Source organism: Neopsephotus bourkii, unplaced genomic scaffold (assembly GCF_033783945.1).
Source record: "Neopsephotus bourkii isolate Nb327-2 ecotype Australia unplaced genomic scaffold, CSIRO-AGI_Nbou_v1 NB_268, whole genome shotgun sequence".
NCBI classification, from domain to species: Eukaryota; Metazoa; Chordata; class Aves; order Psittaciformes; family Psittacidae; genus Neopsephotus; species Neopsephotus bourkii.
In genome coordinates, this window is record NW_026900777.1 from 6,705 (window position 1) to 150,883 (window position 144,179).

General features: G+C 40.1%; 2 protein-coding genes across 6 annotated transcripts; one reads left to right on the plus strand and one right to left on the minus strand.

Annotated features, from left to right (window-relative positions):
* Positions 1-9,518: 9,518 nt before the first annotated feature.
* Positions 9,519-51,672, plus strand: LOC133208372 (SHC-transforming protein 3-like). Of its 5 annotated transcripts, XM_061346220.1 has the most exons (13): positions 9,521-10,183; positions 12,760-12,830; positions 17,048-17,866; positions 24,777-24,840; positions 26,516-26,635; positions 29,694-29,747; positions 34,000-34,051; positions 38,041-38,167; positions 39,303-39,459; positions 40,472-40,568; positions 41,510-41,695; positions 45,445-45,740; positions 48,703-51,672. In XM_061346220.1, the coding sequence occupies exons 4-13, from the start codon at positions 24,805-24,807 to the stop codon at positions 48,829-48,831; spliced, it is 1,254 nt and encodes a 417-aa protein (XP_061202204.1). In that variant the 5' UTR covers positions 9,521-10,183; positions 12,760-12,830; positions 17,048-17,866; positions 24,777-24,804; the 3' UTR covers positions 48,832-51,672. The 5 variants fall into 5 exon arrangements, with proteins under 5 accessions (XP_061202201.1, XP_061202204.1, XP_061202202.1 ...); XM_061346217.1 differs by lacking the exon at positions 17,048-17,866 and having other exon boundaries at positions 9,519-10,183; XM_061346218.1 differs by lacking the exons at positions 9,521-10,183; positions 12,760-12,830 and having other exon boundaries at positions 16,556-17,866.
* A 4,316-nt stretch (positions 51,673-55,988) lies between these two features.
* On the minus strand, positions 55,989-61,099 carry S1PR3 (sphingosine-1-phosphate receptor 3). The gene has a single exon (XM_061346221.1). It carries the CDS (start codon positions 60,300-60,302, stop codon positions 59,145-59,147), a length of 1,158 nt encoding a protein of 385 aa, XP_061202205.1. The 5' UTR covers positions 60,303-61,099; the 3' UTR covers positions 55,989-59,144.
* Positions 61,100-144,179: the final 83,080 nt, after the last annotated feature.

Here is a 144,179-nt window from a genome sequence, read left to right on the forward strand (position 1 = left end):
GAGGGTTTCCAGCTGGATAGGCAGAACAAGCAAATCAGAAAATATATTTTCAGTTTGCAAACTGAACACATTTATGGCAGAAATTAGAGCAGAAATTTTGGAGAAAGAGGAAAGGGTAGTATATTATATGAGAAACATCTGAAGAAGCAGGATTGATGTGCAGCCTGTACCGTGAGGTGTAGCAGACTTGTCAAGTTGAAACATGATTTAGACTACTTAAAATACTATTATTTATGTGGTGTAGATTACCCCTGGATTTGAGACTGTAGCCATTCATTTGTTACAGCAATAGTTACATTGGATAAATAGCCTGCCCATGAAGCAAGCCCATGCTGGAAGAGAAAACTTATAATACTGAAGGTCCTGAAGTTGTATTTTTCTATCATTTTGAACCTTTTGGGAAGTCACAAAATAAGCAGAGTACTAAGTAAATAGAAACATTATATGAGCCCTCTCTTGCAACATATTAACCTCTGCCAAGGAGCTGGAAAAGCACAGCTGCTTGATGCGGGAGCACAGGCTGCGAGCTAGGGATGCTCCCATCCTGAGCCGACACTGACCTTGAGGCTTTTGGGCAGGGATACTGGGGGTCTCAAGCAAGACTGGCTGGGGCCATTAGGGCCCCAGCCCCCATAACCTCTTCTGCTGGAACTCTTCATAGCCTTTATGCTGCAAAAAGAACTTGTAGAGACTTTTTCGTGATTTAAGTACATATACGGGACATGTTTCACCTTACTCCTCTGTTCTTGCAGACTGGAGGTTATCTTTTGGTCTTCACCCTTATTGTGAATACAAGTAACTGTAGCATAAGCATAAGAAAGTTAAATATTGATGCAGATTCAGGAAAGCAATATGTTGTAATTGCTGCACTCTTGTGATGAAGACCAGAGGTGCATACATGCAACATTCATGTATCTATGTTTTAGATTTTTAGCTGTAAGAGTGACAGGTGCTCCCTAACTCACACCTCTGAATATATATATGTACATATATATATATATGTATATATCTTTTCAGATACTTAACATATGTTTGTATTAGGCATAGTGGAAAAGCACCTGTTAGATTTTCCATCTTCTGGGTCTGTGGTTTATTAATAGTCCTCATCAAGCAGTTCTACTTAATGCCTGAGGTAGTATAAGTTCTTCAGTAACTAGATATATTTACAGTGTCCATATTTATGGTTTCAAATGTCAAATTATGATTTTAGTTATTGAAGCATAATATTTTGGCTGCAGAATCTTTTGCATGTTTGTGTTACAGGAATTTTAGTACAGAATGTAAGCTGCTAGAACTAATCTGTAAAGTGATTTAAAGGGAAATATATCTTAGTTGATATTCAAGGTAGCAAGGAAAACAGTCTAGAAAGTTTTCACTGAATTAAAGTATGCAACTGTCAAAATGAAACAATTCATCTGTGAGACTGCAGTGAATACTCTAAGTGGTTCACACTGATTAATATCACATTGCAATATCTGCATTCACCTAGTACTATGTGTTTTTGAAAGTAAACCTCCAAAATATAAAACTAAAGTTTTTTTTTTTTTTTCACAAATGTATCCTTTTTTTTGAAAGAAGACTTTTGGCACATACAAAAATTTGAGGCATAATGCAGAATGTGTTTACATTTAAAATAACAGAATAATTTATTGTCCAATGTGTGCACTTTTGATTCTGGCATTTCTGATTTTTTTTGCATGCAAGCAGATATGTCTTTAAAATAAGAAAGTAAGAAATACTGTGCATGCAAAACTACCTGATATGGAATTTTGGTGGAATATTGTGAAAGCCCAGTACATTTAGAATCTTTACTGCATGAACATTTTTGAGCATAATGTTGGCAATCTTATTTCATCCACATACAAGTAAGAAATAAGAAAAAGGTATTTTCTTTGAAGATGTGTTGTTTTCAACCCCATTTGAGATGGAGATTAGAAAATTGTCAGAAGCAAAAATTGCTTCTCAGTAGTATCTTTCCCCTTACTAGCAAAAAATGAGACCTTGAAGTTGACTTTAAAAAATTGCTTTTCAAGATAAGATAAAATATATTCTTCCTGTAGCTGAATCTTTTGCCTTTTTTTTTTTTTTTTTTTTTTGAAGTGATTCTGAATCCTTACCATGTGAGATGCTGCCTGAACATTTTCACAGGGAAAAAATGTAAACCCATTATTAATACCTTGTAAGAATTGAAGACTTAGCCCAAATAGAATGAACTCTTCTCACGGAGGTTTATGAAATAGACTTTTGAATTGTTTTCTTATTGGTAAGATGCTCCGTATTTTCGTATTGTGTGGAGATTTCTACTCTGCATGCACCACTGATACAGAAAAGGTAGAAAAAATTCAGTTCATTTTAGGAAAATAAAGTAAAAATATGATCTATCAACAGAGAGAATCTATACTCTGAAATATGCTGGAAACACTGCAATACTGTTGCACAGCTTTTCTTCAGATGTCTCTTTCCCCCAGCAACTGATAATATTTAGTTATGTAAAATCTTCATCATACTTCATTGGTGTTAACAGACATGGGAAGTATTGCATAGTATTGTTCTATCTCCTGCTGTACTGTCTTTTTGTCTTGATATCGGTGGCACATATTTTCTTTGGCAAGTGCTATGCTTTCCCTGTGCCTTATTATCAGGATTTGGAAGCACTCAACAGGTGTTCATATCTTCTTCAAGGCTGTTGTTTATGAGGCTCTATAAATGAATGAATCCCTAGCTACTGAAGAATGGCTTTACAGGTTTTCCAGTCTCTGTGGGAGAAAAAGAAATAACCTATTTCTAGCTTTTTCAGTGTTGGCAAATCTTGGTATTTTTTATATATGCTCATATTTTTCAGTTTATTAATCTATATATACAACTGAACACTGAAACTTAAAACCAGAAATATTCATGTATTGCATTTCAGAAATAAAAAAAAATAGCATTTTTTAGGCTTAAGGATTCTTGATAAGCATTTAATAACAGTGGCACTGTATATTTGTGCATGCTTGAAGTCATTGTATAGGATTTCAAGATCTGTGTATATATGAAAAATACATACATGCATATACGTAATATATATAAATTAAAAGTAGGCATATGTAAGTAAAACTTCTTTTTTGTCATGTTAAGGCATGGTAAACCCAGGACAGGCAGCTTGATTCTTTTTTTTTCTCATTTAAGCAACTCAGTGCCAGAAAGGCTTGTGTAACATAGCAATATAGTTGCCTTCCTTTGTTTAGAAGCCAATTTTTCTGCTGGCAGTGAGTTAGACTTAGGATGAATTTATATAGATAAAAAAGTTTCACAGCCTTTCAGTTTAAATTAGTTAATGCTAGGCACTTTGGTTTATAGTATATTCCAGAATCCTTCTGGAAGTCAGTCTCACTTTAGTTATGACTGAAAGCCTTTATGAAAACCTTCAGGAAGTCCACTGTAAAAGGATTTGCATGATTAAAGCTAGATATCCAGCAAATATGCAGTGACTCACAGCCATACAGTGAAAAATTTAGAATGCGGCCTTTCTTTTTATTATTTTATACTCTGGATGCTAAACAAACACTGTTTGGTTCAGTGAATCAAAATATATCAAGGCTCAGATATACGGAGAAGTCTTATTTCCCTGCAGCATCTTATGAAAATGTTTTAAAAGTCTACTATGATAATTAAATCAAGAGCTCATGAAGGTTACCTTTCTTACCAAAATACTTTAATAGCATAATTGTAGCAGAATTCCTCTTATTGAAAATACAAGCATTACGTTTAAAGAATAAAATAGAGAATCAATACATTGTAAACATTGTAAATTGCCAACGTAGCATTGAATTATACTAAAAATAATGTGTTCATTAGCAAATCAAAGTATATAAATCATAGAAGTAATTTCTGGGTGGTAGTGATCTCATGCACAAAATATATGTGTTTGCCTCCTCCTCAGTCCATTTATTATTACAGTCATGCACAATAGAGCCTTGTGTTGAAATAGGGTAAGGCAATTCATTGAAAGAGTAGGCTGACACCACTTAAGAATTGTTAAAAGTCCACCCATATAGGGACATTTGAAATATTTTTATATTACCAAAGCCTGTTATTGTACAAGGAAATAGGAAAGAACTAGCTGTTGGCCAAAATTGGAGGTATTGTTCGGAGAACTGTGTTCTCCTCTCACCCGTTATTGAAGAAGCGAATCACCTATTACTGAGAGAAATGCAATTGGCAGTCTTATCCATCATTGTTTGTACTAGTTCAGAAGCTCTGTTGGTTTACTTGTCTCATGGAGCAATTTGTGATGATAAATTTACAGCCAAAGGGTCAAAGCTTATTTCCAGTTGAAACCTGAAGAAGACTTGTTTTTAGATTTTCCATTCCATTTCCATTCAGTCAGTCGTTACTTAGAGTTTTCTGTCTGGATTAGAACATGCAGTCTTTAATGAGAAAAAATCTTTGGAGGAAACATTGATTCACCGTAAGCTCTATAAATGATTACTTACTAGTATAAAAATTACCAACTGCAGAAGTATGAAAGCACAGAAGAATGCATTTCTGTTTTTCACAGCAGCATATGTTTATGACACATTTTTGGTGTTGGGTTCTGACAGTGTCTAAATATAGGGCCTTTTCCTCATTCAGAGCAAAGCTGCTGGTGTTTCTTTTATGCAGGTTTGCTGTTTCCCCAAGCAGGTGTGCCCTTGTGCAGGTACTGGGGAAGCACAGGGATGAGTTACAGAGCAGGTCTTTCAGCATATGCTGGTAGAGCACAGTCATCAGGTATCCTTGAAGATCTGCGTCTTCAAGTAGTCCTGAAGATGTATCTTGCCCCAAGGGAAGGAAATGGCAGGAGACTGTGGCATGGCTAGGAGAATACTCATGTTAACTTGATAGCGAAGCAGAGCATTTAAAAGCAAATATTTATATCTCAAACTACCAGAGAAACTGAAATCTCTAGCAGCTGACTTAAAGCTCTGTGACTACTGCTCCTACAAATTTATCTCTCTGAATATCCAGTCTTGCTTCTGCCCACAGCTTTTTCTAATATTATAACTCACCCTACATTAGAAATGTCACAGAACTAATCTTCTGTTCCATACTTCTGCTTAAAATATCTGGTTACACTGGCATAAATCTGAATGGTTGTGTGCATGTAAGTCGTTCCTACCATGATGCTATTTGCTCAGTCGATGGCAGCCATTTTTTGACAAAAGCTGCTGCTTCTGTGAAAAAGGAAGGAAAAAAGGAATGGAAAGGGAAAGGGTTTATTATATATTAGAGTGCAGGTCTGCAGAAAACGCTGACTCTTTAGCGATACAGAGAAGTACCTCGCTATACTGCTACTTTTGTTGTAGTTTGGCTGCTTGTTTCTGTGGTTCAGTGGGCAAGCTGACTGTTGAGTCCAAAAGTATTTACCAAGCTTGCATCAAGATCTATGTCCCAAGTGGGGTAGCTGAGTCACCTCCTTAGGTCAGTGACAAGCATCATATGTATAAAATCCCTTTGTAAATACTTTTTCAGAATGAATGAAATACCTCTATATCTGAAAGATTTCAAGTGTAAATTCAGCTTTAGGAGCTTCCCAGTCTTCAGTCCTCGTAACTACTCAGCTCGTACCCTACTTCTTGCCCGCTTTACTTGTGGAACATGCATGGCAGCTTTAGTCTTTGGTGTGTAGAGATGCCTTCAGAGTACACCTCCCTCTAAAGCAATCTTTTAATTCAATGTGAATGCAAAACATAGACTGCCTTGGCATTTAGCCTGACTAAATGAACCATTTACTTGTTTTGAGAAGGTCTGAAAGTCTTTCTGGTAACTGGTGAGAGGATTTATGCTTTTCAAGCTGCTGTAACACATCATATTTTCTGTAATTACTATTGGAAACAAAATTTTATACAAACTTACACGAATGGCGTAAATACCAGTCAGTATAAGCTGTTATTAAAGATCAAGTATTATTAGCAAATGATCATAGTTAAAGGTAACTGTGCTTAAAAGAGTAACCCCTGAAGAAGCTTGCTGGGTTTGTAGGTAACACGCAGTGCATCCCCACTGTTATTTGGTACTTTCTTCTTCTTTCCTTTCCTTCTTTCCTTTTCATTTTGTTTTGCTAATGAGAGAATCTCAGTGAAGAGTTCAGGCAGGTCAGTTTTCTATGTCTGGGTCATGTGTTGTTATCAGGATGAGAAGCCACTGTTTCATATTAAAACCCGCATTCGCACAACTGCCTGGATGCAGAGCCATGCCTTCAGACCTCCTTTGCCTCCCACACAAATCCAATGAGCCAGCTTGGTTACAGGGGTGTGCACTCAAATTCCAAGGGTGCGCAACTATTGGTGTGGAGGCTTTATGTCTCCTTTTGTAGGCTGCATGAGTAAGGATAGAAGATTTGTCTACAAAAATGCCAAGCAGCTGCCTTTCATTCTGAAGATGTGGAAGGAAGAGTCCTCCTGCCACATGCCAGTATCGTTACAGCCTTCTGTGAAAGTGCAAGGTAGTGCAAGGTATTTTGCTATGGCTAACTGAAAGGATAATTATATATTTAAACTTCTAGATATATCTCTGTCCCTAGTTTGTCTTAAATAATCAAGGACTGTATAGTTACTGTATTTCTTTAGACAGCTTTTTGTCAATGACTTCTCATTGCCCCTCTTAGCAGACAGATACTGTGGAGTACCCAGCAGACTAGCAATTCTCAATAAGAAGATTATTTTATGAATTGGCAAGGATTTTGTATTGCCAGAAGTATTTCAGAGAAAATGCACTTTTTTCACTTTTTCTCTCAACATGAAAGTTTAGTGTTTCCATTAGTTTGTAATGCCTCTAAGATTCCAGTATCTTCACAGAATTACTATATTTACTGCTACAGGATGCTGTGTAGTTTAATAGAAAACATATGATTACACTATGGTGTCCTGATGAAGAAGCAAATGTATGTTGTGATAAGCTATCTTCTCTTTTTGTGATCTTTTCCTGCTGCTTTGCTAAGTTATTTGTCGTACATGTCTCAGTCAAATTAGTAAGATACTCAAGGTAGTAAGTGTTCAGTTAAAGCACAATTTAAAAAATTAGGAAATATTGTGGCTTTTATTGTTATTTTACTTTATTTATTTTATTGAAGTGTACACCTTCTGGTTACAGTTCCTTGTTCCTTTTTTTTTTTCCTTACCATTTTAGTTTAGAGAGCAAGTATTGAAAAATTCAGTTAAGGTGAGAAATTCATCTAATATGATAGCAAAAGGATTCAGGTTTACTGTTTCATATTACTTTGCTAAAGGGAAAAACTCATTTTGCAAGATTTTTGCTATTATCAATACTACAATCTCTGGCTATTACCTGGGTTGCTTTTTTGTTTGTTTTTAATTCTTCTTTTCATACATCAACATGGATATTAAAAATCCGTTACTAGATCCACAATTACATATGGACAAACTTGATTTGAAATCAAGTCCTGGGCAGTTACGATTTCTGTATTATGCCCTTCTTGTTAGGAAGTAATTTAGGGTAGATGGCAAACTTAAAAGTAAGTTGTAAGTATTGCGTAACATTGGAGCGTGACCAGCAGGTCAAAGGAGGTGATCCTGCCCCTTTACACTGCTCTCGTGAGACCTCACTTCAAGTATTGTGTGCAGTTCTGGTGTCCTCAACATAAAAAGGACGTGGAACTGTTGGAACAAGTCCAGAGGAGGGCCTCAAGGATGGTCAGGGGACTGGAGCACCTCCCGTATGAAGATAGGCAGAGACAGTTGGGTCTGTTCAGCCTGGAGAAGAGAAGGCTGCGTGGAGACCTCATAGCAGCCTTCCAGTATCTGAAGGGGGCCTATAGGGATGCTGGGGAGGGACTCTTCATTAAGGAGTGTAGTGATAGGACAAGGGGTAATGGGTTAAAACTTAAACAGGGGAAGTTTAGATTGGATATAAGGCGGAAATTCTTTCCTGTTAGGGTGGTGAGGCATTGGAATAGGTTGCCCAGGGAGGTTGTGAATGCTCCATCCCTGGCAGTGTTCAAGGCCAGGTTGGACGAGGCCTTGAGTGACATGGTTTAGTGGGAGGTGTCCCTGCCCGTGGCAGGGGGGTTGGAACTTGATGATCTTGGGGTCCTTTCCAACCCTAACTATTCTATGATTGTGGAACTCTCAGTGCTCATTTCACAAGCCCCTTTGGCTGTAAGTGGTGATATCTGAAATTAGAAGTAACTGTCATTTTGATGCATAAGTAAATGCATCTTGCCATAGAAGCAATATAATCAGAATTTGAAATAGAATATCTTATTTTTAAATAAGGAAGTCCTCAACTGGAATTAACTAGCACTAGTCAATTCATACAAACTACTCATTTACTTTCATGGTATACTTTAAATCTGGACTAACTCTTTGACTAACAAGAATAAAGAGCAAAACAAAAACCCCACAAAACCAGACAAAAACACTAATCCCCCCCCAAAAAAAAGTGATTGGAGATACATGAGGAGCAGATGTGGAAAGTAAGAAGATGCTCACTTTTGCACTTGACAAGTAAAAGCACAGCCTAAGCCTGTTGGTGAGAAACCTGCACTGTATTGATTATTTTATTATAGGGCATCTTATGGTATGCTTCAGAGACTTCTATTTTCAAACATTGCATCTACATATACTACCCAGAACCCTGGGAATCCTAATCTATGTTTTGAGTCCCCAGGCTGTTATCACTAGACAGGCAATGTTAGTGCAGATTTCAGATACATCAATATTTTCAGGCACTGCCTAATTTTTTGGCTAGCAATGCAAGGGCATGTCTTTTGCTGATGTAATACTGTTATCTCTTACATAACTTGCACGAGGATCTGTATTTGCAGGTACAATCTGAAATGTTGTGAACCACTCACATTTAATGATAGTTATCTAGTTACACAGATTAAAACCAGTCTTAATTTACTAAGAATACTCATGCAGTTTTGGTGAGCTAATGATACTCCAGCAGTTCAGACTCAGAGATTAGGAGTGAGTCCTTTTTTTTTGAGAGTAGGTAATGGGCAGATCTTCGTGCTACCCATTCTCAGGGTAGACATTCTTCTGCTATTAGATGTGCATATGCCTTTAAGTGTCTAAGCATTTGTCGCACATAGGTTGTACTGTTGCAGTGCTGTATGTGGCAACATCTTGGTCTGTTTTTATAAAAATACTTATTGCTGTTATTACTACTAGCTTCTGAATCAAAAAGTGGAAGATTGTTTTCAAGAGCTTGCTAGGAAGCACTGAATGAGGTTGTTCGATTTCATGGAGCAGAAGGCGTCTCTGACAGTGACTACCCTTTTCACTCCAAGCACATGAATGCATGCATTCAGCGCTCGTATTGAACTGTCTGTTTCTGACAAATGTTAAGGGAACTCAACACCCTTTCTTACATGGGGTACTGCAAAAGATTTTAGTTGTTAAACAAGAATTTTGTAATGGAGTCATAGAGAAATGTGTCTTCTCTAGTACTTTAGCATATATAGAGAAAAATCTTCACCTATGAACAAACCAGAAACCCAGGATATATATGGCCATCTCTTACCTAGAAAAATTGTAAAGATGTTGGAACTTCATGCAGTGAAAGAGGTATGGTCCCAGGAGTATGTGGCACTCTGCTTTTAGATTTACGTATCTGTGTGCAAGTTGCTTTAGCATACAGAATACTAGATATGACTCTAAAACCTCTGAATGGGAAGGTATTCATTCTTATGAAAGATGTTTTTCCTTGGGACGAAGTACCATTCAGTGAAGGTATACAAGCTGGAAATTCATTCAAGTATCAGAAGGTAGATAGAAGGCTGAATCTTATCTGAGAAAGCTTGGAACTGGTAGCTCCAAATCTTCCTACTTCAAGGTGGACTGCATCTCGGTGTATTTATTTCCTTAGCAATGAGAGGGAGGATACTGGTGGGAGCTCATAAATATCACAGTGCACAGTATCTGATTGACTAGAATAAACATTAAGTGCTGGGTGAAGAGAACCTTTTTTAGAAGTAGACTGTTTTATAACTATATTTTAAATGTTTCATCAAATGCGTAAAGCAAAAGATAGCTTTTTTTAATTCAGGATATTTATTTGTTGAAATAAATGAATAATTTATTTACTTGCTATCTTGGTTGTATGTCTCCTTTCTGTGGATCCTTGTCAGGATGTACTTCAAATGGATATTTTTAGACAGCAATGTTGGTCTTGGGGAGTAATTGAAGCATAGCAGTAGGTGAGTTACATGTCCCTGTAGTTGGCCTTTGGACCTTTTGAATGTCAGTTTTTACAGTAATTTCGTTACTTGAAAACTGTGGTGATTAAGTGTTCACATCTTTTATCCCAGAAAATCAGTTGCCATCTTTGCCTTGGTCAGTCAGGAATACTGCAAGCCTTACTATGTTGTGTTGAGCTGTCTTTGTGCTATACATAAACCAAGTACAGGGTAATTTTTTTTCATCTGACCTCCCTTCAGTCTGGTTTTGTCTCTACTTTTGTTAATGTAGATCAGGTAGTAAGAGACAAAGGAGTCTAAATGCACGCATTCTAAGTATGTTATGGATATTTGTCTAATTATTTTGTGTGTTTATTTTGATGGTGACTTGTGTCCACATGTGTATGTGTATTTATTTGCACGCCTGCATGTAATTGTTAATCTACCTTCCAGAGTTTGCTTCTAAAATGTCGGACCTGATTTTCAAACTTGTACAATTATTTCACTTTAAAAGACTTGTGGCAAATACAGCTAAGTGAAGGAACAAATGCAGTCCAAGAGTACTTCAGTACTGAGTGGTCTAAATGAACAGGCTGATGAAATAATGAAAAGCAAGTACTTCAATAACAAAAACTCAGGGATGCCTTTGAATAGTTATACCAGTTAGAGCATATTTAATTACAGAAGTGCCTCATATGAAATAAATACTTAGTAAAATTTATCTATAAAAACATCCTGAAATGAAAACAAAATCATACAAAAAGAGTACAGGAAAACATCCTTCATTGCTGTATATTGGTATAAGTTAACTGACTTTAGCTGATTATCTCAATTGATGTTTAACGAACTTAATCTCTAAGCAAATCGAATAGCCCTCTGAGATACTTAAAAATAGAGTTAATGGCCTGACTTCCTGCATCAGAGCATGAAAATGTTGTTCTGGATGTTTTAAGCAGTCAGGCTGAAGTGTATGTAAAAAAGGAATCTATTTCTAATAAAATACAAGGGCTACTTAATTTTACACTGGTAGAGGATCTAAACAGTTTGAGAGTATGATCCTTAGATTGAATGTTCCATGTGCCAGGGTCTCTATAGACAAGATATTTTCTGAGAATATTACAAGCTTTACAAAAAACATAATATTGCAGAAAATTTCTAAAAAAATCTAGGAAATGGATCTTGAAACAACCCTTCTCCGAAACTGAGCTGTTATAATCCAAGTTTGAACAAATTAATTAATATAAGTCACTTGATATTCTAGTTTATTTTATTCAGTGTTGTAATGACTTCATAACATTTGATAGCAATAAATTAAATAATAATGGACATGTGAAAGCAAACTATATACTCCCTTGGCTTGTAAGAAGTTTGTGGCATACATGTTTCTATAGAAAATGGATTGATGAAATTCTAGGTATTATAGTTACTGATGTAGTAATCCTCTAATTAAAAGATTGCTTTTTCAGAATAAATGAGATTCACAAACAGACACAAAATGGTGGCCTCACTTGAATTTTTACACGAGTTTCAAACCTAAATAGATTGCATTATGTTGTTAATAGATATAAAAATGGATATGAAAGCTGATATAAACCCACAATACTAAAATAGCATTATAAGGCTTATTATGTAAAGACTCATCTTTGTTCCCCTGACTTTCAAAAGTCAGGTGTGTGGTGGAACACTTAACCTACTTGCAAAGATACTGCCATGGGGTGGTTTGTATAAAGCCACTATCCAGATATGCGACAAGAGCTGTAGCTGCATATATAATTCAGCATATGCAAATTATGGCCACTTTTGGAAGCAAGTCTAGAAGATTCACCTGAGTTTTTCTGTCCTGTGACAGATACTGTTATATTTTAACATATTTTCTAATGGTACTCCCTCTTTTTCATAGAGATGCAGGCAGAAATCTGGGTCAATAGGTCTGGTTTTTCCTAATATTAGCTAACCTTCATGCCATTCATCTCATGCATGACCCTGTTGAAGCCATCTCACAGCATGGGCTATTAGTATATTTTGTTAACATTTTCCTATATCTTGATGCTTGTGCCATTAATGAAAATATTAAATCCTATCTATCCCTGAACTGGTTATTAAGGAATCCTCCTTGTATTGCTAGTACTCTTTTCAGCTTTCCCCACTATAATTTGCCTTTTTCATTCTAATGAGGCTTAGTTCTCTCCTTCTTAAATAAGATTTTCCTGCTAACCAGTGCTATATGAATTTGCTTTACCACACTTCCTTTTTCCTTCATATTATTTTTTACTTTGATTAGTTTTATATCTAAAATGGAACAATTAAGATAGAGGAAAATTAAAAAGCACATCACATATCATGAACTAGGTGTGTTACAGTGATTAGATTAAACCTAAAATGATGTTGAATAAAACTTGAGATTTAAATGAAATATAATGTTAATGGAACAAATCTGTGACATGCAAGAGTATAATCATAAAAACCTACCCAACACATAGGATAAATCAAATGTAAAAACAAGAATTGTACAATGCCTTTGAATGGTTAGCTGCATTTTATTCCAGAACTCAAGAATAATTTTAATAAGTTTTCCAACTGTTTCTTTTTCCTTACAGTACTTGGGATGTATAGAAGTCTTACGCTCAATGAGATCTCTTGACTTCAATACTAGAACACAGATTGCAAGGTAAGGTTCTGCACAAGTATGTTTTTTAAAGTAAGTTCTGAATTGTGTTTCCAAATTGGAAAGGCCAGGAAGGTGGCAAAACACCTAGTAAATTTTTGGATACAGTAAGTCCACTTTTTAATTTTGCCTTTACAGGTAAATCTCTTGCCTGGTATTAATGTAGCTCCAACAGGGCTTTAAGGATATTTAATTCATGTGCCAGGTCATTTCATGTGCCAGGAACTGCTTTAGAAAATTTTTGCCTGTATGTTATGCTGAATAATGCTCTTATCTGGGTACCAATTTCATGACATTTAAGCCAGTGAGAATTTGAATAGGCTTAAAATCCACAGTGCATTTGTCAAAATTAGTCTAGGGAGCTGCTTTGCAGCCACATGTTTATAGGTTTTTATGCTAATTTCTTACAAAATGAGGTCAGATTACAGAGTGGCTATACAAAAGGTTTAGGTGAAAATGTATCACCACAATGGTACCAGAGACAAATGAAAGAATGTTGTCTTTACCAGCCTGTATGTAAGGAACAATAAGCTTGTATTAGGTTCTTATTTCAATTCTTATATCAATTCTGTCATGGTATTTTTTAGGAGCAGAACATAAGTACAGCACTGTCTTAAGAAGTGTCCATAAATCATTTTTTTTTTTTTAGACTATTTTTCTGAGAACTATAGGAAATAGTGTTTTGCAGGCATTTTCACTTGAAAAGCAGAACTCATTGATTTCAGAGGAAGCACTGATGTCTTCTAGCAACTGGACCCCATGTTTTCAACTTCTAGCATCAAAATAATGAAGTAATCTTTTCCAAAGGAACACATATAAAGTGTTACAACTGGATGTATTGCTCGAATTTCACCTCTTTGTGACATGTTAAAGTTGCTGATAGTCTATCATAAACCATTTATCATACCATAGAGAGCTAAATATTTCTTTCGTTAAATGAGAAAAAATGACTAATTTTTAGGCTAGGAGGCCAATTGTACAGTCTGTATGTATTGACTTTGAGTTACACTTGCATATAGCAGCTTTGAACTTGTCTTCACACAGTGTTAATCATTAATTTGTCAAGGTACTGCATTGATGAGGGGCATAAAAGCACAGGGAAAGGTGAATTACAAAATTCTGGTTTTCAAAATTGCCTCTGGCAATTGAGGCATTTTCCTACTGTACTTTTGTAAAACTCATCATGTACATTTCTGTGGTATTTGCAGCAGTGACCTTTTAAAATAATTTCATGTCTAAGAAGACTTGTAGTTTCAATGGAGCTGGTACATTTGTGTTTACTGCTGGAAGTTAAATGATACTGGCTTATGAAACATTTGTGGTAGTTACTGTTTTGGTATTGTATACCTGAAGGTGAACTAAACTCTGCTTTATTTTTCTGCACAGTCTGTTTCACTACATATTTTCATTGGAATAGTGTTGCACTTTTTTATTATCTAGCTTAAAGGCACAAATATGCCATTAATACTTAAGCATATTTGCTGATTTAAAGCAGTATGATCTGCACAAAGTATCTTTGTCTTACAGTTCTTTCAATATAAAGATTATTCTTGGCTTTTACTGTGAAACAGACTTGGAATTGTCTCTTTCTCTGTTGAAGTTATAACATATTTGACTACATGCTGGGTATTTTCTTGGCTCATCTTCCTCTGACCACATCTAGAGCACAGGGTATTTCTTCAAGCCGTATCTTCCTGTTTTGGTTGTTATTTTACATTTGCAATTTTCTGTTTATCATAAAACATTAAAGTCTCATAATTCTGATTGTGTAGTTCCTAATCTAAAACTTCTTATAAAAGTAGGAGTTTTTAGGTGGCTTTTGAATCAGGATTTAGCATTTTAATCTAAATTTCATTAATGCATCTGGCTCTAGAAAAGCCCATGTAATGTTTTAAGTACCCACATGCTTTGTGATGTAGCATTTCACACATAAACCTATGCTTTACTAAGAAAATATTATGAAGGAATTATTAAAATTCACACTTGCTGATTAACTTGCTCATGTGCATTAAGAAACATAACTTGGGCCTCAAGGTATATACTGAATTAACAAGGCTGATGTTCTGAAATTACAGGCACCAGTTCCCTAACATCTGGCACCAAATGATCTATGCAGTCATGTGATTAAAAATAAAAGCATCTGAATGTTACATTTATATCTCCTGTGTCATACATTTATATATAGGTATGTCCATTGATGATTTCTCTGCAGGCTGCTACCAGTAAGAAAACTGCCCGTGTAACTTGACAGCTCATGATGGAATCTGTCTGAGGCTTGGGTCTGTAGCTCTAGTAATGTTAGCTGGTACCACTCCAGCTGAGGAGCCTAGATCTGTAGCTGCCATAGAAGCTTGTCTGTGTATGAGGCTGTGTACACTTCTCTGTGCTCTTTACTGTAACTGGAGAAACAGATGTAAGGCAGCTCTGGTCCTTTCCTGGCCCATAACTTTAGAAATTGGTCCTACTGCATGTGTCACACCTGTTTATTCTATTACTTTTTCCAAGACCTTGCAAAACCAGTCAGAAGAAAGTGATCTGGCTTGTGCCATTATGACTTCTTGTATTATGCAGTATTTATGAAGCGTGATTAAAGAATGGAAAAGATGAGCCAAGTTACCTGATTTAGTGCGGAAGCCTGAATATATCTCTTCCTAATAAGCATGCATTCTGCTTGACATGTACAAACCACTTCCTTTCTAGTACTGCATCACATCCCTGTCCCTCTTGCTTTTTTACCCTTGCTTTTCCTCCATGTTACAGACCTCAAACATAGGAAGTCAGCAATTAGGAATCCTAATTTCCTTTTCCCTTTTGTATGTTTTCTGCTTATCGCATATGTCACTTTATGTCTCTGCTAGCACAGAGGAAGAAAAAAAAACCCCAAAGATGAAAAGCACCAGTTCCTAAAAGAAAATCAATCATGGCTCAGTCATGGGAGGGGCATTATTTTGGAGAAGCCATTATCACTGTAACAGACAACTCCCTGATTAAATGAATTACTGCTTGTAAAGAGCACTTACATTGCTGGGTCAACATTTAGAAATGACTTAAAAATTAGGCTCAAATTTCCAGTTATCTCGTGAATTAGACACCCATTTTAAAAAAGTTACTGGGAAAAGGTTGTCCAAGTATTTTGAATGACTTTGAAAATCACAGCTGTTAGGATTAATACATTAGGAAAGCATATACACTAGTATGCATATGCTTTATACACCTAAACACATACACATATACACACACATATGTGTATATGTGTATACACACATATACACCAGTGTGTATCACAGTATCACAATATCACAGTATGTTAGAGATTGGAAGGGACCTCAAAAGATCATCTAGTCCAATCCCCCTGCCGGAGCAGGAACACCTAGATAAGGTTACACAGGAACGTGTCCAGGTGGGTTTTGAATGTCTCCAGAGAAGGAGACTCCACAACCTCCCTGGGCAGCCTGTTCCAGTGTTCTGGATGGATTAGTCTGACAAAACTGTGACTTAAACTCCAGGAACCAGATTGAAGCCCCAGTCTATACAGTTTGGTCAGTGCTCTTTTCTTGACGTAGTCATGTGAAAAATCAGTCTGTACCATCTAATATGGCTGTACCTGGCCTGTGATTTTGTTTGTTTGTTTGTTTCCAGGGGGATTGTGTGGTTGGTTGGGTTTGGTTGTTGAGTTTTGGTTGGTTGTTGGTTTTGGTTTTTTGTGGGTTTGTTGTTTGTTTTTTTTTTTTTTTAATAAAAATGTTAAAACCTGAAGCAATACATTTATCCCAGTGTGAAAGCAATGAGCAAGCACTTTCACTTCTCATACTTTTCATTGGATCTTAGCAACTTTGGTGGTGCCTGACAAAAAGTGTTGTCCTAATTTTGGATCTGAGTTAACAGCTATGTATGATTTATAACAGATTTTTCCCTTTATCACTACACATTTGAGGTCTCAAGATTCTTTTACTACAGGAGAAATAGGAGAACTAAAGTAGTATTAATCAGTTGTATTGTATTAATTCTTTTCTATAATGAGGATAATGTCATGTGAGTTCTTAAGCAAATAAATGGATGTGCACACAAGGGTAAGCAGTTATGTATAATGATAAATAAAAGCCAGCTGAATCTACATGTTGCATCATTAATTATCCAGTGATAATTCTTGTAACACATGTGAAGTCAAGATGACTTTCTTGGGCAGGAAGACAAACAGAAGCATTTCATTTTCAACATAGTGGAGGAACAGGAGGACTGGAAGGCAAGACTACTGAGCTAACATCAGGTGGCAAGTGGTCCTAAGTTCATCTGAAACCTACCATCATCGTCACAGAAAGGGGCCACTCTTAAGCTTGTGTCCAGGCCCTTTATGCCCTCAGGCTGTGTGTAAACAGACAAACAAACAAAATCAGGTAAAATTCTTTTGCAACACATGCAGTGCTTGCAGTTCATGTAATAATATGTTTGTATGCTTATTATTAGATCTGTTCTAGTATAATGTGATTTCACTGCTGTGTTGTGAGTAGTTATGCACTGGTTTGAATTAGAATAATGTTGCATGCACTGTTTGTCACACTGCAATGGTCTGGATTACAAGTCTGCATGTTTGCTGTTATTTAATTGAATGCAGTTTACTGCATGCAGTTTCAGAAGGTGACACCTCCCTGTGCTGAGTAAGACATTATATTGCATGATGTGCTAATAAGAAGTAAATCGGAGGACTGAGACACTTCATATTATCAGTGGACCTGACCAAACTCTGAGCCCAGTCCTCCCCATGAACTCTTTTAAGCTGAACAACTTGAATGAGATTCCTCTCCAAATCTGAGGCCTGAGCTTTTATGCCAGTATCCCAAGCTTCTGGAGGGGAGGTGGCAGAAGTGCAGATTTTAGAGCTGGGTTTGAGTCCAATGCTAAACATTATGAATGAAGTTCAGTTCATGTAGTGTTTCATTCAACCTATCTCTATTCTTTGCAGAGATTCACTAAGGATCTCTGAAAAAAAGGATGGAAGACATGGAAAAGGAAGAATGTTTGTGATTTTTGAGGGTGGGTAGGTAGCGTGTAATCTGCAGTGAATTCTTCATTCAGTCTCCCTAACATGCTCTCTTGCTTGGAAAGTGAGTATGGTTCACCCTTGCTTTCAGCTGCATGGACTCTGGATGTGGGGTGGTGCTTAGGGAGTGGCAGAACATACATAGTTGCACTGCAGCCTGGATCCACAGTTGGGTGCTGGAAGCCGTGTGAACGAGAATCCTCTTTCCTTGTACACAGTTACTTCAGGACCAAACCTCTGGGAAGCAAAAGGCTACTGCTTAGTTAACTAGGATGCAGGACTCTCAGAAGTGGATGGGGACATCCTTATAATGCATATGGTACACCTCTAAATGAGGTAATGACAGCTATAGTGCCTGATACTGACAGAATAATTCCCATTTGCTAATTTAACTGCCATTAGCACAGGAATGGGTTAGAATAAATAGGATTTTGTGTGCTTAGTGTTGAAACCTTTCATTTTCAGTGTGGTATCAGTGGAGAAAATGTTAGCTAGTATCTGGATTAGTTCAACTAATGTATGGAATGCAAAACCTGAGTGAGTAATTAATTGAGCTCTCACATTCCACTTGCCTTCACGAGAAGGGAGAGAAAGAGCCTTGTAGGGGATTGGGAAGGTGGAGAGTTGAAATCCAAATGATCAGGGAGGCAGCTATGGGTGTAGCTGTACTCTGTTTTTTCAGAAAGCTGGTGACTTCACATGGTACTGTAGAAGCAGAAGTTAACATCTTTTAAATGCAAATTACAATTCAAAGGTAACAACTGCCTAGCACCTTGGAAACAGAGGCACTTTCAAGTTCTTCTGCCAGCAGCACCTAGCAGCTTGATTACAGAGAGAAATGATAGTATAGGAAATATGAGTGTCTTTTGTATGACATGTCCAGTTGCATCAGTGAGTCCACCACTGGATGATCCTTTTCAGCAAATACAGCTTGTATATTTACAAAATGGGGTTATTCAAAAGAACAGTGGTAGAATTTTAATTCTCTAATGAAAAGGAGTTTTGTAAGATACCTATCTCCAAAGTCCTGCTTTGCACGTGAAGCTAATTAGGGATTAGCAAAAATACATTCATTAGACCAAAGTTTTGCATTTTATTGTTGTAAAGGCTTCCTATGCCTTCTTTTGAAATACCTGCTATGGGCTACTCTTTGAGAGAGAAGATACTATAGTAAATGACCTGAGACTGGATCCAGTTTTGAGGTTACTATGACCCTCATTTAGCAACAGAAGAGAGTGTTCATTTCTCTCTCTCCATCTCCCTCACTACTACTAGGATAAAAAGCTAGAGAGCAGGCTGCATGGAAAAAAAGTCTGAAGGTCACATAAGAAGTTAAAGGACTGAGCTACCTAACAGATCCAAACCTCCAAGTACTTTTATTTTCTTCTGTGTGTGATTGACCTTGTTCGTGACAAGTGGAGGTTTCTGCATAAAAAAAAACTTTTGTAGGCATGTATTCAACACCAAGGTTTTCTATACCCCCACTTTATAAAAGCTGCAATCAATATTTTAAGAGGTTTCCTCTTTTGTGGAGGAGTATAAGAATGACAACCATTGAATAGATTGCATATTGCATGTCTAGTAGCATGTGGTATACTCTGTTCCAGTTGCCAAAGCCAAGCCGTTTTCTGTATAGTTTATTCAATAAACCTAAAACGAAGTTGGCCAGCTTAATTTCATTTTCTGCTTGTAGGTTTTCTACGTGTGAAGAAACTCCATTTCAAGAAACATAATGAGGTGCTGAGGGAAGGAAAGTACCTGTCGTCTCCTCACCATACGAATGACAACAGCTTACGTGCCATATCTACCAACATTGCCTTATTCCAGAAAGCTTTTCTTCCAGGCGTTCCATCATTTGTGCTGTCAGGATGGGCTTCACTTTGGTCAGGCTAGTGTGACAAATGTCATTGCTTGGTCTTTGCGCCACTTCCTCGGGGGCTCCCCTGCCAGGGTGTGGCTTGCACAGTAGTCTGAATTCGTGGCAATAGGCACATTTCCATGCCACACAGCTTCCCCTTCCTATCCATACTCTGTTCTGTTTTCCTTAGCTACTTCTCCAGCTTTATATATTCCAGACATGGTTGATTGGTCAGTTGATGTTTAAACTTCTGTAAAAGGTAATATACTGGTTCAGTCTTCAGAGCCTGTGAATGTTCCCTGTGCTATTCAAGACAGCAGACACTCATGTTACCTGTTTTGCAAATGAACAAGAATATTTCAAGTATTAAATGGATTTCTAAAAATGTATTTTTGGTCTCCATTTTTTTTTATTTTCAGAAACTATTTATTTTTATATTTTGTATAGACTTTGCTTCTTGTCAGCAAATACTGGCACAACACTTGGTAATGATTTATAAATTATTAATAAAAAATGCCAAGGATATACTACTGTGAAAAATTAGCTAGAAGCCTTCTGTACAATTCTTGAAGACATATACTTTCATTCAAAAAGTCAGTCTTTTGGTGTCTGTATTTTTAACCTGTGAAGTCCTACACTTTGGGGTGGCAAAGATAAACTTGAGAGCTGTAGAATAGTAGAAAATACTAACGAGAGAATTTTGGTAGGTTGTCAGTACTGTCATACGGAACATTTCAGAATAAAAAACTAGTCACAGTTTCCTATCTCAATATTGGAGACAGCTATACTTCTTCCAAATACCTTGAGAAAATCTGTGCAATTTGTGTGCCTGTCATTTCCCTGAAATATGACACAGAATTCTGTCTTTTAATCAATTAAATCTTGTTAATTAGAACCAGCAACAACAAAACCTAGCATCACAGCCAAAAAATATATTTGAAACCACAAGAAAGGAGGGTATTTTCATGTGATGGTGTTTCATAGAGGAACAGATTTGAGCTTCCTGAGTGGGCTACTTTATATAACAGAGTAAAATATGACTAAAGTTATGAAAAATATCAGGGCATTAGCCTTTTGAATGGAACAAAATACCAGTGTAAAATATCCTTTTTTTTTTCTGTCTCAGAAAGATGTCAAGTCACTTTAAAGGAGAATAGGTCAGCCTCAGAAAATGTATATTGGTAATTTTTTACTGGATACATTTGCATGCTGAAATTATATTCAAAATACACAACATGTTTTGTGCCAAGAAAATGACTCCACAGTACTGCCATCTGCAAAGCAGAAAATACTCTTGGACAGATTTGGAACTCAGCTTGTGGTCCCTACTGCAGACAGCACAGTAGCTAATTTTACAAGAGATTAAGATAACTCTACACTGGTATTTTTTCTGAGCCTAGCTAATGAAATGGCATGTGGCTTAGAAAGGTGTAATGTGTGTTTATGTCAAATAGCTTTCACATTGATAAAGAAGCCAATGTGGTCACATGCAGCTTTTCCAAACTCTATGCAACTGTTTAGCCATGCTGGTACAGCCAGAAGTTCTGCTTATGTCTTCCTTAGACAAGCATTTGAATGCACATGTCAAGTGCAGCATTCTCAACCTAGCAGCAGTATCTGTTTCAGCTTACATCTGCCCAGTGCTACCTGGCCATGCAAGCTAGAAAGAAGCCTTTAGGATGTTTTTTCCACATCACCAGTCTATATGTGTGAGACCTCCCTCCCCAAATGATCTATAATATTCTGAACAGAGCGATCTGCAAATCTTCCCTTGGAGAAAGTGCGGTGACCTATCAGTGTGGTGGCAGATATTTATCCATCTTTTTTCTTTTTGTTTTCATCAGATACTTTTTTAAGACTCCTTGAGTCCCACATGGGAAAAGTACTTTGCCTTTTGTTGCAGGTACACAAACAGTTGCTGCCAGGCTGCTCTGACCTTTTCTAGGCAGAATTGCTTTATGAGTATCTTTTCTAAGTTCCCATAATTTGCACCATAAGCATTGTTAACTTAAACCCTGCAGTTGCTTGAGTACTTTTAGTATTCACAGAATTTCAAAAAATGAAGTTAAAAGAATTGTCAAATTCAAACTCAGATGTCCTGCCTCATCTAACATGTATTTCAAGAAGCTGTCACCTTTCTCAGGTCCTTCCCTCCGCTTCCAGTCATCCTGCAGAATTTGGGAGCACTGAATTTGGTAAATCTGAGATATTTTACGAAGAGGAAGACAGGCAAATGGAAAATCTACAGCACTTTGTTACTGAGTGAGAGTATATACATCCTGGCTGGCTTTTCAGCTGTTCACTGCTTTTGCCACACTCCCAAGTCAGGATGTACAAACAGTAACCAAGGTTGCCTTAAAAAACCTCAGCTCTGGGCTTCAGCCTTTTCAGCTGGAGCATTTCCTCTCTGACTCTCAAGTGGCAGCTTTGATCAACAAGGTCCTTGAGTCAGATGAGTCTATTGAGTGACACACTTTATGTCTGTTTATCAGGATCTGAGAGGCAGAAGAGTTAGTGACAAAACCACTACAAATCCAAGTCCTGGCCCAGAAAAGCAAGTTTGTGAATGTTTTTTCAGCTCCTGTGGCCTGAAAATTCCCTTTCTTTCCTACCTGATTCATGTTGCTGCTAAACACAGAAGATGGTGGAGGAAAATCAGAAGAGAAAGGAAGTTGCAGATGAATTTATCCCTCAAGCACAGTTCATACCTCTGAAATACAAATTCTTTTTGTGAGAGGCAAAAAGGGGTCTCAGTCTGCTAATGTGACCATTGGAGGAAACAAAGAGGGTGAAGGCACAGAGGCGTGCTGATGACGCCTCTGTGTCAGCAGCTTTAGGCCAGAATGCCTGGAAAGCTCACAAAAACCTGGTGAAGCAAGAGGCATAGGTCGGAAAGACAGCAACGGGCTGAGGACTGCCACAGGCGTAGACTTCCCACCCCATTGCCTCCAAAGGATTTGGCTTGGTACAAGAAGGAGATGGCAAACCACAAGTTTTAGCTCAGTAGCAAGGATGAGAGGATGCGTCTGTATAATATGATGTCTGTTTGCTTTTCCTGAGTCAGAGAAAAGCATTTTTGTTGAAGAAGAAGAATATTTCGTGATGACATTTTCAGGAGTAACTTATGTTTTAATATCATGATGATCACTCTATGTTGATGCTGGCTGTGCTGTATTTGTAACATGCATTAGTGCTGCACTTTTAAACCTACTGATTTTTACTTGCTTTGTAGCTAGTTTAACTAACACACTGCTTTTGAGTCAAAAAAGCATTGTGGTAAATGTGGAAACTAAATACAAGCCCTGAATTTTACAATGGACTGCTGTTGTAGCTGTGATGGTATGAGGACATATGCAAGGCAGGGTTTGTAGTGAAAGACCATTTGTTAGACGAGCAGATGTATTTGGGAAAAGAAAAATAAAAGAAAAAAGGCAAGCAGAGGAAAAGAGGAACAAATAAGCTCTTCTCTTGTCCTGAAGAAAGGACTGTGTGCCTGAGAGCTTTTTTGACTGTTCTTTTGCTATAAATCTCATGCTTCTTCAGAATGACAGGACTTTAAACCTGCTGCAAGGCGTGTCCCACACCTACAGCCACCCACCAGCAAAAATAATATATTCATGCCATTCTTCCAGGTGATTCGAGCTTTGGATTGGGCCCTAAATAAAAGAACCAAAAGCATAACTATATAGTGATTACTGATTGCAACCAGATAAATCTGTGACATTTGCTAAGCCATTTTATGTTGAATGCTGATATGTATATGACATTTCTGTCCTGACTCACTTGTTGGTCTTGTGTAATCACCTAATGCCTATCTGAAATATCATCCTGCACATGGCAAAAATTTAAAATCATTTATGTTTTTATCAAGGTGATGTTTCAAGGTTTTGATTATTTTGATTGTTATTTAGCCTGTAGTTCATTGTCCCCCATTCTGTAGTTCATTGTCCCCCATTCTGTATTTTTTTTTTTTTTTTCATAAAATAAATGTTACTTCTGTATTTTCAGGTCTAAGTATGATATGCTGTTAGTCTCAATCCGTATTTAAAACAGTTAAACAAGGTTTGGAGTTACCTTTACTCATCTCTGTGCAACTGTTCTGTCTTATGGTATCTACAGGAGAGGTCTGTTACATCTTTGTAGCTAACAGTCACAGGAAGGTCTCTGCATGCATGGAAGCGAATTCTAAATACTGCCCAGGCTGACTGTTCAGATAATAAGTTGTTAAATACTGAAAATTTCTATAAGATTTGTTTGTAGCAGTATGATTTCAAGAGCTTTTGTAGTATACAGTTACTCTCCTGTGAGAAGGCATGAATTTAAATTAATTTTCAACATGCATTTCTTCCCAAGTTTGACGGGAAGAATGAAGCAATATTAGAAAACTGAAGCAAAATCTTAGTGGCATTAATTTTGCTCACAAAATACAAATAGGGCCACAAATTAATTACTCAGTATTGAATAAATGTCAACTAAAATTCTGTACATTGTGTGTATTGTATACAACAACCATGAGCATTTTTGGGTTCTTATATTAACCCAAGCCAGGTGGTTTGGCTCTGAATAGAAAAGTGCATAGTATAGTAGTGGCAAAAATAATAGTTACTACCCCTTACATTACAAGAAAGATTAAAAAATACCCTAAACTTTTAAAGCAATGTTGACTAAAGACAGGTCTTATGAGCAGATAAGCTTCATGGATTAATAAGGTACAAAAATGAGACCTGGATGGAGGTAATTAGATGGATATTCTAATTTGCAATGAGAAAAAGTCTTTGTAATAGTGTGAGAAAACACCATCCTTTGTAGCTCTCAAGATACTCTTCACACTCTTCCTTACACTGACTATTTACTGTCTCCTCCTTCACACTGAGGTATTCTAAATTTGAGTGGCAGCTGTTTTAGCCTTAAGAAGAGAGCTAACTGACCTGCTAAACCGTCCTCACTTGTAAACAGAAATATGGTCTGAAGCTATTCTCTCCCAGTTCATTTCAAGTATAATGAAGAAACCCACACATTCATTTGCCATAAAGCTTTTTTTCTGTCTCTTCAGGGAAGCAATCAGTCGTGTTTGTGAAGCCATGCCTGGTGCCAAAGGAGCTTTCAAGAAACGAAAGGTATTTTTCTTTTCTTGCAGTGCAGTTGACTGTATTTTCTTAGTTCAACACAGAGGAGACCAGGCACAGCAGGCAGGTGACTTTAAAGCAGTTTTGAGAATTCCAGTTCATTAATCATTTAAAATATTGGTTGTTTTCACCCACTGTATGTTGCCTCTTGCCCTTTTGATCAGGATCTGCTTTTATAGGCATCCAGAAGTATGAGGACATGTAGGAAAAAGATTGTGGCTTGCCTTTAAGTTCCTACTGTAGATACCCTCTCCTTCCCCCCTTTTCTTTCTCTTGTAGATTGAAGGTGGAAGGCTTAAAACAAACAAAAGGGATGCCTTTTCATAAAATGCATGAATAAATTGTGGAAATAGGTGCCGAAAGCTCTTGCAGAGGCCAAAATGTGCGTAGTTTTGAAAGTGATTAAATCTGTTCTTGCAGTATAGCTCTACTGGTGACATTTAAAATTAATTAACAAATTGAATTGCCTCAGAAATTAAGGTTGTGGTTTTCCCATCACCAAATTTACTTCATTAGTGTTTCTAGGTTGGCTGGCTTTTGTTTTTTAAACCTGGTGGTAAAGAGGAAAATATCATTTTTCTTGGAAAACAAAATGACATAAAATATCATTGCAAAAGTAAGTTAAACGGAGTCCCACGTGCCTGGTGAGACACCTCACTGTATTACTGGCTTTAGAAGAAATGTTGCTTAAGAGTTATTGGAAAAAAAAAATAGTGGTTTTGAAGTGTAGTGAATGAGAAGAAAAATTGCCCAGCCACAGAATTTCACATGAATGGTAGAGACTGGTATCCCTTGCCAGTCTTTACTTTCATCATGGGTTTGCCGCTAGTGGCTTATGAATATGGTTGAGATGTACTTCTTGAGGCCAAGTTTTCACACTTTACCCACATACTGGGCAGATGATCCTTAGACATGAGCTGGGAATCATGAAGGTTTAAGGAAAGAAGAGAAACAAGAATATTTAAAACGGCTTGCTTTAAAGAGAAGTTAATGAGGTACTAGCACTGTAACATGACAAAGTTAAAATAGTGCAGCACAAATGTTACATGGAAGCAGTATGTAGGTAGCATATTTTTAACCACTTAAACAGAAGGAAAAGAAGCTAAAGTTGAATAAATGTAAGCTTTAAGGAGTGAAGAAGAACAAGTGTGTCCATCTTGCTGGGGACAAATCTTTCCAAGCTTGCAGGCAGCTTGGGACAAATACAAATACAGCAGCATTTCTTCAGTACAACTGAAGTTGCCCTTTCCATGTGGGAAGGGACTAGAGCAAAGCAAACAACAGATTCCTTTTCAGGAGTTGAAGTATTTTTTATAGAATAAGAACCTACTATTTTAAGGTACTGACTCAAGGCATTCATCATTGTCTACTCAATTGGTCCCTTGGTGAAGGTGAGACTTTGCTATGTCACAAACCCCTGTTTTGCTAGGTCAAGAGTGGATGAATGCCTGCTTAGCTGCTGCTATTATTATTATTATTATTATTATTATTATTATTATTATTATGAAAAAAATAGCTCCAGAGGAAAACAGCTGGTGCAATGAAATGAGCTTTGAAAAGTCAGCAACTTTTTAGAAACCTTTACGATTACAGCTAACCCTGCATACAATGAAGGTCATCCCAAACAAGCAGAGTACAAAAATGTGCTTTTTTTCACCCTTCACAGTCAGCAAGCAAAGTTCTTTCTAGCATCTTGGGAAAGAGCAATCTTCAGTTTGCAGGAATGAGCATAATGCTGAATATCTCCACCACCAGCTTAAACCTAATGACTCCTGACACAAAACAGGTGAGTGTAACTGTTAATTTGTAAGGCTTTTGATGAACAATTATTTGCTCTCTGCCAAAATACTCAATTGGTCGAAGTTATTATTCCTCAATGATGTCAATAAAATGTCTGGAGTCATAGTTTGTTCTCATATTCAACACAGCTTTGATGAATTATTTTCTTGCCATGTTTTGGGTAGTTCGGTTTTACTCTTAGAAGACCTACAACATGAAACGGCATTTTCTGGTCTTAGAAGTTCTTGGCTACAATTGCAAAAGGGATGCATTTGCAGTAAGTGACTAAAGGACTGAATGTGCATCCCCAGTATTGTTCTGTTCTTTACATTTAGAGCCTTAACAGGCAATCTATTCCTGAGGCGCTGCTAAAAATACAGCCTGAGGGGGTTTGCAGCAGTGAAATGCCAGTCTTTTAGAGAGACAAGGCATCCTTTTTCAAGCAGCCCATTTCTTTTTCTTCTTCATTGTGCTGGAGGTACAGACAGACTTCGGGGAATCACTGCAGTGGATTGTGAATGATGTATGAGATGAGAAAAATCCTTGCTCAGGGTATATCTATAGAGAGAAAGCAGACAGACATGCGTAGTCACTGCAGTGCTATTTGCTGTGAGCCACATACTGCGTTAGGGCACACAACTTTCTGCCCAGATACAGCGAGAGAGGAAGAAAAAAATACCATCCTGCAGTCCTTCAGAGCCTCAGGTTAAAGAATCAGAAAGAATTCATACATTGTCTGTTAAAAAGCTTTCCTTTTTTAATTATGTTTATTATTATGTTGCCATTGATTTATCTTCATTCTTATCCTTATTTAGAAATCATCATAATCTTCTGTACTGAGTACTGAGACTGTGGGAGCAGTGTTAATGGCTGGTTGCAGTAGTTTGGAGCCTTATTGTGGAATATACACAGCAGTGCATTTCATGAGGACAGTTGCCCCCAGTCAGAAGAATAGGAACTTGATGTTAATTAGATCTATTTAAAAAGTGCCAAACCCTGAAGCAGCCTTGTCTTTGGCTGACGTCAGGGTTGAAATGGAATTAAACTGACTTATCGCAGGGAAGAATCCTCCCTCAGATACTTTCCCTTTTCACTGAGTTGACAAAACTGTTTATCTTTCTCTCACATCATTCCTGTTGAGGTCAACTCGGTCTGGATGCTGCCAGCCTGGGAAATGTCTGGTTTCTCAGAGATACCCAGCATGGCTGTGGTGTCCCTTGCTTCTTGTTTGTGCCAAGCATTTGATTTGAAAATAAGTGTGGCCCAGCAGCCCCTCCCAGGAGCATGGCTGAGAACTTCTGTAGAAGCCTCTTTTTCCCAGAGGAGCCACAAGGAAAGAAAAGACAAGGCATTTGTTGTTAGCCCTTGAGGTAGCTGGAAAGCAATTGCACGTACCAGTGCACAGCAGTTCTGACAACATGTTAAGCAGAGATGAGAGGAAATTTTTTGTTTGTTTGTTTATTTGTTTAAAATGTAGATTTGGGTAGATGGAAATGTTTCTAAACTATGTGCACACATTACTGAATCTTTTGTTTTGAGTTATGCAAGGCATTCATAATTTGCTGTGTCAACATTTTGGTGTGGGGGAGGGAATATCCCTATCTCAAACTAATCTGAAACATTTAGCTGAGGAATTAAAAAGAAAAAAGTGTTTGACTTGTACTGATGGTTTCAAGAACTTTTCAGTTTTCTTGAAATTCGGAAAAATAAGTTTTGAGGGAATCTGAAATAATTTTTGTTGTTTATGATGCTGAACTAAAAGATCAGGTTATTTGCACAATTTAAGACAGTGACAATGACAGATGTACAACAAATCTTCACTAGTTATCTCCATTGTTAGGAGTGCTTCTTTACTGGAAAAAAGAAAAGGGAATCCTCACTGATGAGTAAGGCAACAATGGTTCACCAATGAACACTTAAACATTAACCACATCTTGGGAGGCTCCTGTTTGACAAGCAGGAGTATTGAAAATGAAGCATTCTTTATATGATATAAGCACTATAAATAGTTGTCAACTCTCACTGACTTAGTGAAGCAGCAAGATCCAGAGAAAGTCATGTCAAGTTTTTTTCTTTCCAAGGAAGACGGTTGCTAGTTCAGGTCTTTCAGATGGAGGATGGGGGAAACAGCCCAGAAAATATCTTTTTAGCCTCATTTTTTGCCAAAACAGTTTTCTAAATTATGCGGTACCCTCTCCAAAGAGAGCAATTAAGATCCAAATTACATGCTTTGAGGCACTAAATAAGGGCATTGTCCTATACCAGATGAATTCCTTGGTATAGTTTCTGTAACTCAAGTGATCAAGTGAAATTTTCTTTCCAATGACCTTTTCTTTCTTGATTGTTACATGATTTCATTATTAAAAGATTTCATAAGTTAAATCTCAGAATATCAGTGGAGCAGAACTGTTCTCTTTGTATTAGAGGTTCATGACAGGTTGTCTTTTCCCAGGGAAATATCATACTAGCTCAAATTGCACATAAGCGAATTGAATTTCAAATGCTCTGGAGTATGCCTGAGATTTTGTCTACAATGCTACATTGCAGCTACAGTCAATGTTCTGTTTGCATATTGGAAACATGTTGGTATTTGCAATGTAAAATGACACAGTATGTATCAGAAGCAGTTTTTTGAATCCTTAGGTGCTGTAGATGGTGCACGTTTTCATTGATTTTACCGGAGTTGCATCAGCAGAAAAGTGTTCTGATGAATAGGACCCTTTGATCCATTCATCACTATCTGTAATAAAGAAAGCGAGCTTTAGCAGATTAAAATTTTTCCAAAGACACTGTATGACAGAGCTGTATGATTTACTGGAGTTCTGTGCACACTTAGCAATTTTGCCATGTCCTGCTATGTTTTAAAGAACACCAGAATAGATACAGTCATCTTTAAGTTTGTTTATATTATGATCATGCTACTCTTTGCACTCCTTGTAGGTGAAACACAGAGAATTTTGACCTTGGTTTTGGATTTTCACCCCTATGCAAACCAAAAAAGAAATCAAGAGGGTAAACTGTAAAAAAACCTACTGATTCACACTTATTCTTTCTGATCCATACAGATCATAGCAAATCACCATATGCAATCTATCTCCTTTGCATCTGGAGGTGATCCGGTAAGCATTTCTTTGAAGCTTTCCCACACGTAGGTATTGCTTTATAAGAACTGTGTGGCAAAATTTATTGCATAGTTTACTGAAAGAAAATTCTAACCACAATAAGTCCTGTTTCTTGTTTCATAAATTCTTCTTGATTGTTGCCATCAAACTCTTTTCAAGGGAAATGACTGACAAGCAGTCATAGATCCTTCTCTTTGAATGACTGAAACAAAAAGTTTCAAAGGGTTGTGAGCATTCGTATAGTAACTGGTAAGTAGGGCTTTGTTTTTCAGATTAATATAGTATCATCATATGGCTATTATGTGAATTTCTGTCCTTGTTTTTATTTTGTACTTTTTACAGTAATAGAGTGTGCTGCAGTTAAGTTTATAGCAATGCATGCATTTAATTTTTTTTTTCATGTCTCTAAGTGTGCATTGAGAAGAGTGTGATAAATCCTGCCTTCAGGTATATTTGCTACACTCATGCAGCTTGAAGACAGGCTTCCAGGAAAATCCCAGTTCTTTCTTTCTAGTTCTGCGAAGCTTTCAGATACACCTACAAGTTTGATTCTTTTAGTTTAAAATGCAGACACCTAATTATTGTGCTTCCCTGTTTTTATAAGCAGTCCATCCAAAAGCATATTAAATGTGCTTAAAAGGTATTTGTCACCAGGGAGAATTATAAAACAGGGACATTGATCACCTCATACCTTAGAGGTTTGAAAGCTTTCAAACCTAGTTTAATTGAGTATGAGTTGAGTCTGCCTTTTCCTCCATCATATGATTTTCTGTCATTTATCCGTCATGTACTACAGCCAATTTCTAGCCCACTTTGTGAGTTAATTCTCTCAGTTTGACTCTGTTAAGTTGAAGATCTTCTTCACTTTCTCTTTTCATTTCAATATCCTCAGAAAACTTAAGGGCAAACTTGAGCCTCAGCGTAGCTCTGATGAGCTCAGTTCAGTTCCAGAAGGGAAAAGGACATGATATCACAACAATTTGGGGAACACAAAATGCATCAAAAGCAGCTTTGAAACACAACAGATTGCAATGAATGCTGTAAATGAACAATTTCTGAAGTGGGCAGAGGAGTGATTAGCACAGTTCCCTGCCTCCATAAGAAGATTCTTCATTCCCCATCTGCCATCCCAAATGCTAAGTCCTGGAAACACCATTGCACACTGCCCACCGATAGATTTACCAGGAAAGAGGAGAGGAGCAGCAGCAGAGATTGGAACTGGAGTAAACAAGCTCTCCCAAATGTTTGAGAGAGATAAAAATCATCCTACCGAGTCAGGGAACTACCAGAGATATAAAATTACATGGTATAAGGGAGTCTGCAGGAGAGTGAAACTGAAAGTTGCGCTCCCGATCAGACCAGTGCATGGTGATCTCTTTCTGGGGGTGGAGAAGGCTAGGTATGAGTACCTGATGACACTCTACAAACTTGTCTCAGTAGGCTGGTATCTGGCACAACTTTAAATCAAAAGCTGTTTCATAAAGGAGGTGGTTCCTTTGTCCTGTGTGCACACAGAAGAAGACAAGATACAAGGATGGGATTTAGTTCAGACATTTATTAACCCAGCTGAGTGTCATCCAGACATAGCATTTATCAGCCCTTAACAATTTCCACTTGGTGGAGGGCTGCCACCACCAAACCATATCTCCCAAACACAGCTGGGATCCAGCTCATAAGCTCATCTCCTCAGATTTAAATCTCTCCTCAGAGATTTAAAATGGATGGAGAAAGGCCATACTGAACTAGGAAACAAGATCTGTGCCCATCTTTCTTCAGGAAAGGCTTCCATATTTTGAAGTTTAGTTTATTTACAAGAGAGACTGTCCCCACTTCTCCCCCTCACTACTTTTCTGTTCTGGATATCTGCCAGACATTTGCACCAACAATTAGCTTTGCAACTTTCCTCCCACTCCGTAAGCGTTAATTACCTTAATCATTCAAAATACATTCACTGGAGAAGTGTCCTGCAGACTTGGAGAACAACCTGAGTATCATATATATTTTTGCAATATTCCTGTTTGCAGTGAGTCAGACAGCTTCTGTCTGTGTCAGTACATGAGAGCTTAAAAATCTTTCCACCAAATCCTTCTTACACATTACTATGGGATAATTTTGACTTCCAAGGTTGTGTTCTGGATCTGCTTTAGCTCTCTTCTGCCCTTTGTTATGATGCAGTAAACAATTTCATCCATAGTTATTTCATGTGGCTGTTTCCAGACAGCCAGACAAGACATCTGTATTTCCTTCTGAAAATTCCAAGAGGTCTCAAAAAGCTCTCAAAAGGTCTAATAAAGCAGGTCTCTCAGAGGACCCTGAAGGCACTAGTTCTTCAGTTTCAGCCCTGACTTTGAATTTTGACACTGCAAGACAGTTTCTTTGAGTGAAAATAATAGCTCATTCATACCTGTCTTCAGTCCTTGAATGTCAGGGACCACTTTGTTGCATCAGCCCAGCCCTGTTTAGCCTTTTGATGGGAATCTTCTAATTTAGCTGCCATGAAGTGTGCCCACTTTAGGTGGTTAATGGTTTGTCATAGTCAGCTTGAATCTTTACATGAAATTAGAGTAGGTGGTTCCAGTCTCTCACACTCACACTAGCTATAAGATAGATCTGTGATTTACTCAGTCATGAATATGTCCATCAGCTGTATCTGTACTAGTAAATAAAATGATCCCAGGCCTGTTTTCTGGCCTGAAATGAAATAGCATGGTGAAATTTGCATGCACACATTCACTGTCTTCCCTCCCAATGGTCTCTAGAAATTGATGCCCAGCATAAGCTGGTCCTTCAGAATGTTTCAGAGCAGGGCATGGGAAACCAGCACAGCTAAGCAAGGGAGAGTAGCAACAGTTAAACTTTATGGACAACTGTGGAACAACTCTCAGGCCTTTGCCTTGGCTCTGTTTTATTTGCTACTCCAGACATAACCACTTTTCTCATCCCCTTACTTGTTGATGTGCATCATTACTTCCACACAAGTCATTGCCCAGACACTGTGTCACTGGGTGCTTAAGGAATTGCTGGACAAAATGCTAGGGCTACTCTTCTATGCTCCACTTTTTTTACAGACCAAGCTCATTACTGCTGTGTCTGAGTGTCTTCCAATAGCACATTAAATGATACGGCTACACATCTGTCACCATAAACATGAATGTTCTTCATCATTTCCCTTGCCATCTCCTTTGAAAGAGAATTGTATAGACACAGCACAGTGAATTGTTTTGGATGGTATTGTGGTTGTGTGTGCTTGCACTGGAGAAAGTTAAGCTGAAGAGGTCTATCTTTCAACTGAAGATTGAAGTTTGTTACAACATTAGATCTTCACATAGTTGTCAATGGTCTTGGATCAGTTACCTGGAATTGCTTTCGGTATATTTATGCAGCTAGCTGCTATGTATCTTGTGCATACCTGTTGGGTTTATCTATACCTGACTAGCCAGGCATGTCAGAAAATATCTGATCTAAGCAGGACTTCCTGATCACATCAAGAATATGTCATTTTCCAGAGGTGCTAGCAGACCTCACGTTTCCTGGAAGCACTGGCCTTTCTGTTTCATCTGCACAATGGTGAAAGTCTGCATTTCCTGTGCACACGAACGTGAGGGTGGCAGGACAGCTAGCAAAATATCCCTAAAGAAGATGTTGGCTTGGTCTTGCCAGAAAATCCACTTGGGATGTGGCAATGGGCATGGCTGAAGCAGCGCATGGGCTGGGGAAGGGTGTCCTGGAATACTTCCTGTCACAACCAAGCTGCGACTGAGCACCCCTGTGCCATATGGCATTGTAGTCAGTAAACACACCTGCTTGTCACACATGAATAAATGGCATTGCTTAGTGTTTCTGAGGAGCAGGCCTGTTACTCCCACTCTTTCTGCCTCAGAACCAGTTGATTATTCGTGTTCTGAGCCAGAATCTCTAAGTAATTTGAAGATGAGGACTTGTGATTCTACTCCGTTCTAAAAGAGGCCTGATCTAAATCCTATCATTTTTTTAAATTTATTTTCCAATGCTTTGGAAGGTACTTATAAATTCTGCTGGAATATATCACATTCTGGAGAAAACAAAGTGGTGGGATTAGTATCAAACCCATAAGATTTTTTGTGGGATTTAAGTAGTATACAGCTGCAGAGCAAAACATGTCATTTGAGGCTCTACCCACAGGAATATGCACACTCTGGACTGTGATCTTTTGCTATGATCAGTGCAAAGATTTTTTGCATTAATTGTAGCTGTCTTAATTTTTTGACAGGATACAACTGACTATGTTGCATATGTAGCTAAGGATCCTGTTAATCGGAGAGGTAAGTTAGAAATATCTATTTGGCACCTTTTTTCCTTTGAGAAATATGAATTATTCATGGTATAATTCAGTTGATTTAATTTTAAATGCAGACCAATAAAACAATTGTCTTTGACAGAGTAATGGAAAGATTATGCATCAAAAAGGAGCAGCCATGCACAAGTCAGTTCTCAGACCTGGAGCCTACAGGTTTTGCCTATAGTTCAGCTCCAAATATCACTTTGATTCTCTTCATCTCTTAAATTAAATGCTTGCCTTGACTGTGTGAGCTTCTAGGCAACAGTTAACTCTCACCTACACCCAGTCACTATGCAGGAACTAAGCAGTCCTCTGATTAAGTCTCCTGATGAGGCAGCTGAATCTGTTAGGTCTTCTTGATACATGTCTAATTCTTCCTGGCAGAATCAGATTCTTTACCAGGTAGTGAGCTTTCAAGCCATCTTGCTGGAGGCTGTAATCCTTTTTCTCAGTAAAGTTTTATTTAACATGGGGTTGCTCTGTGAGAGAGCAGTCAGGGACAGCAAGCCTCTCTCGTTGATTGTCTTCAAAGACCCAGTTCAGATTCTTGAAAATAAAAGTAAATTATGAAAAGTGCAAATTACATTCAGAAATAGTAGGTACAGAAAATATTCCTGCTTGTAATGCAGAAAGCATGACTAGGTCTTAATGTTAGATACAAAGTGTATTTTGTACCTGAGAACCTACTTATTATTCATAGATTCATAGAGAAAAGAAAGACTAGCTCCAAAAAAGGACTCAGGCACTTCCAAAAGGATTTCTGCAGAATTCAGACACTTTCAATCCAAAATGTGAACTCTGCAGACCCTGACCTGCTACCTTACCACAGTCACAACTAATTCTGCAGCATCTGTATTTTGCCACCTTTAATGATTTTAGATACCTTAACAACCTGTCAGTGTGCAGAGATGTCCAGACTTGAGAGAGTTAGCTCATAAATAATACCTGCACTAAATATACTACTATGCTGAATGTCAGTGAAACACCTAGAAAACACAGTGAGTGGGAGGTAGGGTGATGCTCCAACATGTGCCCCCAATTAGAAAACACTCTGGCATCAAATTGCAAGCTGTATGGTGCAGACCTTCCCACCCCACCTGCTTTAGCAGTACCTTTCTGCTAAACTGGAGACTCATTCCGTTGCTCTGAAAAGTATCAGTGGCAATACAGCGGGTCAGTATCACAGAGCAGATGTGTGTACTCCAGGGTTTGGAGGATCCCTGCACTCTGTCTTCTGTTCCTATGTAAATGGATTTTTTATATAAACTGTTTCATAGACTATGTTCCTTATATCTAAGTTGGATGTGTTTAGCCTTAGCTTCCTGTCACTGCTCCTTGTTGAGCTAGTCTATCCTAGATTGAGGAATCATCTAAACACCTGCTGTTGTCTTCCTGTAGGGTATTTAGTTCAAGCCATTTCTCAGTTTTCCTTAGGAAAAGTCTGGCAGAATGAACTCTGTCGATCTCCAGCTGCAGTGCATACCCTCCATCCTTCAGATAATTTCTGTTCCTCCTTCTTTCATTTTTCTGCACTGTTTGAAAAAGGGAAACAATGCCTGTTATTATTTGGAGTAATCTAGTATTAATGCCTGCAATCTATAACAGAGGCTTCACCTTCCTACTCTTACTTGGTTTTGTCATCCTCGTCATTAGCTGGTTTCTCATAAGTCCTTTTTGCTGCAGTGAATCACTGTTATCTCACATGAAATTCTTTCATGCTGCAATCTTTAAGCCTTCTGCATTACGTTTACGTGTGTGTACATCAGTGGTTTGCAGATTGGTGACTTTACATGTGACCAGTATTAAAACACATTGTTTTAAAAGGTCTATTGTACCAAGGGATCTAGATTGCCCTCTTTCACTACCACTGGTCAGCCTGCCAGTCTTTGTGTTATCTGCAGATAGTTTAGAAATGAGTCCAAATTTACTTCTGTATCTAGTGAGAAATGTTACTGCTGCTGTTACAAACACTAGAACTGATGCTCTCACTGGCATATTAGACTCATTTTTCCCAAGTGTGAAGCTCTCTTCATGCTTTATATTCTGGATCGAGTAAGCTAGAGACTGTCTGTCTTCTGCTGTAACATTCACAAGAAATCATCTCTGTGTGAGCCAAACTTTCTCATGCTTTTAAAAGAAGCACATCTCTTACCTGCTGAAAGTCCATTCATGTATCCAAGGAAACAGGTTACTCATTATGTCACCCACCAAAGCTACCTAATGACCCATGCTTCATTTCAGCTCCTGAGAGGTTTAGCAATGAGCAATATGGTCTCTTTAAATCCACACTCTAGTTATAGAATGCAGAAATTGTAGCTTTGGCGGGCTTAACTACTTTTGGTCCACGTTCTTGTAGGTAAGGCTGCACTTTATTCGGGGGCTGCTTGTTCACTGCCACGAGCAGAAGGAGTAAACAGCAAATGTACTACTGCTAGCCAGGGATGTCTGCCTCTGTCTTTGAATTCACAGAGGTTCTGTTTTTGACTGCTGAATCCACTTCCAGCATGCTGCTAAGGGCATTACTGCCTTGAATCGGGCATTGCCTCAGCATGCTGCTCAGCACAGCAAGTGTTATAAGGTGAGAAGAAAGTATCACTGGCCCTGTAGCAGGGCAGCACTGTGACTGGTGCCATCTCAGGCTGTGAGAGGTGCTGCTGAGGGACAGCATATGTGCCCTGGTCATTCTGTACTGGCATAATTGCAGGTTTCTTGGCCCTTTATTCTGGCCTCTTCAAAAGTCTGTCCAGCAAGCTGAGAAGTCATTGCTAAACTTCCTTAGTCTCCCTGTATTGTTTCAACTAAAATCATGTCACTCAAATGTCAGGACCAACCCTTATTTGTAGGACACTGTCAACCAAAGCACCTGATTCCACTGAGCTGGACACAAGGTGTATACTAAAATGCATTTTTTAGCTGAAGAATTTATATTCAGGTTATTAAAGTAGTTAGGGGTGATACAAATTAGTAACTCTAAAAAAGGTCCAACTGTACTGTGGCAGGACTTGGAAAAGAACTTGAGTTTCAAATTTAGTTCAAACTGTAGCCAGTAGACCATATGCTTTTCCAGCACTGAATATGGAAAATGAACTTGTCTGTGCTTTTCTGAATATCATTTAGACTGTTAGCTTCCAGCTTTTAAGACCCAGCAACATTCCTGCAATGTTAGGTGAAATCTTTATGAGTTTGCCTGTTCATGTTGTCACATAAGATAATACTTCCAAACCACTCTCTGATTTAAAACTGGGTTGGATTTGGCTGCTCAGGCAGTTGATAAAGGTTTCTCCATCTCCTATAGGAAGAGAGCTTATGTTGCCAGCCTCCCTCCTTACTTCATCTGTCACACTGGGTTCAGAGAGGTGGCACAGGGGGGAGTGCTGGAGTTAATCAAGGTCCTGGCTCTGTGCTCCCCACTGATTCTCCAGTTTGCTGGGAGCATCTCCATACAAACAGGAAAAGGCACCAACCTCTGTATTACTGGAATCAAATAAAATACTAGGAAGTATCCTAGTTGTTTTTCCTCCCTCAGCTTGTAATTTGGGAAATTCTGGAAGCTCAGAGGAAGTGAAGAGCTTGCAAACTTGGCATGATTAGACATAAAACTGAAATGGTAATAAAATCGAGGAAAGCAAGGAAAGCTTTTTTTGTTGTTACTATCTACTAATATTTTTATAATTTCAACTTAAATCTTTGTTAGAATTCTTATATAATCTATTGCATTTAGGTAATATCAAGTGAAAAAATTATAGAACTGATTTGTGATATTGCAGTTGCACAACAGAGCAATTTTACGTAACCTTCAGAAAGACCCCACTGCCTGAAATCCACTGTGCCATCACTGAGTTTTATTGAAATCTGCACACCATGAATAGGGCAACTATACCTGACATGTAGGTGTTTTGTCATAGGCCAGTGCAACCCACCATAACATAAACAATTATTTGCATGCACATGTGTCAAATCTTTTTCATTTAGCTTGTCATATACTGGAATGCTCTGATGGCCTGGCCCAGGATGTCATCAGCACCATAGGGCAAGCGTTCGAGCTTCGATTTAAGCAATACTTGCGATGCCCTTCTAAGATACCTACTTTCCATGATAGGTGAGTGCAATTGCAGAAGACTGCTAAAGGATCTTCTTTAGCTTTGTATTTATTTAATAAAATGTGCTGTGGATGCAGTTGCTGGAGACAGACAGGATTTAAACTTAAAAAAGAGATTTCTGCTGAATTAGCAAAGCAGCATTTGCGTAATGAATATGTAAGGAGCACAGTTATTTTAAGGGAATGGGCTAAATATGGGTTTCATAGTAAACTTATTGAAATGATCATATATTTTCTGTTGTAGTTAGTAGGCAGAGTTGGATGGCCAAGAATGGATGTTATTCGTGGCATTTCCTCATTGTTACTGTCATAGCAGCTCTATCAATTTAGATGACGTAAGCTAGAGTTGCTGGGCTTCCAAAATTACTAGTGATGCCTCAGTCTTTCTGATATTAACTGGGATGAAGTTTTTAGGAATGTGATGTGTTGTACAGAGGACATGACCGTGTTGTTCTTTGGAGGATACAAAATCTGTCTGCTTGCACATGCTTGAAAGGTTGGGATATAGCATTCTCTTTTCTTTGGTGAGCTGTGGTTCTGATATGGATTATTATATGCTTGCTAACGTTAGTACAAATTTCAGTGAGCTGGTACCCTGTGTGATCTCTTATATCAGAGTAAAATGGGTATATAGTGAATATAAAATGCTACTATCCTGTTCTGCAAGCATTCTTTACTCTTTTAGTTTACTTGTGTAAATGACTGTTAAATGTAGACTGAAAACACAAATCCTACCTCTTAACTTTCTGAAGTTCTTCCAGATTTATATTGGTGATAGAGCAGCCATAATTAAAGTTTTAGAGAGTATTCAATCAATCAAGTAATAATATTACAAATACTACTGTAAGGTTAAATCAAAGTGTTTGTTAATGTAGTTTATAATTGTCTTTAAAGCTAAGTAAAACCATCCTTTACTCAGTATGAAGAATTTAATCCATTGTAAAGGGGCTTTAGAGTTTGTCTAAGCAGAGATGGTCTGCTGCATGATCCATCATGGCTTCCTGATTTGTAATGGTAGCTGACATGTCAAAATAATATGCAGTAGTGATCCCCTGGCAGGCAGTCTTAATATGCTGCAAGCATCAAGCTGTAAGTGACTTGCAAGCAAGGGGCAAAATAAAACACTTTCTTACAGGATGCAGAGTTTTGATGAGCCATGGATGGAGGAAGATAATGAGCCAACAGAACAACATGCCTATTACAACAACATCCCAAATAAAATGCCCCCCCCTGGCGGCTTCATTGATGCCAGGCTCAAAGCAAGACTTCCCACTGCTGCAGATACAGCTCAGGTCAGTGTAGTTGCATCTCTGCCCTCCTGCTGATGGATCCCAATTTAAAAAAAAATGTATATTTTAAGATGGTTACATTTGGACCATTTATAGTTCATAGTCCTTCATGTGTGGCTACCTTCCTTTGGAACAGTCAGCTACAAATTAGGCAGGTTCAGAACAAACAAAAGGAGATGATTTCCTCATGCTGTTAAAAGATTACACAGGTTCAAGGAAGAGAAATCCATTGAGGGTGACTACATCTCTATGCTTCAGAGAGTACCAAATAATGCGCACTAACTGGGAAAGATTTGATGCAGAATAATTTAAACAATCTAGGACAATCATTACTAACGGTTCATTATATTAATAACTCAGCAGTGATCAGTAATCAGTCGGTTTCCACCTCACGTTTCACTGAGGTCAGCTTGGTTATTTCTGCCAACAGATCTTGCTTTTGACAGGGGTCTCTAGATTCTAGATTTTGCTTTTGACAGCAATCTCTACTGTAGCTGTTGAAAGTTTGACTGTGGTATCAATGTAGCCAACTCCAAGAGGAGTTTTCAGATGCAGCACACTTCTGCTTAAATCCAGAAGTGCCTTGTCTGTAGGCAACATCCTCCCTTCAGTACCAGAGTGCATCCCCTGGTACTGATCTGAGTTTTTCAGCTCATGCTTGGAGAGTGCTGGGGGCATCTTCTGGTCCCAGGTGTGTTTCTGTGGAACGCTTTTCCAGGGCATAGTTGTCAGGGATTGTTGTGTGAAGACAAATGTACTGGAGGAGATAATGCATCATTTGGGATTGCAGGGGTTAATAAAAGCAAGGAGCAGGGAAGTTTACACAAAGGTCACCATAATATCTTATTCCTACACAAATGCATTTTTGCTATATATATTCTGACACCGTGATGAGTTGGAAATGAAGACTGGGAGTACACAGAATACATGCCAAGGAAATTGTTAGAGCCCTTCATAATTGATCTGAGCATTTTAAAGGCAATTGAAAATTTCTTTGCACGTGTGTCCATTCTAGTCTGCAGCAGGACTGGGAGGACAGCAAACCTATTACCAGAATCGTCACTTAGGAGACAAATTCGGTGAAGGCTGGCATCATGTGCCCCTTAAGCAAGGTGAGTTTTACTAGTTTTCACTGTAATACTGCAGGAGGTCTTAGATGGGCAAAGCATGTGAAAGTCTGATGCCTCAAAGTCTTAAGTCAATTAGCTACACTTTATGATAGATCCTTTTTTTTTTTCAAAATTTTAACGTTGATGGCAGAGAAAAGCATTTGGTAATTACTTCTGGATAAATTATTAAATGCACACCTCCATAAAATCTTATCTTTTGCACAGATGTTCACAAATAGGGTTGCCCCAAATCTTCAGTTCTCTACCTTGCCATGTCTTAAAACTCCAGAGTATTTAAAGACAGGCTGCATGGTCTGTTCTGAAAATCTGACCCACTATGGTATGCAAGATGGAATTTCCAAAAGAAGAGCATAATGTTAGCAGGTTTTTAAATATAGAGCAATGCATGTGCTTGCGCATGATCTCTGCTCCATGAATAACAAATAATGCTTAATGATCTTTTTGTTGTTGCCTATGAATTTTAAGCAAATCACATCAAAATATACAAACAAAATTTCACCCTATCCACCTTTGTGTAACAGCTTTACTGTGTTTTTGGGGACACTTTTCAAATGCCAGAATATGTTATCTGCTGTTAGTCTGGACAGATTTGAGGATTTTATTCCATTTCTTCCTCTCATGACTCCCCAACCGAGTATCATTTTTGAAACTGACAGTCTGTATTTGCAAAAGTTTTCTTTCTCCTGAATAATACCTGTCCCCAAACCCTCATTGAAACTGGATACAGTGGAATATACACATTAAAAATGGTTATAGTTCTATATTCATTCATCAGTATTTCTTTCTGCTAGATACTACATTTATTGACTGTACATTTCTCCAGGAAGATTTAAACCTGTGGTAATGGGGTATGATGTTAGTCATTGTAACAACACTGTTCTGTCAAATACAAAAAAGAAGACAAAGAATCTTGAATTTTATAGGATCTCTGGATATACTGGAAGAGAAATCACAAGTAACCTCAACAGCAGAAATGCCAACGTACGTAAACACCCAGCATATAGATGTAGAAGCTCTACTGGCACTTCAGGCAGATGCTGAAAGTACCTTCAGTGGAACAGCAGATGATACCAAAGCAAGCAGCCCAGGAAAGGATCTGTTTGACATGAGTAAGTTACCTTCCTGTTCACTCCCTTTTCTAACAAGTGACCCAATATACTTATACATTAGTTCTGTATAAAAATAATCATAAATTTATCCAAATTTTAGTATTCCTCGTAGAATTATGGGGAATTCTGGAACTCAAGGTGGTTTCAGATAGAAATGAGGGAAAATAAGGGTGGCTGAAAATTTTAAGCTAGTTTGAATTATCACACTATCACAGTATCACAGTATGTTAGAGATTGGAAGGGACCTCAAAAGATCATCTAGTCCAATCCCCCTGCCGGAGCAGGAACACCTAGATAAGGTTACACAGGAACGTGTCCAGGCGGGTTTTGAATGTCTCCAGAGAAGGAGACTCCACAACCTCCCTGGGCAGCCTCTTCCAGTGTTCTGTCACCCTCACTGAGAAAAAGTTTCTTCTCAAGTTTAAGTGGAACCTCTTGTGTTCCAGTTTGTACCCACTGCCCCTTGTCCTATCATTGTTTGCCACTGACAAGAGCCTGGCTCCATCCTCGTGACACTCTCCCTTTATATATTTATATACACTAATAAGGTCACCCCTCAGTCTCCTCTTCTCCAAACTGTAGAGACCCAGCTCCCTCAGTCTTTCCCTATAAGGGAGATGCTCCACTCCCTTAATCATCTTAGTTGCCCTGCGCTAGACTCTCTCCGGCAGGTCCCTGTCCTTCTTGAACTGAGGGGCCCAGAACTGGACACAATATTCCAGATGAGGTCTCACCAGGGCAGAGTAGAGGGGAAGGAGGACCTCTCTCGACCTACTAACCACCCCCTTCTAATACACCCCAGGATGCCATTGGCCTTCTTGGCCACAAGGGCACAGTGTCGGCTCATGGTCACCCTGTCGTCCACTAGGACCCCCAGGTCCCTCTCCCCTACACTGCTCTCTAACAGGTCATTCCCCAACCTATACTGGAACCTGGGGTTATTCCTTCCCAGATGCAGGACTCTACACTTTCCCTTGTTATATTTCATCAAGTTATTCCCCGCCCAACTCTCCAGCCTGTCCAGGTCTCACTGAATGGCAGAACAGCCTTCTGGCGTCAGCCACTTCTCCCAGCTTAGTGTCATCAGCAAACTTGCTGATAGTACACTCAATTCCCTCATCTAAATCATTGATGAATATATTAAATAATACTGGTCCCAGTACTGACCCTTGAGGCACTCCACTAAATACAGGCCTCCAACTAGACTCTGCCCCATAGACTACAACTCTCTGGCTTCTCTCCTTCAGCCAGTTCACAGTCCACCTCACTACCAGATCATCCAGACCACACTTCCTCAATTTAGCTGCGAGGATGCTGTGGGAGACTGTGTCAAACGCTTTGCTGAAGTCAAGGTAGACCACATCCACCGCTCTGCCATCATCCATCCACTGTGTTATTTCCTCATAAAAGGCTATGAGATTGGTCAAGCATGACTTCCCCTTGGTGAAGCCATGTTGACTGCCCCTCATAACCCTCTTATCCTTGATATGCCTTAAGATGGCACCAAGGATAAGGTGTTCCATCACTTTCCCAGGAATGGAGGTGAGGCTGACCGGTCTATAGTTACCCGGGTCCTCCTTCTTGCCCTTTTTGAAGACGGGAGTGACATTTGCTTTCCTCCAGTCCTCAGGCACCTCTCCCGTTTCCCAAGACTTGGTAAAGATGATGGAGAGCGGTCTAGCAATGACCTCCGCCAGTTCCCTCAGCACCCGCAGGTGCGTCCCATCTGGACCCATGAATTGAGTTTCAGTCTATGCTGTCTTTAGCATCACAGGCAGGAGGCTTGTCATGCAAGAAAGTGAAAGAGTGCATGCCTGGAGAATTAGCATCAGTTTGTCCTGTGAATATGTTACTAGGAAGTCAATGCATACTACAAAAGCTTTGTGCAAGTTTCCCCCTTCCTTTGAGAGGGAAATTAAGAGGCAGTAATCCCTTGCTCTGGATAGGCATACTATATAGATCTATACAGATCTACCTATCTGTTCTGAATTTGAAGTCATCTTTTCCAAAATTAGAATCATAGCCATAGCTGTAAAACTGCTTTTAAGCTTCATTCATAATTTGATATTGGTGCTACCAGTACACATTGTTTTCAGCCTTGAGGTGACACTTAACAGGAAATACTGGGAAAGCAATACAACACACAGAAACTTTTATTTGTTTTTCTACTCTTCCTAGTTCCAATCAGTTGCTGACACATGATTTTTTTTAATTCAGTTCACATAATTAAGAGGCAGTGAGACAAAGCAGTTGGTGCTTATATGTTATTTGTAAAATAACATATCTACGTTTCCGTTGTCTCAGTGTACATAAAACTGTCTTCCTGGCATGGTTTTGCTGAGATATGCCTCTATTTCCACAGCCTGGGGAGATTTTGGATTGAAAGGAAGGGTGAGAAAAGAAACTTGAGAGAGTATGTATTTGTAAATATAGATCTGAAATGAGAGAAATCTGCTGTCTGAAATAAAAAATGTTAACTTTGATTTCTAAGGGACTATGCCCTTAAAACATGCACATGCTTGCGTCCATTTTGTACACATCCTTTTCCTAAGAACAGGGAAAATTGTTTTCTTGTCTTCCAATCTTCATTAACCTTTACTAACCATTGGATCATTGAGGAAAAGTAGTATTAGAAAATGTATCACCTAGCCTTAAGTTAGTATTTTGTCAAGATAAGCACATTTGGCTCAGTGCAGAGTGCGATGAAGTGAAGACATATATAAGTTGTTTGTAAGAATCAGCTGAAGTATCAATAAGCTGTGACAGCACAGTATTTACCCAGTTCCTCTGAGCTAAATTAACCTCTCTGTGGCCCCATGCAAACATGGCTACATACACCTTGCATCTGAGCAGACTATTTAGAGCTGGTGTATTGCTCCACCATACTGTTCTGCAGATGTCCTTGCCTAAGACTAGTGGGAAAAGAATAACATCTCTTTTTAATATGCAGTAGTTGAACAGATGAAGGTCTAGCAAGGGGAAGGAGCTTCCAGGAAGTAAGTACAGCATATAATGAAGCACCGACTGACCTATTTACTGTTTCTGTAAGACTGTTCGGATCTGTAATGACACATCTTTCTATTCCACTCTACAGAAAGTAGTACTGAGTTCAGGATATAGCTGAGGTTTAAAGGATGTTTCCCCAAGGCTGATTTCAGCTAGGTAAATCACGTTAAAGGTATTAGCCTGTGTCTAAGTTGCAAAGTCCTCTTTGTAGGTGGTGGCTAGGGGTAGGCTGAGTGGTAAGATTGGCTGATTCGTTCTAGACATACCCGTGGGCTGGAGACTCAGTAATGGATTATTTTTAAATTAATATGTTATTTAAAGAGAGACCAGATATAATGAAATTGGGTAACCATATTATGCAATTTATTTGAAATGAAACTGTCTGATGTACCTGGTAAGGCAGAAAAAGAGCTCTGCCTGGTACCAGGGCATATAATTGCAACTGTTGACAATAGCCATTACCAAAATAAAAGCAGTAACTTTCAAAACCTCCTGCCAAGGTTTTCTCTGATTTTTATCAGCATCTTTCTGTGCATAACATACATTTTTAACATATTACACTCCTCAATCTCAATAAAATCCTTTGATCAGTAGGGCTAGCACTATACCTTCCCTCAGTTTTTTCATAAAAATAAAGGGATGTGGCTATAACACAAATCTAGTTAAGAATATCTGGAATATCACCATTTTTAATATGATTTATCTATGAATGATCTTGTCCTTGTTTCTGTTTCCATAACCAGAACCATTTGAAGATGCCCTCAAGAACCAAACATCTGCAGCTGCTTCGAGGAAATCCACCTCAACAGGATGCACCAGTCCTCTTTTATCCAGACAAGCTGACTGGACTGTAGCTGAAGACCTGAGTGCAGAGCCATGGTATCAAGGAGAGATGAGCAGGAAAGAAGCAGAACAGCTATTAAAGAAATGTGGAGACTTCCTTGTGAGGAAGAGTACCACGAATCCTGGCTCCTATGTGCTGACAGGCCTGCACAATGGACAAGCCAAGCATCTTCTTTTGGTGGACCCAGAAGGAACTGTAAGCACTGACTCCTCAGTAATACAGGAGGTTTCTGACAACACATTTTCCCTAAATGTATTTAATCTTACTTACAGCTTTTTTAAGAACTGATCATACTACAGCCTCGTATCTCTAGTATGCCATCACATCTCTCATTCTTTCCCTCATGCCTAGCAGAAGACCCACTGCATGATTTTTGCACATTGCAGGGAACCTTAGGGACCTGATTCCCTAACAAGGTCAAGCTTAGGCCATTGCAGTACTGTCTTAGTCAAAAGTGCATCTTAGCCACTTCTTTAGCCTTCCTGCTGGGAAGCTCCTGTTGGCTGTGCAAGTTTGGCCTGCATGCCAACATAAGCCCAGGGTTTATGTACAGGAAACTGTACTGGGGAGCTGGGGTAAACCTGCTTCAGCTCTTTGCTGCACAGGAACACCCTTGGCCAATAAAGGGACCTTCCAGGAGCAGGATGGAGAGGGCAAGGGAGCTCCAGTTTTCTGTCTGCCCGGTCCTTGTTCTGGGGAGGTTTAGTCTCATCTGAGATAATTCTTGGTTCCTGGTAGCGAAAGTGGGCAACTCCTTTTCCTCTGTTAAAGGGCAACTTTAGATGACAAGCGCCAAAGTAAATGAGAAACTCCCATAGAGGAGTTAGTCTGTTGGCATCTGTTTCAGATGAGAAACCTGTGGCAGAATTATGCTGGTCCTCCAGAGTCTGTAATGCTGTGGTGAGAAATGCCAGTGGTATTTGCTGTAATTACTTTTGCCACATGAGGCCAGTCAAAGAATGGTTTTGCGCTGTTTAGGTGTCAGCTACCTAGTCCTGGGCTTGACTGGAACATCAGCCTGGGGAACTGGCCCTTCGCCTCCTTTGCTAAACTTTTCCCAGCAGTTTGGTGACCCTGCAGCAGGGCCCCCTAGTTCTCCCTTCAACATAAACATACGAATAGCTGTTACAGGCTCCTCCAGGGAAAACACTGCTTTGTGCCATAGCAAGTGCAGGGATGCTGTCCTACCAGGAGCTCTTCTGCTCTGCTAACTGCATGAAGTACTGTGGTGGCTCCTGGGGTGTTTTCCTTCTGCAAAGGACAGAGGACTGCTTCTAAGAGCAGCAGTAATTTGCTGACGTCCTTGTGTAGGTACCTGCTTGTTCTCTGTATCTAATCCTCTCCCTCAGGCTACTTGTGATGTGCCCTTACAGCCCAAATGGCTCTGAATTTCCTTGCTCAGGAGGCACAGCTTTTCCACAGCTGTGTTTATGTTAGCTGTGCTGTCTATATGATTTGTGGGATCCTGACGCAGCTCCTGAGCAGCCCTATTTGCAACTTGTCAGAGTGGAGAGTCATCAATAAAATGCCAGTGTGTGGCCAGCCACGGCAGTGTGTCAGCAGCTTACATTTCGTCTGTGTGTCCTCAGCATGATTATTCATAATCACACAAAGGCTACCTGAGAATTCATTTCACACACAAATTACCCAGCTACATGTTACAGCTCTTCAGGGTGTGTTTTCAGAGCAGAGCTAACTGTCCAGTTTCTTCTGCTCTCATCCAGCTGACAAAAACCTCGAAAAACCCTCAAACTCTAGTTCAAGTAAAGGAAGCTTGATATGGAGGACTGCAGGATTTTTGCTGGATTTGGAATTAGGGCTTGAACTCTGGCGACTGGCAGAGCATATCACTTGTTGTGAGAAAAATCTCAGCTGAGTTAAATGCTCTGAAAATGTGTTATTCTGCATACAGATAAGGAAAGTTACTGCTGTTTTAAAGACAACTTTTCATTTTGAAAGCTTTGAATAATTACAGAAAGTGATGTTTCAATGCAGAACTGGGAGAGCCTGTTGGTTTTCTTCAGTGACTCAGCTACCTGCAGACCAAGCAGATAGCATCATTTGCCATCAAAGTTTGTTGTTTGTATTTTTATCCTGTGACATGCTCTGCTAAGTTTCTGGCAGTTTTGCTAGAATTTAATGATGAAGAGTGAAATATTCAAGAGAGGTGCCTACCACAGCATCAGCTGGCTTTGGAAATTTTTAACAAAAGTTGTTCTCTGCTTCTGAGAAAGGTTCAAGGAAAATAGATGACATGCCTCACTTCAGAGCAGTGCTTACAGGCTTTTGCTTGAGGCAGTGTAGAGCCATCTCAATACAAAGCTTTACTGCAGCATGACATTTGTTAGAGAGGACTTCTGATCGGCAAATGGAAGCTGTATGACTAGCTAGTTTTAAACAAAGGTAGGAAATGTTTTGTGAAGATGTGGTTAAATAATTAAAGATTGTTTTTTGTAATATAGATTAGTTTTTGGTCAGTCCTGATAACTTTGACTGTTTTACCTTGCAAAATGAATTTCCTCTTGTCATGGGTATAATAATTTGCTTAGCAGGATGGTGGTGAAGAAGGCTGGTAAACGGGCTAGAAAAATTATGTCCCCTGCCTTGGAGTGTTTTGCTTTTAAAGGCATAGTGGTGTACCATGTAGCATGGGGCAAACCTGAGCCAAGCACATGTGGTGGCTGGATCCCTTTCAGGGAAAGGAATTTTCTAGCACTTGAAGAGGAAGGAAAGCAAAAAGATGCTGAGGCACATGGGGAAGCTGGGTTGTGGCTTCTCTGGAAGGACAACTTTTTCTAATGAAAAAGGTGAAAACACTTAAAGGGAGCAGGTGGTCTCTTGAAGAGGAAAATCTGATCTAAAACCCCAGCTTATAGCAAAACAAAATGTTGTGCAGAAAGTTTTCAAGTAGATCTATTCAAAAAGAGTAATAGAAGTAGACTGGCCCATAGGTAGCATGCAAAATATCTGTTTGGAGAAAATAGAGGGAGTAAGAGACAAAAACTCCAGAAATGCCAAATTTCTATTGATTTTGGTAGGAAAGGGATCAGTCTGTAAAACATGGTAAATTGTGACATCTTAGAGAATTTTAGTGTGAAGTTAGGAGAAAAAGTATTTTGCTCTTTAATTTATCTTCTTGCATCCTTTTTTTTTTAAGGTTCGCACAAAAGATCGTGTCTTTGACAGCATAAGTCATCTCATCAATCACCATCTCGAGAATAATTTGCCAATAGTTTCTTCTGGGAGTGAGCTCTGCCTGCAGCAGCCTGCTGAGAGGAAGTACTGACTCCAGATAACTATTTTAGGTTTTGTAATTTGTAAGCTATAACAGGTAGAAATTGCAGATCTGAAAAAAAACCCATGTAATTAAAAAAATTATGGATATTCACATATGTTTCATCAATATGTTTTCTTTAGGTTTAAGAAGCCCCATTTCACATGGTACACTTGAAAATTCTCAATGCTTTATGTAGACATGAAGTCACAGCAGAAGGCTTTATTAAAAAGTAATTTAAATGAAATTGTTCGGATTCCCTGATGTGAATATTGATAGTGTATATATACACATTATGTATATAAATACAATATATATTTATATTTTTTAAGTCAGTCTGTTGATGGTATAGAACCATCTTCTGCGTCATGTGTTTCTACCAGAAGAAAAATTCCAGTTGTAATTGTTCAGGTAAAAATGGAATTCATCAGTCTCATTTTCTTAAGGAGTATTGGGAATCTTATTTCTGCTTTTACCTAAGAAGCACAACTATGGGGATCACAAGTGGATTATGCTGGTTAGCCATGGAAGGAGTCTGAATTCAGCAATTAGTATTCCAACTCAGAAATTTAGCATAAAATGGTTTTTAAAAGCATTATTCAGTGTCACTGATCATTTTCTCTTTCTGATGTCAAGTTTGAATTCTTATATGATGCTACTCAAAACATTTGTATCTCGCTTTAACAATGATTTTGTGTGATCTCTCTGTGTATAAAATGTGTGCATTTGATTTTTCTAATGATAATATAACAATATTCAGTAACTTTAGTTTATTAATTTGAGTGCTAAAGCTATTTATAAATAGTTCTCTGCTTATAGTGAAGATCTAGGTGTCCTTGACTACCAGTCTCCAATGAGGTGTTACATACCAATTAGGCAAGTTCAAATAACTTGTGTTTAATCGGTTTAGTACAAGATGTACATGGTTGTTCGGAGACATAACTGAAAAATCTTTGCTTCTTATAAATAGTGAAAACTATCATGGCTCAGTGGCCATTTGCATCTACCTACCAAAACCTTCACTTTGGCCTTCAACAAGTGATAGGTATTGCAAATATACTGTTTTTCTGTAAATATCAAGTTGAAAAAACACATGTACTAAAGATGCATTTCTAGCAAAAATGTCCTTGGCTTTTGGTACTGGGAAAGGTTTTTAGAAAGATTTGTACTCTTCAAATGCAAACACTACATGAAGTTATTTTCCTATTTACAAAGCTTATCAAAAGCCAAATTCAATAGATATAGTTCCTATAAAGACAAAGTTTGTGCCAGAGTAAGGATTTAGCCTTCAGTATTCCAAGGTTGTCTCTAGCACCAGTATCTCAAATCAGATCTTCAGACCTGATTCATAAAGGCTGTGACTCAGCAGGGTAAGTCTAGGTTAAGCACCTGCCTTCCTTGAAGTAGTCAATACTTAAATCTACTTAAAATTAGATTTGGTTTTCAGAATTTGCTCAGTTTAAAAATTTCTCAGATTACAAGCAAACTGACTGAAGGAGTCATTCAGGTAGGATCCTCTTATTAAAATTCTGATATATTTTGCCTATACCTTCTGTTTTGAAATATAGTGAAGTAGCAACTTGGGAAGTTTGGTTTTGCTTGATCTCAAGAGCAAAAATGATTGAGGTACCTAAGACAAATCATATGAGCAGTGAATAAAAATACACTTTTTAATTCAAGACATTCAGAAGCCAAACTATGACATTAGTGAACCAAATGCTTGTGATTAATTTTATTGTGAATACTAATTAGTTGTTATTTCTAGATCTGGGTGGGACCTGAGAGCAAAGGAATGAAATTAAATGCTGCATTGCAACCCAAATTAATATGGTGCTGAGGTTAGTGGAATTCTTACATTTGGGTTGTCCTTTTACCAGGTTGGAAATTGAAAGGGAACATGAGAAGATCTTATACCCAAAGCAGTACTCATCAAAACTACTTTATTTAAGAGCATCCATACCTCACCATATTCTAGCTTCAAGTGTATCAGTTGCCACCATTTCTGTCATGTATAATATTTGTCATATCATGCTCCCATCTCTCTATAGCCGTGTCCTGGAAAGTGTTTAGTGTGATATCACTAACTATAGGAGAAGACCTCTTTTTTACTTTGAATGTTGTGTATCACTTCAGTAAGAATCAGATGCCAAACCCCCTTAGGTGCCTTCAAAAATCCCACCTGCTGCCTATGTCAGTTTTAGATTCCTAAATACCCTGTCAGTGTATGCCTGGAAGAATGTGACAAGATAGGGGTGTATGAATGAAGGCACTAAATATACACAGAAATAACAATCTAAATTTTTTTACCATCTTTAATAACTTAGCAGCCACTTAGCTGCATGTTTTGGAAATTAAAGCAGGTGGCAAGGAGACACAAAGTGAAACAGCTTGACAGAAATATTTAATTCCCCAGACTACCTTTCACAAACTCTGCCTCCAGGAAAATGTGGCTATTTTAAGCTGCTCTGTCAGCACAGCCAATTTGCCCAGCTCACCATGCGCATTGATGATGCAAATGTTATACGTAGCTTAATCAGATGAACTTTGGCCCTAGGTAATGGTAGTGCCTTTCGCCTGTGACAATGCCTCTCCTGCCACAATGGTCCAGCAGATCCTGTCTGGCTAGATGTGATGATCCAGAGGCTTTTCTAAGTCACTGAGAACCAAATGATCTCAAAGCTGCCAAGGAAGAAGGGGCATGTGGACCAATCAATTCTCCTTTTGTGGATCCTGCCATTCTTCTATGTCACTGTTACTCTGGTAGGTTTGGCTTTTCCCTATATGAAAATGGCATAAAAAATGCACAGACATTTGGATAGCAGTTCCAAACCTGTTTTTGTTACAGCTCAACAACAGCTAGAGAGGCAGGGCTCATTTTTATGAAAAACCATTTAAGAGACAGCAATTTAAGAGAAGTTATGAGATGGGCTCAAATGCTGTGCAGTTGGCTGAAAACCAGACTGCTGACAGCATAATAATTTGAGCCTTTTAATGTTTATCTTTGGTTCTGAGTCCCCTCACCTTTTGCTTTTACTCTTTTTTATGCAATCCAAAAGGCTGGACACTTGCTGGTGGTAATTCAGTACTGTGACTTTAAGAAGGGGGATTTTACTTGAATGAACAAATTTACTAGAGGCAATAGAAATCTATTGTGTTTAGACAATATTATGGTATCCTTTGATTTTTCCCAGGTGAGAGCTGAGCAGTCAGAAATGAAACTGAATATCCTGCAAGACTGACTACACTGATTTTGAGTAGTATCTGATTATCAGTTTTGATTCCAGCTTTGTTGCAACTATGTGAATTCTGGGCAATGAAAACACATTCAATTCCTCCAAAGAACTTTCAGGAGTGAACCAAATGCTTCTGATTAATTTTATTGTAGGTCTAGAATGAATACTAGGATAATAAAAATTTCCAGCGTGACTGGCAGTGGTAGGCTGGATATTGAGGTACAGTTGTGTTCTCAAACTTTCAGTTACTTCAGAAGCACAGAAACCTCAAAGGTAGAAAATGTGATTTGAAAACCGAATTACCTTCTGACTTCAGTGTGTGTTTGCTCAGAGTGAGGACTCCCCAGGTTTCCTTCCCTAAAAAAGGATGTTCAAATTGGCCATGCCCGGTTGGAGACTATAAGAGGAGATAGAATTTCCATGGCTTACTGCCTGCCTCCCTGCCCAGGGCTTTGCATACACAGTGAGGATAGAAGGTTATACAGTAGCTTCCCCCCGCATCTTAGAGAGTTCACAATGGGAGGTGATACTTGTTCTGCCAGGAACCTCTGACACACATGTTCAGTAAAAGCTTGAACAAAGGACATAGTCTTGGGACCAGGATTTGAGTGCAAAACTCACACTGTCACCAGAAGAAAATGTTTACTAACAGTGTGGCAAATGTCACCTGCCAGCACTAGATTTTCTATATCCTGGGTTCATTCTTTTTATCCTCTGTAGAATAATATCTCACATCTCATCATCGTGGTCTCTAGGCATCATGTTGTACAGTAAGGTTTGGAGAATTTAAAAAATCATATACCACGGTGTGATTGCTGCAGGCACATGAAGTGCCAGATGCCAGCTACAATGTATTCATAATAGAATTGATGCATATTCAGGTATTTGTAAGTAGCAAATGCTCCATTTGAAAACTTGCAGTTTTGCAGCCTCGAGGAAATTTGCAGCTCTAAAGGGGAAATTTGGAACTTGTGAATGCTCTAAAAAAAGGTTACAAATCCTGTTTTCAAGCCTTTGTTCTTAGCATCCAAAGTCTGTCTGAAGTGGTAGAACCAAGAATTTATATTAAGTAAATCATATTTGCATAAACAAAGGCTAAGCTGAAGTAACAGACATACTTCCCTTTTTATCTCTCAGACATTTTCAAAGTATGTCTGCATAAAATCCAAATTCAGGTTTACTTTAGTCTATGTCAAAAATAGGTTGATTTGCATGGTCTTCTTGCTTGAACCTAGGGTTGCACTCTCCACAAATCTATGCTTGCTCAAAGCTGTCAGGAGATGGGGAAATTCCCAGTAAGAGCTTTGTGCTCAGCTGTACTTACTCTACTAACTCACACGCAGTGTCTGTGGACCTTGCTCACATCTGCATTTGATGCAGCTGGGATGAGGGCAGGCCTGTGGAAAAGATAACATGGACAAATTGCCTGCAGTTAACCAGAGGCTTGGATAGGGGGTGGAAAGCTGTCTTGGTAGAGAAAGCCCCAGGGATAAGAAATGTGAAAACTGGAAACACGAGCCAATAGGCACATAAGCAACTAAAGGGAACTGCAAAATACCCAAGCAATGACTACTGCACATCTTTTTGGGACACATATGTTGATAGGACCTGATCTGTTTTTCTGCATACTCCAACATAAGCATCTTGTATGGCTTCCACTGAGAAAAAGTGGGGCATTTTTTTTGTCTCAGTAAGGGGGCTGAGATTTTAGAGCTGCATATTTCTAGCAAAAGTACCACATGAACAGTGTTTAAACCTTTTTTTTGACAACAGAACAGGCCATGGAAACCAAAGCAAGGAAAAAAAAAGCTAAAGCTGGGTGACTCATTCTGCTACCCCACTTCGTAAGAGACAGCATGGATGACTCAGAAAAGGAAGGTAGCCTCAGATTTGAGATTAAGATGCAGATCTACATTTTATGCAACTGTCATGAAGGTAAAATAACATACAGGTCAAATGACAAGTTTTTCCAGCAGTCCTCCTTTACCTTTCCTTGAGGCAAAACCCACCGAACACACCTGGGCATCTACTCATGCCAAACAAGCAAAATTTTATTAACTGAAGAATGTAAAGATTATAATTGGTATATATTTGTGTCCTTTGTGGCTGAATTAGTGTGGTAATTGCTTCTCAGTAAAGTCCTGCAGACTTAAACCTCAAAAGAAGCCAGGTTTCTCCTTTTGAGGTAAATGTTTTTCTTTGCATTGTGTGGCCAGCAACAACAGAACAAAAAAAAAATGGCTATTTTGCTGTGAAAGGGAGTTTGACTGTACTTTTTTTATTTATTAATATTTGTTACTTTTAGAAACATTTTTAACTGAGAATTGCAGAAAAAAATAATGTATGTGGAAATATTGTGATTGTTTATATTCCCAGCCACTTTTGTGACTCTCAAGCTCTTGCCTGTCTGCTGATTGTGGTATTCTGGCTATAGAGGCAAATTTTGCCGCTGAGGAAGTCCTTGAGCAACGGAATTTTGAATATAAGTGTTATACAACTGTTTTCTCATTATTCAGTTTGTATAAGATTAACCAAAGTAATAAAATAATCAGCACTACTGTCAGATTGAAATGCATGCAAAGTGAGCTTGAGTCTTTTCTCCTATGCCTATTTTTTTTTTTGTTTTGGTGTGGTTTGTTTGTTGTTGGTTTTTTGGGGGGGGTTGTGTGTTTTGGGGTTTTTTTATTTACCTGAAGGAATGCTCATTTTGTAGCAGAATAAATTAAATTCTACAAAATTAACCTGGATATTGAATATTTATAAGTCAAGGAACTGCTTGTCTTGGTAGAAACAGGATAAAAGTTGTTCGAGGACCAAACAGCACATGAGGAGTTTGACCTCAATTACACATTACACCAAAGGAGCTCTACTTACCTTGGCAAAGGCAACACTAGTCTCCATGAGTTCAACAGATACCATTTTCACGATGAAAGTAATTGCTTGTACAGGCACTCTTTGTGGGCCAGATGAAACTGTCTCCTGAAAAGTTAGGTTTTGTGCTTGGCACACTGAACAGGTGAGGGTAGCCGAGGGTAGCCAAGGGTAGCTCACTCCATGAAGGATGAATGCAAGGACAAGCTACATGCAAAATCAAGTATTTAGTGGATTGTGGAGGCGAGAAAGGCTCTACATCAGAAGGGCACTTAGCTGGATTGATATCTCCAAAATTGCCTTCCTTCACCACCAAATCTCCTTGTAAAAGCCCTTCCCTCTTGCCTGATTGAAAAGTCAATCCTGGGGTTGCCCTGAGAAGTCATATTGCTCTCAGGAAGAATAAATGCAGGTCTGAAGGCAGCATGGGTGCCAGGACACCTCTGCATGCCTCTGCATGGCATCTCCATGCCACTCCATGGGAGACCTGTTGTGGTTTAAGTCCAGCTGGTAACTCAGAACCATACAGCCGCTCACTCATTCCCCCTCTTCTTGTCACCCCGCTCCTGGAAGGATGGGCCTTAGGGTTGCTGCAAGCCTCCCAGCTAATGGTGGCCAAGCAGAAACCCCTGGTCACTGCTGCTGTGCCTGCCTGCCACGAGAAGGCAATACCCCCAGCACAGGACAGCCATGGAGTTCACAGCTTCCCTCTAAGTCAAGGGTCTGTGCCACCTTGGTTGTGTTGGTGGCACTACCCAGAGTGGATGCCAGCACATCTCGCGACACCCTAAATACAGCCTCTCCTTGTAAAATGTGCCTTCCCAGGGGAGCCTCTGTGAGCGGTGCTACTGGAGCAGACAGCCCTCGGAGCAGGTGAGCCCAGGGACTGAGTCCACTCCCAGTAAAGCAGGGCAAAGCCTCCCTCTGATTCAGGGACAGTGGAAACAGAACCTACCACCTTTGACTGCATGGCATTCCCATAGGCACAACAGTGTGAAAGTGCACATTTTCCACAGAAAGCCTAAGCCATCTTCAAAGTTCTTTGAAAAACAATTGCCACACAACTTTGGTTTAAAGGTTTAAGATTTAATTAAAAGTTTTCAAAATGTTTATGGTACCTAATGAGTTGAAAATGCTCTGCAAGACTGCTGGCAATAAAAGACTCTTGGAAAGACTCTTGTGAAAGCTTTTTTTTTTCTCCTTAAGTGCTTTGATTTGCATTTCTTTTGTAATCCAGAATATAAATAAATATTCCAATTCATGAAATAATACAAAATACCTCCTTTGTAGCTTTTGCTCTGCATAAAACCAACTGCAAAAGGGAGACCTAATTCAGTTTCTTGCATGCTCAAATCACTGTAGATGATGAAAAGCTTGGATTCTAGAATGTATTTTGAAGAATTTTCTAGTATTTTAGGGTGAAATGAGCTATTCTCCATCCTTCACAGCTTCGAGGATAGGATATCTTCCTGATTGCTATGGTCCACTGCTGTTAAGCCCTTGACTTGGTCCTACTTAAAAATTTTGCTCAGAAATGTCCCAGAAGCTGTGCTTTACCTAACAGTCTTAAGTGGGTACATCCCACTGTGACATATATCCACAACGGTCTCTTTAGTCCTAAATATTCAGTAAGTTATACTATCACTGTTACATGTGAACCTGTGATTCTTAGGAGCCTGCTTCAAGTACAGCAGGGTAGTGAACTAATAAAATATCCCCACAGCTCCAAAATAAGAGAAGAAAATCAAAGCAGAGTGAAAGATTTTTGCACTGACATGCAATCACATGGCCTCCAACAGTGAAGTCTGCTTGCATTACTTGTACCTTGCATCAACTCTGACAATAGCTAAGGCTAGACTCTGGATGTTAAAACTAACTTTTATGTGCATGTTTTTGGACTTTGACTATTAAAGTTGTTCTTCTTTTTTTCACCTAAGCAGTGAGAACTGCATAACATCCTTGTTGGTTTGGGGTCAGCCACAATGTTTTCTCAAACCGTTGCACTGCTAAGGCCTTTCTGCTCTACAATAGCAGGGAATGCTGCCATGTGCCACCACCTCGTGCACTAACACTTAGAAGTATACAAATATTTTAGCTGCAGCTTTCAAAGACACAGCTTCAGTGGAGAACTTCGACACTGAAAATACAGCCAGGTAGCACTATAAGATCTAAAAAACTAAGCAAGCCATGGCAATGCAAATGTCAGCTCTTTTTCACAAAGCTACAGAGATGCTGACCCAGCCCTGTATCTGCAGTTCAGTTATACCACGCTTAGCTTAGCTTTTTCTTCTTAAGTAAGTGCACCACTTTTCAACATTTTTAGTAGAAATTATATCATATTTAATATTCTTTTTCACAGTTATTTCAAATAGTTTTCTTTTGTTCTTACACCTAACAGCATAAAACATTTACAAGCAAACTGTTAACTTGTAAAAGATAATCACAACGCAAACCTCTAAACTTAATTTCATTCTTTAAAATGAAAGGCTTTTGCTACATATATTATACATTGTACATACTTGGAAAGACTAATGCTGCTGCTTTAAATGATTAAGACCGGAGTAAATCCAAGGGTGAGCTCTTCCAAGCTGTGCAGGCTGTGTATTAAAAAGCCTCAACTACTTATTGTGCATAAGGCAAGGTGTGGTTTGAGACATTAAACACAAATCCTTGAAAGAGCCTAATAAATTTAGATGCTTACATTCCTACTGAAAGACAATGGAACCAGTCTCAGAATTCCCCATCAACATCCACCGAAGCCTCCAGCCATAACGCATGATTGATGGAACTATCATGGGCCACTTCCATGGGGACCTGAAACAAGATGTTTATGAAGTATGAATGGCTTTAGGTCTCAGGGAATCCCTTTGATCCTGAACACCATCCTGTACTGAGGCTGGTAAGACACTGATGAACCATAAAGTTGCATTCATACAGGTTTCTCGGGAGCAGCCTCTCAAAAGAACAAGTCTGGGGCTCCAGGTCTTCAAACCAAACAGGCTTTCATTCCATATCCAAGGCAGGGTCAGATATAAAGGGAGATACGCCCTTCAGCATGATCCTGTTGTACCGCATCTTCACTCTCGTATCTGCAAAAGTGCCTGGAGACAGTAGAAGCGCAGGGTTCCACTGCCTGAAAACGGGATCTTGTCCCACTGTCTGAAGTCCTTTCCAAGGAGAATTTCTAATGCATTCCCATGCTGTGGTAGTGCCTGGAGAGAACAGAAGGAACGCCACAGGAACCCGTTGTGGTTCACTGTTTACTGAAATGATACGTCTCTGTTTCAGAACTACAGAATCTCAGCTCAGGTAGTGCATTCACAATGTACACAGGTTTACATAGGTTTGCCATACATTTATAAATACATTGTACATAGAAAGTAAAATATATGCATTGAAACAGTACATACACTTGATACATATGTATAGTCACATTTTAACTACTTTAAATAGTGAATGTATATAGCCTCTCTCCGTGGTTATTTACTACTGTTTGTTTAAAATAAGTTGTGAAATGCCACAGTGACAACTGTCATGTTGTCTTTCACTAAGCATGAAAAGTCTGAATAACAGTGAAAAAATTAAAAATACTGCAGTGATATGACATGTTAAAAGCTCCTGTCAGTTAACAGCTACTACTTCATTTCAAATATCCCCATTGAAACACATCTATTTGTATAATCCGTCACTCTACACTGTATACTGCAATACAATGTTTAGCATAGTGTAAACTTTTACCAAACGATGACTTTTTAAGTAAGGAATTGTACAAATATACAGCTATTTATGCCACATACACATAAGGCCATTAACATAACAGCAAGATACATATAAAGAACTATAATCACCAACATACGTAATGAGCTTCTCTCCCAGTCAGCAATCATTTTCCAATCGTCATCAGTGTTTAGTGAATGCTTAAATTTCTAACAGGTTTTGTTGATCTCTTGCAAGATCAGGCTGTACAAATGCAATGGCATCATGATGCACAGTATATCATTATATGTCCATGGACTCTGTCCTGGCTGTTGGGTAGAATGAAAGGGTTTTTCTGCATTGGGTGTGTTACTGAATGCGCACCCAAAGCAAATGATTATTGATAAACACGTTCTCAAAGTTAAATAAATGGTTAGTGTTTTCCCCTGTGACTTAAGTGCACTACAACCACACTTGTAGTTTAAATCTAAAACCCACAGAAATATACTTGTCTCAAGGAGTCCTTTACTTACATATGTTTCCATTGTGAAATGAAAATTCATTTTTCTCAGCGATACATGACGGAATTTTTTTTGGTGGGAAATCCTCCTTTGGCTTCTGGGCATTGCTGCTGCTGGATTTACTTCTACTGTGATCTGGCGTGGGCGGAACAGGCAAAGATCTGGACGCCTTGGATTTCACCAGGCAGCCACAAACAAGGCGAAAGAAAGCCCGACGCATTTCCTTACTGGCCAGAGTGTAGATGATGGGGTTCATTGCAGAATTGATAACCGCCAAAGCAATAAACCAGTTGGCTTTGTACAAGATAGAGCACTCCCTGACTTTGCAGGCCACATCGATGAGGAACAGGATGAACAGCGGAGACCAACAGGCAATGAAAACACTGACAACGATCACAACAGTCCTAAGGAGTGCCATGGACCGCTCCGAGTTACTGTGGTTAGTGACATTACGACTGCTGGACTTTACCAGGATGTAAATACGGGCATAAAGGATGACGATGGCAACCAAAATGGCTATGAAGATACTAATGCAGAACACAACGTACTTCTTGGAGTAGAGAGGCAAAATTGTTGAGCAGTCTGGTAAGTTGTTTATACAGTTCCAGCCGAGGATGGGTAAGGCACCCAAGGAAATTGAAATAAGCCAGCAGGTACCAATGAGAAGGAACACTCTGTATTTCTTATTTGCGTCGTAAGGCCTCATTTTAATCATGGTCAAATGGCGCTCAATAGCTATTGCTAGAAGGCTGAAAGTAGAGGCTCCCAGGGCAACAAACATGCTGCCTTCCCTAATGAACCAGATTGTGGAGGACAAGCTCAGAGTTTTCTTCCCAGACATAAGAATGTTTACTTTGTAAACAACTCCAGCTAGAAGATCACAGAGAGCTAGATTGCCTATAAAAAAGTACATGCGGTTGTGAAATTTATTGTTTTTCCATATGGCAATCAACACCATCAAGTTTTCCAGGACTATGAAACTACACAGGATCAGAAATGCAACAGTGGGCAGGTCTATGTTATCTGTTGCCTTTTCCCTTAAAATAAGCTTTCCTGTGTAATTATAATGCAGTACAATCAGAGAGTCCATCTCTTCATTTCCTTGAGGGCTGACAAGAGCATCAGCTGGCTCGGTAACTGCTGCCATCATTTGTTTGACCATGCTGGACTTCTCTTCTTTAGTATCACAAGAACTCAGTTTCGATAACTTTCCACAAGAGGGAGATCAAGCCACGCTCCTCCAAGCACTCCTCTGGGCAGGCGGTGTGGATCCCCAGCTAGAGCCACCTTTGCATATTAATCTGGGAGACTGGCTCCCAAACCAGGCTCTGAAAATAAAATCAAAAGATGCAACATAAATCTCACTGTCCTCCCATGTCACTCATGGCCCATGCGGGTGCTCGAGCTGCAACATACACTCAAGAGGCAAAATGGGTGCTGGCTATGATGGGGCAGCAAGGTCTAGCATTGCTGCATGCTTATCAAGACAGCTGTGGGTAAGCTGTCTGCCATGCTCTTCACAGATGCAGCTCAGCTCCAGAAATGTGAGGACAATGTGGAGAACTGCTCATTGGTGTTTTCCCCTACAAAATTTCCAGGCTGCAAAAATGCAGAGGAGTGGTGAGAAGGATTAGCAAACAGTTACAGCAAGCCCCAGCATGCACAGCAACTAGCTCACTCCTTCTCAAAAGGACCTAACTGTATGTGATGCTATCAAAAGCACCAGGTTAAACTCACTGCTTTCTAAGCTTATTCTTGTTCCCCATGCAGACTTAAGGTAGCAAAGACCCTGAGAAAGTTGGTGTCAAGTCTTGATGCCAATCTGCATGATACCAATGCCTAAAATAACTACTTGCCGCTAATGGTACAAAATGATGCTATTAATGATTAAGGAGATCCTCTGAAGGCCAGACATCATAAAATCAATCCTACTTCCTATTCAAATTAGTTAGATTTCTTCTGCCCCTTTTAAAATAAACACAGCAAGTCCCATCTTTGTAAGTATTGCTTGTACGTTTTGTTTTTCTTTTTGCTTTGCATGCCTCTACAAGACATACATTTAACGTTACGGATATTTTTTAATAAAAGAAGAGTTATAACAACTGGAATTGTCCTTCTCAGTTTACTTCTGCTCTTCTTTAAGCTATGACTTAGATTGACTGAAGTGTTTTCCTACAGATTTTGGTAGGTAGCATTTTCACAGCAGATCCTCCTGGTTGTCTTTTTCCATTGCCATATATAAACATCAGAAGAGATCTACACAGCTTTGTAAAAGTATCAGATGATGTCAGAAGAACTCACTGTTTTACCAGAAATGTTCGTTTAGTTGCTGCATACTCCACTGAGAATCAGTGCTTATGCCCCAATGTATGTACTAAGGATGAATGGACAGCCAGTTTTTCAGACTGGTAAACAAACCAGGATAAGGATCAGGATGAGGTGAAAATTGGTTCAATGTGAGCCAAATCTGTAAAGATTTATTTATTTATTTTTCTTTTTATGGGAAAGGTTAGAAAATAAAAAGTTGTGCTAGATGGCAGAACACTTTCCACTGGCCCCAAAAGTTTAGGGAACCTTTTAGGAGCTAGAGCTCCTGACCTTACGTTTTATTTACTTACAGGTCACAAGCATTTCCCAAACACAGGGCTTGGAACTAGGTGATCCTTAAGGTCCCTTCCAACACACACCATTATAGAATCATAGAATAGTTAGGGTTGGAAAGGACCCCAAGATCATCAAGTTCCAACCCCCTGCCATGGGCAGGGACACCTCGCTCTAAACCATATCACCCAAGGCTTCGTCCAACCTGGCCTTGAACACTGCCAGGGATGGAGCATTCACAACCTCCTTGGGCAACCTATTCCAGTACCTCACCACCCTCACAGGAAAGAATTTCCTTCTTATATCCAATCTAAACTTCCCCTGTTTAAGTTTTAACCCATTACCCCTTGTCCTACCACTACAGTCCCTAATGAAGAGTCCATCCCCAGCATCACTATATGCCCCCTTCAGATACTGGAAGGCTGCTATGAGGTCTCCACGCAGCCTTCTCTTCTCCAGGCTGAACAGCCCCAACTTTCTCAGCCTATCTTCATATGGGAGGTGCTCCAGTTCCCTGATCATTCTTGTGGCCCTCCTCTGGACTTGTTCCAACAGTTCTATGTCCTTTTTATGCTGAGGACACCCAGAACTGCACACAGTACTCCAGGTGAGGTCTCACGAGAGCAGAATAAAGGGGCAGGATCACCTCCTTTGACCTGCTGGTCATGCTCCTTTTGATGCAGCCCAGGATATGGTTGGCTTTCTGGGCTGCAAGCGCACACTGATGGCTCATGTTGATTTTCTCATCGACAAGCACCCCCAAGTCCTTCTCCGCAGGGCTGCTCTGAATCTCTTCTCTAAGATACTATAATTCTATATACAGGTTTCTTAAGATCACAAAACCATGTTCTGTTCCAGCACTCTGTTTTGGGCACTTGAAAGTGAGAGATGAATTTCTAAGTGCCTTCTTGAAGAAGGAAGGAGCAAACCATGTCCCACCATAACCCACACTCATCCTTGTGTTTTCTTATGCTCCCTTTTCCTGGGTTATCTCCATCAGAAAATAAGTAATCTGACAAAAGCCTACAGGTGAATTGACTTGAATTTTTTAGTGCATGCAGGATGTTTTATAATTATTTTCTGAGAAAATAATTTACCATTTACCCATTGTTATAATTTTCATCATCATTGTAATTATTATTATTTCCCCATTCTAGCTCTTAGGTGCAAGCCATTTTGCTGAACAGACCCACTGGAAAAGACATATTACCCAAAAAACTGCAGCTGTTGCTTTGTGTCCTCAGTGTCAGCAATCACCTCATTAATTTCCCATGAGCAGAACTGGGCCCTCGAGTTTTGGACCTCATTTCTGAAGCATGGTAACAGTGAAGCTCTTCAACAGAATAACTTCACCTCAGCTAAGGTTCAATCTAATTATAATTCAGCTATAATCTGCACACTGTTATCACATAAACTATCACACTCTTACATTGTATTAGCTTACAACAAAATGCCACTGTGTTCATATCAATTGCAAGTACTTTTAGTTGTAAAATAAACGATTACGTTCGACTAGGAAAGTATTTGCTAATGATAGTTCAACTAGCTATACTCACCAGACTGTCTGATGGCTGCCTGTCGGAACTATAATCAATCATAGTCATATCATTTAAGAGTACCGAATACAACAAAATAAGTGTTCCTGTAAGCCTTTCCCAAGCTGAGTTATCATAACTGGTCTACCAAAGGACAAACACTTTTCGTGAAAACTATGACTGGCTTAGGTCTGTATCAGCCACAACTCGGCAGTTGTAAATTCTCATGACTCCAGTAAAGATAATGGTGCTATACCAGTTTCCCTGGCTGAAGGCAAAGACTACGTACTCAGTCAGCAGAACCCATACAAGGTCTCTTCCACTGTTTGCAATTACTTCTCCTCTCAAAATTATCTGAGCAAAATTAGTATCACAGAAGTAAATCTCTGCCTCTGACAGGCTAGTGGCAAGGCAGTGGAGATTGTAACATTATTATTTGCCAGGATGCTCAGGGAATAAGTATCACGCATAAGCCACTTGAAAGATAATGTAATAAATTAAAATTTATTCTCTCCTGGCAGCAACTTATCTTGCTGGTAATAAGTTTCAGACATGCTTTTTATTTTTGTTTTGTTTTCCTCCTGCTTTGTAGCCAGTAACTCAAGAAAGCACACTCATTTTTTAGCAGTTAGAAAAATTAAAGTTTGTTGTACACTACAAAAATAAAGACAGCAGCAGCCAGGCTGGGAACATCCTCATTACTGCTTCCTGACGCCACTATGTTGTACTCCTCGAAACATCTTATTCTCACAGCGGGCTAGCCAGTAGCTGTGAAGTATGGCCCTCAGCTTGGAATACTCACAAAAAGGACCCGAAGAGTCCATCTGTGGCATGCTGTGTGTGGAGCACTGCCTTGGCTAGGTACCTCAATACCTTGAGCTCTTGATGACACTGCTGGAAATCATTTTTATTCACTACAAAGCAAGTCAGCAGATACCTATTGCTCCACCATCAGGTACCACCTGAAAGGTAAACCTATTGGCAGCATAGGGGCAATCTGGCTGTACTTCCTCATGGATGTGATGGCCAAACCAGCATTTGCTAAATTACTCAAATAAAGGCAGTAGTATGATGTCAAGAACCACAGCCAACTGGAAGACAATTCAGTTACCTCCTTCGGCTATTTGGCTGATTTTTTGTCCTCCCTTGTCCAAGGACGGAGGGAGCAGCTGTGGTCAGCAGCGAGCACCATGACATTCCCACTTGGGTAATCTTCCTGCCCACCACCATGCATTGGATTTTTCACAGCCATTAATGTGGTCAGGGATCTTAGCATTAAGCGCCCTTCCAGGATGGAGCAGGAGCTCTCCACTGAGGCTCATATCCTTACGGTTTACCATGGTCTGTATGATCCCTGTGACACATGAGCCATGGAAAAGGAAATGCTGTGTAGTAAGCCATGTCCCCTTCATCTGCCCCCTAGCAAGGCACATCTCTACTGCCCTCTCCAGCCGCACCACACAGTGGTACAGGCAGAAACTCAGGGACATACCCCTCACCTGCTCCCCACAGATAATGCCCTGGGTAAGACAGTTGGAGTCAACATGGAATTTTCCTCTGGGAATGTAATTTTCACTGCCAGGAGGCAGCAGAGAACTTGTGATAATGGGGATGGCAAAGTCCTTCAGCAACCATCCCCTGTACATCTCCACTCTCTGCTCCCAGCAGTACTCTGGTAAGAGTCCCATGGGGAGTTGAGGGCTTTTACCATCTCATGAGTCACTGGGTACTTTATAGCTGGAAGAATAAGAAATTTCTATTTTCAAAACAGTGAGCTATGCTGTCTCAATTTTCATGGTATCCCGAAATCAAAGCAACAAGTGAGAATAAAGCACAAGTAGTAAACGGTCCACCATGCTCTGCACGGATTGCAGCTCTGCTGCAGAACTGCAAGGGCAACATGGAGAACTGCTCATATCTGCTTCCCCCTACAAAACTTCCATGCTGAAAAAATGCAGAAGAGTGGTGAGAAAGATGGTGAGAATAAAGTGAAAGTGAGTGAGAGAATAAAATAAAGTGAGAATAAACCACAAGGACTTCCCTTTCCACTACCTACTTTTGCCTGCAAAGGCCTATGTGTTCGTTCAACATGTTCACTGAAATTCGGCTGGAATCGTATTTTCCTGCCTTGCAAATGTCTGTAAACAGACTTGGTCAAAGAGACTGAATGGCCTTCACCACTACCACACACATCGCAGCTCTTCCTCTCCTTTCACACACAGCCTTACACTTGGCCACCAATGACAATTTTAAAAACAGCAAAGGGAAAGGCAGTATCTGTATATCCGAAGCCAAATTTTGTATATTTTATTTAGTTGTAAAGCTTTTCCACATGGAAAGTAATCGTCCATAATTCACCAGGCACATCCTAATAGCGTTAAATTTAAGAACAGAAAAGAGTTTTGAGAGCAGCAGCACAGTTCAATACACGTTTCCACTCTGAAATTAATCTGTGCTAGATGCAATGAAATTTAGACAACAAACATCTGCTGCAGAACAATGTTTTGGACAACTCAAATAAACTTTAAAGAGATTTTTTATTTTTGAAGTGGATGTGCTGGCAGCCTAAAGCTTCAGAAAAGCCTTTAATAAATGGTTATTTTTCTTGGCTTCTGTATTTTAGACAACGGTTTGTATTTTGGAATTCCCAGCGGCACACAGGCGGACCTCACAATGGAGCTCCTGGCTGGTTTAGCTCTTGCACTTTAAAGGAAGGTGCATTTACTTCTCCCCCCTCACCCAGTGCTCCTCACCCGCACACACGCACACGCCAAACTCCAGGATTCCGTTCGCAAACTTTCAGTACCGCAGCAACCTCAACTTTCTGCGGTAATAAACACCTCGTCTACGCGACCCAAGAACATCCCCGACGTGACGGCGGCGTAACCGCTCCACACGGGAAACTTTACTCACAGTCCCGGGATATCTACCCAGCCAGCTGCCGCTCCGTGCCCGTCGCTGCGCCCTACGTGATATCCCGAAGGAACCGCGGGCGCGGCGGCTCTGTCCGCTCCCGGGCGCCTGGCACCTCCGCCGGCGGCCGCACACCACGCGGGCCGGGAACACCTCGGTAGCCGCTCGCTGAGGGAGGGAGCGCCGACGGCCCCGTCGGGCGGGCTGCCGGGAGGGCAGGCACCGCAGGGAGAAGAGACAAGGGGGCAGGCAGGCCGCGGCAGGGGCTGCTCAGACAGCACAAGTACCTGCTGCGTTCCTGCCGAGTCCTCCCAGCGCTCTGCGGCCACCGCACCCGACCGCCGGCTGCACGGCGCCGCTCGGCCCCCACGGCTGAGCTGAGCTGGGCCGGGCCGGGCCGGGCCAGGCGGGGCGGGACTGGGATCGTCCGGGCCCTGCCCCGCCTCTGCTGCCCCGAGCCGCCCCTCTGACCCTGCCCGCCCGCGCAGCCCTCCTCTGGGCCTCTCGTCTGCCCGCACGCCCGCCCCCTCGGGTCCTGCCTGCAGCACGCCGCTCCCGCGCCGCCATCGTCCCCGGACGGGGTTCGCTCCCAGCTCTAGAGGTGCTCGCCTGGCCCGGCCCGCCCCGGCCCGGCCCGACCCGACCCGCTTGATCCCGCCCGACTCCCCTCGCCGTCCAGCCGCGAGCCGGCCCCCAGGCGGAGGGAGAATCCCCACGGGGAGTCTGCTGCCGTCGGGGCACGGCCGCAGGTGAAGCACTGGGAGTTCTGGGCCGCCGGCGTGAAATGTGAGACGGCAGAGCTCGCCGCCGAGTGTTTGGAACATGCGAGGGGGAGGGAGGAAATTCTGGGTAGTCCTTACTCAGCTCGAGCTGTTAGCATGCTGGAGTGAGGTTTACCCCACCCGCATCTACCCCCTCTTTGGCTGTGTCTGACAATTTAATCTTCAGATAACTTGAGATGGATGTAGCATGTAGAAACTCCAAGGAAGAATACGGCTGATTTGACCCAGAGCTGCCAATGACAGTGTACTTTTAGTAAGGTACTCCTTGACAGTTATTGACTACATAATAGCAACTCAAGGATAGCAGTAGGCACGCAGATTGCTTCCATGTCAGAAGCAGCACTTTGGAACACAAGTTGAAATCTGGATCCTACAACCATCTAATTTAAATGTACTTGTAAGCTGCCTGTGGGTATAGCAAAGCTTTCTGTCAGAAATGGATATGATGAGCTGGCAAACAGGAGCACTACAGCCTTGCTAAGTGCAGGCAGGCGTGTAGGGTTGCCTAGTCGTCCTGCTGCAGTCAGTGTTTTTCTTGGGAGCCTCCTGCCTGAAGCTGAGCATTGTCATGCTGCGGCTCATGCCATGGGCTCGGCTGTTGGGTCGCCTGCACTGCTACTCCATAGGGAGGAAAAGTCCTGGAAGAAAGCAGAACTAGGTTTTTTATAGCCAGAAGTTAAAGCAGGTGTAGTGGAGCAAATGGTGTGTTTCTGTGAATTTTTTTTACCTGCTGTAAAGTAGTAATGAAAATCTTCTGATTTAGGACCTCAATAATAAGGACTACACAGAGCAAAATGCTGGGTAAAGTTGCTTCAGAGCTGAGGGATACAATGAAGTGTTCAAGGCCAAGTTGGATGGGGTTTTGACCAACCTGGTCTAGTGGGGATATCCCTGTTTATGGCAAAGGGTGTTGGAACTAGAGGATCTTTAATGTCTCTTCCAAACATAACCAATCTACAATTCTGTGATTCTGTGGTACGGCCTCACTTAGCTATCGATAGGTCTACACTGCCACGTGTGGTGGTCCTGGTCTTACCTCCTGGCCTCCCTTGGCATGTGCTGTGTGAAAGCTGCTCTCTTCTGTGGAAAGGAAGAGAACTGGAAAGCTTCTTCCATGCCACATAAAAGCACACACCACTTTTTGGTGAAGGGGAGCCCGGGACTGGGACTTGGTGCTCTCCTGTTGCATAGAAAAGCCTTGTACAACAGTTTCCCTGCAAACCACCCAAGCAGTCCAACTGGCAGCTGCTTGCCACATGCCATCAAGACCCAGTTCTTGCAAAGCAGATGTTTCAGTACGTATTTCTGGCCTGCCTCTGTGGTCTGCTATTGTTCCTTGCTCTTTTCCCTATTTCCTTGTTGTTTTTTGGTTTTTGTTTTTTTTTTTCCTTTACTACCTATCAAATACCTGCAGAGGGGAGCCAAAAAACAGTCATTCTGAACGGACTGTCATAGATGAGGGGACAAGCTGTGCCCTGCTGCCTGTAATGGCTTTGTTTTGCCTTCTTCAGCTGGGCTTGCTAGCAGCCCATAGGAGCAACCCACAGCAAGGCCCCACTACAGTACAGGGAAATTTACTCTCCTCTGCTGAGGAGGATGCATGGGAAGTGGTGTATCAGTGCAGACCAGATGTTGTCTCTGGCTGAGGCCTCTGATGGTGGTGTCTGACATGACGGTGTCTGAATGCCCTTAATCTGCAAAGCTCCTCAAGCAGTGCAGTCCTACCAGTCAGCGCAGGGATCCCGTGCCCCAGCTCTCCTCTCCACCATGGGAAACAGACTGTAGCCATGGCTGTGCTGGAGGGGTCTCTGGCTTGTCACTGGGGAGTGGTTTCTTGCAGCTGCCCCTCAGCCCCCCTGGTTGTTGCGGCTGCCTGTGCCATCGGAGAAGGCAGGTGACAGGACACTGCTGTGCAAGCTGGAGAAGCCACCAGGAGCAAAGAGTCCTTGCACAGAGGCTGCCAGGGACTTGCCAAGGTTGGTATCTAAGGCCAAAGCAGGTGTCAGCAAAAACCTTTGGGGAGCTCAGTAGCTGATGCAACCGACCATTTCATTTCCAAACATCACACAACAGCCTGTGAGATACACATACCATACTCAGCTCCAAGGACCTCTCGACCTTGTTATAGTGCTCTTGAAAGATTTTTGTTTTGTTTTGCTTATATATATTTTTTTGTGGGGTAAAAAGATTAATAACCAAGTAAGAGATAAAAAGTAAAGGCCAGGAATCAATTTTCATAGCAACAGGAGGTTAACAGCTCCATTTCCCAGTGGTAAGGGGTCTATTCTGCCCTGGAAATTCCTCAGTGAGTGGACAAACAGGGTGAATAACGGGAGAGCAGCATTTGCTGATGTTATTGGGGGTACTTGACAGTGAAACTAAAACTGAGACAAGATGTTGCCAAGACATGGAGGTCCTCAATGACCTGTTGATAAAATGCTGTGTTCATTTCCGTGCTGCTAAGTGAAACAGGAAAAACAACTCTAATGATACATGCACAAATTAACGTACAGTGCTACCACTCAGAAGAGAGGTCTTCGTGGATAGAGAGGTCTTTTGAGAGGTCTTTTGGCTCTTCAGAAACATCTGACATTCATTAACTGTCAAAGGGAAACTGGATGCTAGAAATTATTAAGAAAGGAATGAAGAACAAAAATGGAAAATGCGGTTAAGCCCTTCCGTGAGCTCTGCACTTTGAGTACCACAGGTGCCTCTGGGTGCTTCATGTCCTTGTGAATGCAGTAAAGCACAAAAAGGCACCAAAGACAGAATGGTTGTAACAGTAGACCCTGCAGGGAAAACACAAGTTTGCTAGGTCTAATCAATGGTGTAAGCAAAGGAAAACCCACAGTGAACCAAGACAGAATAGTTTAAAAGAAAATGAAACAGATTTCGACAATGTACTGTTGAATTGTGGAAGACACAGCTGCAGGAGAGAAAGGGAGAAAGTGGTTAAACAAACCACATGGAGTAAGATCCTGTCACCAGCTGTTACATACAATGAGAAAGCAGAGCAGAGTGCAAGGGCTGGGGTACCCAAGCGGGCAAGGTGCCCTGCGTGCTTCGAGCGCCATAATTGACATAGACCAAATACCATCTGAGCTCTTTCCTTCTGTGTTGCAAGGACACATTGTCTTGACTAAGACACAAACAATGGCACACGTAACAGCACGATTATGGCCCAGTTCTGCAGGTATTGGGGAAAGGAAAGGTTTTTGTAGGGTATTCATTCTGGACGGGGCACAAAAAGAGTCAGCTGAGTGACTCAGAAAGAGGTGGCTCAGCCATCACAAAGGGCACAGAAAATGTCATAGTGAAGTTGTCTGAATGGGTCTCATAACATGCCACAACAATCCATGGGTTTGATTTTCTATCTTGGGTATTGCACAGAGAATGATAGTTTAAAAAACAGTTTTTATTTCCATGTGTGGCATTTGGTCCAATGAATGCAGTGAAAGACGGATGCCATTGATATAAATGTTTTTTCAGCACACACTTAAAAGTTAGAAATATGGTTAAAGTTATTTCTATTTACAGATAGATAAAATATATAAACATGCAATAAAATCTGAAGTTACACTCAAATGAGATATTGTGGTTTCTATACAGGCAAAACAGATAATGTTTCAAGATTAATATTACCCTTCTCATTTAGTAGTTACAATTAAGTCCTTGAACAACCTCCTTTTTCCATTAAATGTTTAGGGCATGATAAAATTTTTCAAATGTCTGTCTATCAACATTAACAAAATAATTTGTGCAATGTTTTATTAATGTCTTAGTTATAATTTCTTTGTATTGACCTCCATCCAATGCTTTACTGGTCCATCACTGATTTACTTTCTGGAACTCCTGAAGGAACGCTCCATCATTTGGAAAATGAATCATTTATTTTTGACTGTCTTGGTATGTAAACAGCAGCAGGGTAATTTTAAAATTATGATTCAAACCAGTCTGATATATAGCTGATTATATTATAAAATATTTTAGCTCTCTACTTTTCTAGTGCTGGTGAGTTATCTTTTTACATTAACAAGATGTATCATGCATTGTTATGTCAAGGTGATGATGCGCTGCAATGTATTTTTATTTGTAACAACATTTCTCTTCCCACTTCTGTGCCTCCAACTTGGTTTTATACCAAAACGAAAGCAATGTTGTTTAACTTAGAAATAATTAAAAGAGAAAAAAAGTTAATTAATATTTTGTTTTAATATTAAAAACAAGCAAAAAAGAGAGAAAGTTTCTTTGGAATGCTGTTGAGCTATAATCTGTAGTGTTCAAAATACATTTGGTTGCTACATGAAATAAGTCATCTGTCAATTGATACCATTAAGTATAAGCAGAAAAGATTTTTGAAACTTCAAAAATTATGGCTTTTTTCACATCTTCCTGCCCTTGTATTTTTGAAAGGTATGTGTTAAAGATAGGTGTTCTTTCTTTAACAGCAGCAAAACTGACACACTAACTCTATAAATCCACCACAGGAATAACTGGGGCCAAGCTCTTGCAAATTCGTTTACCACTACATTTCTAATATTTTATCCATGTGTTTGAATCACAGCATCTTGTAGCATATTTGAATTAATATATTTAAATTTGGTATCTTTGGGAAATAATATTCTGATTCAAAGCTTAGAATGTTGACATTGCTTTAATACACAGTTTTGGAGTTTGTCTTAGAAATGTTCAATAAACACAGTAATTGAACACATACACCTTTTACATTCCCATCTTCCCGCTCCCTCAGATCATTATTTGGCATGGTGAAAATGGAAAGAATTTACTTTTCACAAGCTGAATACAAGCTTGGATGAAGGCTGTAGCTTTGGATATCCTTTTTTCTTTATGTTTCTCTCTATAACTGTAATGGCGTTTTTGAGAAATATGGTCTTGCACATATCACATATAAATGTAATATATGCCCCTAGGACAGATTTCAGCTGCATGTTGTATATTAACTACTGGCATCACGTGCTTAGCTAAGCTGAACTCTGTCTGCTTCTGCAAGTGACACCTTCCTCTAGGGATAATGGGGCAGATGCTCAAAGCATGGCCAGATATTCATGGTTAATGTTACGTTAAGACAGACTCAGCTCAATGTACAGTGCTGTGCAGATTGCGTATGTTAAAAGATAGTTGTTATCACAGAACTCACAGCCAGACATGATGTAAAAAGTGAAATGCAAAGAAAGGAGAAGGGGAAATGAGTTCAGTGAAACAGCTCCTTGGGTTTCCCCATCTGCATCCTGCGGCTCAGCACTCCAGACATGAAGACCGTACACCCACATTAGTCTGAAGTCTTGGCCCTCTTTTCTGCGTATTACTCCCACCCTTCCCCAGCAGTTATCATCCCCTCCTGTGTAACGAGCCTCAGGAAGAGACCCTTGGGGTCACCTGGGCAGCTTGCATAAATGCCACCGTTTCAGCATCACCTGCCACCCACAGCTCCTGCAGGGCTTCAGCTCCCCAGGATGCCTCCACATGACCCTGGCCTGGCCATGGACATTTACCCCTCCTTCCAAAGGTGGTCAGAGCATGGCTGAGGCATGGTGCCGGCTGCCAAATCCATAGGCATAGTAGCATGCACACCATCCCTGGAGGAGTGCTGTGCCTTCCTAATGCAGCGTCATGTAGTGAGAATGTAAATGTGCCCTTTGGAGCAGGCTGCCCCATTTTGTCTGCCTTATAGTATGTGTGTATGGTTACAGAGGGACATAATTTTTCCTGTGGAAAACAACAGAGATGGCTGAAAGAATGGAAAAACTCAATGCTTGGCAAAGATGACAAACAGTAGGGATTATTTTGTTTAAAAAGAAAGATAGCTAAAAGTGTAAGTAATCTGATTGAACTCCTTCTAAACTAGTGAAAGACTGTTGTATGATTAAAAATGAAAATAAACGTGACTTATTTGAATAGATTGTGCATTAAAGAACCAGATTTTAATTAACAAGAAATGTAAGCAAGCAGAGGCTAGGCAGATGTTATCCAATGAAGATGGATAAGATACATGGATAGTTTCACTGCCAGGCAAAGGTCTTGGTTCAAGTAGCAGTCAGAGTTGCAAATGAAAACAGCACATCCACAGAATACAGCATTAACACATTCAAACTGTTTTAATAGCTTCAGAAAAGCAGAGTAATTAAGTGCCATTTTGAAGCAGCAGGTTTTGCTTATTATTTTTGCCAGAATTTTAGTCAGTGGGAAAGAAATTCTTTCCATCTGAGATCTGGTCAAGAGCCTGATTCTGGTGGTAAGAAATGTTTTCAGCAAATGAGGAAGTTTTAATTAAAGAGACAATTGTATCCCCCCTGTGATTCAGTGCATTTGAAGCACAGTTCAAGAAAGTTTCCTTCCACAAAACGGAGAGCTAATTCCCTGGCTGCCATCTGCCATCATGTACCTTGGCAAACTTAGTTCACTGAAGCATCACTGCTTTGCATCAGGGAAGGATGCAACTGTTTCGAAGGCCTGGAGCAAGCAAAAAAAAAAAAAAAGAATTTGGGAATGGTTTGGTTCTTGGGACATCTTACTGAAAATGGGCCTCTTGGGACAGAAAAGAAGCACAAACCAAGAATGTTTTCCCCTGACTTCGTACTGATACAATGATAATGATATTTTTGCAATGCTGGAAGAATGAACTTTGTTTCACTGTGACACCTGATACGCAGTATTTGACTGTGGTAATAATGGGGGCACCAACATTCTAGCCCTGCTGAATTAAGCTGAAGCTATTGCTGCCCTGTTTTATCAACCATTTTGCTGGAAGTGGTTACCTCCTCCGTAAATATAGTCTACAGCTAGGTCTGTTGCTTTAAACCGTCACTGACCATGCTGTACTCTGGGCTGTAGACTGCCATGGGTTAGGGTGGGGTTTAGAATTAACCCTGCTGTTTCCTTTGCAAGGGGCTGCTAGAAGCTGTTCAAGCAGGTGTGCTCAAGCTGTGATGGTAACATCTTTAATGTCTGGGAGCCTGGAGAGGGGCCACCCTGTGCAACCAGGCCCTCACCAATGGGTCTGAGCAGGGCCATGGGTACAGCAGGAGATGGGGCTAGATTTGAGCCCCTGCAATAATTAGTGCTCCCAGGTCTCTGCCATTGAATCACTTCTGCTGAGCCCATGAAGTGAGTCAGAGGTCTGTGGTATGCTATGCTTTAAACCAGCTTGGCTGTATGCCACATCAAGTTTATTCAGTTAACAAGTGACCTTCCTGCTAATTCAGTTCCCTCTGATTGTCTCCAAATTCTCTCAAAGCTTGTTCGGGACAATGCAACCCAAGTTCTGTTTTGAGGCTCACCAGCAACATGTAGGGACTGTATGCCCAGCTACATCCTGGCTACCACCAGCTGGGACAAGTTGATGCTGCTGAGGAAAGTCAGGAGCTGAGAAAGAAACTCATAGCAGGACATCTGGAGCTCAGCTGCGGAAACCTAACACCTATGCCTTTAAAAACACAAGTAAATAATTGACCCCTTGGCTAGACCTCAGCTGTCCAGGTAACAGTGGGCTGCGAAGAAAGAGGCTATTAGGGTTTGCTGCACACCATTGTAGCATACCTGCAAGTTCTGGCAGCCTGGATTGAGTCTGCCTACAGCCCCCCAAGACCTGCTTGGGAAGATGAGAACCTTCTAGGAAGCGCACATTCCCACATAAGCCAGTTCACCTTTTCCACAGTGGCCATGGGATATGGCTGCAGGGGAAAGCACTTCAGGGGACATTATTTGTATTTGTAACATGTTAGGCCAAAATCTGTACCTAGGCTTACAGCTAAACAGGCTGAGTGCTAGGTCATTCGGGGCACTGAAATGCCAGCTATCTCTGCTATGAGTAATTTAGATGCTGAGAATGATTATAAGGAAGGAAAAGAGAATTAGAAGAGGGGAGGAGAAGAAATAACATTTTAAACGAGATAATAGATATGATTTGCAAAGCCATTGAGAAATTCTGACTTACCAGGGCTAATAGGGGTTGAGAGCACTCAGGAGTGTTAAAAATCAAGCATATGTATTGACTTTGTAATAATGACTCAACATTATTATTGAGAAAAGTATAAAACAAGCACTGTTCAGAAAAGAATCCTTGACCCCTTGCAGCAGCCCCTTAATGATCTCATGTCCTGCTCCTTTCAACATCTGTTTCCCTTTATACAGGAGATAAATTCCTCCCATGCCACACAGCATTCTTAAAGAGTGTTACTACTTGCTGGAGTGAGAAGTTCCCTAGAAACACAATGTGCCCCTTCTGTGAATTGGGTTTTAAGAGCTTCTTAGGAGCTCATGGGTAGCGTGTTTGTTGCTGTTTCATGGAACATGATGGTTGAAGTGTCACAGTAAGGGTCTCTGTAAATAGTCACCAGATACGGCCTTTAGGCCAGACTGAGAATCACTTGTCCCAGACAGGGTCACAGGAAAGAGTGGGATTGCTGGTGGAATGAAGATGAGTGATGCTGCCGAGTGCCTTCACATACCCACGTGATGCCATACCTGCACATAGAATAGTGGTAATCTGTTTTAAAGGTTTGACTGTGTTTATCACTGTTCCTCTTGGGTCTGTCTGTGCAGTGTGAGGTAGTGCTGTGTGGTCGCACTGGCTCAATCAGATATCGACAGTGTTATTGCTACTCTGGCCTGGGACACTCCTAGGTGACTAGCTACGGTAAGCAGCGCATATTCTTAGTGACATCCTGCCACCTTCGATGTCCTGTCTGTCACATTCTTGGGGCTGTAATTCAGTGTCATGTTCTTACTGCATGCTATACACTTAAGCTATTTCTTTGTTTTCTTAAATGAAGCATGTTCTGGGTCTGCTCTGTCAGTTGACCCACTCTGGCAGTCACCATATGCTGTAAGAGTTTTCCATCCATTTTGCCATGAGTGCCTTAGTAAATTTACTGGCTGGGCTCTGTTATCAGAGCTCTTTGTCACTAACCTGTGGTTAGGTCTGTTGGCCACCTCCTTTTCTGTCATATATCACCTACTGATTAATGGAAATAGGGTGAAATATTGGCCTTCATTTTAGCCAAGAGAAAGATCTCAATTAATGCTAATGGTCCTTGTATTATTCCTATTTCTTAAGGCTCCTGTTTATCCACAGCTGCTTCTTTCTGTTCTCTCTTATACTTCAGCTTTTCATATGCCTTACTTTTCTCAGAAGCTCAGGTTCTCCAGCTGCTAAATCTTATTATTCTATTCAGTTTCCTATATTAATTTTTCCTGTATTCCTGCATATTCTTATAACTTCTTTCTTCTTCTAGTCTTGAAACCTCTGACACATATCTTCTGCCAATATTGAAATTCTACACACCTTCTGCCTATTCCTTTTCATTTTTCTTAGCTGTTCACTGCTAGTTTTAAAAGTCTTCTCAGAATCACTGGGACAGGAGTATTTAAAGCATCAGTGTTACCAGAAGTTAACATCTTGTCAGTTTTTGTGCTGCAGCTTATAAGTTCCCAGGTGTCTGCTGGAGTGGGAAAAACTTGCAGTAAGCGTCATGGTGTCTATCAAACCTTGTCTCCTGGGTCTCTGGAAGTGCTGAATTTAAATGGATGCAGAACTAGATGTAGCTCCTGGGTCAGCTGATGTGTCAGCTGATGGATATATATTACCTGAAGAGAATCACTACTCATGATTTCTCCCACCTCCAGAGGAAAGTAGGAATGTATGTCTCCAGGGCACGTTATTTTCTGGGATGCTTTTGGAATAGTGTTATTTATGCCCCACCCATTGGCAAGCCTGGGAATGAAAGGCATAATCAAAGCCTTATTTAGCTTAAATACAGAGTTCTGTGGTTCTGGAACAGCAAATACTTCATTTGCATCTCTGCTGATGGCCATGTACAGCGTGTGGACACAGAATTGTTACCAGTGGCATTCTTCCAGTTTTTACTGGTTAACTGTGCTTGCACTAGGAGGGGTTGTGAGAAGGGGAGGTAAACACCCTCACTGGCACCAGGACTGTCGTTACTATTGCATTATAATTTGCTGTAATGCAGTAGCGTAAAGTGGTGTAAAAGATACAAGTGTGTGTCTCAGCATCCTTGACTTCCTGCTCTGAGAAATTCAAGGTTTCCACGTAGTTTAGATACCCTGTCCACCCACCCTGCTGCCATAGGAAAGGGCGTAAGCTCCAAGGCAGAGGAACCCTCCCACATTTGCACCTCAGCTGGACATTTATACCTCAACCCCAAGCGGCTGAAATTCTCAGGAGCTCAGGTTAGCTGTCCAGAAAGCATAATCCATAGCTCAGCATGAGTTTCAGTTTAAAATCTGTCATATTTCTCTGTATTTTCTTTGATGCTCATTCAACTTTCCCTGGAGTTGTGTAAAGGCTTGTGTATCTTACTGATGCTGTCTTTTCCTCCATTCCTCCAAAGGAAAGTCTACTGAAGAAAATCACCTAAGAGAATATTTTACATAATGTGAGAAACATGTAATAAGCTATTTGCTTCACATTTTGAGAGCTGTGTGATGTTTGTGGTATTTGGTTTTGAGAAGTCCAGGCATACTTCTACAAGTGTCTATTGTTGTTCTATTTCATTGACAAAAAATCAGTTGCTGCATTTTTTTTTCCTGCTGTATCACTTTTCTGTATATCTTTATATTTTAGTATTCATTTTCAATGGCTAATGAATAAGCTGCCATTGCAAAAATATGAAGAGCTTTGATATTACAGTATTCTCAAGAGCTTTGGAATGTGGAGCAGCACAAGGGAGTAGTAGTCAAAGACCAGTATATCTAGGAGTGGATGTCAACACATGAAGCTGGCATTGAGGTTGTGTGCATAGCAAAAATGTTGTGCTGATAGGTGGAAGCATATCAGGAGATTTGTGTCATGGTATTTTGTCAAACAGCAACACAGTCTTTAGGGCTGGAAAAGGACAGACTACTTGTACCAGACACAAAGAGAAAGAGCAGTAAATTCAGTAATTGTACTATAGTCTCATTTAAAGCACCCTGCCACTGTTAATTCTAGTGGAAACTGTATATGCACAAGGGCTCCCGTGTACACGGGGTACAGGAGACAGATACAGCTGTGTCTATGCCAGTCATCCATTCTCTGTAAATGCTGGTTTATATCCATTCCTTTTCTTACAGGTCCTTGTTTCATGCTGCCTCCAAACAGTTCTCCTTGTTCTGGAAGACAAGGGAATAACACATGATAGTGTCTGTGGTGGTAAATAATTTACAGCATTCCATTTTATTTGCAGACTTTGGAGATTTGTTGAACAAAGAAGTCAGGGTTGTTTTTTTTTTTTTGTCGGTTTTGCACTTTTAAATCCATGTGCAGTTTTCACTCAATTTCCTCACTCAATTTCTAGAAACAGAAAATGAAGTATTCTTATTCTCAAGTATTCTTTTGATTACGGTCGAGAAATAATGGGCCAAGCATTCCTGTTGTGAAGTGATCAGAGCTAGTCAAAACTTCAGGCTGAAGACACTGAAACTGATCCACATTTTCTTGTCTACTGGATTCTGTACTCTGTGGCTTTTGCACCTAACTCTTTGAAACCCACTTATGCATTAAAAAAAATTAAATCTTGTCAGTGAATGAGTTTTGAAGAGCAGGAAAAGGTATAGGAAAGACTGAAATAAAGTTCTGATGCTTTTTGTGACACCTTTCTTCAACATATAGCAGATTTCCAAAGACTCTGGGCAAGAAGAAGCATTGCTGAAAGCCTGTTTCCTCCTAGTAAATTTAATTCATAATGTATTTGTGCAACATTTTATAGGTTAAATTTGGAAACAAAATCTGTGTCGTTTTGACTGTTGTTTGTGGCCATGTTTTTGCAAGTGTTGATTTTGTAGTCTCAATAAAAGTAGCCACAGTATTGACTTTCAGTGTCTCATACTTTTTGTATTCTTCTCTTAGTGTCCATTCCATGTGTTTAGTCAATGGGTAGTCTTCACAAGAGTCTGAAAGCACGAACTGTTGTGTTACTAAAAAGTAGTTTGTATATCATGTAAGAGCAGTTTCTTAAGATCTCTGTAGGCAGAAGTTTTTTATGTGAACCATCTGAATTTTTTTTTGAAGTTCCAGAGAGAGCCTCATCTGGATTTCTGCATAAATTTGTTTATTTGAAAGGATTTGTGTGAGGTTTTTTTGTTTGTTTGGTTGGTTTTTGGTGTTTTTTTTTCTCGCAGTCACTCAAAGAGGAGAAAGGAAAAAGTATACTGCTTGTTTTGGAATTGAACCTGGTTGACCTTGTGCCTCTTGTTCTCATAAGGTTGTCATATTCCTGCAGTCCTCCAAAGATGTGCCTATGATAAGAAGGTGGACTATAATAACAGATACCAGAAATGTATGAGATGAGGCAGCCACCAACCACTGTAAGCCTTGCGGAGCTTCATGATTTTTATTTTCTGTGATCCGTGTTTGCTGTCCTGCACTAATGGTCATGCTGACAGTGGTTGACATTTTTATAGGGTTGTTCAGTGAGTTTTCTGTTTAACCTTGGTTCTTGTCCTGTCAGTTAAGATCCTCTAATGTATGGCCAGCTTAAAATGGGGTGGCTTAAAATAGTTTGTTTGATGTGAATTCTTCCTGTTACAGGAGTGAAGAATCAGTCATGATTCCCTAGCACAGATGGAGAAGAAATGACAGTGTTTTAAAAGTTGCTGTTGAATGTGGCATAATTCCAGGTATAACTGTGTGGCCACTGGTTAGAGATCATGGAGTTGAAAAGCTTTCCCCGTGGATTCTGGGCTGTAGGTCATGTGAGGCTGCAAAGAAAGCATCTGCCTATACTTCTTGTACAAGTGTCTGTTTCTTCTCTCTCTGTTCCCCAAGAGAGCTGGAGAAATGCACCTCACTAATTTTATTTCATCAGATACTGTAGTCTCAGCAGTATCCTCTGCAAGTGTCTTGTAGCAGTGGAAAGGTCCTTGTTCAGAAAATGAAGACCAAAGTATCTGGGTAGATTAAATCTGTTTCAGAGAGGGGGCGGGGATGTGCTGACCCACTCAGCTGTGTATTTATAGCTCTCATGAATAATCACAGGATGCAGGAGGAAACATATCTCAATAGATCACCCACAAGTGAATTAATAACAAAAGTGCTATAAATATATAGGGAGTGGATGACTTGGACAAGAGTGGCTGCTTTAATGGATGAACTGACAGAATTGCTGGAGGGAGATGTGTGTGTGACTGTGTGCGGTAAAGCAACAGGAGTTTTCGTGAGCACATTGCCTGTCTCTTAGAGACAAAGTCAGAAGGATTTATTAGTAGAAAAGATCTCTTGAAGAGTGTTGGGGTTTTCCCTCCCTTTTCTATAGCATATACTGTTGTGTTCTGCTCTTCCTCAAGGTTTGTGTTGCACATCTTTTTCACTATCTGTGGAGTATGGTCTTCATCACAGAGGCTTTGAGCAATCTGGTCTAGTGGAAGGTGTCCCTGGCCATGGCAGAGGGTTGGAATTTGATGATCTTAAGGTTCTTTCCAACCCAAGCCATTCTGTGATTCTCTGATTCTATGATTCATTAGTCCTTCATATCCTTCATTAAGAAAGCAGCACAAAGGCAAATGGACCCTGAAAGAATCCTTCATGACCAATGTGATATCAGTAACATGGAAGAGGAGCTTGAAACCAAAGGGAGCTTCTCCCAGGTCTTTCCTGGAGTGGCTGAACTTTCTGAAGAAATGCCTCAGTGTTTGGCTGAAAAGAAAGGGGGCATCTGGGGCAGGATGAAACTGAAGACCTGACACAGTGAGCAGGAGCAAGGGTATTTCTGGATGTGAAAGGCCACTTTATCAGTGATGTGCAGATCAGTTTCCAGCACTGCCCCAGTGGACATTCTCACAGGATCCCCGCTTGATGTGAAAGGAAAGTGCAATTGTCATCTGGAAATTTGCCCTCTCTGGTTATAATTAATCAGTTGCAAAGTGGTTTGGTGTGTGTAGTCAATACTGTGGTTCTGTGGGACTAGGTGTATGCATTGATGTTGTCTTGTGTATCAGGAGTAACCTTTCATGCTAGAGCCTAAACAGATTTTCACAGTGGGAATTACTGAGTAATATTTTGACTATTGTTAAAAAGCATATGGCTATTCTCTGGTGAAAAATATCTGTTTATGTATAGAAAAGGTTATAGCTGCTCCCCATTTTAAAATCTGTTTGATTGCCATGGAAGATGTGCTAATGTTTATGTAGGACATCCTAAAAAGTCTATGATACCAGGAACTGCTTTTTGCTATTGCAAGTCGAAGATCTGTGCTCAGAAACACCTGTGTCATTGAGAGTCTTCCATTCATTCTGGTGTAGTGGACCTGTATTTTATTTCTGCAGCTTATGAATCTTTTAGCTGGGCACTTGGATGGGAGAAATGAGATGGTAATTCCCACCTGAGTAGCTGCAGAAATAAATGTGCTTTTGGAAGATGAACACACATTCCTGCCTAGAGTACTGTGCTGTTCAGAAATATCTGAATGCTGCTTGCTATAGTTTGCAAAATACATTTTGATGCAGAATACCTCAGACTGACCAAGGAACAAAGTGCAAATGAGACTTAACTTTAAAGTTTGTTTAAATTACTGCTCGTTTACACTGAATGAGGGATGGTTCCAGTTTATTGTTAATCTGGGGGCAAAATTAGCTGAGAATATTTTACAAACTGATACCTCGTTCACTCAAAGTATTCTGTAAATTGAGTTGAACAATTGAAGTGTGCTAAAGTATTTCTATCTGTGAAATATTTTCTTATTCTTTTTTAATATCCTATATGACAACTGGGTCCCTAATGTGTACAAAATAAAAGCAAGGGCAGTTCCACTTAGCCTTTTAAATGTTATTTAAAAAATAAATAAAAATGACCAGTGTATTTGGATACAAGTTAGCTGAGGTGGCATGACTGAAGTTTCATTCTGATGTGATGTAAAAAATTGATTTACTTTAACCGTCATAGTGCAGCTTTTGAACAATCAACATCAATTTGCCACAATCAAGGGTAAACATGTAATGTGTTTTTGACAGTTACAAGAAATGCTACAGCAAATAACTAGGACTTAGTGTAACACAATAGCTGGTGCAGTGCCTGTGCAGGGGATGCTGCACGCTGCCATAGAATAGGGAAGATTTTTACCTCTTGGGTCCATTGCATCCTGATTGAATTGTGGAAGGGAAGTGCTAAAGGCTAACCCTGAGGTTTTTGGGGTGGAATAACCAGGCACTCTGCATGGCCACCCTGGGTGCCCTGGCTCCAAAGGAGCTGCCAGCCCAGCCCTCCACTCCTCCTTACACAGGGAGAGCCAGAGGCATTTTCAGACACAGTCGAACAGGTATCAAATCTGACAGCATAACCTACATAAAGGGTGTGATAGGCAAAAAGCAGTCATCCAAGCAAATCTGTGTTACTCCTCTCTTGCAAGGTCTCTTCTTTGTACTAATCTCTCTTTAATTCTCTGTAGAGCTAGCACACACACAGCGGCAAGGCCTGTGTGGGCATGCCATGATACTGCTTCATTCATCACTGTGATCTGCGGCACAGGGAGAAACCTCATCTGAAGAAGAATAAATATTAATTTTTTTGTTATCAGGAGTTGTTTGATCGCCAGTTTTAAAGAGCTTAAAGCATAAAAAGAGGCAAGAATCAGAAGCCATGGGGCTGCAAGGGAAGCTACAATGGGTTTCCTAGAGTTTCCCTGACATACAAATTTTCATGTTGTGAAATATCTTTATTTTTCTTGAGCAATGTATTTTGCTCTTCCAGTGAGTGTGCAGAATATAATTCCTCTGGATTCAGGCATAAAAAAGGCAATGTGAAATGCCAACCGCTAATAAATTGCAGGCAGAATGCAATTACAACTGAGTCTCTTGGTTCCTGGGAATGTGCATGAAATAAATATTAAAGGAATTTGATTTCAGAATGAGCCACAGACGTTACAGGCTCACCCTTTGTGCTAGAGCCAGCTCTGGACACAGGCAGGTTGGAGTAACTCTTAAAATGTCTTAAAGTGACAGAGTTGCCAGTAAGATTGCTAAAGGAATAGGGAAAAGGCTTACAGATCCCTGATATTACAAAAATACTGGCTAGAGTGTGCTTCATAACTAGAAAGCAAATATTTAACAGGAAACCCCAATGGCTCCTTCCATAGTGTCCTGACAAGAAGAATTTCCTTTCATATTCTTGTAAGCCGACCTGGCTCACATATAAGTGAAGCCCCCCAAAGATGCTTCTTTCCTTCTCTTTTGGGATTTCCACTGTGAAAAATTACAATTAATGGGATCTAAAGCAGCTACACATGCGACTGGAGCCTCCCTGGGAGCACAGTGGAAATGTAGGCACTTTTATCCCTGGGACACATGTGCAGTAGCACAAGACCATGGAATTCTCAGATCACTCCTATCTCATTTAATGTGTGGAGAGCCCACTGCGGGGACATTTGCATTGTATATTCATGCTATGCTGGCCAAGGGAAGCATGGTGCTGTTCTTCAGCTAACCTACACTGTGCAGAAGTCCCCATCAGCAGCTTTTTATTCAAAATTTCCTTTTTTTCTTTTATTTTTTCTTTTCAAGGTTAAGATCTATCTTTTGATGCAGTGCCATATGGACTTTTGAAGTCGTGGCAGCCTGACAAGATGCCTGCAAGCACAAAGATGTGCAAGTCAAGGCAGCCCACAGTATCAGTGCCTTCTGAAATTAACCCTGTTGCTACCTCGTCTCCTGTTGTCTGTCATGCACCCATGCAAACACTGGACACTGGAGTCACTCTCTAAATAGGTTACATCAATTACTTCACCATAAAATAATACAGTCTGTGTCCAACACACTGTTCCTCCCTCCTGTGTATAACTTTTTTCCACTGGCCTTTGGGATTTAGAAATGTGAAACTGTTTGCAGTTGGTTTTTTTATTGTTGTTGTTGGTTTTCCAGAAATTAAAATAGTGAAAAAAATGTTTCAAATAGAACCTGGTTTCTGGGCAGCACTACAGAATAAATGTGTATGTAATATGCTTTCTGTTTTTTATGTGCTTTGGAATACTCCAAAGCCTTCACATGCTATTTTGTTTTGATGTATGTAATCTACTGTAAGTTAATAAATAAAGGGATAGCAGTATGGCAGATGAAAGAAATGATAACATTCTTTTAATTTTGAGTCTAGGTTGAAAACTGGGGAAGTTGGAAAGAAAGGACACTATTTTTAAAGCACTTGAGTAAACCAAGAACTTGTGTCTCAGAATTCATCAAATATGCAAATGTTAACGGAAAGTGTCTGTTTCTCTTCATCTACACAGTGACGCTAGGGTAAGTATGCTCTTTACAAATACATCTTTTGGGTGCCTGAAGCTAGATGGAATGACTCTGGGCCTTAGAATATACTTATATATAAAAGAGTGGTGCAGATACTGACTCTAACATCCGTGTAAGTTTGTAGACGCATCTGCACTGGATGGACAACTACTTTGTTCTGAAAAACTGCATCAGTTTTGCTAAGCAGATCAGGCTCATTTTTGAGAGCAGCATTGATGTGGTTACATTGCTTCCAGTTTCGGATCCATTTGAGCTTAAGCATTTCTGTCACTCAATATAAATAAACCACTTGTTCATGCATGATGATGCTGCTTTTGAGACTTTGACAGGTTTGAGATATACCGCTTTTGAAAAAAAAACACAACCAAAGACATAAGAATGAAATTAATAACATGGGATACCTATTATCCTCCCACTTACTCTGTAGAAACTACAAGAGGTTGCATTTTATGAAACTTCAGTGTATAGGTAATAAAATAGCAGCTGTCTTATTGCATAACAACATCTCACAACGACTTGATCAGAGTTTATCTACCACATGCTAGCAGTATCTTGCAAAGGCAAAAAGTTTTTGAAGCTTTCTACCATATCTAGCCTAGCTTCTACTTCTATCTGTAGTATTCTGACTAACAGGCTGGGCACTGCATCCAGCCACTTCCAATTCTCCTCAAACAATCTTGTATTATTTTCTTTACATGCTTATGGGGAATAACACAGGCAGATGCAACCTAATGATCAGATTTTGACTGATGATTTCTGAAAGAATCAGATCTTGTACTTCTGACCATGATGGCACAGAAATGCCCAAAAGTTTGGTCTATAATACCTGGCTGGAGAACCTATGCTTATCTTTCATCACATTCCAGTCTGCTAAAAGCAAAGCTGAAGTAAAGTCTTTGCTACTTAAATACATCTACAGTCATTTGGGCAAATTCTGCACTCATTGACCTCATGCTATTTGCAAACATACATCAGGGCTGTGAAAGTTCCTCTGCTGTAAAAACTGGTCCTAGCTTTTTAATCTTGTGAAGAAATAAATGCAGATCTGTTAACTATGTCTGCATCCTTCTGCAGACTCTTAGCAGCTACCAAGTATATAAATATAAAGCCAGTACTACTCTACATGTCATTCTTAGCCCTGTTGTGGCAGGCAAGCCACTGATATCTCACTGCCAAATCTGTCCCCCACCACTGTAGGCGCTCAGCTGAGATGGCTGGTCTGGGAGGGCAGCCATTTAGTTAGAGGGACACAGATACCTGTACACACACATCCAAAAACATGGGTCTCAAGGATTGTCAACGAACCTCACTGTAGAGCTTCTTCCTAATACCAGCCATAGTGGGACAATCTTAAGTGATAATGCATCTATCTTAGGTACCTCAGTTAGCTGTCCACTTCTTTTCTCCTTTAGCCTCAAAAATGCAAAATGTGTTTCTCCAAGGTGTTAATAACTTAAATTATAGAAAGTGGAAAGTATAATTTGGGTGCTGGGCAATGGCTCTCATTGACGACCATGTCAGTTGGCAGTAAAGATTTTTTAAAATAAGCTACTTGCAGACCAAACAGGGTTGGAAGAACCCAACTACCCTGTTCTGTACTTCTGTCTTCTTGGCATATGGCCTCATGCAGTTTTCAAAGACAAATGATGTTAAAATAGTGTTAAGCTGGACAGTATTTGCACACATAATTTTATGTAAAGTGTACTATGAATATGTTGTATTTGTCAAAAAATAATGCTTTTTGACAGGAAGTTTTCAGCTAATACTAAGTTCAATAGAAATCAAAACAACTGTAATCCTTTCTTGCAGGTATGCTTAATAGCATTCATGCAATACTTTATTATTCATTTTAGTGGCTTTTTCTTCTTTTTTACATGCAGTGTGAGGCCCATTGCAAGAGAGAAAATACTGATGGGTTGCTCAAAAATCTTCTGAAATAAATATAGGGCATATCCCTCAGTCATTATGAACTAGTTTTTTCCTTGAGTGATTCAACATCTCCTGAAAAACTGTGACTACATAAACCATTGCTCTGAAACCGGTCCCTCTGGAGTCATCTTCCTTCACTGATGGCCTTTTTTTTTCTAGAGAGCAGAACAGAACGGATGGATGACAAGATTATTTACAAGCAGTCTAATCTCCCTAACGGCTCTCCCAGTCCATTCGTGTGGTTCAGAATATGAAGGATACTCAATTATTCAATGAAAAGGTTAAGCCTGTGGTAAATGTGCATAGTCAGTAATGAAATGTACTTCCCCTGGGTATTTTTTTTAAAGCATGCAGTCTGACAGATGTTTACCACATCCTTTTTGGATATGTTTTCTGGGGTTTTAGTTTGTGACATTGCACTATGGTTATTTTCAAAATGCAGTTCTTTAGCTTCATTGATTCATTGAAGGTGTAACTGGGTGACAGTGAAGTAAGTCAGCCATGAAAATCTGCACGTCCAAGCCAAGACAATGCTTCTTGTAGCATTTCTGTGTGTGAGTATCCTGCTGCATGAGAAGGATTGGAGAACAGCCCACCTAACTGCTGGCTTCAGGCTTTCAACCGTCCTTATATCTATCCATCTCTTTCCTTTCATTATCATATTTTCTGCTAGGTAATTTGCACATGGCCATCAATATATATTATGATCCATACATAGGAACTTGTAACTCTACTGATGTTGACATATCTGGCTCTGGTGCTTGGATGGGAGCTGGTTTTTGTCTTCAGTTATGACTGTAGGCTTGCTTTCTTAATAAAAACTTTTTGCTGAAACAGTGGGACTCTAAATTCATAAATGGCCAGCCAAAGATAGTCCATACCTAAACCAGAACTATTTCTAGCAATGTCATGCCTTGATTGTCAGGTTTTTTTATGAACAAATGCAACCACATCATACTCTGTGAGCAGAGAGGCCAGACACAGGTTTCACTGCAGGACTGAGCTTCTTGCACAACATCAATGGCACTGGGGTCTAAGCTGGGGAAAAGTGCAATGTTCCAGGGCCCTCATAGCCTGGAGGAGGGGATGTGCAGAAACTAGATGAGAGTGTCAGGGCACTGCCATGGCCTTTCATCTAAGAGCTAGCAGCGATTTGCAAATATTGCTCCTTTTGCTATGCTCATGGACTGTAAGGACACCTATGGGAGCAGCAGTGTTTAAAGGGTTTGCATTCAGACGCCACATGTCCACGGGCTTTTCTGCAGGCTGTGGTGCCGGATTGAGCAGCTCCTGCCTGCTGCCCCCTCCTTGCTGTTTTTTTCCTATTCCCTCACTCCACAGTATGGCCTATCAGCCATGCCAGTACACACATTTGGGTGGCTGGGGGGTTAACCCTGCTGTGTAAATAATTTAGGTGAGAAGAAAAGCAGAGTTATTTTTTAATGCAGTAATTTTCTTGAAACAGAGCCCTGAGAGCTGAACTGTGCTTTGAATCAGTTTTGCCATGAATCAAAAGGTCTTCCTTTGGCCTTTTGATATGGCTTTGCACAGCTGTGCCCAAGGTATTTGAATAAACCTCACAGATGGAAAGATGTGAGGGTATTTATCCAGAAGCAAAGGTTAACTTTAAAACCTTGACTGAATTATGTTTGTAGGTATCATTTACGGGTAGGAAGGACAGATTTAAAGAGGAATGCATCAGGGAAGTTTACATAACAGTTAAGGGGTCCCAGTATATGATTTATCTCTTTAAAAGCATGGGGAACAAGAATATGCGTTTTAAAAAGCACCAAATTCAGGTAAATGCCTTGAGAGGCAGAGGGGGGAGGCTCCTAGGGGTGATCTGAAGTATAGATATAATTGTGTTTTTATTTGTTTTTACTAACCTTTAAAGCTTTTGTAACTGTTGTCTGTATTTTGATTTTGTAAGTATATTTAGTGTTTTTCACTGCATATGAGGTTTGTGTTAATGATGGTTTCTAGGTGGTAATGCTATTATTGATCCATTCGCATGTTTTAAAACTGGACTTGGGCCATCTGCCTGCTTCTCAGTGTTGCAGAGTAACTAGTGTTGGCCAGGAGCACCCTGACCAGCAGCAGGACACTGGGAAGAGCGGCCAAAGCCAAAGGGCTCCCATGGCTCTACAGGTTAGACCCTGTTGTCCCCATCTACTCTAATGAGCTCTCATGGACTGAGGGTGTATCTACAATATTGTGTCTGATTGCCAGTGTGCACAGGGGCAAGAAGGGTCTGGAGTTAGTGGGAATGGATGTGAGACCCCTTAGTCTTCCTGGAAATCTAAAACAAGGCTGAAAAAACTAAGGGAGAAGTTTATAATTAATTCAATCTAATCTCCAGTCTGTGGGTCTAGAAAGTTGGGTGGCTTAAAGAGATCTTTTAGAGTGCCTTCATTTAAGTAACACCTCATTTGCTGCCTTAACATTTGCAAATGCTTGCTCTGAGGGCTGGTGACCAAGGTCTTTACTTTCATCTGTTGCACACTAACCAACTGAAACGCTTTTAATAATCATTAAATTCCCATACAAAAAGAAACAGTTCAGTTAGATAATCATGTCAAAATGTTGATGATTTTTCTTATTTCTGTGTAATCTTTCAGTGGGAAAATGTCTTTCTCATAGTTTCAAAGATATTAACTGCCTTTGTTGTGGAGAGAAGAACTTCTTATATGTGGTTGTGTTTTTATTCTCCTATTGTATTCTTATCATTACTCAATGTTTATGTTGCAGTGATGCCCAAAGTCTACAAGCAAACTGAGGATGCCACTGCACTAGGGAAGAAAGAGGCCCAGCCTTTGGCCTGAAGGGCTGGTAAACCAGTTTTTGTTTGCCTTTTTTTCATTTTATAGAAAAGTAGAACTTTGGGAGCTCGGCTTCAGTGTTGATGACAAATGCAAGCAGTTTGGACAGCTTGTAGGCCAAGGCCTGACAGTTAACAATGAACTGTGTTATGCATTGCTCCTCAGCTGTGGGATAGTCCAGAAAGACCTAGAAGAATTTCCTCTATATCTGTAGAATTAATATAAATGCCCAGATATTGCAATGAGTATGTAATGAGCACATACCTAGGAGGAGAAAGAAACTAAGAGGTATTTAAATGCATGCTATTGGCTTCTTTTTTTTTTTTTTTTTCCCAGTGAAAACTATGTAGCATGAAATTGGTCTCCATTTTATGGCAAGACTGACGTCAAAGGAACTGACACTGTTACAAAAGAGCGGGGTGAGGTTCATGGACAGAGAGAAATCTATAGAAATGCAGGGAATGCTAGATAAGAAAGAGGAATAAAGTTGAGTGGGTTATGTGTCTGAAATCGACCATGATCTTACTCTCTCTTTAATGGATGCCATGCCATGCCATCTAAATTGTCTCATTTCTTAGGAAGCATAGAAAAGGACATTTACACAAAAGAGGTAAAGAAAGGTTAAAACAGCTTTGCAACTGGAGCAATAGAAAGCACCATCATAATGCATCAAAGATGAGAGGAAATTGTCCTCTGAGTGGACCGTGTCCAAACAAGAAGTTGCTAGCTTCCTTGTGCACATTGGAAAGCAGCAGAACTCCCTTAAATACGTATTATATGCTGGCAGTGGAAGACTTACTTAAATCAGCACAAAAAAGATGGGGGGGGGGAACCTAATGTGTTATCATCTACTGTGGGAAAAGTTTCTTGAAGTACTAGAGTGCTGCATCGCAAAGTATACAAATGGAGGACATGTTAACTAAACAGTAATCAGTTGGAAACTCTGTTCACAGTTCACGGACAGTAGCTGCATCTTCAGAGATATTATAATAACCCTGTGTCATAACTTGATTGTACCATTTCCAAGGTCAGGGATCAGATTTGAAGGATCACTGTTAAAAGACTAGTTCAAGGTCTGAGCAAAAGTCTCTCAAGGAAAATTAAACTAAACTTCATGCTGACTAGTTAATTAAATTTTCCTATTTGCAAAGAAGACTGAATTGCTTTGCCAAATATTATTTTAATAAAAATTATGAGGCCAAAGTAACAGGAAGATAAGGGACTGAATACAGCAACACTGGATTATTTCTCAACCAAAGTATACCTGTAGCTGTTCCTAGTCCTGCTCTCCCCTCTGCTCTTGGGGCATTGGCCTGGCTGCATCCAGAGAAGCAGCCTCTGCACCCCACTGAGTGCTGGTAGCCAGTTCACAATGCCCTGCCCCACATGGAGCCGGTCTCCCCTCTCGACTGGCCTGTTCAGGTGCTTTAGCAGCATCTCTTTTTTAGCCAGCTATTTCAGCTCTTCCACACCCCTCCCCCCCCAGCCAGTACTAAGCCTCTTTATCTTTACAGCCCTCTGAAGACTCCTGAATGGATTCTGGGCTTGTTTGTTCCTTTTTTCTTTTAGGTTTCAGCCTGTGGGCCTCAAGACAAGGAGCTCTTCCCTGGAGAGGGAAGCTGCTGATGTGTGGGACACCTGTGCATCCACTGGTGGCCCAGGTTTCTGACCATGGTGGCTGTAAGCTTACCACTGCTTTGTGATGTGCCGCCCTGCTTTTTCTTTGCTAAAAGTGCCTCCTGACCTCAGCCCAGCAGCTTCTGTAAAATAAACAGGCTTTGGTTCCTTTCAATCATGTCTCTCTGCCAGATGTGAATGGAGAGGTCTTCTCCTCTACAGCAAGCTGGTGCAGAGGAAGATGGGATGGGAGAGCAAGCTCTTTTCTCTTTTAGCCACACATAAGCTTTTTTTGTTTCTCCCATGAAGATTTACAGAGTCTGAAATGTTTTAAAAGTATGAAAAATAATTAAGCATTTCTTTTTCATTTGAATATTCAACTTGTGAATATCATGTTGATTCAGAATGGAAGGTTACGTGAGCTGGGATTTGCAGGCAAATATAAGAAGACCTCAGACAAAGCATCTGTGCACAGCCTGAAGTAAGAGAAACTTCCATTCAGTCACTTCGCGTCAGATTAAATCTATACAAAACAAACTTTTCAAACATTCATGCAACCACAGCATTACTACCAGTTTGGCTACAAATGCCTTCTATTCCTGGGAGTATTAGCAGAGGAAGTTTCCCTGGAATCAAAACCTGAGGTAGCCAGGACAGAAAAGTAAGTACAGGGAAAGCATAGGTGGTAGGGGGAGAAATACAGCAATATGTCCCAGGTTTTAAAAGAAAACAGAAAATGGGGACCACCGGGTTTGCTGCTCCTCACGGAGCCTGGGAGAGTTGGACTTTGTTTAAATACAAAAACATGGGAAATTTAGAAAAAGACTGGTTTGGCTGGAGTGGCTAAACCCAAAGCCCCATTACTCTGAACCACAAATGGCTGGGATGCCAGTTATTTTATGGCTGCCCCAGGCAAATCAGCTGCTGTATCTCATTTCACTATAGTGGTGCCACAGTAGTTCAAAGGTTGTCCAAGTTTTCCTTGTATTCAGATTTCATCAGTGTAGCAGCAGCTTAGTAAGTATGTGGTTATTTATTTAAGTCTCAGCTTTCTCATCCATAGCTTAGCTATAGTACTGACAGAAAACAAGCAGTTGGAGCCATGAGTTAAAAGCATGTGGTTTATTTATGTCACAAACTATCAAGAGACTTGGGATATGGAGGTTAAAAAGCCCAGGCTGGTGTTTCCTAAAAAGCCATGAACACAGGCACACCCAGCCCTATTTTAAAATAAAGGGTTAAAGGCTCTTTGGAGGAGAAAGGTTTTCAAGTTGCTGACATATTAGAAGTTGCTATGCTGCAGGGAGATAACTGCAAGGTAGTGACTTCTCCATGGGTATTTATCCTGACACCAAGTTCCTGTCAGTCTCCATTAAGGTAAAGCTGGGGGGCATTTCAATGTTACCAACAAATGTACTGAAGTTCCCACTGTTAATGGTGATTTTTAGTGAAAGTCTTAGCCCTGTTGATCAGGTTATTACAGGGTCTTTCCAGATCTAGCTTTTAAAAAATTCACAGGTTTTAACCTGTTTGGTTACTTGGTATCCAATCAAGGCGCATGTGAAATATCAAAGAATGGCTGGAAATTAAAAGCAGCCCAACATTCATTATGCTTTTCAAAACCCACAGATTTTAAAGCTAATCTCTGGGTTATTCTGGGCATGACTCATGATTTCTGTATGTCTGGAGTTAGCTATAGCACATCCTGATTTACTGCTTTCTCTGAATCTGTGTATCCACACTAGGCTACGTCGAGGCCAGCTGGCTAACATCATGGTGGGAACAGCACCCATGCCCGTTTTGTGGACATGTGCTCTCCTTCCTGGACAGTATAAGCTCTGCATTTTGCATGAATACCCAGACAGCTCACAGAGGCCAAAACAGGAACAAGAAAGAAGGCTATTTCCCACTAATGCAACCTCTTGCAGTGAGCATCAGGGATGCAGTGTGTTTGTTCATCCCTGTTTTATCTGTGCAATTCAGGAGCCATTTGTTCAAAACCTCGTGGTGTTGGGGAAACCCTCATTTCCCTCATCATAGATACTGAGGGTATCCCTCCAGGTCCATGCTTACTCACTGGTTGACAGCTTCCAGAGCAAGAACTGTGCCTATATGTTTGGTGTCTCCTTCCTCCTTTCCACGCTAGTTCAAGTGGCAGGTAAGCTTGGTCCATGTCTGGGCAGCTGGTGTTTCTGTAAAAACACAGACCCTCCTCCCGGGAGAGCTGCACCAGGAGAGTGGCTTGAGATGGGAACCAGACACTAATCGCATCCTGCCTACACACTGTTGTGGTGCTAGCTTGCTCGCCTCGTGTTTAGAGTGTAGAGCACTTCAGTTTTTCTTGTGTAAAAAGTCACTGCTTAAACATCATCTATGGGCCCTTGGAAGCTGTTTCTGCCAAAAAAAATTTCCTCTATAAACACTAACATCTGCTAGTCCCAGGAGTCGGGTACATCTTTAGAGCAGCTACTTCCTTCAGTTCTCAGAGCAGAGGGGTGAGCATCCCGCAGTGCCTGGGGGTGAGGAGCAGGGCACGCTGCCTCATGCTGCCCTGGAGAAGGCATCTTGCACTGAAATGCCTGATGTCTGATCACCCAAGATGAAGCAAGCCAAAAATAAAGCTTCATGCTGTGTCCCACGCATCCTGCAGCAGCAAGCCTTGCTGCTGTTCGTACCGTCTGCGAGGATGTGCAGTGGGCATGGCCTGGGGCTGTACATCAGTGTAACAAGCAGGACAGCTAGTGGACCTTTGGGTGACACCAGAATTGTGTTTAGAAGCTGGAATAGGGCAAAGTGTCCGGCCGTTTTGGGGGCTGTAGAACAAAATGCAATGGACCACAAATGCATTTTACCAGCAGCAACCAAATTATAATATAGAGGTCTCAAAAACACATTGAAAGACAGGTTTAGCTCTCACTAATTAATTAGACCAAAAATGTTCTGGATAAAGTACCTTAACAGACAGTTGGATGCTTAGGGTGTTCTTGGGGAGGGGTCCTAAAATAAGAGCGTAATTTCACAAGATAAACAGTGGAGAGAGGCAGGGCTTCTGCAGACCTCTCAAAACTGTGTGTTGGAACCATGAAGAGATATGAAGAGTTGGTGCCCCCTTGGGATGTAGTCTGAGTGAGACAGAGTGGGTCCTCTGGTATCTACAGCAGCAGGCCCTGGGAATGTCCAATAAAAACGTTGGTGGCAGATTCCACCAGTGTCTTCAGCATTCAGTAATTTCTGCTTTGAGCAGGTTATTGGCAGGCTCAGTCTAACACAGCCACTAACAAGATATGTTTCAGCTACCTCCTACAAGGATATTGGCATTCTCTTTTGCAGAAAATTAGAAATCAAAGGGCTAGCATAATGGACTTTACTTTTCAACGTATTTGGGGAAGAGGTACTGGGGAATTTCTCAGTGAAAAATCTAATCTGAGCTTATTATCCTCAGTGTCAACACTGGTACTTGTTGAACTGTCTACAAAACTGAACTCCAAATAGAGCATTTTTAATTGAAATCATAGAATCATAGAATGTTTAGGGTTGGAAAGGACCTTAAGATCATCTAGTTCCAACTCCCCCGTGGGCAGAGAAGCCTTGCACTAGACCAAGGCTCTCTCCAGCCTGGCCTTGAACACTGCCAGAGGTGGATTATTCACAACTTCCTTGGGCAACCCATTCCAGTGCTTCACCACCCTCAGAGTAAAGAACTTCTTCCTTACTTATAACCTGAACTTCCCTTGTTTAAGTTTAAACCCTTTACCCCTTGTCCTGTTGCTACAGTCACTGATGAAGAGTCCATCCCCAGCATCCTTGTAGACCCCCTTCATATACTGGAAGGCTGCTATGCGGTCTCCATGCAGCCTTCTCTTCTCTAGGCTGAACAGCCACAACTTTCTCAGTCTGCCTTCATACAGGAGGTGCTCCAGCCCCCGGATCATCCTGCTCAGATATATTTGTGAATTATGGGAGTAGTTCAGGCATAGTGGGGTGCAGCAAGGGCTGCCATAGCAGACACCGCCACTCTCTGTTCTCTGCCAGTGACTGCCTGAAGTTACGGTGGCTGCTGCAGCTTCAGGTTTGTGGATCCTATAGCACGGAGTTGTGACTGGGGATGGTTTCAGCCAAGAAGGTCATGAGGAAACACTTCCACAACCTGGCTGAAAATTCAGCTTTGGCAAGTCTTCCTGTGGTTGTCTGTGAGTTCAAGACAAATGCTCACTTGCCAGCCTTCAAGACTTCCCATCCGCACTGCCCTCTGCTCTCTTCTCCTGCAGAGCTAATTTGGTTTTGCTACTAATTTTCCCACATAAAACCCTTCTGAAAGCTCAGTTTACACTCCATTCTACAGCACAGAAGGGACAATGCCTGTAGTCAAGGGGATTTTTTTCATAATGCTGCACAGAAGCAGAAAATCCATTTAACTTCTGGCCTTGCATGCTTTCATCACAGGCTTCCAGGATGTTTTATTTTACGCTTCAAATAGCCTGTAGCTCATCTGCCTCTTCATGTTTGTCTTAGCAAAAACTTCTGGGTTCTTCACCGTCAAGGATTATCAGGATACCTCAAGATTTATAGAGCAATTAATGGTCTTGATGAAATATATGGCAAAATACTGAGTTTTAGTGAAACACAATAAAACTATTATTCATAAGAAAAATTACCAAGTATTATATAACTGACCAAATAGAGTTGGTCCAATGTCATTTTTCTGTCTTTTGGAAAGAGTTATTCTCCATCCTGTCAGACCTTGACTACAGCCTGTGATCTGTTCTTTGTTGTTTGTTTTTTAGTTTTCTCTGATTTATTGTTCATTTTGATTCCCGCAAAGGAATGATTTTTGCTTTGGAGGGACATAATTGTGTGTTGGAAAGCACAGTTCTCCCAGTGAGGCACATAGGAGAAGAGAACAGCCACCTGGTATCAGTGGAAACATTAAGAACAAGAGTAAGTTGTCTCTTGGGACTTGTGAGAGCTGGAGAGAGGCCAGCTGTGGACAGAGGGACTGTGTGAACTTGAACATCAACCCATGTTCTTTTTCTTTTTTTCAGTTGTTTTCAAGGGAATGTGGGTTAAGGTTTGGAAATACAAGAGAAAATGCACTTTGTTCTGAAGCAGGAGGTCTTGAGAATGACAGAGTAGGTTGAATTTATTTGGAAGTGCTAGGTTGCTTTTTATGTACTGTATTTCAGAGACCTACAGGAGAAAATAAAATTCTTTCTACCGAATTTACCTATTTACCAAAACAAATTATAAATAGGAAGCTGTTCACAAATTCAGATGGTTGGGGCAGAGGATATTTGACAAAGCATTTTGAAGAAGAAACAAGAATAGAAATGAGAAAGGCACGAAGTTTCAAAGATGGCGAAAAAGCTTTTCAAAACCTTCTGAAAACAAGCCATTTTGGCAGTACATAAATGCTTGACAAGGACATTTGGGTCACATTTCTCTTAACAGGGCAGGAAGCCATCAGCTGGAAATCTGTTCCTGGATGTTGGGTCCCCTGTGTGCCCTGGAAAGCACAGATTTGTTTATTCTTGTAGATAGGGGGTTGTGGTTTTTTTGTGTCCAAAAATCCCATGTCCTTTCACCAATTTTTCTTTCTAAATCAAGGAAGTTCCAAACCTCCAATTGCTGGGCTCGTCAAGGAAGACAAAAGAAGTAAAATTAATGTTTCACAGCTAAGAGGGGGAAGAAAAGAGTACTGGAGGTATGAAAGTGTGGAGGGAAAGCATGTTCAGGGAACTGATGTCTTGGACACTTCCATTCCCCCTGTCCATACAGTGTATGTTTGCATGCAGATGCTTTATGCCAGTCTGGGGAATAGATTCTGGCTCCATCCCTGACCTGAACCAAGGGCTGCCAGCTGTGCTGTGACAAGGAAAAACTAAGATAGGTGTACCATGCAATGAGGTTATTTGGCAGAGGAGGTTGTCACTGGTTATACCAGTTTGCTACTTCTCCTGATTCTCCTAGGCAATTTGAAAGAAAGCTACCTGCAACCTTGCAGCTCTGCTTGCACCATTTCCCAAAGCAGGGTTTATCTGTGCTTGCCAGGCTGATTGCTGGATATGGCTTGCCTCAGTCTATGCTGACTGAGATAATTTCAGCCTTGGGTCAGGCAAGTCAGTTCACAGCTGTGTTCAAACAGTAGTATTATGTACCATTCTCTATAACTTAGTACCTCCTTGTTAACCTTTACCTAAGACTTGTGTGAAGCTTGCAGAAATGGAAATATCAACAGTCTAACACTTTAAGAAAGACCTTGTTTTCAACAATTCCACTTTAAATTCAGGCTTACTTTGGCTTCTGGTACCATTTATTGATGACAGCTTTTCTCCCATTTAGGGAAGAAAAATCGTGTAAAAAGATACCTAATTCCACGTAAAGAACAATACATTAACTTAGCCTCTCCCATTAAACTTTTTTACTGATCAAAAATCTCTTTTCTACTTCTTTCATTTCCATGTACTACCACATTATTCTGTTTTCATTTACTTTTAACTCTTCTCTGTTATGCAGCCTCATTTGGAAACATTTTCTTGTTCAAGAGCAGTGTGATGTAGTAGGAAATTCCTGTGCAGGTGCCATTAATAGATGTTTTAAAAAGTTGTCCATCTGATGCATTTAGTTTTCATGACAGCTGAAAAGGGGAAAAGCATCATGAAGCAGAACAATGATAGGTGCCCTGACTTGAGTTGAAGTGGCAGACACTGTATGTATGCCATGTATAGACAGTTTGATATTGCTGCTTCTTAATGGTTACATCTGTAAATATCTGTAGGAAGGATAAGTAGAGGCTAAATGGCTATAATCTGATAACTATTTCCAGAAAGGCATAACAAAATTTTTTCAACTTTATGAAAGTCCTTCTTGTTTTTTGTTGTTTTTTTTTTTTTTTTTTTTTTTGAAAGTAATCATAGAATCACAGACCAGTTTGGATTGGAAGGGATGTTAAATATCATATAGTTCCAACACCCCTTGCCAAGGGCAGGGACACCTTCAACTACACCACGTTGCTTAAAGCCCCATCCAGCCTGGCCATGGACACTGCCAGGAATGGGGCAGCCACAGCTTCTCTGGGCAGCCTGTGCCAGTGCCTCACCACCCCCATAGTAAAGAATTTCTTCCTAATGTCTAATCTAAATCTCATTTCTGTTAACTTAAATCTATTCCTCCTTGTCCTGTCACTATGTGCCCATGTAAAAAGTCCCTCTCCAGGTTTCTTGTAGGCACCCTTTAGGTATTAGGTAATCACAAAGAGATTTTTTACAACAGGATAAGAAGTACTAACATTTTCTATTCCAGTTTACCAGTTTAAATGCTATTTCAACTGGTATTAGTTTAAAAGAAACTAAACAAAACTGAATGACCCACTTGTTAAAGAGGTTGAATAGGAATCGCTGGGAATAGGAATTTTCACATGCTGAAAAACTTCTTTATGAACATTTCTCATTTGTAGACATTTGACTGAGAGTTTAATGCAGAAAAATACTTGCTCCTTTGGTACAAACTAATAAAAGCAGAGTAAGGATTTGATGAAGGAAAATAAATGCTGTTAGCAACAGACAACTTGACTCTCTGGTTCGCTTCATGTATGCAACCCCCCCTTTTGCTGCTAGTGGTTTACGTACCACTATTAGCATCTGCTTGTAATATAGTAGCTGACAACCATACCAGGTATTTGCAAGATTGAACCAGCCTTAGTCACAAAGTCTGTCAGCTGTGCAACATACAGCTGTGTGACATCACAGTGGTGGAAAGGAAGTGGCCAAAAGGCTTAGAAACCTGTTTTTTTCCTTGACACTGACACCTGTCTTTCTGTATTTCTCTCCCCTCAGCCAGGAGCTTGTGCTTCCTTTAACACCTGAATATTGTCAGCCTTAGCATGTAGCGTTTCTGTTATGCATGAAAAGGAGGAGATTCTAATTTATTTGAAACAAAACTCTTTTATGTTTAGTAGCCATGGTCATTCACAAATGGCCAGGACCCATTCATTCAAGGGTAACACCTTTACACCAGGATACAGAATGGGGTTTTTTCCTCTCTCCTTCTTTCTTGCACTTTGTTAATAAATACTGTATGAGGAAGAGTGTGGCTGTCCCAGAAATTGCCCGAGGCTGGTGCCTTGGACATGGTCTAGATTGAAGTGCTGTAGCTGCTACATTGTGTGTTTTGCCTCTTTGTGTTCCAGCCACATTGCACCCATTTGGTGAGGAGTGTTTTGTGGGATTTCAACAAAAACTTTAGCTAGCTATACCTCACCTCTGAGAAATTACTGGAAGACCAGGAAATTTTCCCAGGACTTGGGAACATGATTGTTCTTAAAGTAGGGACTGAGAGCATCTCCTTGCTGGAAACTTCATCTCGTCAGCAGATTGCTCTGTGGACAGCCTAGAGAACAATGGTGCTTTTTAAAAGCGGAGAGAGGAATAAGAAAAGGAGAAAACGGGGTGAGATTTTTCCAAGCAATAAATATATGGTTCATTACTAATGTTTTGGTCAGTTGCTCTAATTGGCCTCAGGGAGTATGGTTTCTGAAGTAACTGCAGTCTGTAACGTAAATCAGTGTTTAACATTGCAGTTAAAAGCCTCAATTGCATGGAATCTGCAACAAATTTCACATCCAAATTGTGATACATTTGGGGATTCCCAAAGCTTCCAGAATGGATCTGCTGCTCTTCTAACAAACATCAAGCCAAATCTGTAAGTGTTTTGTTGCTTTTATGGGGTGAAAGAGTCCAGAGAGCAAACCCACAATAGATCAATGTGTTCCGTGAAAAAAAGCCTTTCCGTTGTATACAAACTACAGCTTCCTGGCTGATTTAATGGCTAGGCTAATTCAGGGTGCAGAGCAGTAATCCAGTCTCAAACTGAGACATGGGTCATGTGAAATGGTCAGTCTTCCAGTCTGACATAGATTAAAACCCACTCACTCTGATCTTTGCTGCTCCCTGAATATCTAAGAGCATTTATGCATCCAAAAGTATCACCAGATTGTGAAATCTCCTGAAGCATAAATAAACATATTTCCTTTGTCAAAGAGGCAAAGACAGTCTTCACAAGGAAGTTCTCTGAGTTTCGTCCTTTTCCTTTGTTCTGAATACACAGTGATCTGCAGCAGAAAAGGTAGTCAGTGGAGAAGCTGTGCTTTGGCTTACATTTACTTGCTGAATATGGGAAAAGCTCACATTTTTAACACTGATAAGGGTACATGAAATGAACTTCCAGTAGAAAATGAGACAAGTCGATTTTACTCAAGACTCAAAGGTTCAGACAGAAACAACAGTGATGAAATCTTTTGGAACACCAATTATTAAAAGGAGAAAGTTGCTGCTAGTCTGCTATGTCTTCAACTTCCCATTTAAAGAAGCAAACACTGTTAAGTGCCAATCTAAACTAAACTAAATAATTCTTATTACCAGCTACCCTTTGAAAATTTCTATAAAATCCATAGGTGAATTAGGTGCAAAATTAATTGCTCAAGTGATAAATATAAACAAACTTGTCAAAATTAAAATTAGAAGGGCATTCTTCAATCTTTTGTCAAATAATTGGCTAGCACTGGAGATGCAAACATTCCCAGGCTGGAAAACATGGATTTGAAACATTATTTTGAGGTGTGTGAAATGTGCTGTATGGTCAGTTAAACCTTCAAAGCTCTCTTTGTGGCTCACGAGTGATGATGACTCTCAGTATTTCCTGAAATTTAGCCTTATTAGAGGATTTTCCTCCAAATGCAGTTTTGGCAGTTTCCCCATTTCCCTTTTGTCTTATTCTCCTACTAACCTTTTTCTAAACGTATTATCTGCCCAAAGGCATCTAACCCCTTCTGTGGGACTGGCATACTTGTAGCGGGCACGTTTTCCAAGCAGCTAAAAACATTTCTATCATTCTTACTTAAAGCATGAGGAAAGATAGCTAATTCTTCTTTGCTTCCTTTGTATTCCTCCTTTTGTTCTAAGTATTGGGGATGCAGTTCTTTGCTTCTCCTGATCTGGTCCCTTTTGAGACAGCTGGAGCTGTGCACACAATGTCTTGACACAGAACTTCAGAAACTGAATATACCCTGCTTTTGTCTCAGCCAATGAATACAGTGGAATTCTTGCTGCTGGCAAGATCCACTCAGCAAGTTTTAAAACCATAACATGATGTAAAATAAGTGGCTGGTCCAAATGACTGCTTTGTGGCTTCCTGCCTGGAAAAGACTAACCATGGGGCTGAGACTTGCGGCCCACCAGATGCCGGTGCAGATGAAACGGGTATTCCCTGCCTGCTGTGGGCGTTGTGTAGCCAGTCACCCCCCATCCCAAGTGGTTTATCTAACTGTAACTGGCAGCAGCTGCTTTTGCAAGGACTTTTGTCTTCTTATACCTGACAAAAATTCCCGGACTGCTAATGAGAAGACTTATGCTTTCTTTGTGCTATTTTCATTATTTAGCTTTATGAGGCTATTATTTCTGGGACTCAGGAGGTTCCAAATCTTATCATTCCATAAAAGAGCAGTAAATGTTTTTACAGCCTATAAAAGTTAGCATTTCAGTGTGCAGACACATCAGTGTTTGTAGTCTCTGTAAATTATGTTTCCCGTGTGTGTCACTTAGTTGCTGGAAGGCAGAAAAGAGAGAAGAGATGTATAGCAACATTAATTTCTTAATAAGGCCCTACTTAGTGGGATGTAAAATATGCATGTAGAGAAGGTTGATCTTAGATTTATCCACCTTAGTCCTGTTTTGATTACTCCAGAGGCAGTAAGGAGAATGGTTTTCAATTCTTCTTCTTTGGAAAGATAGGACAAAACTCCTTACGTGCATATATATCCCGAACCCACCTTTTCCCTCAAATGTGATACACATAGCAGAAAAACAACCCCACATGGTCTTCAGCTAGCCAAAGGGGATTTTATCTGATGTTATTTCATAGTTCATATTTAGCAGTCCTAGGACTTGTCAGAAAAGATTTCTAGGAATCTAGAAGTGCTACAGTTCAGATTGCTTACAGAAAATCTATTCCTTAACTGACTACAGGAATGATCACTGAATGCAAGGAGGCTGTAAACTGTTACAGCTACATTGTCCTCATTTTGGGCTGCTTTTTTTTTGCCTGGTCTTTGATAGTGCAGCCGGCTTGTTACACACAGATGCTCAAAAAGTCTGCGATGCAGTTGTTATGGATTCAGGATTTATTTCTTTGTTTCTAAAAGAAAAGAAAATATGGTTAAAAAAATTAATATCCCTCTGATGTAAAGGAGGGAAAACCCCAAGCATTTCCACACATTTGTGGAAGCACTCTATGCATTTTTGCTTTCTCAATCACCTACACATCCCAGCATGTACTGGAGATGGTGGTGATGTATGAGAAATAGGTTAAGGGAATAATATACTGCCATTGCTACATGCTCTTATAGCCAGTGGCTCATCAAATTATTACTCCTGTTTGACATGTGGGTTAGGAAAGAGAAGCACATAAGTTTATTTTGAACTGGGGACATTGTCTGGCTTTAGCCTCACAAAATTAATGTTTAGGTTACCCACATTCAGAATGAAGTCACTTCACTCCCTGCTCTTTTTCTCAAGTTCACTGCTATGTGCATGGGAAACAGTACATCATGACAAGTTCTCTATCCCCCTTGTCTTCTTCATTGCCCAACATTAAGCTGCAAATAGATATCTAATCAATTTTAGCTTGTTTTGATTGTTTTCTGGGTTTTAAATATCTGCTGTTACTTTTCCAGGTCTTTGCCTCCAGATTGATTTTTACACATTGTCAAGGATTAACATCTCCTATTTCCATGTGAAGTCTTCTACAGCTTTAACAAAAATATACCAATGAAGGTGATGTGGAGAGTTTTATTCAGTGGTTAAAGAAAAGGAAGGAGTTTCTCAGGTTTTCATTTCCGTTGTGCTTGGCATGAAAAAAATTCATCATGGTGCAACACTAGAGTTTTTTTTATTTACTCCAAAATCACTTTTTTTCTGTGTTGCTGTACATGTTCCTACTTTCATTTCTTCTGTTGCAAAAGCATTACAGTGATGTTTATCTAATCGTAACTTGCATGATTCTTAATTCATGAACATTTTTCAAATACACCCAAAACTATCTGGATGTCAAAGGCAGTAGAAGCATCAAATTTTGAAAGTTTAATGACTTAATGAAGTTACCCAATTGGCTATTTAGGGCACTTGAACCAAGAGTGAACCGATGGAAGCAGGACTCCGATGGAATATTTTTTTTTTAATAAGACATATGCTTTTCCTGTTGCACAGAATTGTGATGAAAATCCTGATAATGGATGCTGTTTTGCAAAAACCTCTCATATGTGAACATAACACTAATCAGAACATTTGAGAAAGGCCGTACAAACCTTTCGAATTACAGGAAAGTGATTGAAAATCAAAGGACAATACAAAGGAAAGTAAATGCAAAGTTTAACCGAGGACTTCAGTGATGAGTAGGGGTGCATCTCAGTACAAAATGCTGCTACTGTTCCCTTCATGACCTTTTCTGGTTACTGTCGTGACTGCATTAGCTGCCACTTTACTGAAGTGTTTGTATTCCAAATACAAACATTGCAGTTCTCATCTGCCATTTATTTGTGTGAGTCAGAATCAAAGCTTTATGCCTTTATATAAGCCCTTTGTGACTTCTGAATCAGGACAAATATGTTTCCTATTTCCGAAACTCTGCCTGATGCATACCTTTATGTGCACCGATAGCATCTTATGCTCAGTAAGAGTTTCTCTGAAAGCATACGGTCCTTTGTGAATTTGAAATGGCTAAAAGCAGAATGAGTTTGCATCTGAGAAATTAAAATATATGCTTAATGCTTCTGAGCAAGATCCTATATAGGTGAAATGTGCTATGTATGACTGATGGATTTTTCATCTGCCTTCTCAATCTACTTTGTGGGCGTCTTATCCAACAGGGATGCTGCTGAGCAAACTGGCTTGTATCCACCAAACCACTTAAGCTTATACGCATCTTGGGACATGTGAACAAGTCCAGAGGAGGGCCACGAGAATGATCAGGGGGCTGGAGCACCTCCCATATGAAGATTGGCTGAGAAAGTTGGGACTGTTCAGCCTGGAGAAGGGAAGGCTGCGTGGAGACCTCCTAGCAGCCTTCCAGTATCTGAAGGGGGCGTATAGGGATGCTGGGGATGGACTCTTCATTAGGGACTGTAGTGATAGGACAAGGGGTAATAGGTTAAAACTTAAACAGGGGAAGTTTAGATTGGATATAAGAAGGAAATTCTTTCCTGTAAGGGTGGTGAGGCACTGGAATAGGTTGTCCAGGGAGGTTGTGAATGCTCCATCCCTGGCAGTGTTCAAGGCCAGGTTGGACGAGGCCTTGGGTGTTATGGGTTAGAGCGAGGTGTCCCTGGCCATGGCAGAGGGGTTGGAACTTGATGATCTTAAGGTCCTTTCCAACCCTAACTCTTCTATGATTCTATGAATGTCTCCACTGACGTCTCTGACTCCACGGTGAGCACTGCTTTTTTGAGCCACCAGTCCAGACACTCTCATGAGGAGAACACGGAAGTATTTCTGGAAAAAAAATTTGAAGTAATGTGACATTTTGTTACTCCAGCTATTCAGCATTGAAGAATGTATTTCAATATCTCCTGAAACTGGCAGGAGCTTGGGGCTCCCAGAACCCCACACATTTAGGAACTAACAGGAATTGCATAGAACCATAGAACCATAGAATAGTTAGGGTTGGAAAGGACCTTAAGTTCATCTACTTCCAACCCTCCCTCCAGGGGCAGGGGTGTCTCACACTGAACCATATCACCCAAGGCTCTGTCCAGCCTGGCCTTGAACACCACCAGGGATGGAGCATTCACAGCTTGCCTGGACAGCCCATTCCAGTGCCTCACCACCTTACAGGAAAGAACTTCCTCATCTAATGTGAACTTCCCTTAAATTTAAAGCCATGACTCCTTGTCCTATCACTACAGTCCCTGATGAAGAATCCCTGTCCAGCATCCTTGTAGGTCCCTTTCAGATACTGGAAGGCTGCTATGAGGTCTCCACGCATGTTTGTTACTGAGTGGAAGTTGTTGGAACCAGTGTGAATGATCAGAAGTATGCCCTACACACAAATCCACAGCTTCCAGGAAGGCACACCATCACTCATCAGGGCAGCTGCACTGAATGCTCTCTCTAAGCCCCACCAACCAGAAGCACTCTCTCTGTTGTGCCTTATCCCAACACCCTTGTTCAAGAAAAACTTCTCTGAATCTGGAGACAGCTTTTCCCACAGGGCCTGGGAGTCTTGGGAGGCAGCTCTTGGAGTGTGCAGGTGAAGCAAGTGCATTGACGTGAAGAGGAAAAGGAAGCTGACATACTCTCCATCTCTCTGTTCAGACCCAATTCCTCCATGCTCAGTACATAAATGTGCACTTGGTTATACTGGATTAACTGTGTTCTTCCGGCATTGACTGAGCAGCAATAAAAGGCTACCATGTCCAGTTCTGCTGTAACCACTCATGGTTCTGTCTTGTTCTTGGAGTACATACATTGACTAAGACTATTTGTCAAAATCAGTTTGAGAAGGAACTGCACCTACTCTTAGCCATGTAAGGAGTCGTCTCTGGAGAATGGGCAGTGAATGAGGGGGAAGAAGGAGAGGAAGTGACTTTTTAACCCGGGTTTCCTGCACTCAGGACAGAGCCTACCTTGACTTACACTGATTTAGACTAACAGCTTCAAGCGTTTGTCCATATCCTGAAAGACATAGAACTAAAAGAACCCAATTTTTACCAGGAGCTCTGAAAAACTGAAAAAAAACTCAAGTTATGTCTTGAGATGCTTCTAATGTATAGAGAGAAGCTGCTTTAAACAAAAAGCTTGTTGACGGGAGAACTATCTGCAGGTGCCTCAGGGTATTTGACCAGACAATGAGAACTGTCATATTAATTACTGCATAGATGTTAACACCCTTTTGGGAATAGATATGGATAGCTTCCTTCAAGAATTTTACTCAGCATTATTTTTTAAAGAGGGTATTTTTTTCTTTACTGAAAATACACTTTGTGTCAGTGTGGTCTGAACCTTGTAGATTCTAACCTTCAAGAAGAGCTGTTAGATTACTTCTGGTTCAGGACCTTAAGGTCTTCTTGAGAACACTACTCATAGTCTATATTCTAACATGATACCAATCCACTTTAAAGTGAATCATTGATAATACTCCGCTACCCTTGAGATAATTTTCTACCCCAGTCTAACAGATCTCACTATTAGTACCCTTTCTGTGGTTTTACAAGGCAGTATTCTTTTACCTTTTCCATCAAATTCCTCTTAGTAACTCTATGACTGCAGAAAAAATGGAATCATAGCTGATGAACTTAGTTGGACTCCCTGGGCAGATGCAGGATGAATCATACCTGGACCTACCCCAAGTAATGCTTTGATCACCTATTAAAAACACCCAATGGTGTTCTTTTAAAGGGGTGTCAGGTGGGTGGAAAAGCCCCATCCTGCAGCAGCTGCATGGTGGGGTCAAGAACTGGGACTGGAGAGGTCCTGACATCTCCCTTTCTATGGTGCTGGGAATGATTTTGTTCTCAGAGCTGCAGCTTGACAGGAAGAGACAGGGAAAATCTGGTGTCCTGACAAAACTTCAGGAAAAAAATAACATCCTTATATTTTGTCAGAGTGCCAAGATGGCCCCTGTGCTCTGGGACTATCAAGACAAGCTGAACATCTGGGATGGGGATTCATCTGACAGAATGAGGGTGACTACATTGGAGTTAGTCACTTCAGGCTTTCTCCAGAGTCCATGAGGAGAAAAGGGTACTTTCAGAGCATGATTCATCTTATTCTAAAGCAATTGTCCAAAACCAGTTTACATGAATAGTGCCCCAAATATGCCCAGTTTTCTCTGCTGAGCTACTTAGCTCATTCTCGTGTTCTACCATCCAGAAAAAAAGTTATAGCATTTATTATAAATCTCTACTGTAATAATTCAAGCTCATTATTGCCTTCCCCCACAGTCACAAGAAAGCAGTAGGTCACCAGACTCCTAATAACAAACTTTTCAGTATCAGACAACTGTTAATCATGTCCCTGTGCCTTCTAGATGAAATAAGCATTTTTTCCCTCTCTACCTTTCCTCCAAGGACATGTTTCTTAATTTCTTATCACTCCTACTGTTATGTATGGACTTTCTCCAGGTTGCCTTCAACATGTATTCTATACTACTTTAATAACTCAGGCTAAATAGTATCTCCTATTGTTCACACCTCTACTTCAGTTATCTCTCTTTAGTCTCATACTATAAACATTGAGTCTGTAATTACTGAGTCTCAAAATATATTTTGAGATATACAAACCTCTGGTCTTTCCTCATTAATATATATTCATACAAAACTTCAAAGATTAAGCCAAACTGAAAATCTCAATTATTCCTTCCTGTGCTCGGCACTTGTACAGTTATGGTGCCAACAGTGGCAGTCCAGGAAAAAGGAGGCAAAATAATAAGATTAGCTGCAACAGCTTTGACTCCAAATGCCTTTAAGGATATTGGCTGCCCTTGGGTTTGAATTTACATCTCAGCAGGAGGCAGATTTACATTTCAACCATTAGATCTCTGTGAGAAACTTCTTCTACTCCCTGGGCATCTGTGATTTTTTTCTAGCACATAGTTAATTGATACACATAGATTTAATACTGGTGGTAACAATGAAATAGAGAGCTGTAGGATAATGAGAAGCAAGAAGCAGTTCCACACTATTTCCATGAATGAAAACTCATGTGTGTATTTAGGTCTCAGTTCAAGCACAAAACAATGGAGCTCAGTAAAAATAAATGTTCCTGGAATATCCCTCCTAAAAAACCCTCCCAAGAACAAACAGTAGTCAGAAAAGCCCTCCAAAAAAAATCCAGGCATGGGCCATATTGTTCTGTTTTGTGTAGCCATGGTGTTGATTTCAATGGGACCAAGGCTTTTAAAGTACGTTAGAGATATGGACAGTGGGGTCACTCATATGCTCATTACTTGCTTACCTTTCTTACCTAATATGGGGGGCTACAAAACGGAGAAAAGCATTTATTAATTTCTGTAAAACTATCCTGGATCATGAGTAGTTGCTTGCTTTATTTTCAATTGAGGCTATTTCTCGAAAGTGAGCATGGACAGGTTTTTGTGGTCTGATTTTAGTGTTTTCTCCTTGGTGCTGATTGCCAGTCTGAAACCAGTCTTGTTTTTAACTGCCACTGCCCTGAGTAAGCTCAGCCAGGGAACCAATGCAGCATAAGTAACCAAAACGCAATGTGAGAAAGAAATGGAGGTTCTTTTAATTTTTGTGTCTGTGGCACATACCACATCACATGCGATATGAGAAACGTTAACCAGCAAGAACTTGTGTGGGCAAGGCTGAAACATCAAAAGAAGCTGTTGGATGGTGCCAGACCTTCCCGGGCTTGTCTCAGCTCCCGCTATTCAATGCAAATGAGGTAATTTCACGTATGGAGATAGTGGTGTGATCCTACTTCACATCTTAGTCTTCAAGGAGTCAAAACCAGCCAAGGGTTTTGAGGGACCTGGTACCCTGAAGGCAACCACTAATTATCACAGTGCAGCACTTTCAGGGTAGTTACTCACATGTGCAGGCCTCTGGGCTAAGTCATTTTCTCTAAGTAAGGAACAGAGTGCAGCCAGCAAAAGTGAATGAGATGTTTGATGCCTGAGAAGCAAGCACTCTCCTCCTGCTGACTAGCGAAAGGAAAGAGCAGCTAGAAACCAAGATTGCAGAGAACCCAAGCTAAAAAAAAAAAAAAAAAAAGGAAAAATGAAAAAAAAGAAAAATAAAATTGAACCAAATTAAACAGAAACACCCTGTTCCTTTCTCTCCTCCCCAGCAAACAATAGCAGCAAAGAAAAAAGAATGACTTGTAAGCAGAGACAAACAGAAGTTTTGCTTTAGAGTTCTCCTTGCTAGAAATTAAACCTTTATTCTCACCATCTTTTGTCACATCTTTCTCTTCTCAGCCTGCTTCTTGTTTATCTTCCTCAAGACTCAAGCCACGTCTTTTCTTCTCAAGTCCTTGATTGCTATTCTTTTTTCTTTTGTAAGTCCTTGCTTTACTTCTTCCCAGTGTTGACAACTCGCACTGCGATCTGTGCAGGTGGCTGACACTTACCTGGGATGCAGTCTTCCCTATGATGATACCCAAGCAGACATTTTCAGGATGTCAGGTGGAACCAAAGCAGTTAATTGATAACAGAAAAAATTGGGGATTATTTTTATATTTACAGCCTTTAGCCATGTCTCCATATGTCTCAACATCTGTTGTTTAGCAATTAAATGCTGCTTGAGCAGTGAGATAAGTTCATGGGTTATATTTGCACTTTAACCAAAGGGCCTTGTTTTTACATATATCTTAGAATTCATAGATGCACTTAGTGAGTAACAAATTGTGTTGGGCCATCTTCTATTTAAAGTCTCCACAACTTCTTATGATGAGGTTTTTATCAGATTCATCACATTATTTGGAAAAACAAGTTTCATCTGCCTAGAGAGACAGTTTCTTCAATAAAGACTCCTCAAGATTTCCTTAGGTGCTGGTTTAAAGTCAAGAAGCGTATGGTTACCAACATAACTTCTATCAGTGAATGCTGAATGAATAGGGCAATGATAAGATGAGCTACTAAAATATATGTGAAAGACCAAAGCTTCTCAGAGCTTTTTTTCCACCTATTAGAAGTACACTTTTGAATTTGTGTTTGTAACATTAATGAATTAATTGGAAGATCTCAGATCAAGGCATCTATTGTGAAATACACTATGTGAGCAAAATTTCTGAGCATAGATGCACAACATACTGTTGGTAAATACTTAAGCACAGAATTTAACCAGTTTTTCTAACACTTGCTGTCAATAGTGGCCACGCTATTTATCTGTTGCAATGATTTAAAAATAATTTGCCAATGACTGTCATGAAGTCTTCAGGAAAAACATCGCTGATTTTCTTGAGTTTTGTGAGAATTAAGCAAAAGAGCTAATTCTGACCCAACTGTAACCCCTACATTCCTTTTTTGAAGTCTGTTCTAGCAACCTTTAAAATGTCTATATTTGTATCTCCTCTGATGTGTCCTAAAACCTGGAAATATTCCTTCTGTAACACAGATGACACAAGCTCCTTTTTTACCATCTTCCTAAATAAACATAATTGTTTGAAGAGAAGCTACAGAAAAGGTAGGGAAGGAACGGAAAACTCCCTCTTCTTTTCTATTTTGATATTCTTTTTCAGAGCATCATTTTTCATGTTGTATGCCTGCTTGTTATTGCCTCTCTGTAAGAGAAGTAAAGGTATGCTATGACTGCAAAAATAGTGTCTGAAATGAAGAATAGTTTGCATCTTTTTCCTGCTTTTAGTTCCTATGCCTTTTTCCATTTAAAATCTTTACAGAGGGTAAGTCTTGCTCCCTACTTGTTCTCTATCCATCTATGCAAGAAGCAGGAATAAAGCCAGTAATTAGACCTGATTACTTACATGCATACCGATTCACAGTCTGAGTAGCCCATGTTGCTCTGGGCAGCTGGAATCCTTACTGTACTTGTCCATGGATAACTTCTAATCTCAGCCTATCTTTAAAAGAAGACATCCGATTGCATTAACCAAAATGGAATGTTGTTCTGAGGAGCCTAGTTGGCTTCCTTTTTATTTTTTATTTTTATTATATGAAATATGTAATTGAAATTCAGAAATAGTGTTAATCTGACTTTGGAAAAGTGACAGCTTTGGTCTGTAGCAAGCATTCCTCTGTATTTTTTTTCTGAGAAAGTAGAGATTTACAAATTTTAAAAACAAGAGAGAAGCTTGGGTGCCTGGAGACTGTGAGGAATTTGGTAGATATAAAAATAGTTCCTGTAGTTTCCCAGACTATAGAGAGAAAACTCAAGGAAGTCAAAGAGCCAAGGACAAGCAGAGGAACAGGGCAGCCCCCCCAGAAGAGGGATCCTTGGCTGAAGAACTGGCACAACAAAATCTGAAGGAATGAGAACTTCTTTGTACAATTGCTGTAGGTTTATGAGAAAAACGCTTGGGCGGGGGGTGTTAGAAGAACTGCAAGACCATTATTACTTTGTCCCTATGGGACAGGAAGAGATGAACAATTCAGAGCATTAGAGCAATATGTTCTTCCCTACAGTAGGGCTTATCTCCCTCTATTGACTGTAAGAAGTCCATAGTGGTTTCTGATCTTCACTGATGAAGAAAGATTTTTGATGCAGCATCTCCGTATCTAACAAAGCTAGTAGCTGGTTTGACTGTATTAACTAAGACAGTTTGGACTGAAAGTTGGGTACAGAAGAGCAGCTGCTGTTTGCCAGGCTCCTTTCACCAGAGCAAGAAGGACAAAGAGGTGGCCAAGGCAGCCAGGATGTCTTTGCATTGAAAGCCACCACCAGCAAATATTGAGGTGCTGTGCCAGGGGAGGTTTCCCCCATAGCTCATCAGCCAGAGAAGTGACTCCATAGTCTTTTTGCCTATTTTTGGATGTAGGGAGGAGTTTTATCATTCTAAATATCTCTCTCTGCCTTGTGTTCACAGCACATTTGGGTTTTTGTGGAAAAGCATTCTTATATCACAAGTCCCCCACATTATCAGCTAGGTAAAGGACTTCTACATTTTTCTGAAGTCTAAGGAAAAGCAATAATTTGCAAGACAGATTTTGTGTTTTCAGAAACAACACAGGCAACAAATGGGTAACTGAATAGTTTTGAAATTTGACAAGAAAGGAGATGGAGGTGCCATATCATAGGACTGACCTGCCTAGTTTTTCCAATTCAATTTTTTATAAATAAATCATATTGCTGTGCCTCAAAGACTTAAATGCAAGATAGCATCACATCTAGCTAAACAGTCTTTCAACTCAGGGTCAGTTATCTCTTTGTTGTTCTTTCTTTGCATTTCTGAGACGCTTGCTACCTTTATCAAGGTGGCTGGATGACACACTTTTGTGGATTTTTGCAAGATTTATTTTCTTTGGTAGTAAGCTGAAGTTAAAAGACATTGTAACATGGTAGGAGAAATATATTTCCTCCATTAGTAAGTTGTGCTTTTGACGGTAATTAAGAACATAGATTGTGTAATGCTGGATTACTAAAATACATTAGATTCAAACATATAAAATTAAAGAAATTCTGATAATTATGTATCAGAATCCATGCATTAATATACATTTATGCCACATAACATGAATTTTAACATAAATCTATATTTGTCCTAGAAGTCCAAGAAATTATCTTATTCTTAGATTATTTATGCAATCAGTGGAAAAAAAAATTAAATGTTTAGAAAAGTGCTAATTACTTGTTAACTGGGAATAGTAAGGTGTTGCAAGTATTCCACGGACACTTAAGCACAAAAATACATTGCCAGTCTAAGCCAGTGTGCTGGTTGATATTGTGCATGGAGGTTATGAAGGCTGCCTAGTTTTATTTACCCTGTCTTTCCAGAAACTGTCTGTATCAAAGGCCATTAGGACCAATTAAAGGTCAGTACTGAAACTTAATCTGAAATTAATCTGAAAATACTGAAATTAATCACCATTCTGAAACTGAAATCAGTGTAGCAAAAATAGAATATTTAAACTTCTACAGCTTCAATCAGTCCTCATTTCATTTTTTTAGTCAAAGTGGCACTAAAAGTACTGCATGATATATACTGTGTGAGGAATAACTATTTTCCCAGCAGGACACAGACCTAAGTGCTCACAATTATGGTGAAGAGAAGAACCTCCTGAGGCAGAGAGGGTTTTGTCCTTTAATAACTAAACAGCTTTTTTCTAAGTTAATGGGAACTGGAACATACAAATTCTTGTATGGTGTGAGCTGGATAATCATTTGTCAAGACTTAGGTATCAGTTGATATGTATGACTTGTGATAGGAATGAATGTTTTGCTAGCACCTTATGAAAGACTGGAAGAAGTAGCAATAAGAACATTAATATTAAAGAGTGTAGGACAGCTTTCAGAAACAAACAAAACTAAACAAATGTACTTCACTGTCAGCATAATTATGTGAGAAAGAATACTTTCCTGTTAGAAGAACTTCTTCCCATGAATGCAGGACATGCTGAGAAATGAAAGCATGAACTCTTTGGTAACACAGTTCAGCAAATATTGCAGACTGTTTTAAATTATTTCCCCTCTAATCAATGACATGTATGCAACCTTGACTGATTTGTGCTTACAAGTCAGCACGAAGTATATTAGTGTTCAATATAAATCACTTGGTTTTTCTTGCGAGCTAGCCTGAAAATATTGAAAATTTATAGCAGTTTCTATATGCTTTCCAGCTGCTGCATTTGTGTCAGTGAAACCAAGGCCTGAGTTGAAGTCAGCAGAAAGACTCGTCTTGATTCCAGCTGGCTTTGGGTGGTTCTCTTGAAGACCTTGGATCTATATTAGAACAGGGATCTACCAGAAACATAAATTTATCCTCTATTCCTGAAATTATCACACCAAGGTCCTTATGTTTCTGTTAGTATAATTAAAAGAGTAGGGTTTTACAGCTTTACATTCTCCATGCCAGATTGATTTCAAAAATCCAGTCATATAATTCAGTTTTGTGTTTCTGTGATAATAAGATAGACATGTGTGAGCTGGGACTCGTGACAGTCCTCCATGTTGACAGAACTGCCTCCAGTCCATTGATAAGAGTTCTTCCATTGACAGCAAAAAATCCTCAAGAGTTTTCAGCCAGCAGCAAGTATGTTTTAAAAATACACTTCTACCAAACACTATAAGGCTGTCAATAAACAAAACTCACAATCTTTTGGGTAAATGGTACAAGTTAAATGGGGCTGGAAGATATTTGGGGGTTTTATGGACTTTACAATATAATCTGTTCAAGTGGATACAATGGGGAGTGCTGAGATCTTCCAACACAGTTTTCACTCTGAGCACATTTCTTCTCTTGGCTCTTATTTAAGCTGTAACCTATCCATTAAGTATCCCTACTTCTATGTTCTTGGCCATTCCTTAGCATTTTTTCCAATTAACATTCACACCCTTCCCCCTCATTCTTTGAACTTGTTAGTCCACCTCCATGACTGAGTAATGAGTGTCAGACTCACAGGTATTCTCTTTTTGCTTAATTCACAGCCCTCGACATTATCCATCCACTTTGGTCTCTGTTTGGCATGTCTTCCTCAATACCCAGCTATCAGACTGGGTTCAGTATGGATGGAACAAAACTCCTGATGTTTTTCTGATGCTTTGCTTCATCTGATTCTGATAGTTGATATGGACATAATATTGATATTGTTGGACCTGTGGTTCGTTTTGTCTCCCTTATCACTCATGTGTAAACTGCTATTGTCCATATTTATTTTTTAAATGTCTTATCTTGCCTTTTTTAGTCAGCACACCTGAAAGTCCTAACCAGATCCCTGTCATACCCTGTTCTGCCATCTCTTACTTCCAATTTATTCCTCCATATGTATAGCAAGGTGATGCAAATGTTACCTTTTTTCCCCACACCTTCGTTTAGTCTAGAACCTAGTATGTAGAGAGAGGTTTCCTCAGAAGGTAATGTTGACTTTGGTGCTGAAAGTCAGCATTTTACCTCTCTCAGAAGGCAGAAAGAGAGAAAGGACTGCAAAAGCATTTAGAGAGAACAGCTCACACATCATCACTGGTGGCTAACAATGCAAATTACTGCTTTTGGTTATATTCTTGGAAGTAACTGATACACAGCTTCACTTTCTACCTGTTCCTTTCTTGCCAAGTTGCTTGTATATTCAGGTGGTCTCGCATCCACTCTTGTCAACTAATCTCATGTCCACTCATGCCTGTTGCATCACCTACCAAGCTTGTTTGTAGAAGTTTAGAAGAGTAGAAAACTAAGATCACCTATGAGAGAAACAGTTCAGCTCAGAGACATAAGGATTTAATTGAAACTGGGACTGACTAATCAGGCTGTATTTGAACAGTCCCCAGGTCTTCACTCAGACTGTCAGTTTTCTGGAATTACAGCCTTTCAGGGGAATGTTCCATGAACTATGTTGGAAGATTTCATGGCATGCTGCTTGCACCTCCCTATCCCAAGACAGTAGAAGAGATTTCACAAGCACAAACTCCATGGTAATGTAGGGGGACGTGTCATTACAGAGTTAGTAGTCCCAGCCAGAAACTAACCAGAGATGAGCAATAGAAAGAAGGAGGGCTCTGTGAAGTGAGTGCAGTGGTGATCACGTATTACATTACTCTGAAATTGAAATATTGCAGCTCCTGAAAATGTAACTTGTGGAATATGTAATTATTACACATAATTCCTTTATGGAAATGCAATATTTACAGACTGCTGGAAAATACAGAATATACAGGTCATTGTTTCACAGATTTCAACACACTGACAGTAATTCCTCAAAGTATAGTGATTCATTCCAATAGGATAGTGATTTGAGTGTGACTTTTAAGAGCACCTCCAGCCATTATCCTAATTGCTCATGCAAACCAAGCACTTACTGATAAGATGCAAACTGTTTTGTACATAGAGGAAACAGTTCAACTCTAAAGCAAAACTGATGAAAGAATAAAATAGTTCTGTGCCATTTATGCCATTATTGTTTATATTTGCATTTTCTCTTGCTCCTGAATCTGGCTTGGAAATCTCTTTGAAAACTGTATCTAATTTGAATTTGCCTCTTTCTCATTATCATATTTGGATTAGAAAGGTAAGTAAGCTAGTAGACAGCAGTTTAATTTAACTACTTTCATCAATTTAATTGCCTTAAGTAAAACATACATAATTATAGCAAGAAACGAGTGAAATGAATGAAATATGCACATTCAGCACCAGTTTGTGGAGCTTAAGAACAAATATAAGACAGTGTTAAAAGCATCACCTCAAAAGTAAAAAATACTTTTGAGGTACACTACTTTCATACTGTTTGGGGTAATGGGTTCAAATTTAAACAGGGGAAGTTCAGGTTAGATATAAGGAAGAAGTTTTTCACTATGAGGATGGTGAGGCACTGGCATGGGCTGGCCAAGAAAGTTGCAAATGCTCCAGTGTTGAAGGCCAGATTGGACAGAGCCTTGGGTGACATGGTTTAGAGCGAGGTGTTCCTGCCCACTGCAAGGGCGCTGGAACTTGATGATCTTAAGGTCCTTTCCAAGCCTAACTATTCTATGCTTCTATGATACGTAGATAGCAGGCAAATTTCATCATCCGGAAATTTAATTGTGTTCTGCTTTCTCTGTAATACGTTCAGTAGCCATGATATGATAAATAGGTTCTAATGGGGTGAAGTAAGTGATGCCTTTTTGTGAACTGCCACTGTTGAAATGTGTATTAGAGCATTATGTTCACTAATGTGAATCACAGGTAAGGGAGATTGCGATGAAGGAGCACCCGACCAAAGCTCTTTGTAATAAACCTTAGTATACTTATATCAGTTTTACTTCTTGTGGAGGCCTTTGGAAATCCAATAAATCTGTATTCAATTTCAGAAAGAGCTCATGTATATAAAGTAACACGAAATATTTTCAAAGGCAATGGTTTCTTGTCATAAGGGAAAGTTCTTAACAATTGCAGCATTCATAGCGGGTCTATAAAAAGAAACATGTATATTTTTGTTCACTTCCCTCTGATGGTGCCCATTGAGAATAGCAGTTGCTCATATAGTTCCAGAGCTCCCTTGTGTGTTATTCTGCAGCCTTTCCTGTCCTGCTAATATGTGAGGGTGTGGAGGTGTTAACCAAGACCCCATCATCCTTTTCTCTTTTCACTTTGGATACTATTATAACTTCAAAAAGAGACCAAGCAAATACAGATTTTTTCAAAATCAGCCCCGCAATTTGGGTATCCTGTGTCTGGATGTTTTTTTGTTGGTATCTGTGATAACTTGAGAATCTTTATTGCCAAGTTACACCTCATTCTGGAAAACCTGGCTTCAGTACTTGAAAGCCCATCTACCCTGTGGTGTACCTGAAAGGTTGTGACTGAGCTCCAATTACATATTCGCATATTTGCTGTGGGGAATACAGGACATACAACACATTCTTCTCTGGTTTTGATTTGCCTGCTGCGATACATTTGAGGTACCTGCAGAAATGTGAGATAAGAATGTAGCCTTTTATATTTAAACAAATCCCACATTGATCTCATAACTAAAGGTAAAGCAGAGCACAGTAAAAGATTCTGGTCCCCTTCTGACTCTTCCGTAATACATTCAAGTTATATGGAGCCAATTAGATATTCTGTATGTCAAATGCTGTATTGTAACCAATACAGCTGTGCTCCTTAAACTCTGTGTTAATGGCTTTTGCAGAAGTTGGAACACACTATGGGAATGTTATCCTAGTCAATGAGGGTTTCAAAGCTTACACAAAAAATATTAATGGAAATAGTTGTCCGAGATTTCCCAAAAGACCTGAAGACTTTTCCCCTCCTCTAATAAAACAGTTGTTGAAAAACTGCAGACCTTGCAGTGTTCAGAATCAAGAAAATACTCAGCAGATGCTGTTTCGTCCCAAAGTGAGAAGCTCTTGGCTTTTTTTTGGCAGCCCCTTCCTGTGTTGGTGGAGTTCACACAGCCTTTCTGAAAGGATGCTCCAAGGCAGAGTGGGTGCCAGAGGAAGTGTGTGTCATGAGGGATGACGCACTCCAGCGCTGAAAGAGAGCTGAACTTGCCCTGCTGCTCAACACTTCCAGCTGGCCAACACATGCAGCACTGCTGTACTGGCCCTCTGAAGAGGTGTTCATTTGTTCTGCAGGAAGAAACAAGCTAGTCTCAGTCAAGCTTAAAGCAGAACTTCTGATGAAAGAAGGAAAATGTACCAACCTAAAAGTGCAAGTTGAGTACCTGATTCATGCCTCACCTTAACACAGAAGGCTCTGCCAGACCTCAACAGTGTAGTGATTTGAGTACAAAGCTTTTGAGAAGTGTTGGGTGCATAGATAAGGAATGGCTAGTAATGGAGTTATTCATAGAAAGGAGATTGGCAGTCCCAGTGGGAGGGGTCAGAAGTAGCACAGACGGGCTGCCTTTTAGTCAGTCCAGCCAGCTCAGTTTTGCTGTGCTTTCCCCAAAAGCTATTTATTTGATACCTCACAGTGGTGACAGCAATCCAAATGATTACACCAAAGGATACCCAGCAGCCTTCCATATTTCCTGTAATCATGGGTGAGCATTTCTACAAGACCTTGTACTGTGTCATGTGGACATACCACATGAGCTCAAGGTTTCTGCATTGAATGGAACTGACACACAGAACAGTAAGCTGGTGAACAACTCCAATCTTCAGTGGCCCAGATAAGTGCTTGTTTTGCCGTATCATAGCATGGCTGCTTTTGTCCATTTTGGCAGCTTTTTCTATTATGATGGTCTTCTGAAACTCTCAAGTTTATTTTGATGTGGGAATGTGGAACCACTGAAAAATATATTCTGTATTCTGCAGTGATGGGTACCTTGCTGTCCACTGCTGGGAGACCTTAAATACTGGGGGCATGAAGTTCTTCCTCTGTTCTGATCTAAAGAATGCTCTAACAGGCATATATATGAAGAGATACACAGATTTTATTTCTATCTATCTGTGTACATCAAAACAAATCTGCTAAAGTTAATCACGACTTTCCATCTCCTTTTCTTTCATATCTATATGGCAGTTCTGGGGAGCTCTATGTCTGCTGGCCAAAATGGTTTCGAGCACTTGCTCTATGGACATGTAATTTTTTTTTTCAGCTTTTTTATCTTTTTTTTTTCTATATTGTATTCTAACAGCTATTATTCTTCTTGAAATTCTGTATCATCAATGTGAAGGAACAAAGAAGATAAAGTGTAGTATCAGCTCTGCTTGAAATGATCTAGCACTGCTTTGAAGGAGTATCTTCCTCTCATTTAGCCCAATGGAGACTGTGGATACTGCTACTAGTCAATTTGTTCAGCACAGAAGAAATTATATCCTTGCATTATAACCCTGAAGCCGATGGCTAGCTATATAATGCAGCTTCCAGCAACTCACATATGTTCAAAGGCACACACATGCAGGCAGTAAATTCCTATGACAGTATTTTTCTTACCTGTATCTCGCCTTGAAAACTTCACATGCAAAGGCTGCTTCTGAAAATTTGACCTAAACTTTCTTTTAAGGTAAAAAAATAACAAGAGCAAAACACTAGCTGATCATGTGCAAAGGGAGAATAACAAAAATGGCAACAGTCATGGCATTTCCCAGAATCCTGATATTCTTGTTGACAGTACTTCTGTAATGGTAACACCTCCACCTGAGTATAAAAAAAATCCCTGAAACTTTAACTTTCATTTCATATTTAAAAATAAGATTTCCTGTTTAATATGATTTTTTTGGCTTTAGCATTCATCCATAATCTTTTTAAAGAGCAGTATAATATACTAAAACAAACTCTTTTAAAAAGGATAAAAAAGTCACAGCTAGCTTCTATTGAAGGAAGAAAATGAGCAATTCAAGTGATCTGTCCTTTTTCCTCCGATGCTACACCAGCCACCGAAACCGTACAAATACACACTGTAATTCCCAGTTTAAGTAGAGAGAACGAGTTCAGAACTGTATCATTCAGCAAGAAAAAAATGGCCAGCCATATAGTGCAATCTAGTATAAGCTGTCTCTAAAGCTGCTTACAAATCATACATCTCCAAATAGTTATGTGCAGTCTGCTAGTGGCTCATGTGGTCTGGATTAAAACAAAATTGCCTGCATGCACATTTTGTCAGATTATTTTATTTTGTAACATGCAGGGCCAAAAAAAAAAAAAAAAACCCAACAAAAAAGACTTTGCTGAACTTTTTGGACTGCTGTGAAAGAAATACAGAGTGTATGTGTAAATATAGTGTGATGTAGTTTTGATTTACTGACATGGTTCTCCAGATCCAGTTCCCTTTAGAGATAATACGAATAAGAATAAATACTCTTCCAGCTTGACATGAAAAGCTTAATTGCAATAGAGAACAGTACCAGAAAAATGTGGAAATAGAACAAGTTTTAACTTTTCCTCCAACATATTAGTTATACTTCCAATCAGTTCAAAAACCATGCAGAGATTCTCCATGCTAACTGAAAGATTCAACTCTTTTTACATTATTTTCTGCTTTTCTTCACAGTAGGGAAAGAGTTAAAATTTAGTGAAACACTTCTGCTTCCTTGCATCATGAAGCAAGCACCACAGTCAGTAAAAACTTCAGGTTTTGTCTGTAAGGTCAAAGTAGGCTTGGGACCTTGTAACCCGTCACAGACAAGCAGAGGACAGCAGTAAAGCAATGGTTATCACTGCCCAAGGAGGCAATGGTCTGTGTCATCCCATGCATGTTGGGAGGAAGTCCTAGCTGCCGTGCAACCTCCCTGTGAGATCTTGTTCTTGATGTTACTGAGACATTTTTAGGTTGTGTTCCCACAAATCACTATTTTCCTAAGTTCCTGACAACCATCTATGAAAAAAACACAGTAAGTGGCATATCTGTATACAGCACCATGAGAAGAAATGTGATTTTATGTTGTTGCAGTTGTTTGTGTAGGAACAAGTACAGCAACAGCAGAGGCAGTCAGGGAAACAAGCATAGCACAGGACCCAGGGTGCTCTGCCAAAAAAGCCCAAGCAAGTGTCATGTAGGACATGGCACTCTCTTCCTTCCAGAAGCCTCATCTTCATCTCATTTTAGTTGGGCCTTTTTTCCTAGCCAGTTTCTTAGCTATGGTCATGAACTGACGGATGGCTTGTGATTGAGAAAGCGTTGAGTCAGAAAGAAATACTTCTTAGTTACTTTGGGTCAAAGGCAGAGAATCAGTATGTATGACACCATGCATACAGTGTACATTAACTACAATATCCAGTATATCATACCCACATTAATGTTATTTCCTGGTCCCTTGTTCATGCTTCTATGGAAGGGGTATAGTAGAGCACAGCTATGCATAGCAGTCAGGAATTAATTTCTCAGGAAACTTCTGACTTCTTTTACACTTTATCACATGGGGCAGGAATTTCTTTTATGTCCTTGTCCCTCTACCATGATGCTGTTCAGTTAAGACATCTGGTAGTCTGTACACCCCAGGGAACTCTGCAGTGTTACTTTTTAATGTGTTTTTTTTTCTATTAGAAACGCTGGCTGATTACACATGAGTTGTTGCCACATCTTAAAAGCCCTTATTAAGTGACTATTGCTTCATTAATATTACTAGTGCCATCAAATGTAATATTATGAGGTTACCCTTGCCTTTTCTCACGTGCTGGTTTAATTAAGGTGTTTGTTCGCTTTACTGTTATTACTTCCTGTAGCAGGAAACCAAACACGCTCTAAATATGTTAACAATGGATTCAAAGTTGCCCATATGTAGGCTTGAGGGAATAATTTTTAACAGCCCATTAAAGGGATAGGGGTAGCTTCATACATATTTCTGCTATTTCCCTAGAAGGAAGCAACTTGATTGCCTTGGTTTATCTGCAGCATATGCCGATATTTGTTTACACTGGCTGTTTGCCTGAACAGCTCAATTTCCTATATTGCAGACACAAGAATAAACCTAATGTTACTCTATAGTGTACCCCACTGGAGCTGAAGGAACGTCTCAATTACTGACCTCCGGTGGAGAAATTCCAACAAAAATCAAATTCTCCTTGAACCCTCACAGTGCAGTCACAGGGCTATCGTCATGCAGGAAATCCCCTTGCACACAGATCCCACAAGAAGCACCCATGAGTCCCAGAGTCAGAGCAGTTCCAGAAAGATGCACCATTTTACATACCCTGGCCTAAGGAAGCCATTGTCTCAGCTCTGAGGGTTGGGATTGCCGGCAATTGTGCCTGTGACTGAACGATCACCAAAGACTTTAGGGCAGGGCTTAACATAACATGGCCTCTAGTTCCCGTACAGCCACTCACAGAGCAAGCAGGCAACTTAGAAAACCAGAAACAGGGGCTTAACTTTGCCTTTCCCTTCACTGTGTCTGCACCCATACCAGGACATTTGGCTGGTGCTGCTACCTGGTACAAGAACCCCACTTCTGATAGTGGATGTGCCACCGAGGTTGATGTGCTGACCTTATATGAAGGGTAGAACATTGTTCATAAATGAAATGCAGCCTGCAGCCAAGATCCTAAAGAGCCACAGCTGGCTGCTGATCTAAAGATCTGGTACATGCACTAATTACATCATTATGAAGCATCCTCACTGACATATCACCACACTGTTTTCAGTACACAGAACACAACTAACCAAGACTATATAGGGAAAAAAAGGAGTCTGCTAACTCCCTAATTATCAGAATAAAGTAAAATGCAGAAGCACAAGTCATTGTCACAAAATACAGAGATGTGCCTTGAGATTCAAGCTTATAGTTGGCTGATGAACTGGGGTAGCTAGGACTAAGTAGACTCAAGAACCATTGGATACAGGGCAGCAATTGTCTCTCCATATGCTAAGTCAGCGACCCTCTGAAAAAGGTCCCCAGTGATCCTGCCTCTGGCAGCTGTGTCTATGCGCCGATCTTGCTGCCAAACCTGGTCTTTCATCCTATCACAACTCGTGGCCTCCAAAGAGATAGTCTTGCTTCTTTTGTTTTTTTCACAAACTCATGCAGGGCCTGAAGTGCTGCATCTGCTGAGAATTAAGAAAAGATAATGGTCCAGAAAAGCTGCCACTACGAAACTTAGTGCCAGTTATACCAGAGCACCATCTACTGCCTACTAAATAGCTATTAGCATGTGTCAGTTTAAGCACCTTTCTTGCACTCACCAAAACCTCTCTCTGACCACCTACCTCTGACCTGAATTTTCTGTCTGCCTTCTGGATCTTGCCTCTGGTATAAAGCATGATCATCTTCTGAGAGCAGGCATGTGTGTGCGTGTGTGTGTCTGTGACAGAGGACTTGGGGAAAGCAAGGTAGAGAAGAGCCTCCATGTGTGTAGTCTGCATGGTACAAAGATGGACATGACTGAAGTAAGGCAACCTTGACACAATAGGTGGGGCCCCACATATGCAAAGACAGTGGCACTCACCTCTCACCCAGCCAGACTAATGTGAAAGCAAAAGTTCTCCATACATCTATGAGAAAAAAACATTATTTCTCCTCCTTTTCCTTCAGGGCAATGGAGATGCAAGACAAACATGGAGCAAAAGATCTGGACTAGTATTTCAGACTTTCCAAAAGTTCAGACAAACATTGTTACATCAATTCGACTAGTTGCATCCATTAAAACTGTTGTGCTAATTACAGAAATACTTTCAGGACTTTTGGCAATGACAGTAGTAGGATTTTAAGAATGTGAAGCAAAACTTGAATGTGAAGTCTCAGGACCTCTGGTCCTAAACCTGGGCCTATAAAACTTATCTCTCACTTCCTGATTACAGGAAAGTTGAGAGGGGATAAAATGAGGGTGTGGTGAGGGAAGAAAAAGAAGAGCAAAGGAGATCGTGGATAATGGGGTAGGAAACACCACTTAAAACCAGAATAAGAAGACTAAAAATAGAAAAAAGTAATGAAACAATAATTACACAATACAGAGAAAAGTGTTGATAGAAATCTACAGCTGCAAGAGAAGGGTGGAAGGCTGATTAGAGAGACAAAATAAAGGAAAAGATAAAATAGGAGGGAGAAAAAAATAAACAAGGAATGTGGAAAATATATTAGAAGACCAAAGGCAAAGAAAAAAACTTTGCTTTGGTATGACTTACCAAATGGACAGCAAGTATTGAAGAACGAAGTATTATGCTACTCTGTTAAGTCAGAATTGTATGTGTAAATGTGAAAGTTCAGCTAGAACCACTGTCTCAATCATACATTTCACTGCTTACTTTAGCCACCTTCAATCAAAAAAGACCACCCAACTCTGTTCCTGGGCATTCTTGAAGCTTGTTCTTTAATCAAAGTTGAACCTACGCATATGAAGCTGTAAATACGGTTTTCATTGTGTGGTATTACAGTGTGACCTCTCTGGTCACACTGGTCTAAAACTTTTTCTATAAAATCTACCATTGGTAGAAATGGTACTGTTCAAATCTGGAAACAAGAGTCAAGTAATGGGCAGATTTCTTTTCAAACAGTTATTAAGAGAAAAAATATCCTGGCTCATCTTCCTACACTGAAGAGCATCTCTGTGTACTTCATGGGACAGTAACTGCTCTGTTTCCCGTTTAAAATGTTGAAGCTGTTTTTACAAACAATTTCTGTTTACTTATGTGAAACTGTTGGCCAGTGTAGAAATAAGAGAAGGTTTTATAATTGCCTTCTGTATATTTGGCCCTTGGAGTGGATTTGGAGAACAAGATGAGACAAACTGTATGTAGAAGTGAGCAGAACCACACAGCAAGTCTCCGAGATTTTCTAAACAAAAGAATTTCTATACTTTTATTGGAAAAAGAAGTCAATTTGCTGCTCCTTGAGGTTTTCTTTCCCATGTGTTTCTAAACATCTTCTTCTCAAATGCCATCACAGCATCACAGGACTTTTTTGGGCTTCTTCTGAACTTGCTGACAGAAGACAGGGACTGGAAAGGTAGAGTATGGCTGCAAAAGGCTGAGGGTCAGGACAGAGAGCCTGTGCTCTCTCTGTCAGGCAGAGGCAGAGGAGTAATGTAGTGAGCAATTTGTCATTAATTCTGCATGGCTCAGAGCCCCTGCTGGGAAGCCCTCTTGAGTTCAGAGCTATGTGGTACTTGACACAATTCTTTTCTAAATGTATTTTATCATACTGTAAATGTAATCTGTTTAGTTTGGAAAGGAGTAATCTTCCAAGAAAATGCAAGTTTTTCTGTGTTTAGAAACTTCCTTTCTGTTCCATTAAAAAGAACCATTTTTAAAGCTCTGACTGTGTCTCAGCTTCTCTCTTACTCTTTCTTGAGAATACCAGTGCTCTTCAGAGAGTCCTTTTGTGTTCAAAGTGGCAAGAGAGAATAATCTTACCAGGCAAAGGATGTAGAGGTTTAGACAAGATCTATTTGGGGGCTTAACTGATTGTTAGTGGCAACAGCAACACAAACTGCAAAACCTCTTTTTGTCAAAGAAAGGTTATCTGAAGGTCACTGAGTTTAGAGAGGGGCAAGTCACTCTGTTCTTCAGCTGCCCTCACACTCCACTCTGGCACGTACACTGGCTGCTTCAGATAACACATCTATGACCATGCAAATCAGAGAAATCAGTGACACTTCATTTACTAATAATTCTGTTATTCAAGGCAAACCACATATGATATCAGCTACTCTGGGTCAAGAAGTGGCACTCAAAACTAAATCTTGGATTAAAAAAATATATACTTATCTATATATGTATTTGGGGATGATGGAATACATGAACCAGATCACCTTCTCCCAGTGGATCACATCTGAATGTGATCAACTCATACATCAGATGGACATGATTCCACAGGGTTATTGCTCACAATGACACAAATAATTATTTGGAACTACTGTACTTTTCCAAATAATAGACTAGGTTATTTAACTTAAAAATGGAGATAACCAAATGTTTGACTAGCCACAAATCTTCCAGTTGGTACTTCTGAGAAAAGATTTTGACTTTTAGTCCAATCATATGGTATGAAGATTACAATATCAAACTATGATTAAGGCAAACTGATGCCAGCAGTGTTTTCCTCAGCTGGGCCTGGTTGAGCTTGGGGATATGGTATTTCAAAAGTGGTGGTTTAGTCTTGCAATCTCATGCCCATGGGAGCACTTAAGATGAAAATTGTGGAGTCTCATTAAGTGAGAGGACTGGATTTCAAGGTGGCATGATTTTACTTTTTTTGCCTGCAACATACTGTATATACATATTTCTTTCTATTGCATGGTTCTGGTGTTCACATTCCCACCTTTCATGTGGATAAACTTAGGTTCCTGAAGAATGAAGTACTCAATGTGAATATGGGAGATCAATGTCTTTGCTAAAGAATATGAGCTACTGAAATCCCAAGTGCACACAGAGTATTTAGCAGTGCTTGCCAAGAAGTGCCCTTGAACAGGGTCTTGATGAGGTGCACAGACCCCCACTGCCACAAGGTGATCAAATACTGCCTCAGAGGTGGCTGTGGGCTAGTACTTGTGGGGAAAAGCCTCACTGCAAAAACATGTGGCTATTTTCTCATCTCTCCCCAAGGGCATCGTGGGTGGAAGGGCCACAAGAGCTGGCATTGGTGCTCCTTTCCCTGTGTTCTCCCCACAGCAGCCAGTGGGAACTGCAGAGGCAGATGAGTGCTTGGAGCTGAGGGGTGTTTAGAAAGATAATCTGTCTCACAGACTTACAATGCAAGAAGAAGACTGGGGACAGGCAGCTTGCTCCCATGGAGACAATATGTGTACTAAGCTAAAGATCAGTGTAAGCTTCACCTCAAAAATTCTCAGTGAGGTTTAGTTTGTCTTAGCACATTCATTTCCTTCCTGTTGTTCTCATGGACATCTGATAGCAGTCAGCCTCCGTTTTCATGACATGGGTCACAATACATGTCACGGGGAGAAAAGTATAGGGCATATTGCAAAAATAGTCTTTCAGTTACTCTTCAGGATGATTGTTTGTTGTGTGAGTTTCTCAGATCTCATAGGAAATTGCTGAGGTTTTTTTTTTTTTTTTCCTTGTTTTCTTTTTTTAATGAGCACATCTGCTTAGCATCTGAGTTTCTAAATGACTAAACATTAAATAAAGCACAGGATTAACCCGTGTGAGATCATAAATCTGTTGGTCCTTAGGAATTGAGTTTTAAATTGCTTCATCTGTTCAGCGCTACAACAGTGACTATTTCCATACAGCTCTTTATATACAATCTGAAAACACAGGAATGCGGAACTAAGACCAGTGTGAGCTGCAACTTTATACTTCTCTGTCAACTGTGCTTCAAAACTGTTAGCATTACAGATACATCTTCACCATCGCAAGGGAATAGAAATGGTCAGTAAGTAGAAGTGACCACAGGAAAAGATGTAAGTACTGATTACACAAATACTGTTGATACATCTACACAAAATCCAGGCACTAATACTAACCCTGCAGTTTGGAAGAAGACACTTATATTTGCAGACTGTGGTCGTGCAAACCTAAGGATGCTCCTGGCTGTGTGTCCAGGTGCTCTTGAGTGTGGTCCATGACCCTCCATGGGGTTGACAGCCACTCAGCCCTAGGCTCTCATTTCACAGAGAGACCACAGCATACTCCAACCCTTCCTTGCCCCCAGCGCCTGGGGCAGGGGGTTACATAGCTGCCTGTGGCCTCCCTGGCAGGCACCTGCAATGTAGCCAGTGATTTTTAATCAAATGCGTGGCCCAAAAATGCATTAAAAGACCATAATGAATGACCTGCTCATAAATCTAAGGATATTGATTTATTTTTTTTTTTAATACATCTGTCATGTATACTCCATGTGGGCTTTTAAGGTTTTTTTTTTGCATTAGCAGAGATTGCTGGTGAGCCTATCAGAACTTAGAGTCTACCTGATATAAACCAAGGCTGATACAAGATGCAAAGCTTCCATGACAATGCACACAAATTTTCCATTAGTAAACTTGGGGCAAGAAATCTAAAGGAAATAGCTGACAGTGCTCTAAAATGCATGTATGTTTCAAAGAATCACTTACTTTATTTTCTACATGTTGCCAAGAGTCCCTGTTAACTCCTGCCAGCCCAATAAAGTGCTAAGATAATTTGTTAACCACTTTTGCCAGATTGCCAGTTTTCACAGGGAATAATTACCACTGGTAGGGAACTCTGTCACTCTGGACATCTTTCTAGGGCTCAGGCCCATGACATACTTCACTGGTTTCTGATGCTAGACCTCACAATTTAAAAATTTGCAATAATTCTGATCATTGGCTGTACCGAATAAAATAGCTGATACCTCATTGGTGACAGCATAAAACCTCTCTCCTAAGTGCAGTAGCAGATTGAGCAGAATTCTCACTTAGAAGTGTAAGTGAAGGTGAGAATTTTGCATACCAATCTACAAAGCTTAGTTTTACACCAGTTACAGATACCAAAAAGTAGCATCTGTATTGTAAAAAGCAGTAAGGACAAAGCATCTTGAAAACAAAAGCAACAGCTTATGTGCAGACCTGAAAAAATCTCAAAAGGCATATTACTCAATCCTCGTATCCACCATCTGAATATGCCACGAAATGTTGTGATGGGAACAACTTCCCGTTAGTTTGTTAATTTTTGTATGTACACACATAGAATGAAGAAAGATTGATTTTAGAAATGTGTTGCAGCCTTTTAAAAAGCACAGCTATACTATAATAATAATAAGTTGTTGTTATTCATATCACAGTCTGTTCTCCAGGCAGGAAATTCTGAAACAAGGGCCCTTATTTTAATTTCTCTGTGTACCAGTGTTACTAGTGTACACATTGGTTCTGATTTTTACCTTGGAGGTTGTGGTCATATTCAACAAACAATGCAAAGGACATGTATTTATCCATTTGCTTAACTCTGATTTGTAAAGTCCCCAGATTCTCGAGGAGTACCTCAGGACATACTAGAGCAAGAAGAATTTTGTTTTTCCAGATGGTAAAGCCTATTCTTTATTGATGATTACTGCTGCATAGAGTCAACCACAAAAAAATTTCTCTAAGTTCATAATTTTTGGTTAAACCCTAATTGTTATTTTCCATATGGAAAATACTAGCTATCACACAGAGTTACAAGCCCCTTGCACTCACTGTGGGTTTTGATGATCTTAATGAGCATCAGTCTGGATTTACTTGTCCAGGAGCAGCCTCTGAGACAGTGTTTGAGCTTCTGAGGTGCATTGATTTCTTCTGGGTCCCCTCTCACATGTGACTGAGACTACATATACTCTGTTTGCCCCCTCTACTCCAGAGAAACATTCAGCCACCTTCTCTCTCCATCGGGATTCCCCTTAGATTCAGTTTCCCTTATTCTTTCCCTTCTCCTTATCTCCTGGGTGTTGCTTTGACAGGGCATGTCCCTGCAGTCACCCAAGCTCTTTGCCCTCTGACTGTTGACCAAATAGCTATAAATGGCAGTCTGGGTCTCACATGGGCTCACTTCGCTCTAAAAGAAGAAATATAAGAAAGTACCTCTGCAGATGGTCTAGCTACAACCAGGAGACTTCAGGCCATATTCTTTAAGATCACTGTGTAGCCTGGCTGGATGTGTCACCTTTGGTTTTCTATATACACACAGCCTTTAAAAGACATTCCTCTCTGGAAAGTTGTCCAGATCCCTGTCCAGCAGCTGGCACTTTGCAGCAACAGCCACCAAATGCTTCAAGCCTGCTAAGTACTTTTAAAATATTTCCATGCAGGACTGTTGCTTTGTTCCAACTTTTCAGCTGATTCAGCACTGGAGCCTTGGAAAGGCTGATTAATGGTTTGCTTATTTTACAGACTAACAGTCCCTAATGCAATAGCCCACTAATATATCCCCAGTGACCACAGGCTTATTTCTGTGTTGCAGTAGATTGCAGAAACTAAACTTCTACATCCCCAGACTGTTTGTGATTATGGTAACAACTACCACAAAATGGAGTGCCTATTATCATACTTAATACTGTCATGTAGCCCTGTTTACAATCGGTCAGAAAAGGAAAGGGAAAGGAAAACAAAAGAAAATGGAAGGGAAGGGAAAGGAAAGGAAGGGAAGGAAGAAGAGAAAAAAAGGGAAAGGGAGACACTTTTCTCAGTAGATGCAAAGAGAAAAAAGAAAAGCAGTAATACAATTCTAAATCCCAGAAGGGAGTGTGTTTTTATAAACACTTTTGTTCTTTTTGCAGGTTCCTTTGTGTTTAAAGAACTTTGAATTCCTTGGAAGTTACTAGAAATGCCAAAGTTCTGTTTTAAATGTGTTTGTAGGTCAAAAGGGCTGGAAGGCTGGATTTGGCTGGATTTTTCTTCTTTCTTTTTTTTTTCTTTTTCTTTTTTTTTGAGAACATCAACCAGTTAGGCTATATGTGCCTCCTGAAACTGCTACTTCAGAGAACAGAGTTGAAAAGAGATCTAATGGGCTAGTTTTTAGCCATATTTAAAATCTTCAAAAAGCCCTGATTATCCAAAAAATCACCGGTGAAATCCTTGGTCCACTCTCTCCATCATTACATTTCTCCCTCCCTCATAATTGCTGGATCAGAGGTCCCAAAATCTGAAGAAGTCAAGCTCTCTCTAGCCTGCAGAAAATCCGTTTCCCTGCATGGCATCTCTCACTGGGGTCAGTTCCTATGGTACACAAAGGTTTTCAGTGCACCTTCAATTCTTTACAGAAATAGTTGGGAGCTGACCTGGGACCAAGGACTGGTCCTTCAGCAGTCTTTGGTTGTTCAGCTGCCTTGTGAATTCCACATCCCCACAAAAACATCAACACTGACAGAAACTCAGGGTCACTCCTGCACCTAGAACAAAGTTGCACCACTGAAGTCTGCAAGAGATGAGACAAAAGAGGCCAGCATGTTCCTCACAGCAGCCATGGTGACCCTGGGGACTTTGTTGTCCTTTGTCTTTAAGGTACATGTGTTGGTTTTGCCATAGAGCACTTCTATTCAAATCCCAGAAGAGCGATACAATACATGCATAATCTGATGTGCAGTCTTGAAAGGATGACAGCATTATAGTTTAATATGCTTTGTTTTCATTTAGAATTTTTTCCCAGATTGTGTCCTGGAAAGGGATACTTCTCTATAATGATTGTTAAAGCTGATGAATTCAGTAATTCCATTAATTTGGGTGCTGAGTGAAGTCACAGCCTGATGGGGTATTGATTGCCATGAGCTCTTTCTGTAAACTCCAGGGAACCAAGGATGTTGAGCACCTTGCAGTAGCAGGCCCATAGCTACAGGAGGAGCCCCACACTAAAGTCTAAGGAAATTTCAATTACCTCAGGCCCATTGATCACCCTAGTTATAGAATTACTGAGCCACTGAAATGCCATTTTCCTTTGACAGAAACATGCTCAAAAACAGCACAGAGCAGAGGGCTGAAGGTAAGTTTTTGACAAGCAGACTATCTGATTTTTCATAAGGGAAAAATCATAGAATCATGTAAGTTGGAAAAAACCCTCAAGATCTTAAAGCCCAACTTCAACCCCCATCGAGCCCAGCTGTTACCCTGACACTGCCAAATCCACCACTAAACCATTTCCTAAGCACCACTTCTACAAATCTCTCAAATACCTCCAGTGATGGTGACTCAACTGCTTCCAAGGGCAGCCTGTTCCAATGCTTCAAAACCCTTTTGGTGAAGAAATATTTTGTTATATCCCATCTAAACCTCCCCGGTGCAACTTGAGCCCATTTGCTCTTGTCCTATCACTTGTTACTTTAAAGAAGAGACTGACACCCAGCTAAACCACCTCAGTTCCCTCAGCTGCTCCTCATTAGACTTAAGCTGCAGGCCCTTGACCAGCTTTGTTGCCCTTCTCTGGACCCACTCCATCACCTTAATGTCTCTCGTGTAGTGGGGGGCCCAGAACTGAACACAGGATTTGAGATGCAGCCTTACCAGTGCCAAGTACAGGGGGATGATCCCTACCCTGGGCCTGCCAGCCACACTATCGCTGATACAAGCAAGGATGCCGTTGGCCTTCCTGGCTGCCTGGGCACGTGCTGGCTCACATTCAGCCTGTCAACCAGCACCCCCAGGTCCTTTTCTGCTGAGCAGCTTTCCAGCCACTCTTCCCCAAGCCTGTAGAGTTGCATGGGGTTGTTGTGGCCCAAGTGCAGGACCCGGCAGTTTGCCTTGTTGAACCTCATAACAGTGGCCACAGCCCATAGATCCAGCCTGTCCAGCTGTGGGGTGGGCTAACCCACCACATCTTCTTCATTGCCTATCCCTTCTGAAGAGTTCATCACAACACTCCAGTTGTGCGAGCCATCCCACCATGTTTCTGTGGTGTCAACTCTGTCATAATTTTCCTGTTGCACAATGGCTTCCAGCTCCTCCTGTTTGTTGCCTAAGTGGTGTGCATTGGTGTATATGCACTTCAGTCGGGGTACTAATGCTGCCACTTTTCTTAGGGAGAACCTGTAATTTCTATTTATCATTTTCAGGCACATCTGTGGTTTCTAAGACATCAATAATCCTTTTATCTTTGCTGCAACATGGGTGTCCAACCACTACCACAGGCTTCTTAGTTCTCAGTGGCCTTAGGGAGGAAGGCAGATGGCTTTGATTTAAAAAAGCTCATCTAAAACTCATGTGTCCCCATTCCTAAATACCCCTTTAAAATTACCTATTTATCCAGTTAAATATAAAGCATCTTCCTATGATTCTTCCCCACTGCTTGGGATACACCTTTCTGCTCATAAAAGCACTTCGATATACAACATATTCAAATCAATAGTTCCCATTAATTACCTCCATTTAGCAGCCTGATGGTACAGATACTACCTGTAGTCCTTCACTTAGGAGATTGTAAATTTACCTCTGTGCACATGAGTTCGGCTGAATAAAGCCTTTGCAATCATGACCTAGCTCTGCTACTATTTGCTCAGCCTAGGAACTGATTTGCTAAAACCTGGGTGTGACAGCAGTGTGAAATGTGAAGGGTACAGTACAACTTGTCAGCTGAAGCATAGAAAACTGAAGTGTTATGTGGGTTAATTACAGCTGAAGAACTAACCATAAAATGGCATCACCACCCCCCAGAAAAACCCCAAAACAAAACCTAAAGACTGTCAACAGGATTGATTTCCAGAAGATGACAATTTCTAGGGATTCAGTTTCTCTGAAGTGACAGGAAACCAGGAACTGGGGAAAGTGGGGACATTCCTGGATTAACCCTTCTGGAATTGCTCGCCACCAGTTCCCAGAGAAATGGATGATTCACTTACCAGTTGTCATCTCCTGATGACAGCCCTACCACTGCCACAACCCTCAAGAAATGAGCAAGTTAGTAATAAATCCTGTATTCTAAACAGGAAATGATTCTTCTGGTGATGTCTGAAAAAGTAACACACTGCTGTCTCTCAAATGGCATGTAGTGAAACGACTGTGCTCCTCCTAGAGAAGTTTTATGGCTTGAGTCTGCTGACTTACTGCCATTACCAGATCTATTGGGGCAGGGGCACTTTGTGAAGTTAAGGTTATACAAAGGAGACGGAGTTGAGACGGTTTGTTTAGATTTGTGCTAGAGTGTGAAGGGAAGCATCGGGGGCACTGACCTTGTTGCTTCAGAGATTTCTTTTTTTGCTTGCTATGGTTCCTGGCAGTAGACTGCATGCCTCTCTCTTCTCCTTATGCACTGGGGGACAGCAGCCCAGCCACATGGGGCAAAGGTGATGACTACTCCTAGCTCAACTGAAAGCAAAGCAACTTAGAAAAAGCTCCTTCCTCTGCTTTTCCTTCCCTTCCCTTCCCTTCTGAAAACTTCATGCTTTCTTAACATACAGATTACAGGAAAACAGAAAAGATGTATGGGTACTGCCAGTAGGATAAATGGATTCTAACAATGAAGGGCAAGGAAGGGATAGAGACAATAATTTGATTATGTGATGAATAATGTTTCTGAAAATTACAGGGCTCTTCTGCCAATTAGAAAGGCCAGAGCTGGAGCAAAGCAGAGCAATTGTCTTGCTTGTAAATGGTGATAGCAAGAATAACCTTGAATCTAAACTCCCTTGTGCACAAATCCTGTGTGAAACAGTAAGTGTTTTAAGGTGAACTAAACATCACCCTGTAAAGTCTGCAGGGACAGGGCTTTTCTCTACCTGTGCTCAGTGGATGAGAGTGACGCAGCTTTGCATCAGGTTTGTACAATGGGACACACATTCTGCTGATCTTGTTTAGGGCTGATCCGCTATTAGAGGCAACTCATCCTAGCACCCGTATGGCACCTTCTGAATATTTTTCTCAGTGTTAGTTCGTAAGTAAAGTCCTAAACATATGCTTGTGTCTTCCCACAGTTTGATTATATTACGTAAATCTGAAATGCAGATGATAAAATATTATCAATAACCAATTAGTTCAAAACTTAAAGACATAGGTGACATGTGAGTTTAGGGTTTGTTTTTTTTAAGCATAATTCTCCCATTAAAAAGAAAAAACCCACAAAAAAAACCAATGAGCAACCCAAAACAAAACCCCAACCCCAAAACAACCAAAGAAACTAACCTAAGTCCTGTTTTCAGAATTGACAAAATGCCAGTTTCGAAATGCATCCTTAACCTGTTAGGAGTGCTAGGACAAACCACATTACAGCCAAGAAAATTAATGTTATAATAAGATACAAAGCTTTTTGACAAAGAAGCTAATTAATAATGAGAACAAATCACCATGCAATGTGACAAATTTGTCATTTCTGGGAGTTCTTAGTCAAAACTGCATTCAACCTTAAAAATATGCTTTAATTCAATACAAGCTGAAGGAAAGAGCTGATGAAATACCACAGCCTGTGTGAAAAAGACCAGCAGCCCAATGGCTCCTTGTGGCTTGGAAATCTGCAGTAGGTCACAATATTGAAAGGCACTAGTTTTATTAAAATGCCCCGTAGCTACCAAGTCTGTTGCAGCTACCTTTTTTGATAGTAGTATGTGATTGACCTAACATCTTCTGCAGACTATAATATTTTATAACAGAGATTCTCCCCAAACATTGTCAACAACAACCTTAATATTTTTATATTTTTAATCCTTCTACTATCTGTTTTTTATCTTACTCCATTTTGACATGCTGCTAGAATTCTCTTTACTTTCTTTTTTGACATTTCTCTATGTTTAAGGTTGTTAAGTCCAAAGTTTCTCCAGCCCATCCACAAAAGACTGGTTAAGGGCAAAGTTCCAACCCAGGATTATTATTACCTTTTCCAAATTGGTGGCATTATGAGTTTGGGAGTATTACTGCTAATCTTTGTTTTCTGATAGTGATACTCTGTCAGAGGAAATAAAAATTTTGGCTGAGTTTGGGAGCCATTAATCTGAATCCACTTACTCAGCTCATCACATTACTTGTGTGAGAAAAAAAGACAATTCTCTAGGTCTAAACCATGTGTGTAGAGAGCAGAACTGAGTCCCAGATGAGGAAACATTTAAACAGGATTCCTTTTCATTCATTTTCCAATACTGTCTCTTTGTCTCAGTCTGAAAAAAAACCCTTTTTAAACATCTGAGTAAACTGACTGACTGCTCCTCATAATGCTTGTATCTTGTCTTGTGGGAAAATAATTTGTGGTTTGAGATTAAGTAGAAACTTTCTGATACATGTTTTCAAGCTGAGGTTTTTTTAAGACACACACATACACAGAAGCTGCTTTCTGCTTCCTCACTTTACCCTCACAATCCTGAAACAACCAGCCTGTAGCTGATCAAAACCTGTGACAAAACACTCCATGGAGGCAGGTGAAATAGATTGGAGACAACTGTTACAGCTGCGTGGAACTGAACAGGCAGCTGCATCTCTCTGACTTTTCCTCTGCCTTTAATTTTAACAGCACTTTTTCCAAGCAAGTTTGGAATCGCTTCAGTTTATGTGGCTTGTAGCTGAGCTATGCAAAACATTTTAATCTGAAATTCAACTTCATTACCTGCATTTGGATTTCATTACAGGCATGACCTGGAGCCATTGCTTGTACATTTTCCTAATTGCATAGATCACTCAAATGAGTTTCTACAGTATACATTTCCCAACAGCACCATGAGAACCTCACAGTTTCTCATGCAGTCAGTTGAGAGAAAACACAATGGCTTTTGAGGAATGCTAAGGAAGGAGAAAAAAAGTACAAGTACAGGAACTAATGAATCGTTTAATGAAGACTTAGCAAGAAGTTCTCATCAAATTTACTTGTAATACCAATGTGGGCAAGGAGTTATGAACATAATTGAACAAACTGTAGAATGATAAAAAAAGAGAATAATTTTCACAGTGCAAATTAAGTCCACCAACTCCGCTTTCAAAAGGTGCATTGAAACAAAAAGCAGAGTAGGATACAAAGCGCAAATTAGACATTCATAACACTTTAGAAAGAAATAACCACAGCTTTGAATGTAACAAAAGCTCTTCTGATTCAAGATATGAGCCAGCCTTAAACACCTGAAAATACGGACCACCTTAGCATGGTGACAATTTACATACTAAATTGCGGGTCAGAGATTCTCCAGAGTTGTGTTCCAGTTTGTAGTTTTCATTTCCACGTTTGAAGTGAAGTTCTTTGATACTTAGGATCAGCTGTCAGCTCCTGCCTTCGATCCCTACTGCACAATCTCTTCTGGAGGAACTGATAATAGCTGGTAATAGCTACTTCAAGACCAGGACCTCTGCTGCTCACCCGGATGGCATTGATTATATTGCTAGGAGGGATGGGTATTCATTTGGACAGCTAAATTCCATATGACTGGATGAAATGGATATCCACAAACTTCAGCAGAAATTCATAGGAAGCTCAAAGCAAGAGACACATGAAGGAAAACTGTGTACTTTCCAAAGCCAAGGGAACAGCTTCGTGACCTGTCCTTATCAAAGGCCACAGGCAGTCCAAGACCTGTACCTCAAATATATGTGCTCTCAGGCTTTTTCAGCAAAGACAAGCAAATATCTCTCTTCTGAAATTTTTCCTCTCTGGCTTCAGTGCAGCAACTAGCTGCAGAGAGGCTGACCCTGACAGACAGTGGTCTTGCTGTTATTGTATTTCAGATTTCCTCATCTTTGCAGTGTGTTCCCTTGATGTTCCTCTGTTTGCAAAAGCAGAAAAGGCATTCAGCAAAGCTAGTCCTGTGCAGGCCCAACTACCTTCTATGTTAACCAGCTTCACCAACAGCATCTCTTGAATACAAGTGCTGAAATTTACTTGGTTCACACAGCTGCCACTGACCACTGAAAAATTCATGGCAATAACACATGCAGAACCACAAATGCAGAAACAAAAACTGAAGTGAGTTTGCTGCAATACTTCTGGGATTGCTAGATGTGAAAGCATACTTTAAGTCTGGACCTATACTTTTCCTCTAGTCTTCTGAATTTAGCTCTCTGCCCATTTTTTGCACAATCATAGCCATGATCACACAGAATGGATATCCAGTAATCTAGAATCATAGAATGGTTTGAGTTGGAAAGGAACGTAAAGATCATCTAGTTCTAACCCACTGCCATGGGCAGGGACACCTTCCACTATACCAGGTTGATCAAAGACCCATCAACCTGGCCTTGAACACTGACAGGGATAGGGCAGCCACAGTTTCTCTGGGTAACCTGTGCCAGTGTCTCACCACCCTCAAAGTGAAGATTTTTTTCCTAATGTCTAATCTATATCTACCTTTTTTTCAGCTTAAGTCATTCCCCCTTATCCTATCACTAATGCTGGGGTTTGAACAGGAATGTAAACCTTCCTTAGGAACTGCAGTATGCAAATGACATCACCTATTTCAGATTTCCTCCTCTTTGCATCTCTACTGGAAGATCCACAGCACATTTTCCAATGGGGGCATCTTTGACATAGGTAGTTTAGACTTTCTGTAAACTGAAGAAAGAAATGCCTTAGATACAGAAGGCATTATTTTACTCTTTGTTCTCTTTCTAGTTTGCTGAATTAAATTGTGTGAGGTTTGCTGGGTCTGGGAAAACATCCAATCTTTTCAGCCCTGGGTAATCTGCAGAGAAGAGAAGAGAAACATTACCCTGAATCTTTGAATCAAAATTTGCCTTGTAATTATTGTAAATAGATCAAATGACTGCAAAATAAAGTTGACAGGTAGTCTTGCTTTGGCTGAAGATACTCTAATTTGAAAAACAAATGAGAAACCATAAAACCCAAGTTTTAATCCTCCTTAACAAGGTATAATGAATTTCATTTTGTGCAATGCCATTTATGATGGCAGAATGTCTGTACTGTATATTAAAATATGTAATTTTAAAGGTAGCCTCCACTTACACAGAAAACATGCTTACAGAGGCAAGGTTTATACGGTGAGGTAGTACCTTTTTTAAATCATCATGATGTGCTAAACCATTGATTGGATAACCAGGGGCACAAGTGTATCAAGTATAACAGCTGATCTTATAAAAACCTCTCCTCCTGGGATCTTATTTCTCTCATATGGTCAACCATCGCTGTTGCAACAACACTACCAAGAAACTGTTATTCACAGAGGATAAAATGAAAAGGCAGTTTGAGGGTAAAGCTGAAAGAGAATCATACAACAGATGGCATCCAAAAGAAAGGCATGTCTGCTTGATTCAAAAGCCAGCATGTCCTTATCCAACACATTTATCCATAATGCACATGAACTTCATTTTAATATGTACATTATGGCTACCTTACATGAAGGCCCAACAGTTTTTAGGTATTAGCCAAAACTAGCCAATTTTTCACCCAAGCTCTCACTGGAGCCAGAAAGATAAATGCATGGTTACAGATGCTGAGCAAAACACACCAGCGGGGAGGAGCAAAATCCTTGGCTCTTACTGGTTGAGTTCCAGAGGTGAATCCTAGCCCCTGACCTGAAGGGGACATCTGACAGCAGAATGAGGAAATGATCTTTTGAGGGAGGTACATGCAGCACTTGTAACACAGAAAGAGGAAATACTTAAAAACATTTAAAAGCACAGTTAAACAAAATAATGAGAAAAAAAAAAAGAAAACAACTAATAAGATGTTTCCTATATTATTAAAATGCATTTGTTCTAGGTCCTGGTCCTTTGTGTAACATGCACTTGAACTTAAAGTCAATACAGACTTTCTTTTCCAGCATACATCATGAGAAGCACTGATAATTCCCACTTCGAATCACATACAGCCTTAGTACTTGTGAAGTGTGTCTGGGAGGCTTTGTGGCTGCAGGCTTTGTGAGGCCATATCTGTAAAACACCATCTGCTCATCATTTCCCCCTCAGACTAGGAAAGCCAGTATTGGAAAAAATATTGTTCATTTTTCAGGTAAAGGAAACGGGAAACAAAAAAATAATAAGATGACAATTAAAAAAAAAAGGTACTAAACTTAGTCAGACATCATCTGAACCTTAGCTGTTTGCAAATTGGAAAAAGCAATATAGGCTTTTGCAAAGATCGAGAAGAGCTATTGTATGGGAACGGGTGTCATACTGCTAAGCTTGCAAGAATAAGAAACAGAAATCATTCTACCTCCAGTTTAGATCCTGGTGCTTTCAGTGGTCACCACTTTGGCTGGTGATCTGGTAACATCTTTCGAAAAAGGGAAAGACACACAATTCCAGTTGAAGCACCCAAGAAAACAATGCCTGGGCTGCTGTTTCCTTGCTGGATACATAATTTTGAAAAGTGTGTCAAGTCTTCACTCTCCCTCATCAGTTTGACAACATCCGTTAGCAGCTATTGTATTCTCAGACGCTACTTCAAGTGTGAACCCAGATAAAGCTCATTTATTCTGCTCATTAAATCCTGAAGAAGCTTCTGTTGTGCCTAAAATCCCTGACACTAAATGGGGCAGTGGCAGGAGGGCTGTCTGCTGACCTCACACCCATAATGAGTTTTTAGTCCTTTGTTTCGCACATTAAGGGACTTAAGTCTTCTTACTGGGTCCTCACTTGAGTAACCTTGTTTCATTGCTTTGTTTGCTGTTGAGTTTAATTTACTGACTGTCTCATTAAGCTGATTCAGCTATTACCTATGCTGTATTTGAGAGAAAAAATGACCTTTTGGCCATTAAAATATAGAGAAAACACAGAGATCTTAGCACATCACCAAAGACTTTCTAAAAACCAAAAATCATAGTTGCCATGTTTTCTGGGATGGGTCCTGGTTTTTGTCAATTCTACCAGCACTCTAGATAGATCTATTTAATATGCAACATAACGCTGCATCATTTTGGCTGAAATCATTGCACTTCAGGTGCTGTGTTTCAATTCAATTTTGCATATAGGCTGAACATCAGTCTCCTTTCCCATGTGCCTACTCATTTACTCCGATTTTTTCTTGGCATGTTTAATGCAAACGCCTGTTCTAAAATGACTGGAGCATTTTAATCTAGTTAAGCAAAGTTTTATCTTACTGAAGAAAACAATTGTAGAAACACCAAGATTTCCCACGATCCAATTGCATAGCACCAGGAAAAAGGTTAAAAAATAAATAAAAAATCAGCTGTTAAGGATTTATCACTCAGTCATCATCAAAGGTTTTTGCAGTACTATTTTAAGGACCTCATGGGAGCAAATCTCACAACATCTTTCAAAGCCACTTTGGCTGGTGGAAACGGGCAGCCACAGAGGCAGGGAGGTACTCCTGCTGCTTCAGGCCATGGCAGGGTCAGGCTGCCTCAGGCTTGATAAGAGGCAGGGTCTCCAGGCGCACTACTTGCACAGCATGTCCAGGTACACTGCTTATGTGTGCCACAGTCATCTTTATCCAAAGCTTTTATCCTCACTGGAGCACTCTCCTTCTTCAGCAAATCTTTCATTGTCTCCCTCTGAAGCCCTCCAGATGCTATTTGCAGCTCTAATGCTATCATTCAGCATAACCATGTTTCGGTGTGCATTTAGAGGCATACAGCTCGCATCCAAAGTATGAACATGCCTCTTTCTCTTACCCACACCCACCCACAGATATACGTGCATAAATATATATATATATGCATGCATATGTTTTTAGATACACATAGAGATACCCCCCCCAACATGCTTCTTCCACACCATAACAGACCTGATCCATTTTCCATGAATGCAACTTCCCTTTCTTTCCTCTTACACAATTCAGAGCTGTGTTGGCATCACTGGGGAAAAACTCTTGAGCTTCCACAAGCAAATGTGCCATTCAGAAAGCTCTGTCTCCATCTCTCTCTACTGTCACTACTTCAGTTCTTGCTAGCCCTGCCTGCACACTGCCAAAAGCTGGCATTAAACTTGCCTTGGTATTAGTCTAACGATGCCCTATCCATCATTTTGACATTTTGCTGTTATCATTCTTAAGCTGTAAGTTATTTTACCTTGCATAAAGGGTTTGATTTAATAGAGTGTGCAGCATATGCATTCTTAGTGGAGCGTGGCTGGATTTAGTTGTGATAACACCCCAAATTAAAATTGACAAGTGCTCAGCTTCAGAACTGCCCAAGTCAGCTGTGCTTGCTGTTAATGCATTAGACATTTCCCAGAATACATGACGGGAGAAACTTCCAGGAAGAGATAAATATAGGAAAGTAATATTAAAGAGAATTTCTATAAGCTGTGCTGGTGTTCAGGAATGACAGTGAAGGAGATGATAGATCAGCAGTCAGCAATTGGATTTCACACATGAATGACAATTCCTTTCACTTTTTAAAGAATCAGATGAGATACAGGCAATAGGAACGGAAGTGTAGGCAGCACATGGCTTTGTTCTCTTTGCTTATGGCTTTGCTATCCTTTTGCTGTTTACCTGAATTACCTCTTGCTGGTTTCCCAATTTAGGCTCAGGATTATGCAGATCTTCTTAAGAAAAAGTTCCTTAAAAGTAGTTTCAATTTTTGCCAAAGAAAATTTAGACACCTGGAGCCATGGTATCAGGAATATCCCCTTTTCCATTTCCAGGTGAAACACTGCCAGCGCTTGTCTGTGTTACCGCTTGCTGTGGTAACACAGCTGTTGTGGATCTACAGAGCGGGGCATATAGAGAGGGGATTCTTCAGGCTCCCAAACTGCAACCCCATGCTTCAAGAACCTTCTTGTTTCTTACAACATCCAAATGCTTCTGGATCCTTACTGTGGATTTTAAAGGTTCAGGAATTCACATGATTTACACTCTCCTTCCCTCTACAGCACCACAGGGGGAACTCAGCCACTTCGCATGTTATACAGGGATCAAATTAAGAGCTACAGATTAAACTAGGAGAAGTAAAATGCCTCTTCCAGGAATGCCCTAATGGAAGCAAGCCTTCTTAGACCACGAAGAGATACTTGACATTTCCAAGGACATCATGTCATGCATGATCTTGCAGTGAGGATTGAATAAAAGAGCAGTCCGAGTGGTTTCCAGTTTCAAAATTTATATTCCAATCCCATAAAAATACTATGGGAAAACTGAGTTTGAGTGTACATATAATTGTATAAGGTGACATACAGTGTAGGGCTACCAAGCTTATTCCAAAGCAAAAAGTATGAGCCCATAAAATCAATATAATAACTCTTACATGTAGTGATACCTTATGGTAACTATCATATGATTATGATTAAGCCTTTTTGGTCTCCACAGCCCTAAATTAGATTAAACAGTTTTAAATGAAGATTCTTCCCTGGCCCTGCAATAGTGCCTAAGGCATAATAAAAGCTGTTTGAATAACCCAAGTGTATATTTTCATAACTTAATAGTAAAAAAATCCCAGAAGTTATATTTAAATCTGACTTTCTGAGGTTTACTATGCTTCGTCCCTTTGGCAAAAGTAACCTACAGTACCTCAGAACAGGACTTCAAACTTATTGTTTGTTCTTTCAGTATCTAGCTCTGTGAGGCTCTCAAATTGGCTGGAGTATGTTGCACACTTTATGATGCACATCCACACAATTTCTGTGAGTTACTACTCCAAGAAGATCTTATATATATAGTTACTGAATAACGAAGGTAATTCAGAACAAAGGAATAATGTATTCTCTCTAAAAAACCCCAAAACATTTAAACCCCTTTCTTTTATGTGTCTAGAGGGTGTTTGGCATAACCAGCTTCATCAGAAACCTTTCACAAAAGGAGATGTTTTCACTCTTTGCAGACAGGAAAGATGCTGGCTTGTTCAAGATCAGAAATTAAATTTGTGCTAGAAAAATATCCAGTGCAGAAAGTCTTGAATTAATCACTAGCTTACAGCAACTTTACCTCCATGTATTTATGGGGTTTTTTTTAAATTAAAGGAGAAACAAATGCCCAGAGTGAGTGCTTTGATACTCAGGATGGGCTAACATTTTTCATACATCAAGAATGACACATTCCTGAAGTAAAATAAAAGCTTAACTGTTCATGTAATGATGTATAGCCAGAAACTGCGTAACATAGACAAAAGAAACAAAATAAATTTTTTACATGTACAACAAAATTGTGCTTTTTTGTTCTTTCAGGAGAGAAAGAAAAAGTTATGATTTTTTGAGTGCCTGCTTTCATAGTGTTTTATAATTCTGTCTATGGACACTACTGAAAGCTCGCCTGAGATTCAGGCCATAAACATCGAGTCACTTGAGTGGCAGAGTCATGCTTCTGAAGGCACATTGGCACTTAGTTGCTCCAGACACTGGCACTGTGGAAACATTAAGATTGATAGTAACTAATGACAGATTTTGAAGACAAGGGAAAAACCCCACCTACTTTCTCATAAAATCCAGTCAGGACATACCTAAATTTCAGATTTCAGCTCAGGAATGTTTTAAGCTTTTTTATTGCCAATTATGTTACAAAAGGGTAAGGGACATGTCTTTCTACACCTCATAAATTTGACATACTGTAGTATGAAATCTCATTAGCTTTCCATGTTGCCAGATGCAGTTTACAAACATTAAGGATCTTATGAAAGTGTTTTTATACTTTTACTCTCCACCAGTGCTATTTTTACAAGCATGTGTTCTGTATTTGTCCTTTTCATGAACTCTCAATTTTGTTTAGTAGCTATATTAAACTATTTTATTATAAATCTAGGTTTTTAACTACTTTGGAGTTCTTGGGATGATCGGTGCATGCTCAGAAAAGTTGTATACATAATTTCATCCTCTGGAAGTACATTAAATATCCATAAATTACACTGAAGTGTCTCGTGGAAGAATGCGTGCTATTCTGCTGCAAAATCTTAATCCATCTCTTTATACATTGGTGACATATGGTATTTTAAAAGCTCTGTAAAGTTAAGGCTCTGGCTTTACTTGTAAATGCAAATTAAACAACATCTTACCCATAATCCAGTGGATGTGTGTACACCACCGAAAATGAGCTCCTGTAATTCCTACTAGCAGTGTTCCATTAATACAAACTATTAGCATATCTGGTAAATTCAGAGTTGCACTCTTTCTGCTCTACAGCTTTTACCTCAGATGAAGTCGGCAAAGTGAAATACAGTCCCAGTAGGTTTAGATGAGGCCTAAAGGAAGAAAGTTATTTTTACATATACAGAATCTAACTTACAAGTACATGCACACTGGCTTGTGTTTCACTGGCATGGATACAAAGTATTTCTTATTAACATATTAATTTTTAAATAAAATGTCAATTTTAGCTCCCTGCTGTTGGTCACTTAACTTTTCTTCCTTGAGCATTTAAGAAGCAAGTAAATTAGAGATGATCTTCTTCTGTGATCTGACTAACATGGATACTGGATTGAGTTAATAGTGAACAGCATGAATGAGAAAAGTCTAAATGGTTTATAATAGTCTCCATGTTATATAATATAAATCATCCATGGCAATATAATTCCATGCCATCTATCTGCCTAAAGGAAAAATCTCTTTGGACTTTGCCTGATAACAAACATTAAGATACACCAATTTGTATGTGATCATTACAACAGCATTTGAATTTAGCAGCTGCATGTAGAAAGGTGCTGTCCTCCTCAACACACCTGAAACCTTTGGTTTGATCCGTTACGCCTCCGAAGGTGCTGACCTCCTCCTCCATATGCCTGAATCTCTTGTGGATGCCAGTGTGCTGAGCATTGGTGCTGAAAAAGCACCTATGCTCCCTCCCAGGGTTTCAAGGCTCAGGACTGCCCCGCTAATGGCTGTGCTCAGGTCTTGAAACACAGGGTCTGCCTGAGCTGTGCCAAAATCAAAGACCAAGC

Coding starts and splice junctions, on each gene's coding strand:
- LOC133208372 (XM_061346216.1), top strand. CDS start 24,724: ATGAAGAAACCCACACATTCATTTGCCATAAAGCTTTTTTTCTGTCTC. Junction 29,748..33,999: donor TTGCATCTGGAGGTGATCCG/GTAAGCATTTCT, acceptor ATTTTTTGACAG/GATACAACTGACTATGTTGC. Junction 45,741..48,702: donor TGGTGGACCCAGAAGGAACT/GTAAGCACTGAC, acceptor TTTTTTTTTAAG/GTTCGCACAAAAGATCGTGT.
- S1PR3 (XM_061346221.1), bottom strand. CDS start 60,302: ATGGTCAAACAAATGATGGCAGCAGTTACCGAGCCAGCTGATGCTCTT.